At 36.1% G+C, this 144179-nt stretch overlaps 2 protein-coding genes and 1 pseudogene across 3 annotated transcripts; 2 read left to right on the forward strand and 1 right to left on the reverse strand.

The window, feature by feature from the left end:
- Positions 1–5084: 5084 nt before the first annotated feature.
- LOC124961961 (aldo-keto reductase family 1 member C4-like) lies at positions 5085–68866 on the reverse strand (annotated as a pseudogene).
- A 22413-nt stretch (positions 68867–91279) lies between these two features.
- LOC124961966 (prostaglandin-E(2) 9-reductase-like) lies at positions 91280–108571 on the forward strand. Of its 2 annotated transcripts, XM_047521011.1 has the most exons (9): positions 91280–91422; positions 92814–92981; positions 93835–93951; positions 94612–94689; positions 95123–95245; positions 98818–98924; positions 99426–99591; positions 106370–106452; positions 108316–108571. In XM_047521011.1, exons 1-9 carry the CDS (start codon positions 91339–91341, stop codon positions 108356–108358), a joined length of 969 nt encoding a protein of 322 aa, XP_047376967.1. In that variant the 5' UTR covers positions 91280–91338; the 3' UTR covers positions 108359–108571. The 2 variants fall into 2 exon arrangements, with proteins under 2 accessions (XP_047376967.1, XP_047376968.1); XM_047521012.1 differs by lacking the exon at positions 106370–106452.
- On the forward strand, positions 95255–98636 carry LOC124961965 (ribonuclease P protein subunit p38-like). The gene has a single exon (XM_047521010.1). The coding sequence runs from the start codon at positions 97576–97578 to the stop codon at positions 98545–98547; it is 972 nt and encodes a 323-aa protein (XP_047376966.1). The 5' UTR covers positions 95255–97575; the 3' UTR covers positions 98548–98636.
- Positions 108572–144179: the final 35608 nt, after the last annotated feature.

The raw sequence follows: 144179 nt of genomic DNA on the forward strand, positions 1-144179 counted from the left end.
ATTTAATATTTCTCTTTTGAATTATAACAAAAGTATTTACTTGTAAAAGGTAAAAATCTCTTACCCTGAAAATTAAACAGAAATGAATTTCCTGGAGGAAAACAGCCTCTCTCAAACTGCTTTTGTTCAGTGCCTCTACCTCTCTGAGAACCCACAGTCTTCTCTATTGGGTTGCGATTAACTGTTAAAATTCTGTCTATCACCTTCTGTGAAACACAAACTTGGATTATGGTGTGTCCTAACTTTACCTTGTTTGAAATCTCTGGACATTGTCACCATGTGTCTTCTCTTTGAGATAATATTTGTATTGCTCCAGGGCTCCAGGTAGTCCACTTGGACATGGGACATTGTGACCAAAACTCTCCCTGAATGTCCTGGACACAGGGCCAGAAAGCCCTTTCTCCACACCCAACAGATACACTAGTCAACAACCTCAACAAAATCCATGGTGAACTCTGTTTCTTTATAGAACCTTGGTTTTGGTGGGTAGATTTGTAAGTCAAAATAATCACAAAAATGTGAAATGGTAAGATTACAGAAATAAAACATTATGACCATATATTAACATCTATATTATATAAAAATTTTTTTCAATAGACATGAACAATTCTTTGATTTACAAATGATGAAATCTAAACAGCTCTTCTGTGTCTAAAATATATCTGACAATTTCTACACTGTGATATTTTACCATATGAAGAAGTGAATATTTTTGTATTAAAAGCAAGACCAAAAATATTTATTCCTGGATTATATACATATGTTTGCTTCCAAACATCAGGAAAGACGTGAGCCCAACTCTTTAATTTTTAAAAGCAATTATATTGAGACAGTGTCAACTTTGATAATGGTTGGCAAATATTAAAAGAAGAACATATCATCTCAAAGTTCAGAACAAAGACCTTGGGTGGCCACTCTCTTGATCAGTTCTTGTTTCCACTGAGACACACTCTTCCCAAATTTTGTGTTCCATTCACCTTGGCCTGCCATGCACATCCCTGATGACCATCACAGCAGCTTAACAAGGGCTCCACGTGGAAAGCAGATGGCTCCTCCCTTGGGATTTTAATGTCCAATTGGAAATACAGAAAATGTAAATATCAACAGAGGATTATCACACTTTTCTTGAAATGATAAGGACAGATGTCATGTAGATACCAAGCTAGGGAAAAGTCTGATGATCAATGGACTGTTTTCATATTCTCCAATCTATGGAAATCTTTCAGAACATTAAATACTCACAAAGAGAAAATACTAAATTTATGAAGCCTTATTTTCCTAAGTGAGAACCATATTGAGACATTATAAAGATCAATAACTAAAAAGGCAAAAGGTGCTTTTATTGTTGCATAAACTACTGAATTTTTTTCAAAATTGAGAAACCCTAGGATAGGATGCTTTTGTTTGTAGAGACCCAGAAAATTCAATTCATCTTGATTGAAGATATGAGAAAATAGATCCAAAGTGATAATTTGGGCAACTAACGATGAGTTTCCAAATTATGCTATTAGAAAAATGAATACTACATATATGTATTAAAGGAAAATTTAGTGCTGAGTTTTTTATTTGAGATCTTTCTGGGTTTTGATAGGGAATTTGAATATGTGTATCACAAGCTCTAGAAATTCCAAGTGTTCATCTCAGATACCAGGTGGAAACCACATCTGTAAAATGTGGCCTTCTAAGGCTGCTCCCATCCTTACTACTACCCATTCTTGGTACACTCCTTTCATTCTCTTAGTTTAACTTTCTGCTTGAGATATGTTAATGTCATAGGTCATTGTTCATTCAGACAAATGAAGCTTTCCAGGTTCTTGGTATATTCAACTCCTAAGAATTCCTACCGACCTAGACTGTACTTGAGGTAGTTAACATGACTTAATATTAACTATTCCTTGCTAAGTAAGTATCTTTCTTTGTGGCTTCTATTACATCTACAAGTATGAAATTACAGATCCAGCAGAGTCGCAATTATTGGGCATCTCATCTTTCCTCTGTTAATTTCCCATTAACACTGATGTATTCAGATTTCATTAACTAATATAGTAAGTAAAAGTTGGTCAGACTCTTCTCATTCTTTCTACATTTCTACTGTAACGGACCTGCTGCTGGGTGACGCCTCTCAGTTTCACCTATTGATCTATTCATGGACCATCTAGGAAAAATGTATCGATAATTAGAACTAGATATTGTGCGTCTATTTAAATAGACCTATTAAATTAAACTTAAATCTCCATCTCAAACACTAATACTCATTTGGTCTGAAATAAAACTTAAGATCTTACAAGGTTTTAGGATTATATCAAGTAGCTCAACATCTAGGCAAGTTTGGAAATGTGAAATCTAAAAAAAAAAAAAAAAAAATCAATCCTTTTTCACTAGGTTTTCTTGACCAAAATTGTCATCTCCCCAACCTCCCTTTTTCTCCAAATTAGTATTTGGGTCTTTCTTGTTAATTCCATGTCCACGTCCATTAGCATGTGGTATCTGTGGAAAAGGGGCTGCGAACCAGTACTAGTCAATACCACATTAGAACGACTTGGTTGGGGGCTCCCATGTGAGTATCCCTGTGTTCTATAATGTTTTTCTGGGGGTGGAGGATTGGAGTAATAATAATATTCATCCAAGAATATATAAATGATGGCAACAGCATGACAACATTAGTGCGTGAGAGATAAAAATACATGAAAACATTTGAGACAAGATGGTTCTCAGGACCACATGTTTGACCATAGATTGAATGAAAGTAATTAATGACTATAAAAGGTCATGCCAATAAGAAGAAAGACTGGTCAACTCTGGAATGGCTTATACTACCAGATATTGATATCAGAAGTAACTTAATATTTGAATAGGTAGGCCTCACAAACATCTGGAAATGAAATATTGTAAGCATAGTGTTTATTTCCAAACTGCACATAAGTTTCAATGATTACTTCTGCCTAGGTTTTTCCTTTAACATATTATGGAACATAATATTCTTTCCCTTGTGTTGGCTTTGGATTTATTTTGTTTTTCTTTTTCCTAGGTTCTTGATGTGAGAACTTGGATTGTTGATTGAAGACATTTCTCTTCCTTAATATATGCACTTAGTACCATAAATTTCCCTCTAAGTACTGCTTTAGCTGTGTCCCACAAATATTGATTAATTGTACAATTGTTTTCACTCTACATACTTTTGTTTTACTTTTGTATAGTCTCTGAATAAATTATTTTGAAGTGTGTTGTCTAGCTTTCAAGTGAATGAAGATTTTGATGTTATCATTATGTTATTTCTAGTTTAATTTCACTGAGGTCAAAGAACACATGATATATGATTTTATTTGGATTGGTTGAGGTTTATTTTATGATCTAGGGTATGGTCTGTATTAGCGGATGTCCCTTAGGTACTAAAAAATTGCATTTTGCCACAGATGGGTGCAGCTTTCTTCTTAATGTTGATTTATCAAATCATCATCGTTCTATATAACAAGTTTGTTTAGTTCTTCCATATTCTTGCTAATTTTCTGAATAGTTGTTCTATCAACACACATTTTGACAATGTGTGACACAGCTTTGGCAATCGCAGGCAAAAACACGCTGAAATTTTCTAATATTTAGAATCTCATTTTTTTCATAGTGTGCTTTCTTTGATGCTCTATACACCTGACTGTTAATAGAATTTTTACAGTGACAATTCACCAGATTGTAATTGTTTATGTTTCTATTGGAGATGGAGGATCTTTACTACTCAAACATTTTCTCACAACACTCTGTATTCTAAATTTCCAAGTATTTTATGAGATTCCATGAATGCATCCAAATTGACATAAATATTTTCAAATGCATTTTATTTAAATTTGTTTTAGCATTTCTTTTTAATGCTAATCATCACTTAGTTCATGTCATTGGATACAGTATGCAGAAAAGTTCCTTTTGTTCTCTAGGATATAATTATCATAAGAATATTTGATACAAGGAAGACTGGAAGAGTAGATGAAAAGAATCAAGTGGAAGGAAGGAGGAAATAATAGAAGGCATGGGGAAGTAACTGGGAAAAGAATCCTACCTTATTATGCTATTTCCATGTACACATATACCACAGTACATTAGTAAATCAAATCATCCACAATGATACATGTATATGTATATCAAATTACAGTAATAGTTGGAAGATCTGGAGGGTAGAGAAATCAGATCATGGGAAGGGAGGAGGACAAGATGGGGAATCTATTGAGGTATGAGATTCATCGAATGTTATGAGCATTATGAATTTGAAATCAAAAAGCTCACTATTTTGGAACAGATGTCCCAAACAGAAGAATGTTCAACTCTGCCCTCTTCAAACTTTGCACATATAATTCCTCAGGTTTTTCCAATCCAGTTATCCTCTCACTTCCTAGACAACCTTCTGAGAGGAAAACTTCAATCCCCAGTTTCCAGGGGAATCTATGGTCCTTGAGCTGCATGAAGGGAGCCCTTAGACTGCTGCTCATCCTTGGCATATGTACTTCATTTGTAGACTGTGAATGATGAGCTAAATGCAAAGGGTTTTCTTGTAACTCCATGGGCTAGAGAAATATAGACTAATAGACATGAGTTAGTACTTCCATAAAACCTGAGAGCTCCAATCTAATCCAACCCCAGAATTCTGTTATCACCTCCAAACCCCTGCTTAGAGACATGTAACCATTTACATTTCATGCATAATCAGCCATAAAGAAACCAATCATAAATGCAACAGAGACAGTGAAAATAAGAATCTTGGAGTCTGGAGTTGTGTCTCAATGGTGGAGTGCTTGCCTAGCATGTGTGAGGCACTGGGTTTGATTCTTACCACCACATATAAATAAAGGAATAAAATAAAGGTCTATCAATATCTAAATTTTTTTTAAAAAGAACTTTGATGAAAACAAATGTATTCTGTTTTCAAAAGTAAATGAAAGTTTTATGCCTGGAGTGTTGAGTTTAGATGTATCAGAATGGGAATGTGAATAAGCATGGATTAATAGAAATAATGTGCTCAATCAACAGCATCTGAGCCATAACTTCCTACTCTATCCACAAAGGGCATTCTAGTTGAAGTCAAGACAAAGTTGTTCATGTTAATATTCATGAGCAAATGGATAATTTGGATGGTCAGTCATACTAAAATGAGAAAAAAAAATGTGTAACATACAGTCACTGATTCCATATCTATGGGGGTAAACAAGTGAGTTTACCTGAGTTGCTTGAGAATCTGCCATTTCTTCTTTCATGAACATAGTTAAAAAAGAAGAGTTGTCTTTGTTATACCTCAATTATTCATAGTACATTCCCATTTCAACAACAGAACACTAGAATTCATAGAGTAAGAATTTACTCATATTAATCTCCCTTAGCTGTTTCAAAGATAAATAGTTGTTTTCTTTCTTTCATCTACTCAGGGAAAACATACTCAGATTGCTCCATTTATTTTTCCTTAATTTTGTGGAGTAGGGCACATCCAATGGTGCCATGTTTAGTATAAGAACAATTCAGATATTGATCAATACAGAAACTACTTTAGGTGTACAGTATATTGCTATCAAGTTCACTTTCAATTAACTAATTCATTAATTATATGCTCACTGACAATCACATGGACCATGGTGCTAGATTCAGATATGGAAAGAATGTTGTTTATAAAATGGACCTACAAATTATTGGAGCTTGACATTTAGTATGTAGCTCTCTATACTTTTGAAGCTATACAACAGAAAATCATTATTTCTTGAAACATTTAATAGGTAGAAAGTATTGCTAGGTGCTTGCTACTGTCCTGCAATATTGTATTATGAATTTATCCTTCACTTTTATCAATATTAAAAGTATATTAGAAATGATAGCATAATATCTTCCAATTTTTAAGCACATATATTTATGCATTATCTAATCCCCTTTCAAAAATCAACACATTTATTTCTAGTATGAATAAACATCCCCACAGGCAGAAAGAACATATATCCTTGTTCAATCTCACTTACATGGACACTGTTAGATTCTATAACAATAGAGTATTAAGAAACAGTAAAGAAATTTTTGATGACTATCAACTATCTTCAACATGGGAACACTCTTCCCTTGAATTTTTCTTCTCAAATAATATTTTATCTCTGTTTGAGATGACTAAATTTTTCAAACTCAAAACCAAATGTTCTACAAACAGCATCAATGAAAGCCTCTTGACAGTCAAATCAGTGTCTGGTTTCTGATCAAAACTGCACTGAAAAGGAGGGAAAGACTTGAAACTAAGACAAACAAAGGTCACATATCTACCAAAGTGATTTACAACTTAGAAGAAAGAAACTGAAAATTTCTGTTCAAGTCATCTAGGTCTTTCAAGTCTTCTACAGTCAACTCAAAATCAAAAACCTATCACTGAAGTGGAAAGTTTTAGGCATGTGTAAACTACGTTTTATCATTTCTGGAAATCCAATGAAGTCAAACACAATTAGATTTTTGCACAAAAATTTGCAAAATCTGAGAAGTTTCCAAACTTATTAAAGACATCAAGCAAAACACTCAAATAGTCAATAAACATCACCTGAAAATTAAAAAGGAATAAATTATGACACATTATATATTGAAACTGCACCAAGTAAAGACAAAAAGAGATCTCAAACAGAATCTGTTGCCAAATGAAGCTAATATTATTCCAAGATTATAGTGTCATGTGCTTCAAGGCCCAGAGGAAACTCATGGAAACAGTTTGAAATATGTAATATAATTCAATAATGTTCGAGGACACACTTTGATTTCTTTTTTTGGGGTTGGGTAGTACCAAGGAATGCACTCAAGGGCCCTTGTCCAGGAACCACATCCCCAACATTATTTCATATTTCATTTAGTAACGGGGTCTCTTTGAGTTGCATAGCATCTCACTATTGCTGAGACAGACTTTGAATTTGAGATTATTCCCTCAATCCTTGAGCTACTGGGATTCAACAAATTTAAATCAGTATTTTTAAAGTACTAATTATATCCTGTTCAAAACAAAGAATATGGCTCAAAGAGAATCACCTTTTCTAAATATGAGATATTTTATACATGGAAAATTTTTCACAAGTTGCTAAAATGCTGAAATGAATGGATACCTCAATCAATACCCATTTCCTTAAAAATGCCAAGAGAGTAAAATGTTGAAAATTTAGACATTAATGAATTACATGAATAGCATTCACTGAATTCATCTTTGAGTTTTTCTGTGTATTTGGAAATATGTAAACTAAAGATTATCAAAATGATCACTATTGTAGGAGTGAATCTAATAGAATATATACAAAAGTCTTCATAGAGTAGTGTACTGCACAGAGTTTTCAAATTCACTGAATAAATGAGGTCACTTTCCTCATTACTCCAGGGTATCCAACCAAGAAAGCAGACATGCAGTTTCTCAACAATGTGGGCAAAAAGAACATGGGGGAACTTTACTGGAATTTTGTACTGCAATTTCAAAATAGACTGAGGACTCATGAAAATGGATGTAATAAAATAAGGAAGAAATTCCCAGCAGCACAGTCACTGCCATGGCTGGATGCAATGGCCACAGTGGTCCCTTTATGAGCACAGAGGAGGTATAAGGGAAATAAAGGAATCCATATTATTTAGAGGACTGAGGAATGTCTGGGTCAGGAGAGCTTAAAGATCAAAAACACTGCCTGACTAAACTAAACATTTCCCTGCACAATATCCTTGTGTGTGAAGGAATCCTCGTCTCTCATGGTGACATGGAGGACAGAAGGAGGAACACATTTTCAGCAGTGGTGCAGAAAGCCAGCAGCTGAAGGAACTGATTCCTGGCAAATCTGAATCTGGCCCAAAATACAGGTCTAGCAAACCCACATGTACAGTAGAGAATATGCCTATTTGAACAGAAGAAAAATTGCCTGTAGAAAGAGGTTTATATAGGGGACAACTGGTTAAAAAAATCACTTTGACTTTCCACTCCCCTTGCCATTGAACTGCTTCTAGGACCTGCAGGAAGACACTGAGATGGCTGGGAATTTGAAAGGGTGGGGGTTGAGGAGATGACTTTTGTAGACTGAATCCAAGGCCAGGAACCATGCAGTCCCCAGGTGACCTAGTGAACTAAAAATTCGCTCCTCCTCCACATGAGTGGAGCTCAGGGCATATACCTGGGGTACAATCTTTCACCATGGACCAGCAATTACTGGGTCCTTGAGGTGTACTGATTTAAAATCTCCAGACCAGTTCCACTCAGTAAGAGTCTGGAGCTTACCTAATCCTAAACCTTGCCTCTAGGAGTTGGGCCTCTTGGATTACGTGTCTCACCCTAGCAAAACCACCATAAGTGTGCAGCAAGTACTATTCTCCAAAATTCCCAACCTAACTGCTGAGAAAGAGAGCTGAGAATTTTTTAACTCCAACAGACATAATTCTTCAATTTTCCATTAAGTTCTTTTCTTTCTTTCTTTTTTCCCTTGTACTTTTCTCTGCTCAAGTGTGACATTATTGTTTCATAGGAATTTATACATATTCATATTTGTTATTTTTTTGCATTTCGATCATTTTTTGAAAACAGTTCTTTTTAATGGATCAGTTTTGGGGGGACTAAGAAGTTTTATAAATATATTTCAGTTTAAAATTTTATTTTTATTTTTACAATTAACATCTAAATTTTCACTTTTTTCTCACTTGTCTGTTTCCATTGACTCTCTTTTGCCCAATTTCTGCTAATGCCCAGTTTCTCTTCTCTCTTTCAAACTTCCTTTAATTTTTCACTTTTACCTTCTCTCCTCTTTCTTCATACTCCTCAAATACTACATCACCTCTCTTTTCTACTTGTCCTCCATTCAAAGTTATAAACTCTTTTGCAAACTACATGTTTTTGGTGTTGCAATACCTGTCTCTGTCATTTGACTTAGTGTAACAACACTCTATGTGTCATAACAGAAAATATTTGGGTTAATGCTGTATATTTTTTGATTGCCTATTGTTATTCTTTTTCTCTCCCAAAAGAATGAGGTACCGAAAACCTTCTGGAACACTATAAGGCTACATAGCAGATAATCAACTGACTCAGATCTATTCCATTAGAAGGGTGCACACACAAACAAAATGAAAGAGCAAGGTAAAAACTTGACCCAAACAAACCAAGATACTCCAATAAGAGAATCCATCAACACACCATGGAAGATATGTCAAAGAAGGATTTCTGAATGTGCATAATTAAACTAGGTAAACCATGATGTAAGGAGTAAAATCAGAGAGGAAATCTAAGAAGTGAAATATCACATCGATAAAGTGAGATTCAAAAAAAAAAAGAAAAGAAATCAAGAACAAAGTCTCAAAATGAAGAAACAAATAAATCATATAAAAATTCAATGGAAAGCATAAACAGAAGGCTAGGCCACTGAGAAACCATAGTTTCTGGCAATAAAGACAAAAATACATGGTCTTAAAATAAAATTGGAAAGACAATGGACAAAATTTCTGAGAAATATGTGATAAAATAGAAATCCTATGAAACTGAAATTAAATCAATTTAATATTGATTGGAATAGATGAGGACTCCAATTTATAAAACAATAAAATGCATAATTTTAAAATAAAATGATATAGTGAAATATCCAAAAACTAAAGAATGTAAATGGAAATCTGATACAGGAGCCTTACATGATCACAAATATCCTAAATTACAATAGACCCACACCAAGGCACATTACTGTCAAATGCCTAATATATAAAAAGGGATAGATATTAAAGATTACCAGAGAAAAATGACAAGATCTGATTAGAGAAACACAAATCAAGATCTGAACCAAATTTGTAGCCTAGACTCTCAAAGCTAGATGATCATGTAATCAAAGATATCAGTCTCTGAAAGAAAATGAATGCCACCCAACAACACTCTACCCAGCAAAATTAAGCTTCACATATGATGATGAAATAAAAATCTTCCATTAGAATTTGACTGCAGTGTGGTAAACCACTAGCTAAATATTGGATACTCATATCACAATCATGAATTGGAATCTTTAATATTTCTAAGTAGTTTCTCTACTAGTTTTGTGAGAGTTCCAATGCAATACCAAGCAAACAATGACAATCTGAGGAGAGATTGATAAAAATGATTCAAACGTCTTTGTAGTAGATCAGTCTACAATAGCCAAGATATTTTTAAATAAGTGAAGAAGTAAGGAAATGCTTTGTGTTATAGGACAAAAAGTGTGATTTTTCACCATAATTAAGACTATAGGAAAGAGCAAAGAAGACAAGTGATGACAGAAAATAAGTCAGAAATGTAGGTCCTGTTCTTGAGAAGTTTAGCAAATGATTTAAAAATTATGTGTGTATACAGATCATTATTTTCCATAATTTTAAATAACTACAGTTGAATTAAATTTGGAATAAGACTATAACTCTTCTGTAAAGTAATGTAAGAGATTATTGTTGAGTTTGCAATATAAAAAGAAACATGAGACACATCAACCACAAAGTGAAGGCATGATGACAAGTATAAGAGAAGGCCCTTTGTTCATGAAAATATACCAAAAGGAGAATGGAGCACAAGTAGAATTTGGAGAGTATAGTTCAATTAATACATCTGAATCTAAAAAAATATTGAGAATATATAAATGTAGTCAACTGTTTATAAACATGCTCCCCCAGTAATTCACATCTCCCAGTATCCAAACTCTTTCCTATGTGAATTTTTTGGTGTCTTTCACAAAGAGAAGGTATCTATTTCCACACCTTGCATGGTCTAAAATGTGCATTGGCCATAGAACTTAGGAGGAACAGTGATGTGCTCATTCTGAGCAGAGGCATGAGAAGATTCTGCAAAGATCCATTCAATAGCTGGGGACAGTGGTATGTGATGAGCTTAAACCTGGGTCATCAATTGGTGGTTGCAAAGCTCTATGAAGGGGACCTCAGATAATATAGCAAGCAGGACTGAAGCAAAAGAACTGCACTGCTCTCCACATGCATAGGAGGGTTCATCACAAATGCATGAGAAGCCAGTGTAGCTGGAATACATTCACAGGGTGTAGACCAAACCAAAGCAGATTCAAACCAAAGAATCATGAGAGAAACAAAAGTTCTCCATATTAAGAGTAGTTTCTTTTATATCTACTCTATGTAATGGTTCAAAAATTTCTCCTAGTTGAAAATTAAAAGATAAACCATCTAAATGGGTGATTCTAAAACTGATAGTGGACAAGTAAAAATACTCAAAATTAATAAGTATAGGAATATTAAAATATATTGAGGATTTGGGGACATGTAAAGTAAAATCACCCCAGGTGGAATAAAAATCACCCAATACAAATTCTCATTTCAGAAACAAACAAACAAACAAAAAAACTAATACAATGGTGTCACATGGAAGGTTTACAAAATACATGGCTACTAACAGTGAAAAACAAGTTTCTGTGCATTCTGCTATCCTAATTCTATCCAGCTACTGCCTGCCTGTCCCACTGAAGAGTAAAAGAACACACTTATAAAGGCACCTGAAGTCTTATATGCAGAAGACATGCTAGGGACATTGACTTGGCCTGATAATGTCCTTGTATGTTTCAAAGAGGCACACATGAAGGATACTGAGTAGGAAACCCAATGGCCACAGTCATCTTCTATGCCTGAATTTTCTCTTTGACTTGCTTCTCATTAAAACTGTGGGCCAGAACCACAAACCACACAGCAACTGGTAGTGGAGGAGGGCAATCAGGGCAGGGGGCTGCTTCTGCTTATTTGCCAAGGCACAAAGAACTGGGTCATCCAACAGAACTAGGGAACTCTGATCAATCCTGAAAGGAAAGACACAAAGGCTGAAGTCTTGAGGCCAAGTTAGTTATGAGGTTTTCATTTATTTCTCTTTATTTCCAGGAGGGTCTAAGGGTGTTTACTATGGTTTCAATTCAAAGGTATTTTACCACAGAGTCAAATGCCTATTCCTTTTTATTTTTATTTTGAGACAGGATCTCACTCAGTTGCTGAGGCTGTCCTCAAATTTGCAAACTTTCTACCTCTGCCTCCCCAATCACTAGCATTACAGACAAGTACAACTATACCCATTCATAGAACACACTCAGGTGTTCAGACCATTCTCTATAGGAATCCTCAAATGCAGTGCATAGTCAAGCAGCATCAGAGTCTTATATGATCTTCTCAGAAATGTAAATTTTCACCTCTCCCAGAGTCCATTGAGACTGATCTTCTGAAATCTGTGTCTTGAAGGAGTATAAATAGTTCATTACCAATGGCATTTTTATGTAAATTCCCTGATATTCTCATTACCATTGATTGTCTCATTCAGTTCCAAGAGCACCATAGGCAACCAGAACAATGTCTTTTAAATTGCAGAAGTCCAGCAGCACCTTCTAGTTGTGATAAACATGACATTTTATTCTACTGTACAAAAGAGAAGGTATTTTATTCTATTTAGTGTTAAAGGGAATATGAAAATATATGAGGGTAGGAATGATAGTACAGTTAAACATACATTATTAACCTCATGTACATATATGACTGCATGACTGATGTGATCCTACAATATGTATAATCAGAAAAATGAGATTACATATCATCTATATATAATCTATCAAACTGTATAAATACATTCTTCAGTCATCTACATCAAATTAGAATAAACAAAACTTTAAAAAAAAGAAAAAGTCAAAGGAAAGGAAACTGAATGTTTTTTAAAAAGTGAAACCTGATTTTCAAATTGTGCCAGAAATCAAGAATTTGATCAATAATTCATTAGAATAGGTTTGAAAGCCATTTGTTAGCTATTCTACAGGTGGCATTTGGATAAATTGGTTCACCAAAGCAATGAAACAAGACTCCAGAACTCAGGAAGATTAGACTAATTCCCCCTAGACATAACCTGTAAGAACCAACTCCAATTAGTACTTGTCAATGTGGGCCAAATTGATCCCAAATTGAAAATCTCCTCTCTGCAGGAAAAGATCATAAACAAATGGAGGCTTGGAATTGTGAGGCAACCTGACTGTCAGTCAACAGTAAAGATATGATCCTGGGCTGGCCTCTGAAATCTTCCATGGGACTCACAAAAAAAACAGAAGGCAGGTTATGCATGCCCTTCATCTCCTGCCTGAGAAAATTCACTCACTCCCTTGGCAGGTGACTCTATTCAGATATAGTAATGAAAATATGTTATGTGAGAGATCATCTTCATTCATTGGAGATATTCTCTGAGAACTCTAAAAGTGAGTAGTTGAGTCTATAATACACTTTAATGAGATTTAGAATGTGCTACATATAAACATGCAGATATACTAACAAAACAACATCTCACAGTGAATCCAACAGTCAACAATTTTAGATACAGGGTAGAAAATATGGATGTGCTTTGTCATGCTCTCAATTTTTCTGTATGCTTCAAAATTTTCATGATAAAGATTTGGTAAAAATAATACTAAAATTATTTTCAATTAACTAGCATTAATATTTGAAATTCATAGTGTGAAATCAAAATATGTAAAATTTATGAATTTTATGATATATGTTTTCAAATCAAAGTCCATTACTCCATGACTGAAAGTTGTCAAAAAGTAAGTGAGAGGAAACAACAATGCAAAGAACTGATGTGATTACACAGTTGATTTGATGTTAGAAAGCATGGAAGAAAGTAAGATGGAGTCAGGCACAAGATCAACTGTGAATTCCGGTTAAAGTTCCCGATTGTGGGTTTTGTCCACCATCAGTATTACCATAAACATGTAATTCCTCCCAATTCTATTTCTTTCATGAGCTCTTTATTTTTTTCTAATTTATGCTTTTGAATTGAGAAAGTTTATATAAGAGAACACAAGCACTCAGGCACCCACCTCCACACAAATGCTCACCACTGATCTTCTCTTATTTTCCCTCTTGTCTTGCTCCCTGCCCTTTCTTGTGTACTGGCCGTTGATTGTAAACACAACACCTTACACACCACATTCACACATCTAGTCTCCGGTCATGGTTCATTGCTCAAGGACAAGCTGATCTTGACCCCGAAGTCAAACAAATAACCACTCTCCTTAATCATCACCTTACATCACCAGATCTCTACAAAACCTAGGCACTAAGATCTTCCCCTGTTTTTCACTATGGAGTCACCCAGTAGAAATAAAATTGAGACTTCTCCACATCATTCACTATAATGGCACTAATTTCAGTCACTTCTTTTCAACAAAGCCAAATGGACAGAGGCACTGGACAAATTAAATCCTGGCTGTGGTGAAGAAACAAGGAGATGAATATGAAGTAGCGATGAGGCTCAGTTGTTGCAGACATACTTGTACCTGAGACCTGTTTTATTAAAGATCATCTCCAGCTGCCTGAGGTTAAAGTTGGACACACTGATGGACTTGGCCAATTCTGCCTTCTTACACTTCTCCAGGATTTAGACAGGAAGGGTTGTGAAAACTCATTTCTACAGTCAACAATGTCAATATAAATGCAAATAAGACTTTAAAGAGGAAGACTGTCAAGAAATGGCAACAACATTGACTAAATTTTTGTTAAGAAGGGAAAAATGGCAATGATGTTAGGGAAATTGACAGCCAGGAAAACCATTTGAGTCTTCTTTAGAGAAACACTGCATGTGGAGGCAGGAGCTGCATCCTCACTGCCGTCAGTTCTTCTCCTCTATTACTGTTTTATTCCAGTAGTGCATTCCTCCTCACAAACTCAACAAATCCTCTTTAAAGATAATGATGTTTAGACAGAATTTCAGGAGAAAGCATGACCTGTATGCTGTCTGTATGTGTGGTCACACCTTCAGACACTCACCTCCCTTATGGCACAGAGATTCACAGTGTCATATATTATTTTTCCATTTTCAGCTCTTGAATAAAGGTCTTCCCCTGACTGGAATGGAAGTGATCATAACAGCAGTCTTCCTGAATTCCTATGTCCACCAACAGCAAAGCCTAAGTGTATCTATGGGATGGGAAACTAATTCTCCATAAAATTAGTGGAGCATTCCTCTTTATTCAACTTGCATTTTGTTACAGTTCCTGTCCCTATACATTACCTTGTGAAGATGCCTCTCTTTCACCTGGAGAGTTCATGGTTGCTTGGGATTGATCTCCTGCAATAATGGATTTCAGTGGTGACCCAGGCTACAATGCACATTATCTACCTGGAAACACGAGGATCCTCAAATACGTATGTGTAGCTAAGATGGTCAATTAATTTTCTATTCATGGTTGATTGATACTGTAAGATTAAGAGATCCTATGAAATATTATGACCATGAAATTGAACTTCCCAAATTCAGTTAATTCTATAGTGTATTACCATCAACGAAAAAGTCTAGGACAAAAATCAAGCAAACCTCTAATAATGCAGACATAATTCTTGAATACTCAGATACATTTCTGAAGATGACTTCTATTCATTAATCTAAATGGTTTGGACTTTCTATAATTCATGAAAATTAGGTTTATATCAATTTATTATAGAAACTTATTTCAACCACCTTCAATAATGATGGTCATGCTAATGCTGAAAGTAAATAGATTTTATGCTACAAATGGTCTACCATCATTGATAATGGATGATGAATAACATACAGGTCAACATAGTCAAAATGAATTTTTTTAAGTGATCTTTCAAAACAAGATTGGATTGGAGTAGCTCTCACCCATGAAAAGTGCTCCAGAGCTGCAGAGGTTAAATAAAGGAAAATGTAGTGGATTAACATGTTACCCATATTTGGGGGAACTGGATTATATTTCTGGTTATTATTAGTCAACCAATCAAAATATGGTAGGAATTATTCAAGAGTATTATTTTTATCAAATGCATTATTGAATCCCTGAATTTCACTTCATACAGAATTCAAAGCTACTACTAGTCCATTTCATCCATTCATTTCACATGATAAGCATAAGTTTTTTTTATTTGCAGAGCTGAAGGGAAACACATTTTAAAAATTTTAATATGTACTAGACAAAAATCAAAACACTTTAGCTATATATTCTTTACTACTCATTGACTGTTCTAAATTGTTCTGTGATAATAAAAAAAGCTAAAGTTGTTATTCAGAATAAGAAATTTAGAAAGTCACCATGTAGGCAATAAAATTATGATCCTGTAATAATTCTCTCTGATTCCACAAAAATACAAAATCATAGTGTTGATTGTAGAATCAGGAAAGTAAAGGAACTTTAAAGTTATAAATTTTGAGACTGTGAGTAGCAATTCATAATCATTCTCTTATTTGATACTGGATCTTATATGTGAATAAACATTGTACCAATGTTCACATTCCATCAACATCTGATCACCAACATTTTCACTTCTTCAGATCATGTTGCAGTAATTTTTACAATAAAGAAAGAAAACTTTGATGTAAAGAATATGTCTTCTCTCTTCACAGTGCCATCAGCTATCTTGCCTCTAATGGCCATTCCCACCTCCTCTTCTACTTGGTAGGCATTCACCCAAACAATATGGCAGAATCAAGCATCTATAGCTATTTTGGTGGTCCTTTTCATCTTACTACTAGGAACCTCAAGGAACAAAAAAATGAAAGTATTTTAGAATCATATTATGAGACATAATGCATAGTGAGCAAAGTATATAATTCATTAGGCTGAAAAGAAAATATTTCCAAAGTTTTCCTCAGATGACCTTGTAAGTTGATAAGGGACTAGTCTGCTAAATTTTGCATGCCCATTTTTCTCATCTGTAAAACATAGGAAAATAGCCAAAGATCAATTTCGAATGTCATGGGCAGGAGTGAACTGACAAAACTCAGGTTTTGCCCATATCTTATTTTAGTGATGATTTTGTGGTAATGATCTCCAATATATTATGTCTAGGACTCTCCTAGTTAATGACAAAGAAATCTATGCCACTCTCACTGCAAATAAACTGATAGTTTGCAAAATATACAAGAAATCAAAAACTTTAACACAAAAAAACCCAATCAATAAATGAGCAAAGTAACTAAACAGACACTTTTCAAAAGTAGATATACAGTCAATAAGTACATGAAAAGATGTTCAATATCTCTCATCTTTAGCAAAAGCAAATTAAAACTACACTGAGATTTTACCTCATTCCAATCATAATGGCAAATTTCTACAATACAGTAACTAAATATTGTTGAGAATGTAGGGGAAAATGTACACCCAAGCATTTCTGCTGGAACTGCAAACTGAGACAACCATTCTGGAAAGCACTATGGTGATTCCTGAAGAAACTAAGATTGGAACCACCATTTGACCCCATTTTGCCACTTCCTCAAATATATGCAAAGGAGCTAAAATTGGCATATTACTGTGATGCAGCCACATCAATGTTTATAGTAGCTCAAATTCCAATAGCTAAACCATGAAACCAAACAAGGTGCCCTACACAGATGAATGGATAAAGAAATTGCAACATATATACAAAATGGAATATTATTCAACCATAAAGAAGAATGAATTTATGACATTTGTCAATTACTGGATGGATCTGGAAACTATCATCCTAAGTAAAAATAAAGAGTCCCAAAAAATTATATGTCAAATGTTCTTTCTGGTATTTGGATGCTAACACACAACAAGGGCAAAAGGGAATGGAAGAATAGAACCTTAGAGGTTTAGAAAACCAAGAATGAAGGGAAGGGATGGGGAGTGGAATGGGAAAGCCTGTGGAACAAACCTGACATATCTTTCCTACATCCATATGTGAATACATGACGATGACTCTCCACATAGTGTACATACACACCTTGGGATCCTATTTCATAATGTGATAATCCATGCTTTATAAATATGTGAAAATATACTCTACTGTCATATATAAAAAGAACAAATAAAAAAATTCAGGTTAAAACCCTGACATTTGTTGTGACTTTGAGTAAACTGAGGGCACTGGGGACACAATAAGTGTCACTCAAACAGCCAGGTTTCACTGGGCACACTGTCATGAGGAAGAGGAAGCTCTGCTTTGCAAAGCAACGTGAGGGAAGGCGGGAGGTGCTGCCTGTCCAGCCCATCACTGCTGGGCCCTCCCCATAAACATTCCTCCATAAGGACTTGTGCCTTCTATGCAGCCCTCAGATATTGTCTCTGGTCTTTGGTAACCTCTCACACTGCCCTGGAATAATTGAATTATGAACATAAATGTAGAATACAAAATAAACTCCACTGTTGAAAGTTTAGGTAACTCCACCATTTTTGGGTGTCACAAAAATATGAAAAATCAGTTTCCAGATATCAGAAAGGGGACAGATTGGTAATAGTCTCCTGAACAAAGAGCAATATGCGATGTTAACTCTAGCCCACAATCGTATCTCTGTGACAGAATTACACACTGGGTGGAAAAAAATGTATATTCTAAGGATATAGACTAACACATAAGTAATCATACTCATTTTGTAAGGGATTATTATAAAAGTGTCACACTCAATGCTAACTCACTCTCCTTTACATTGCTATACAGTGTAAACAAGTCCTCTCACACATGTCACAATTGCTCTATTTTTTCTTAAGTCTTGCAAAGGAAAACGTGATATCAAGCCTCAAGAAACTGATCTCTTGACACACCATTAAGTGTCCAGAGTACGAAAATTTGTTCCAGTCTAATGAACTTACCTTCTTCTTATTCAGATGGTCATTTGTCAACACAACACACATAAACAATGACCAATAATTCACAAATACCATTTTGAGGTCAGAGTTCGACTTATCAGGATGTTATATTATACATTCAGCTAAATTTTCCACATTTGAGAGTACACGAAAAATTTTACTCAGTCAAGTTCCAGCCCTATCTGTGAGATGCTCAAGCCTTCTTCACAGTGGAAAGGAAGTATCCCCATCATTTATTCTATGCTTCTCATCTCATGTACTTTTTTCTACACAAATGCCTCCGGATCTTGCTTATTAGAAGGAAAAAATTATTTCTTAAGTATATAAATATAGAAACAAGTCCCAATGCAAACCAACTGCTGACATTCATCATTCTACAAAGTTGGTAAATAGAATAAAATGAGGGGGGCAGAGGGAGAGCTCAGAATACTTAATAGGTGACCACAACATCAGGGACTGATGTAGAACAATGTCTGACCACTGCCTCTACTGTACATGGAATAAGTATAGCCTGGAGAAAAATAGAACCATGTGAGCACCCCAGAGTAACATAGGAAGCAAGTAACCTGATGGCCCAAATTGGATTCTCTTCTTCCTATGTCAACTTTTCATTGAACTCTCAACCCAACACCCTCTGTTTCCTCTTGCATTTCATAGGTGCTAAAGCCCAGTTCAGGAATGGAGTGACCATCATTGAGTTACACTTACTGACATTTCAAATACATCACCTGTCACTCCTCAGACTGAGCAGGTTCTGATTCTCCTTTGTCATCAGACTTAAAAAATAAGTAGAATGCAAAACTCGACTGCCTGTCTAATGGTTAAACAATTCTACTTGCTTTTTAATATTTAACCAATATTATATAGGCAGAGAGAGGTTAAAGCAATTTTCCACATTAGAGAATAGAACTGGAACCATTGCACTTATTTCTTATGGAATAAATTTCATCTTAATTACTACATAGTGATAAAAGTGTTAGTTTTTGTACATTTTCTTCTTACAATATTATTATAAACTATTATAAAATGTTGAACAATTATTGACCATTTCTTAGCCTGGAAACCTCACTTTCCACATTTTTTGTGTTTTCTATGTTTTTTTTTTTTTTTGTACTCATTTTTGGGTTTTTTTTGGATATGATGTAGCAACATCTTGATCATACATTATTAGAAATGATGAAGTATAATACCCCATTCTCACAAACAAAAAATCATTAAAAAGTTTATGGAGCATTGTTTGGAGTCTCAGAAAAATAATCAAATACTAAAATGAACAAAAGTTAAACTTTTAATTTTCTCATGGATAATGCATTTTCCATAATTCATCTACCAATTCCCAAGAGGAGCCAGGTCTACCCAGTGTGCAGTAAAAACTGCATTCACTGTGATTTCCTGCTCAGTAGAAGACAAATGATTATAGGCAGGGAAGTCAGTTTGCAGTAGGTAAACAGAGACAAAAATTTATTATGCCTCTCACATGTTGGATAAGCATCAGAAAATTTTCAATATGTAAAATGCAAAATTAAGACATTTTACATAATTTATTACCTTGTTCAAAACTATCCATAAAAGTTAAAAACTGGAAAAATCTTAAATTATTATGAAGTTGGGAAGAATTGTGTAAAGGTTGATACATTGATGGAATGGAATATATGAAATGATTAAGATTTAAACATGAATGTTTACTAATAAAATTTATTATGTAGAGGAAAAACCTTTAAATTGGGTTAAAAGAGAAGGGAATCAAGAACAGAATATGTTCATAAATGATGCATTGTATAATAGGAAATTCTACACACTCTAAGCAGTCATTCTTTCTGCATAGTGAGATGAGGAGTAATCCAGTACTTGCTTTATAATCACCCCTAGAATTTTTTTGTCACTTTTATAATTTGAAAAAGTATATTTATATACATGCATAAATTGCCTTGGCCTACATTTCACACAGATCCTATTTTCTTGTGGTTTAGATTATGTTAAATAAAGCCCTTTCACAGTCACACATTATTTGATAAAATGAACTGTCTTACCTCACAGACACGCACACAGAATATTTCAAAGGACTATTGGACACATTTCAAATTTTGACCCTCACATAAAGAATCAAATGTTAAACTTGAAAACAATATAGTCTTTATGATGTTCTCATTGGAAATATTCTCCTTTTGCTTTATAATGAAAATTTTCATTGCTGAAATTTGTTAAACTATGACACGTGTGAACTGAAAATTGTGCTGTGTCACACTGCTTAGTGAAGGATAAATAAATGAGAGCTCTACAGATGTATTTCTAAAGATACTATTGAACCCTGTGGCCTTTCTGGAAAGTGGGACTTGGTGATTGCTAAATCCTCCATCTGTTGTTCAGTTCTCTATAATTAATGTTTCACTTTTGTAATCTAAGAAAACTGTTTACTTGTAAAAGGTGAAGAACTTTGACCTTGAAATTTCAAAAGAAAGGAATTTCCTGGCACATAACCTACCCAGTAAACTCTCTCTCAAACTTCAAACTTCACTGAGAGCTCACAGTCTTCACTCTGTTCATTTACTATTGAAATTTTCCCTGTCCCCTCACATGAAATACAAAATAGAATCGCGGTATCCCCTGAGTTGCAATTCCTGTACATTTTCTCTATCTCTCTTCATTCTGAGATCAGAATATTTGTCTGCTCTGATCCTGGCCTCCAGGTGGTCTACATGGACACAGTCACATGTGCCCAAGACTCTGCAGTACATAGGGCAGAAAACGTTTGCTTCACATCCACAACACCTCACTAGTCAACAACCTCATCCACCTTCCATGCTAAAATCAGCTTTTCTATACAGTCTTGGGGTTTATTGAGAAATAAAAACCCAAATTAAAACACAGAAAAAGAGAAATGATCAGATTTCAACAGATATCATATCTTCTGTCCATATATAAACATTCATATCATTTATCTCGAATGATAAATTCTAAAAAGAACTTCTCTGTCTAAAATATATCCAACCAATCCTCCACTGAGAGAAATTTTCCCATATCTTTGATAGAACCACTGTGCTATTCAATCTGAGAGGAGTTATTCCTATATTATATACATAAATTTGCACACATAAATTCATGTAAGATATTAATCCACATATTTATCTTGTTCTAAACAAGGATATTGAGACTATTGCAACATTGATATTGTTTGGCAAATATTAGGAGAGGGATCCACCATCTCAAAGATTAGAATAAAGAATTTGGGTAGGCCCTCAGATCACCAATCCCTGTTTCTGCTGAGACATACACTTCCCAAATTGTCCCTCCATTGAGTTTGACCTGCTGTGCACATCCAGGATCATCAACCCAGCTGTTTAGCAAGGGGCTCCAAGTGGAAATCAGAGGACTCCTACCTTAGGATTTCAAGTCTAATTTGGGGCATGGAAAAAAATATATTAAAAGTGGTTTGTGACAGTTTGCTCTAATAATAAGAACAGGTGTGAAGTTGTAACAATGCTGGAGAAAAGTTTGGTATTCAGCACATTCTTTTCTTATTCTACAAACTGGAAATTTTCTGTCAGAACCTTAAATATCCAACAATAAGATAATATTAAATTTATAAACATTGAGAACCATGTTGTGACATTATGCAAATCAATAATGTAAACCAATAAAAGCTGTTTTTCTTGTTGCATAAAGTACTGACCATTGTAATTCTAAAAAATGCTAGGTTCTGATGTTTTCTGTTGTTAAGAAACATAAAATTCAACTCAATTTGGTTTAAAATTTGAGAAAATCGATGCAGGTCACTAATTAGAGGGAACCAGTGTTACTTTTCTAATAATTATATTAGAAATATTGATATCATATGTATGCATTAAGGGAAAATGTAGGACTAGGTACTTTTTTGTGAACTTTCTACTTTAGGATAAGACATAAATGTGGTCCTCTAAGGCTACTATCATATTGAGTCTGTTACCTTACCACTCCTTAGGACACTTCTTTCATTCTTTTTCTTTAAATTCCTGCCCAATACATGTGGATGTCACCTGTCAATTGTCATGCAATAACTAAAGTTTTCGTTGTTGGCATTTTCAACTCCTAAGAATTTCTACTCATAACTACACAATGTTTGAGGTAACTAAGATGAAATTTTAACTTTATTCCATGCTAAGTAGGTCTCTTGCTCCATTGCTTCTACTACATCCCCATCTGATGCATCAGAGTTGCAGTCATTTGGTCTCTCTTCTTTCCTCTGTGAAGTTCCCATTAAAACTGATGTATTCACATTGCATTAAATAATAGAGTAAGTGAAAGTTGGTCGGACTCCTCTCTCTCTCTCTCTACATTTCCCCTGTAATACATCTGCTGCTTAGAGAGGCCTGTAATTTTCACCTATTGGTCTGCCCTTGTACCAATTATCTAGAATAAACCTGAAACTAATGAGAATTTATTGCTCTTCTACTTATAAGGACCCATTCTCTTAAAATGAATTTGAATCCCAAACACTCATACTCATTAGTCCTGAAATAAAACTTGAGTAGTTACAAGGTTTTAAGTTGTTAAGCAGGCCAAGGTCTAAGCAAAACTAGAATCCTCAAATCTAAAGAAATAATTGATTTTTCATGATGAACTCATTTACCAACATGGTTATCTTCTCAACATTCCTTTTCCTCCAGATTATTTCTTTGGGTCACTCAGGTTAATTCCATTGACATTATCATGTGATCACCATGTAAAAGGGGCTTTGACCCAGTCTTAGTGAATGCCACATGAGAAGGATCCTGTTGGGGGCTTCTCAGCAAGTATCCTTCTGTTCTATGAAGGTTATTTTAATAAAGTTGTTTTCTTATCCTACAGTGGTTATTGTGCTGACTGCTCTTCTCCCAGTCTGAAAATTATGTCAGCAAACAGAAAAGAGAAGATCCAGGAGTAGATAGGAGAATTTTTAGATTTGCGTGAATAATATCCAGAACTCATTCATTCTCTGGGTTTTTGTTATGGAAATAAACCTGTCTATCAACTTAAGGCAATATGATATTTTTATGAGACTTTTTACCATGTGGTATCCAAACAAAAGTAACCACTGAAGATAACAAGTTTCTTCTTGAATCCCCTGCCCTTATTGCACTTTGTCTACTTCTAAAAGCAAGCAGAATCTTTGAAAACTGCTAAATTCAACTGGAGGTATAAACCCCTTTGGTTTCTAAGGGTTGATCATGGTATGTGCAGATGCTTCAGCAATGTTTAAAAAGCCTGAAATTTGTCATCTTCTCTTGAAGAATCATGGTCCATTTTTTATGGTCTGGAAAAGACTACTGGTAGTTATTCTAATTATATTCATTAAAAATGATATTATATTTCTTCTATTTTTGATGGTTTGCAAAGATTTTCTGGATAAATTTTCTAAGGTACCTAAAATTGGTACCTAATAAATGTGGGGCCACTCTTATTTATTTATTTTCTTCATCTTTCATGTGCCATGAAATCTGGTGTTTCCTGGACTTTGAGTAACATGCTGCTTCTCTGAACTGCAGAGGTCTTTCATCTAATTTCAGCAACTATCTAAAAGGTTAAGTTGCATGCCTGGCTGGGAGGATGAAGCAAGTGTTTTAGAGATGATAAGCACAGACTTGTATTTGTACAGACACAGTATTTGGAAGATACTGGGTACAGGATCTTCCAAAGATTGTGACCAGAGGAAATGCAGTGACTTTTAGTACAATTACTTTGTAATGCAAAAAGAAATTGATAGTTCTATTGACATCACCTATGGACCAAGACCACATTGTTCTAGGCAGCTTTGGCAATGGCAGGCATAATAAACTGAAATTGCCTGCGTTTGGATTCCCACTTTTCTTTATTGTGTCCTTTCTTGTTTATTTATATATATGAATCTTTAGAGATCTTGCATAGTCTTCAGTCACCACTCTAATGGTTTCTTGATGTTCCCATGGGACAAATTTGAGCTTTTCTAATGCAACATTTTCTCACATCACTCTATAGTCTACATTTCCAAGCCATTTATGAGATTCCATCCAGTGAATGCACCCAAATAGGGATAAATATTTCCAAACATATTGTAATTAAGGTTGTTTCAGTTTTTCTTTAAATACTAATCAGGACTATAGCTATGGCATTGCATAAAGTATGCAAACAGTTCCTTTTTGTCTCCATAATATAATTACCCAAAGAGTATTTAGTGGAAGATGAAGGACAGAGTAGAAGAAGGAAACAAAAGGAGGGAGTTAGGGCAAAAGGGAAGACATGGGGAAGTGACTTGGGAATAAAACATCTACCTTATTATGCTATTCCCATGCATGGGTATAACAGAGTAAATCAGTAAATCAATAATCCACATATATAAATATATGTTATACAATTTGAATTAAATTAACAATAATAGAAGGGAATTCTGGAAATTAGAACAAGCACATCAGGGAGAAGGATCACAAAGAGGGGGAAGGTATTGAGAAATGAGGTTGATCAAATATTATGTGCATATGTAAATTTGGAATCATGAATCCCTTAATACGTATAATTATAATGGACCAAAATCAAAAAACAAAATATTTTTTAAGATATTTCCCAAGCAGAAGATAGGGATAAAAAAGTGACACCCTGGGAGCTCCTTATATTTACTGAGTGGGATAGAATCTGCCATTCCTAAATTCATGAACAAAGCATATAGAAAATGTTTATTTTAATTATAACTAAATGATTCAATTTGTATTCCCTTTGTGAGAACTGAACACAAAAAAGCTACAGAGACAAGAATTCACTTGTATTCATCTCCCTTAGCTATATCAGTCAAACCATGAAAGTCAAGAAATTCCTTCTATTTTCATATTCTCAAAGAAATTAGAAACAGAGTGTACCATGTTTATTTACTTACTGCAGGAAGACATCTTCATTTACGCCAAGTTTAGTACAAGTTCAAGTTCAGATATTGACCAATACATTGCTAGCAATGTCATTTCGTTTTCACTAAGTCATTATTTATTCACTGTTCATTACACAGGACATGGTGCTAGATTCAGATAATGAAAGAACGTTGATTATAAGAGACACTTGCAAGTACCAGGAGCTCACCATATCGTATTTATAACTACATATGTCAGAAGCAGCACAATGGAAAATCATTACTTCTTGAAATATCTAATATGTGATGAGAATTGCCAATGTCTTGCTACTGTATATGACATTATGTATCTAATTGTTCTTCCTTTGTACTTATATTAACAAAGATATTAGTAATAGTAATGATATATCTGCCAATATTAAAGCACATGTAATTGTGCACTATCTAATCTCCTTTCGTACATCATCTTTTTTGTATTATGAATTATAATTTCCACAGGCAGAGGGCCATGTATTCCTTGTTTATCCTCTCTTATACTATATGTCCAATGCAGATTCTAGAATCACAAAGCATCAAAAATGAGTAAAGATTTTGTCTTTTCTATTAATTTTTGTTCAACAAGGTGTTTCTTCTGCACACTTTGACTTGCTTTTAAATCTCTCTTCTCAAAAACTGTTTTGTCTTCTGCATTGAGATGCCCACATTTTCAAACTTCAAACCAAATGTGCTTCCAGCAGCATCAATGGAAGACATTTGAGAGCCAAATTATTGTCTGGGTTCTGATTGAAGTGGCACTGAAAATGAGTAATTGACTTGAAAATGAACAAAAAAAGGCCATATGTCTTCCAAAGTTACTTATGACTTAAAGGTAACATATCAAACATTTGTGTTCAGGCCATGAAAGACTTTCATGTTTTCCACAGGCAACTCAAAGTCAAAAACTTACCACACCATTGGAAAATTTTTAGCATATTTAGTCTGCATTTTGCCAATCCTAGAAATCCAATGAAATCAGATAAATTTTCAAAAGTTATTAAAGATAATCAAGCAAAACACAGAAATGCACAATATGTATTGGGTGAAAATTAATAGAAATCACTTTTGGCATGTAATATAGAGAAACTTCATGAACTACAGACAAAAAGAAATCTCAATGAGATACTGTTGCCAAATAACACTAATGTTATTTAATGTTATTTAAGTTTACTGTGTTTATGTATTAAAAGAGCCAGAAAAATCTAGGGCAAAATTTTGAAAAAATGTCAGATAATTTAATGGTTTTCAAGGATACATTTTGATATCTATATACCATTAATAGAAAATTTAAACTGCAAAATTGATTTTTGTGCAACATTTTATGAAAGGAATTGTGAAAATACAAACAATATCCTGTTCAAAAGCCAAAGGTCTTACCTCAAAGAGAATCATCTTGTCTCAATTTGAGACACTTTCAACATGAAAGCAATTTTCATTCATTAACATACTGAAAAATATACATACTTAAATCCTTAGAAATTTATTTAAAAATGGTGTGAGAGTAAAATGTTCAACATGTAACAATTGGTGAAATACATAAGCAGCATTCTCTGCATTCTTTTTTGAACTTTTCTCTACACTTGGAAATTCTCAAAATTAAAAAGTATAAGTTATTTAAAGCTTATCAAAATTATCACTCTGCTATGAATAAATCTAACACAATTTATACAAATGCCTTCATAGATAAGTACTGCAATATGTTTAAACACTAACTAAATATAAGAAACCCATATCAGAATAATGGATTAGAACCTTTGCAAGTTTCCCTCCAAAGGTATTAAGCATTTCAATGCAATAAAATGCAAAAGGAGATTATGTATACAGATTGTTAAAGTGAATTTAAATTTGTTGTAATAGATCAATGTAGAATAACCAAGTATTTTTAAACAAATGAAGAACTAGGGAAATTCATCACAGTTTGGACAGAAATACTGGTTTCCAATGTAAATAATTCAATGGAAAGAGAAAATAAGACAACTGATGAGAAAAACTAGCAGAAATGCCCTTTTGGCTGCTGGGAAGTTTAGCTAGTCATTTTACAATTCTGTGTATATTTGGATATTAATTACATTGTTAAAAAAAACTGCAGTTGAATTAAATTTGGAATTTAGGACTGCAACATTTTTTTAAAATTAATGTAATAGGATACTGTTGGGTTCTCAAAATGAGAAAAATATATGACCCTCATTCTTCACAAACATAAGGCATGAAGACAACAATAAGAGAAGGATCTTTGTTCATGAAAATGTACCTAAAGGAGAAAGAAAGCATAAGTAGAGACTGGGAGAACATATTTGAACAAATACATCTGCATCTGAAAAATAATATCCAGAATACATAAATATGGTCAATTGTGTGCAAAAACACTTCCCCCAGTTACTCACATCTCCCAGTCTCCAAATTTTCCCTATGTGAACTTGCAGCACCTTTCACAAAGAGAAAGTGTCTATTTCCCCATTTCCAAGGTGTTGCCTTGTCTCTAACTTGCTGTATTCATTAGAACATGGCAGAAGCAGTGATGTTCCCAATCTGAGAAGAAGCATGAGAAGACTCAGCAAGGATCCATTCACTTTGTGAGAATGGCATTGGATTCAACCTGCAGTAAAATCCATCCCTCCAAAAGAAAAGAGAAATAAATGAAAAGTTATTAAAGATAATCTTTGTGGGGAAAGTGCTATGTGATGAGGTGAAACCTGCATCATCAACTGGTGGATGTCCTCAACTGTGGAGGGGAGCTCAGACACACCAGATAACAGGCATGAGAAGCCAGTGTAGCTGGAAGACATTCACAGAATGCAGGTCAATTCAAGGCAAAGAGTTAAAACAAAGAACAAGAGAGAAACAAATGTCTTTGCATGCAACTCAGTACTGGGGGTATTTTTTTTTTTTTTTGCAACTGCCCTAAGTAATGATTAAATACAGTTCTCCTACATGAAAATGAAAAAAAAAAAAACTTATTTAAATGGGCATTTCATAAACTGACAAGCAACAAGTTAAAATAATGAAAATTTTAAAAAAATGTATGATTTTTAAAAAATATTGAGAATTTGGGGAAAGGTAATAAAATCAGAATTCATAGAATAAAAAAATCACCCAAACAAAATTCTCATCTCAGAAAATGAAAACAAATACAAATATGTCACTTGCACAGGTCACACAACACATGGACAGCAATGATGAAAACCAAATCTCTGGGCTTTATCCAAACCTACTACTATCCTTTTATACTCCATGTCACATTGTAGAGTATGAGAACTCATTACTAACAGTATCTGAAAACCTAACTATAAAAGATATTCAAGGGATATTGACATGACCCAAAAATGTCCTTATATATTCCAAAGAAGCACACACGAGAAGAATACTGTTTAGTAACCCAAATACCTGCAGGACTCCTCTATACCCGAATGTTCCCTTTGATCCACTTCTCATTGAAACTCTTGACCAGACCCACAATCCCATGCTGTAGCTGGTAGTGGAGAGCAATAAGACCTGGTGATTACATGTGCTTTTTTGCCAAGGCACCAAGAACTGGCTCATCCAAGGGAACAGGGGACCTCTTGTCAATACTCAAGGAAAAGGCAGAAATGTTGAAGTTCTGAGGCCAAGTTTATTAGGAGGCTTTCATTTATTGCTTTTTTCTTTTGGAGGGATGGATTTTACTGCAGGTTGAATCCAATGCCATTCCCACAGAGCCACAAGCCTGCCTATTCAATTTTATTTTGACACAGGGTCTCACTAAGTTCCTGAAGCTTTCCTCAAGTTGTCAATCTTACTGTTTTAGCCTCCGAAGTCAGTGAGTTCAAAAGGAAGCACCACTACATCCACTACATAGATTTAGGTCGGTTTCATCCACTTTAAATTGGCATCCACTGATATGGTCCTGGACCAGAAGCATCAGAATCTTATGGGATCTTCTCAGAAATGTAAATTCTCCTCTCTCCCTGACTCAGTTGAGAGTAATCTTCTGAAATATGACTCTTGTAGAACTATAAACATTTTATCAACAATGGCATTTTAGGTAAACTCCCTCATATTCTCAATATCAACTTTTGTATTGTTGAGTCCAACAGCACCATAGGCACCCAGAACAATATCTTTTGATTTTCAGAAGTCCAGCAGTTTCCTAAGATTGTGATAAATATGACATTCTATGTGTAGTGAACAAGATATAAGGTGCCTGATTCTATAAAAGGCTAATGTTAATATGAAGAAACAATAATGGAAACAAGAAGCTGAATATGTAAAAAGGTGTAACCTCAAATTGTAACTTAAATCAAGAATTTGGTCAAAGACTCATGAGGACAAGTGTGAAAGACATTTGGTAGGTGATCTGCAGGTGACATTTGGGTATATTTGTTCATCAAAAACAATAAAACCAGATTCCAGAACAAAGGCAGCTTAGAATAATTCCCCCTAATAATAATCTCTAAGAATATGTTCCAATAGAACTAATCAATGTGGGCCAAAGTGAAGCAGACTTGATAATCTCTCCTCTGCATGACAAGAACATGCACAATGAGACTTGGAAATCTCATGCAACTCCACTGTCTGTCAACAGTCAAGTGGGAAATTTGGGCAGGCTCCAAAATCCTTCGTGGGATTCCTGATGAAAGTGGAAGGCAGAATGGGACTGCCATCCCTCTCCTGTCTGACAGGATTCACTCTGTACCTTGAGAGTTTCACCTGTTTCCCTTTCTTATTCTTTCTAATAAACTCATGCCTGCTACTCTGAGCCACATGTCTGAAATTGTTCTACTCTGATGTAAAACCCAGTAACTAAGACCACCATGGTTGCCTTTGCTCCTTCACAGGCACTTGAATTATATTAAGGAATTCAAGTCTCATTACTTAAGGAATGAGAATGGGAATATAAACAAGTTAACAGTTATAATAAGAGGGTTTGAAAAAACTCAATATTATTTGAAAAAGTATTGGGTGAAAAGTCGTTGTGAAAAGATCTTTTAAAAAACTGACAGAAAGCCACCTGTGAACCAGAGTTGCATTCTGGAAAAGAGGAAGAGATATAAAACATATTTCAGAAAAGCTATGGGAAATTTGAACACTGACTGGATTTAGATGATGTTAGATGCTTACTGATAACTTTAGATACAGTAATAAAAATGTGCTATGTGAGAAATTGGCTTCATTCCTAGGAGATATTCACTGAGGTCTCTAAAAGTGAATAGTCTAGTCTATAATTTACTTTGAAGAGAATTAGGAAAATATCACATATAAGTGTACAGATACATCAATATAAATCAACATCCTACAGTGATGCAAAAAGTCATCAATTTTATATATAGGGTGTAAAATATGAGTGTCCTGTATTATAATCTCACTTTTTCAGTAGGTTTGAAAATTTTCATGATAAACAATTTTGGGTAAATTTAATATTAATTTAATCTACAATTTTTAGCATTTACATTTGAAATTTATAGTGCTCTGTCAACCTATGTGAAATTCATGAATTTTATGGACTAGGATTCCAACCAAAGACCATTATTCCATGACCAAGAGTTACAAACTGTACATCAGCACAGAGACTTACAGAGTCTAGATGGAATTAAAGTTCATTTCTTATCAGAAAGCAGGCAAGAGGGGCACAGGAACAAGGCCAATTGTATATTGTCATTAAAGTTTCTAAATGTGGATTTCATCCAAAATCAATATCACCATAAACAAGTAATTTTCTCTCAATTCTTTAACTTTCAAATGCTTCATTCTTCCTGTTAAGTGCTTCTCTAGATCCAGAAAATTAAGTAAGAGATAAAAGAATAAAAGGCACAAACCCTGACCACTAATCTTCCTGGTTTTCACTCTTTTCTTGCTCACTTTCCATGTTTTCTGGCCTTTCTCACACACAGTTTGCTCCACAACACATTCTCCATGAGGTCAAGGACAAGCTCACTTTATCCCCAAAGTTGGATGTAGAACAACTCTCTTCCTTGATCACCTTTACATCACCAGATGTCTCTTTTATTAAGGGGAGGGAGATTTGTAGGCCAATTTCAATCACATAAAGAGTGAAATTGTAAGATTACAAAAATAATATGTGATGGCCATATATAAGCATGCTGATTGTTTAAGGAGATTACAATAGTCATAAACAATTCTTAGATCTATAAATTATAAATTCTATACAACTCTTGTGTGTCTAAAATATATCTGACCATTCCTACAATGAGAGATATTTTATCATGTCCTGGAATGAACATGTGTACTATTAAAACTGAGAACAACAAGTTATTCCTAGATTACATACATTTGTTTGCATCCAAAAATGAGATAACATGTGAGTCAAGTTCTTTAGTTTTGAAAAGCAATTATATTGAGCCATTGACATCTTTGATGATGGTTGGCAAATATTAAAAGAAGGACATACCATCTCAAAGTTTGGAGCTAAGACCTTGTGTGGTCCCTCTGCTCACCAGTCCCCTTTTCCACTGAAACAAACTCTTTCCAAAATGTCTGATCTGTTGTCAACACACAGAAGAGGAAAGAGCCAAGAATAGATGGAAGAAGTCCTTGACTGCCATTGACAATATCCAGAGTTTATTCTTTTCTTGACATTTTTGTTATGGGAGTGATCTAAGAGTGTAAGCCAATGTGATTTTGTTTGAGTGGTTTTTGTGTTGTTGTTCTGTTTTTTGCCTCATTGTATCGAAACAAAAGCAACCACTGAAGATAACACATTTCTTTTGAAAACCCTACCTACATTTGGCCTACTTCCAAGAGCATTCAGAATCGGTGAAAATTGTGGATCCTCCTGGACAGCATAGGAACATTGGTTTCTCAAGGCTGACCATGGGATTGGCAGAAGCAGCAGGATTGCAAAGGCCTCAGTTTCCTCCTGCACCCTTCTAGAGTCATGGTCAGTTGTCTATTCATGGGGATATACTCCTGGTGATTAATTATATTCTTTAAAAATATTTGAAAAATCAAATGTCTTCTATTTTCTTTGGCACACAAAGATTCTGTGGTAACCATACAAATGGCACATAAAACTGTGGTGCCATTGTTATTTACCTAGAAATTTACTTTCTCCACCATGCATTTCACATGAAATTGTATGTTTGCTGCTGTGAGAAAAAAAGTTGCCTCTCTGATCTTCTAAGGCATGTCATCTCATTTCAGCAAAAATCTATGAGATTACACTGCATGCCAAAACAATATGTTTTAGAGATCAAAATCACAGCTTTGCTATCATGTATACTTCAAACTTTTTGATGAGATAAGTTGCAGTGACTTTTGGTACATCCACTGTACTTTTAGGAGAGAGACTGACAGCTCTGTTGGTACCCTCTATGGACCAAGAACACACTATGTGGGGCAGCTTTGGCAATGGCAGGCAAAACAAACGGAAATTGTCTCCATTTAGAATCTCATTTTTCTTCATTGTGTGCTTTCTTTGTTGCTCTAGACACTGACTCTTTATAGAATACCTCAGTGTAAATTCACCAGAATCTAAGGGTTTCTTGATATTTCTATAGGAAAAACTTTATCATTATCAGTCCAACATTTTGCCACATTACACTGCATTATAAATGTCCAAACAATTTATGAGATTCTTTTCCTGAATGCATCCTAATTGACAAAAATATTTCCGAACATATTATAACTAAATTTTTTTCACCTTTTCTTTTTAATGGTAATCATGACTCCAGCTATGGCATGGAATAAAGTAGAAAAAAGGTCCATTTTGTCTGCAGAATATAATTATCAAAAGGACATTTGCTACAAGAAAGACTAGCAGAGTAAAGGAAAGAAAGCCAGGGAAAGAAGGGAGGAATAAAGGGAAGAAATACATGGGGAAATACCTTCCTATATGTTGTTTTCATGTATGCATATATCACAGTATATCACTAAATCAAAACATTCCCATACACACATGTATATGCATATCATACTAAGTAAATTATAATATTACTAGGAAGATATAGAGAGTAGAGGAAGCAGATCAGGGGAAGGGAGGGGGCAAGAAGGGATGTTAATGAGGTATGACATTGATTAAATGCATGTGCACATATGCATTTGGCATCATGGAGCTCACTATAATGTATAATTTTAATGAACCTAAAACAAAAAAAAAAGAGTTTTGAATGGAGTTCCTAAGCATAAAAATAATCAACTCTGCCCTCTTCAACTTTTGCACATCTTACTCCTCATGCCTTTCTTAGGTCAGTTTTCCTCTCATCTCCTTGATGAACATCTGAATGGATAAATTTATCCCCTAGATTCCAAGAGCTCTCTTTCTTAAATTACAGGAGAGGAGACTTTTGACTACTGCTCCTTTGTGTCATGTGTGCTTCATCTTCCAAATGGTGAACAATGATCTAAATGCAATGTATTTTCTGTTTACTCCATAAGCCAGAGAAAAAAGAATAATAAGTATCTACTCCTACTTCCCTACAGCCTGAGAACTCCTATCTTCTACTGCCCCATAAAACCCTGCTTTGAAACAGGGAGCCAAATAGATTTTGTTCATAAATGGTCAAAAAGAAAGTAATCATAAATGTAATGGAGACAGTGAAAATAAGAATCTTGATGAAAACAACTTTATTTTGTTTACAAAAATTAATAAAAATTTCATGTCTTGACTGTTGAGCTCTGCTGTAGCAGATCAAGAATTACTAAGAAGAATGGATTAACAAAAGAGATGTGTCCAATCAACACCAACTGAGCCATTGCTCCAATCTTTATCAGCATAGGACATATTAGTTAAAGTCATGACAAAGTTCATGTTAATATTCATCAGTTAATGGATAATTCAGATGGTCAACCACACTATAATGAGAAAGAAAAATGTGTAATGAACATTTCCTGATTCCATTTCTACAGGAATAAACAAGTGAAACCTATAGAGCTCCATTATATTTCCTGACTGGTTTGAGAATCCACCATTCTTACTTTCATGACATAGCTATAAAATAAATGTATTTTTTTAGTTATACCTCAATTATTTGTAGTGAATTCCCTTTTCTATTACAGAACACAAGGTCTCAGAGACAAAGAATTCACTCACATTCATCTCCCTTAGCTGTATCAAACAAAAGATATTTTTTCCTCTTGCATCTTATCAGTGAAAACAAGATTGCTTCACTTATACTTCCTTAATTTTGTGAAGTAGGGCACATCCATAGGTGCCATAGTTAGTACAAGAACAATTTCAAATATTGGTCACTACAAAAACTATTTTAGGTGTTCAATATATTTCTAGCAAGTTCACTTTCACATAACTAAGTCATTAATTATTTGATCACAGCCCATCACACACAACATGGTGCTAGATTCAGAAATGGAAAGAATGCTGTTTATAATACAAACCTGCAAACTACTGGAACACACCATTTAATATGTAGATCTCTCAACTTTAGAAACAATACAACAGAAAGCCATTACCTCTTAAAATATTTAATAAGTAGCAAGAATGGCCAGTTGCTTGCTGCCCTCCCTTGACATTATCTTCCTACCTTTTTCTTCATTTGTATCTCTATTTAAAAGATATTAGTAATAATAACAAAGACCTTTCAATTTTTAAGCACATGTAATCATGGATTATCTAATCCCCATTCAAACATCATCACATTTATTTCTATTATGAATTAACATTCCCACAGGCATAAGGGATATGTAATACTTGTTTGCCCTCACTTAAAATATATGCATATTTTCAGACTCTATAACCATAAGCCATCAAAAAGGAATACAGATTTTTTTCAAGACTATCAATTCTCATCTAAAAGGGTGTTTTTTGTTTTCTGCACACTCATTCCTTGCTTTACAATCTCTCTCCACACAAAAGACTTTAGCATCTGCATTGATATATCTACATTTTCAAACTCCCAACCAAATATTCTCCCAAAAGCATCAATAGAAGCATTTTGACAGCCAAAATGGTTCTGATCAAAAGTGCACTGAAAAGGAGAGAAAGACTTGAAACTACAACAAACAAAGGCCACCTCCACCAGAGCTATGTACAATTCAGCAGCAAGATATGGAAAATTTCTGTTCAAGCCATGTAGCTCTTCCATGTCTTCTGAAGTCAACTCAAAATCAAAATCCTATCACAGAAGTAGAAAGTTTTTACCTACATATTGCCAATACTGAAAATCTAATGAAGTTCAATGAAAGCAGATTGTTGCACAAATATTTGCAGTATCTGAGAAGTTTTCAAAACTTTTTGAAGTCATCCACCAAAACACTCAAATGATCTATAAATAATGAGAAATTTAAAAATAAATCATTTCTGACAGGTAATATATTGAAACTGTACCAATTACAGACAAAAAGAGATCTCAAACAGAAGTTGTAGCAAAATAAGTTAATATTATTCAAAGATTGCAGTGTCATGTATTTGAAAGACCCTACAGAAAACATTTTGAAATATGTAAATTAATTCAAAAATTTTCAAGGATACACTTTGATTTATCTTGGCAGGAGGTACTAGAGATTGAATTCAGGAACATGTGACCATGAAGTGAAATCCCATCCCTATATTGTGTACTACGTAGAGACAGGGTCTCACTGAGTTGCTTAGCACCTCACTTTGGCTGAGACCTGCTTTGAACTGGAGGTCCTTTTGTCTAAGCCTTTACGGCTGCTGGGATTGCAGGCACGACCCACCAGGCCCAACCAGAGTTTGAATTCTATATCCCATTAGTGATCATTTCAAACTCCAACAATACTTTTGTTCAAGAATTTTAAGTCAGAAATCTTTAGAATACTAATCGTGTCCTCTTTATTAGGGTCAGAAAGACAAAGAAAATGGCTCAAAGAAAATAACCTTGTCTAAATTTGAAATATTTTATACATGGAAACAATTTTCACAAATTGCTAAAATGCTGAAATGAATGCATACTTCAATCATTACCAATTTTCCTAAAAAGACAAAGAGAGTAAAGTGATGATAATTTAGCAATTAATAAATTTTATGCATGGAATTCACTGAATTTTTACTTGAACTTTTCTGTGAATTAGGAAATTCTCAAAATGAAAAGATATATATCTAATTATTATCAAAATTATCACTACTGTATGAATGAATCTTACAGAATATATACAAATGTCTTCCTAGAGATGTTTACTGCACAAAGGATTCAAATTTGCAGACTAGGTAATGTCACTTGAGTACATGTTCTGAGGCATGAAACTAAGACTGCAGATAGGCAACCTCTCGGTAAGGTAGGGTCAACAAAATCACAGGGACACTTTTCTGGAATTTTATAATTGATAATCAAAATAGATTGGGGACTCATGAAGATGAATATAACAAAATATAATAATAAGGAAATAATCCCAGCACCACAGACTCTGCTATGGCCGGAGGCAAAATTACAGTTGTCCGTCAATTAGCACAGAGGAGGCATAAGGGAATTAAATGAATTCACGTTTGTAAGAGGACTGAGGAATGTCTGGGAAAGGAGAGTTTAGAGTTTAGAGTTTAGAAGGAGCGTTTAGCTTCATTAAGCTAAAATATTTGCTGCACAATATTCTGGTGTGGGAATGAGTCCTCATCTTTCATGGTGATTGGTGGAGGACAGAGGAAGAAACATTTTATAGCAGTGGTGCATGGAACCAGCAGCTGAGGGAATGATTCCTGGCAAACCCAGGTCTGGCCCAAAATAGAGAACTAGAAAACACACATGGGAAACATAGCATATGCCTAAGTGGCCGTGAAAAATAAAATGTGGAGAGAGGTTTACAGAGGGGACAAATGGTTGTGAAAACCCTCATAGCTCTCCTCTACCCCTGAAATCTGGTGCATCGGGGACCACAGGGAAACACTGACCTGGTGGGGAATTCAAAAGTGTGGGGACTGGTGTGGTTGAGTTTGAAGGCTGATTCCAAGACTAGGAAGCAGGGGACATATTGCATTAAGAATTTGCCCCTCCACCAAATGAGTGGAGCCCAGGGAACACATCAACTCAATACAACAGCTTCTTTGGGCCTACCTAAGCCTAAACCTTGCCTCAAAGAGTTGGGCCTCTTGCATTACCTGTCTAACCCTAGCAACACCACCATCAGAGGGGAACAAGTATCATTATCCAAACAACACAACGTAACTGCTAAGAAATGAAGCTAAGAATTTTTTAACACCAACAAAGTACTTTATCTTTTAATTAAGATCTTTTTTTTTCTTTCCTTTTCTTTTTTTCTTTTTTTATTACTGTGCTCACGTGTGACATAATTGTTTCTTGGACAATTATACATATTCATAGTTGCTATTTTTCTCATTTATAGTATTTTTGAAAGGAATTCTTTTTCATAAATGAGTTTTGGGCAGACTAGGAAGTTTTATATGTATATTTTAGTTTAGTTTGTTGTTGTTTTAATTTGCATTATTAACTATTTAATTTTTTACCTTTATTCTCACTTGTCCATTTCCATTGACTCTTTCTCACCTTTATTCTTCTAATAATAAATATCTGTTGCTCTCTTTCACACTTCCTTTGATTTTTTACTTCTACCTTTTCTCCTCTTTCCACATAATCTTCACGTAATACATCAACTCTTTTCTCTCCCTGTCCATCAGTGAAATTATAAACAATTTCACAAACTAAATGTTTTTGTTCTATGCAAACCTATGCCTGTCATTTGTTTTTATTTTGACAACAGTGTAGATATCACAACAGGAAGTGTTTGGGTCAATGCTGTATATTTTTTTTTGAAGATTATTTTGAGTACTTTATTTATTTATTTATTTTTATTATTGTATACAAATGGGATACATGTTGTTTCTCTATTTGTACATAGAGTCAAGGCATACCATTTGTGTAATCATACGTTTACATAGGGCAATGATGTTTGATTATTTTTTTCCTTCCCCTCCACCCATCTATACAGTCCTTCTTTCCTTCATTCTTACCACTCTCCTTATCCCTAACCCTAAACCTAACCCTAAACCTAATGTTAAACCCTTCCACCCCCCATTATATGTGCTCATCCGCTTATCAGTGAGATCATTCGTCCTTTAGTTTTTTGAGATTGACTTATCTCACTTAGCATGATATTCTCCAATTTCATCCATTTGCCTGCAAATGCCATAATTTTATCATTCTTCATGGCGGAGTAATATTCCATTGTATATATATGCCACAGTTTCTTTATCCATTCATCAACTGAAAGGGCATCTAGGTTGGTTCCACAATCTGGCTATGGTGAATTGAGCAGCAATGAACATTGATGTGGCTGTATCTCTGTAGCATGCTGATTTTAAGTCCTTTGGGTATAGGCCAAGGAGTGGGATAGCTGGGTCAAATGGTGTTTCCATTCCAAGATTTCTGAGGAATCTCCACACTGCTTTCCAGAGTGGCTGCACTAATCTGAAACCCCACCAGCAATATATGAGTGTTCCTTTTTCACCACATCCTCACCAACATCTATTGTTGCTTGTGTTCTTGATAATCGCCATTCTAATTGGGGTGAGATGAAATCTTAGGGTAGTTTTGATTTGCATTTCCCTTATTACTAGGGATGTTGAACATTTGTTCATATATCTGTTGATTGCTTGTACATCTTCTTCTGTGAAGTGTCTGTTCATTTCCTTAGCCCATTTGTTGATTGGATTATTTGTATTCTTCGTGTAGAGTTTTTTGAGTTCTTTATAGATTCTGGAAATTAGCGCTCTATCTGAAGTATGGTTGGCAAAGACATTCTCCCACTCTGTAGGCTCTCTCTTCACATTACTGATAGTTTCCTTTGCTGAGAGAAAGCTTTTTAGTTTGAATCTATCCCAGTTGTTGATTCTTGCTTTTATTTCTTGTGCTATGGGAATCCTGTTAAGGAAATCAGATCCTAAGCCAACAAGTTGAAGATATGGACCTACTTTTTCTTCTATAATCTGCAGGGTCTCTGGTCTGATTCCGAGGTCCTTGATCCATTTTGAGTTGAGTTTTGTGTAGGGTGAGAGATAGGGGTTTAATTTCATTCTATTGCATATGGTTTTCCACTTTTCCCAGCACCATTTGTTGAAGAGGCTATCTTTCCTCCATTGCATATTTTTGGAACCTTTGTCTAGTATGAGAAAATTGTATTTATTTGGGTTTGTGTCCATGTCCTCTATTCTGTACCATTGATCTACCTGTCTATTTTGGTACTGATACCATGCCGTTTTTGTTACTATTGCTTTGTAGTAGAGTTGAAGATCTGGTATTGCAATACCCCCTGCTTCACTCTTGCTACTGAGGATTGCTTTAGCTATTCTAGGTTTTTTATTCTTCCAGATGAATTTCATAATTGCTTGCTCTATTTCTGCAAGGTACATCATTGGGATTTTAATTGGAATTGCATTGAATCTGTATAGCACTTTAGATAGTATAGCTATTTTGACAATATTAATTCTGCCTATCCAGGAACATGGGAGATCTTTCCATCTTCTAAGGTTTTCTTTAATTTCTTTCTTTAGTGTTCTGTAGTTCTCATTGTAGAGGTCTTTCATCCTCTTTTGTGAGATTGATTCCCAAGTATTTTATTTTTTTCGATGCTATTGTGAATGGGGTAGTTTTCCTAATTTCTCTTTCTGAAGATTCATCACTTACGTATAAATATGCATTGGATTTATGAGCATTGATCTTGTAACCTGCTACTTTACTGAATTCAATTATGAGTTCTAAAAGTTTTCTGATGGAATTTCCAGGTTCCTCTAAATATATAATCATGTCATGGGCGAACAGGGATAGTTTGAGTTCTTCTTTTCCTATTCGTATCCCTTTAATTCCTTTGGTTTGTCTAATTGCTTTGGCTAGAGTCTCAAGGACGATGTTGAATAGAAGTGGTGAAAGAGGGCATCCCTGTCTTGTTCCAGTTTTTAGGGGGAACACTTTCAGTTTTTCACCATTTAGAATGATATTGGCCATGGGCTTAGCATAGATGGCCTTTATAATGTTAAGGAATGTTCCCACTACCCCAATTTTTTCTAGTGTTTTGAGCATGAAGGGGTGCTGTATTTTATCAAATGCTTTTTCTACATCTATTGAACTAATCATGTGATTCTTAACTTTAAGTCTGTTGATATGGTGAATGACATTTATTGATTTCCAGATGTTGAACCAACCTTGCATCCCTGGGATAAAACCCACTTGATCGTGGTGCACTATCTTTTTAATATATATTTGTATGCGATTTGCTAAAATTTTGTTGAGAATTTTTGCGTCGATGTTCATTAAGGATATTGGTCTGAAAGTTTCTTTCCTCGATGTGTCTCTGTCTGGTTTAGGTATCAGGGTGATATTGGCTTCATAGAACGAGTTTGGGAGGGTTCCCTCCTCTTCTATTTCATGGAATAGTTTGAGGAGTATTGGAATGAGTTCTTCTTTAAACGTTTTGTAGAACTCGGCTGAGAACCCATCTAGTCCTGGACTTTTCTTTGTTGGTAGGCTTTTGATGACCTCTTCTATTTCATTGCTTGAAATTGGTTTATTTAAGTTGTGTATGTCCTCCTCGTTCAGTTTAGGTAATTCATATGTCTCTAGAAATTTGTTGATGTCTTCGAGGTTTTCTGTTTTGTTGGAGTATAGATTTCAAAATAGCTTCTAATTATGTTTTGTATTTCACTCGTGTCTGTTGTGATGTTTCCTTGTTCATTCCGAATTTTAGTAATTTGAGTTTTCTCCCGCTTTCTCTTTGTTAGTGTGGCTAAGGGTTTATCAATTTATTTATTTTTTCAAAGAACCAACTATTTATTTTGTTAATTTTTCCAATTGTTTCTTTTGTTTCGATTTCATTGATTTCGGCTCTGATTTTCACTATTTCCTGTCTTGTACTACTTTTGGTATTGATGTGCTCTTCTTTTTCTAGGGTTTTGAGCTGCAGTGTTAAGTCATTTATTTGTTGATTTTTACTTCTTTTTTTGAATGCACCCCATGAAATAAATCTTCCTCTAAGTACTGCTTTCATAGTGTCCCAGAGATTTTGATATGATGTGTCTTTGTTCTCATTTACTTCTAAGAATTTTTTATTTCCCTCCTGATGTCTTCTGTTATCCATTCATCATATAATAGTGTATTATTTAATCTCCAGGTATTGGAGAAGTTTCTGTTTTTTATTCTGTCATTTATTTCTAATTTCAATCCACTATGATCTGATAGAACCCAAGGTAGTATCTTTATCTTCTTGTATTTGCTAACAGTAGCTTTGTGGCATAAAATATGGTCTATTTTAGAGAAGGATCCATGTGCTGCTGAGAAGAAAGTGTATTCGTTCTTTGTTGGATGGTATATTCTATATATGTCGGTTAAGTCTAAATTGTTGATTGTGTTGTTGAGATCTATAGTTTCTTTATTCAATTTTTGTTTGGACGATCTATCCAGTGGTGAGAGAGGTGTGTTAAAATCGCCTAGTATTATTGTGTTGTAGTCTATTTGATTTCTGGAATTGAGAAGGACTTGTTTGACGTACGTGGATGAGCCAATGTTCGGGGCATAGATATTTATGATTGTTATGTCTTGCTGATTTATGCTTCCCTTAAGCAGCATGTAATGTCCTTCTTCATCCCTTCTGACTAGTTTTGGTTTGAAGTCCACATTATCTGAAATGAGGATGGATACTCCAGCTTTTTTGCTGTGTTCGTGTGCATGGTATGTTTTTCCCCATCCTTTCACCTTTAGTCTATGGGTGTCTCTTTCTATGAAATGAGTCTCTTACAGGCAGCATATTGTTGGATTTTTCTTTTTAATCCAATCTGCCAGGCTATGTCTTTTGATTGATGAATTCAGGCCATTAACATTCAGGGTTATTATTGTGATATGATTTGTATTACCAGTCAATTGACTCATATTTGTTTTTGACATGCTTTGGTTTCTCCTTTATTTGGCTATTCCTTTAGGCTAGCGCCTCCTGTTGCTGATTTGCATCGTTGTTTTTCATCTCTTCCTCATGGAATATTTTGCTGAGAATGTTCTGTAATGCTGGCTTTCTTTTTGTAAATTCCTTTAGCTTTTGTTTATCATGGAAGGATCTTATTTCATCGTCAAATTTGGAGGTAAGTTTTGCTGGGTATAAGATTCTTGGTTGGCATCTGTTTTCTTTCAGGGCTTGGTATATGTTGTTCCAGGCCCTTCTAGGTTTTAGGGTCTGGATTGAAAAATCTGCTGATATTCTTATTGGTTTCCCTCTGAATGTAATTTGATTCTTTTCTCTCGTGGCCTTTAAAATTCTGTCTTTATTTTGTATGTTAGGTATTTTCATAATAATGTGCCTTGGTGTGGGTCTGTTGTAATTTTGTATGTTTGGAGTTCTATAAGCCACTTGTACTTGGTTTTCCATTTCATTCTTCAGATTTGGGAAATTTTCTGATATTATTTCATTGAATAGATTGTTCATTCCTTTGGTTTGTTTCTCTAAGCCTTCCTTAATCCCAGTAATTCTTAAATTTGGCCTTTTCATGATATCCCATAATTCTTGTAGATTCTGTTCATGATTTCTTACCATCTTCTCTGTTTGGCCAACTTTGTTTTCATCTTTAAATAATTTGTCTTCAATGACTGAGGTTCTGTCTTCCAGGTGTTCTATCCTATTGGTTATGCTTTCTATGGAGTTTTTGACTTGGTTTATTGTTTCCTTCATTTCAAGTATTTCAGTTTGCTTTTTTCTTCAGTATCTCTAACTCTTTATTGAAATGATCTCTTGCTTCCCATATTTGGTCTTTTAACTGTTGATTGGTGCAATCATTTAATGCCTGCATTTGCTCTTTCATCTACTCATTTGCTTCCCTGATCGTTTTAATTACGTACATTCTGAACTCCCTTTCTGACATTTCTTCTGCTGTGCTGTCATTGGGTTTTATTGATGTAGTATCTAGGTTTGTTTGGGACATTTTCTTCCCTTGTTTTCTCATATCTCAGCTGTCAGTGGGACCCTGAGTTATTGCAGATTTCCGCTATTGGCTTATAGTGTCCCTGTAGATTTCCAGTGTATCACCTCCCAGCCTTCAGTAGCCTGATGTCTTGGAGGAATTTGATAATGTAGTGCATCCAAAGAAAGCTGCCCCTACCCCCCTACTGGTTCCAGGATTTGGAGCTGGCTCTTTGTGGAAAGGCTCTCGCTGGGGGCCTGCACCGCCGGAGTGTGCAGGGCTGCCTGTGGAAGACTCTAGCTACCCTGCCCGGCTCCAATAAGCCAACTCTATCTGGGCCTGCCACCCGGACCGAACTTTACCCAGTGGGCAGACTCACCTGTGGCTCCATTTCAGTCCGAGTCTCTCAATGCCGCCCCTTCTTAACTCCTGTGTTCTGAAGCCACTGGGGGGTGCAGTCACCCTCTAGGCCGCCATCTTGGATCGCCTGCTGTATATTTTTTGATTGTTTCTTTTTATTCTTTCTCTTCCCCAGAATTAACTAATGGAAATCTTCTGGCATACTACAAGGCTTCATAGTAGATAATCTACTGCCTCGGATCCATGCCTTTAGATAGGTAAACACACAAATAAATTGAAAAAGCAAAGTATTAAATTTCCCCAAACAAACCAAATTACACCAATAACAGAATCCATCAACACCATGGTGAAAGAAATGTCCAAAAAGGAGTTTGAACGTGCATAGTTAATCTTATCTGCCAGGCAAAGGATGATTTAAAGTGTGAAATCAGAGAAGAAATACAAGAAGTGAAAGACCACATCAATATAGAGAAAGAAATTCTCCAAAAAAAAAAAAAAAAAAATCAAACAGAAATCCTCAAAACAAATGAACAAATAAAAAAAAAAAATACAATGGGAAGCATCAACAAATGAATAGACCCCAGAGAGAACATAGTTTCAGACTATGAAGACAAAATTCACTATTTAAAAATAAACTAGAAAATGGAGAAAATATATAAATGACCATGAAACAAATTTCCAAGATATATGGAAAAATGTGAAAAATCCAAATTTAAAATTGATTGATATAGATGAAGGTTCTGAGACACAAAACAATGGACTGCACAATTTTTCAATGAAATAATACCACAAAATATTCCAAAGCTAAGAATAAAAATGGAAATCTGATACAGGAGATATATAAGACCCCAAATATACAAAATTACAACAGACCCAAACCAGGGCACATTATTATAAAAATATTAAAGGTTACAAGAGGTAATGTTTAGAGAAATGAAAATCCATATCTGAGTTGATTTCTCAGGTAGGCAGTCATGAAATCATAGATATCAAGCTTTGAAATAAAATGGATGCTAGTGAAGGATAATCTACCTAACAAAATTAAGCTTCAGATTTGAAGATGAAATGAAAATCTTCCATTAGAATTTTTACTGCAATACAGCATATAACTAGCTAAATATTGGAAACTCATATCACAAGCATGTATTGGAGTCTTCACTATATCAAAGTAGTTCTCTCAAATTTTGGTGAGAGTTAAAATGCAATCTCAAGCAAACAATGACAATCTCAGGAGAAATAGGTCTTCTGGTTCTAAATTCTTTGTAATAGATCAATCTACAAAAGTCAAGATATTTTTAGATGAGTGAAGAAATAAGTAAATATTTTGTGATGTAGGACAGAAAGTCTAATTTTCAATAATTATTTAGACTGAGGGAAAGAGCAAACAAGACAATCATTGAAAAAAAAAATAACCAGAAATGTAGGTCCTGTTGCTGGGAAGTTTAACTAGTGATTTCAAAGTTCATGTAGTGTATATGCATTCTTATATTTTATTTATTTTTTATTATTTTTAATGTAAACAAATGGGTTACATGTTGTTTCTCTGTACATGGGAGTAAAGGCATACCATTTGAATAATCATAAATGTACATAGGGTAATGTTGTTTCATGCATTCTGCTATTTTTCCCTTCCCCCCACAACTCCCATCCCTTTTTTCCCTCTATACGATCCTTCCTTCCTCCATTCTTGCCACCCTCCCTAACCCTAAACCTAAACCTAACCCTAACCCTAACACTAACCCCTCCCACCCCCCTTTATGTGTCATCATCCTCTTATCAGTAAGATCATTCATCCTTTGGTTTTTTGAGACTGGCTTATCTCACTTAGCATGATATTCTCTAATTTCATCCATTTGCCGGCAAATGCCATAATTTTATCATTCTTTATGGCAGAATAATATTCCATTGTATATATATACTACAATTTCTTTATGCATTCATCAATTGAAGGACATCTAGTTTGGTTCCACAATCTGGCTATTGTGAATTGAGCAGCTACGAACATTGATGTGGCTGTATCTCTATAGTATGCTGATTTTAAGTCCTTTGGGTATAGACCAAGGAGTGGGATACCTGAGTCAAATGGTGGTTCCATTCCAAGCTTTCTGAGGAATCTCCATACTGCTTTACAGATTGGATGCACTAATTTGCAACCCCACCAGTGATGTATGAGTGTACCTTTTTCCCCACATCCTTGCCAACACCTATTATTGCTTGTGTTCTTGATAATAGCCTTTCTAATTGGGGTGAGATGGAATCTTAGGGTAGTTTTGATTTCATTTCTCTTATTACTAGATGTGTTCAATTTTTTTCATATATCTGTTGATTGCTTTTAGATCTTTTTCTGTGAAGTGTCTATTCATTTCCATAGCCCATTTGTTGACTGGATTATTTGTATTCTTGGTGTAGAGTTTTTTGAGTTCTTTATAGATTCTGGAAATTAAAGCTCTATCGGAAGTATGAGTGGCAAAGAATTTCTCCCACTCTGTAGGCTCTCTCTTCACATTACTGATAGTTTCCTTTGCTGAGAGCAAGCTTTTCAGTTTGAATATATGCCAGTTGTTGATTCTTGCTTTTATTTCTTGTGCTATGGGAGTCCTGTTAAGGAAGGCTGATCCTAAGCCGACATGTTGAAGGTTTGGACCTACTTTTTCTTCTATAAGATGCAGAGTCTCTGGTCTGATTCCGAGGTCCTTGATCCATTTTGAGTTGAGTTTTGTGTAGGATGAGAGATAGAGGTTTAGTTTCATTCTGTTGCATATGAATTTCCAGTTTTCCCAGCACCATTTGTTGATTAGACTATCTTTTCTCCATGGCATATTTTTGGCCCCTTTGTGTAGTATGAGAAAATTGTATTTGTTTGTGTTTGTGTCCATGTCCTCTTTTCTATAACATTGATCTACCTGTCTATTTTGGTACTGATACCATGCCGTTTTTGTTAATATTGCTTTGTAGTAGAGTTGAAAATCTGGTATTGCAATACCCCCTGCTTCACTCTTTCTGCTAAAGATTGCTTTAGCTATTCTGGGTTTCTTATTCTTCCAGATGAATTTCATAATTTCTTGCTCTATTTCTGTAAGGTATGTAATTGGCATTTTAATTGGAATTGCATTGAATCTGTATAGCACTTTTGGTAGTATGGCCATTTTGACAATATTAATTCTGCCTATCCAAGAACATGGGAGATCTTTTTCTTTAATTTCTTTCTTTAGTGTTCTGTAGTTCTCACTGTAGAGATCTTTCACCTCTTTTGTGAGATTGATTCCCAAGTATTTTATTTTTTTCGAGGCTATTGTGAATGGGGTAGTTTTCCTAACTTCTCTTTCTGAAGATTCATCACTTATGTATAAAAATGCATTGTATTTATGAGCATTGATCTTGTAACCTGCTACTTCACTGAATTCACTTATGAGTTCTAAAAGTTTTCTGGTGGAATTTCCAGGTTCCTCTAAATATAAAATCATGTCATGGGCGAACAGGGATAGTTTGAGTTCTTCTTTTCCTATTCATATCCCTTTAATTTCTTTGGTTTGTCTGATTGCTCTGGCTAGAGATTCAAGGACAATGTTGAATAGAAGCGGTGAAAGAGGGCATTCCTTACTTGTTCCAGTTTTTAGGGGGGAACAGCTTTCAGTTTTTCACCATTCATAATGATATTGGCCATGAGCTTAGCATAGACGTTCTTTACAATGTTAAGGAATGTTCACACTATCCCTATTTTTTCTAGTGTTTTGAGCATGAAGTGATGGTGTATTTCATCAAATGCTTTTTCTGCCTCTATCAAAATAATCATTTGATTCTTAACTTTAAGTCTGTTGATATGGTGAATGACATTTATTGATTTCCGAATGTTGAACCAACCTTATATCCCTGAAATAAAACCCACTTAATCGTGCTGCACTATCTTTTTAATATATTTTTTATGTGATTTGCTAAAATTTTGTTTAGAATTTTTGCATCAATGTTCATTAAGGATATTGGTCTGAAATTTTCTTTCCTCAATGTGTCTCTGTCTGGTTTAGGTATCAGGGTGATATTGGTTTCATACAATTAGTTTGGTAGGGTTCCCTCTTCTTCTATTTCATGGAATACATTGAGGAGTATTGGAATGAGCTCTTCTTTAAAGGTTTTGTAGAACTTGGCTGAGAACCCATCTGGTCCCAGACTTTTCTTTGTTGGTAGGCTTTTGATGACCTCTTCTATTTCATTGCTTGAAATTGATTTATTGAAATTGTGTATGTCCTCCTCGTTCAGTTTAGGTAATTCATAAATCTCTAGAAACTTGTTGATGTCTTCAAGGTTTTCTGTTTTGTTGGTATAGGTTTTCAAAATAGCTTCTAATTATGGTTTGTATTGCACTCTGAATTTTAGTATTTTGAGTTTTTTGTCTCTTTCTCTTTGTTAGTGTGGCTAAGGGTTTATCAACTTTGTTTATTTTTTCAAACAACCAACTCTTTATTTTGTTAATTTTTTTGATTGTTTCTTTTGTTTCAATTTCATTGATTTCAGCGCTGTTTTTAACTATCTTGTCTTCTACTACTTTTGGTGTTTGTCTGCTCTTCTTTTTCTAGGGCTTTGAGCTGTAGTGTTAAGTCATTTATTTGTAGATTTTTACTTCTTTCATTGAAGCACTCCATGAAATAAATCTTCCTCTAAGTACTGCTTTCATAGTGTCCCAGAGATTTTGATTTGATGTTCATTGTTCTCGTTTAATTCTAAAAATTTTTTTTATTTCCCTCCTGATATCTTCTGTTATCCATTCATCTTATAATAGTCTATTATTTAATCTCCAGGTATTGGAGAAGTTTCTGGTTTTTTTTTTTTTCAATCCTTTATTTCTAATTTCAATCCATTATTATCTTATAGAATACAAGGTAGTGTCTCTATCTTCTTGTATTTCCTAACAGTAGCTTGGTGGCATAAAATAAGGTCTATTTAGAGAAGGTTCCATATACTGCTGAGAAGAAAGTGTATTCATTCTTTGTTGGATGGTATATTCTATATATGTCTGTTAAGTCCAAATTGTTGACTGCGTTATTGAGATCTATGTTTCTCTATTCAATTTTTGTTTGGAATATCTATCCAGTGGTGAGAGAGATGTGTTAAAATCGTATAGTATTTTTGTGTTGTGGTCTATTTGATTTCTGGAATTGAGAAGGATTTGTTTGACGTACATGGATGAGCCAATGTTCAGGACATAGATATTTATGATTGTTATGTCTTGCTGATTTATGCTTCCCTTAAGCAGTATGTAATGTCCTTCTTTATCTCTTCTGACTGGTTTTGACTTGAAGTCCACATTATCTGATATGAGGATGGATACTTCGGAATTTTTGCTGTGTCTGTGTGCATGGGATATTTTTCCCCATCCTTTCTCATTTAGTCTGTCAGATCTCTTTGTATGAGATGAGTCTCTTGAAGGCAGCATATTGTTGGATTTTTCTTTTTAATCCAATCTGCCAGTCTATGTCTTTTGGATTGATGAGTGCAGGCCATTAACATTCAGGGTTATTATTGAGATATGATTTGTACTCCCGGTCATTTGGCTCATTTTTGGTTTTTGACAAGATTTGGTTTCTCCTTTATTTGGCTATTCCTTTATGCTAGTTCCTCCCATTGCTGATTTGCATCATTGTTTTTCATCTCTTCCTCATGGAATATTTTGCTGATAATGTTCTGTAATGCTGGTTTTCTTTTTGTAAATTCTTTTAGCTTTTGTTTATCATGGAAGGATTTTATTTCATCATCAAATCTGAAGGTACGTTTTGCTGGTTATAAGATTCTTGGTTGCATCCATTTTCTTTCAGGGCTTGGTAAATGATGTTCCAGGCCCTTCTAGCTTTTAGGGTCTGGATTGAAAACTCTGCTAATATCCATATTGGTTTCCCCCTGAATGTAATTTGATTCTTTCTCTCACAGCCTTTAAAATTCTGTCTTTATTTTGTATGTTAGGTATTTTCATAATAATGTGCCTTGGTGTGGGTCTGTTGTAATTTTGTATATTTGGAGTCCTATAAGGTTCTTGTACCTTGTTTTCCATTTCATTCTTCAGATTTGGGAAATTTTCTGATATTATTTCATTGAATAGATTGTTCATTCCTTTGGTTTGTTTCTCTAAGCCTTCCTCAATCCCAACAATTCTTAAATTGGTCTTTTCATGATATCCCATAAGTCTTGCAGATTCTGTTCATGATTTCTTACCATCTTCTCTGTTTGGTCAACTTTGTTTTCAAGATTAAATATTTTTTCTTCAATGTCTGAGTTTCTGTCTTCCAGGTGTTCTATCCTCTTGGTTATGCTTTCTATGGAGTTTGGAGTTTTTAACTTGGTTTATTGTTTCCTTCATTTCAAGGATTTCTGTGTTTTTTTTTTTTTCATTATCTCTAACTCTTTATTGAAATGATCTTTTGCTTCCTGTATTTGCTCTTTTAACTGTTGATTGGTGCGATCATTTAATGCCTGCATTTGCTCTTTCATCTCTTCCTTCAATGCCTGCATTTGCTCTTTCATCACCTCGTTTGCTTTCCTGATTGTTTTAATTATGTACATTCTGAACTCCCTTTCTGACATTCCTTCTGCTGTGCTGTCAATAGGTTTTATTGATGTAGTATCTATGTTTGTTTGGGACATTTTCTTCCCAATTCTAGTTAAATTGCATTTCTCATGGTGGAGTAAAAGAACACACTTCTGTAAGAACCTGAAATCTTAGATGCAGAGGACATGCTGGAGATATTGACATGGCACAACAATGTCCGTATATGTTTCAACAAAGCACCCATGTGATAGAGTCTGTGTAAGAACTCCAATGCTCACAGCCTTCTCTGTACCAGAATTAGGAGGATAATCAGGGCTGCGCATTGCTTATGCATTTTATCCAAGATACCAAGAACTGAATCATACTAGAGAACTGGGTAGCTCTGATCAACTTGGAAAGAAAGACAGATGTGAAATTGTCGAGGTCTGGTTAGTTGAGGCTTTTATTTATTTCTCTTTACTGGGAGGTATAGTGTACTGGATGTTGAATCCAAAGGCATTTTACCACAGAGCCATACACCTAATCCCTTTCATTTTTACTTTGAGACAAGATCTCACTATGCTTCTCAGGGTAACCTCACATTTGCAGTCTTCATCCCTCAGTATTCTGAGTGACTAGGATTACAGACAAGTAGCACTGAACTCACTTGCAAAAAAAGACTCAGACCTGTTTGGACCACTCTATTTAGAGATCCCCAAATGCAACCCCTGAAACAGCAGCATCAGTATCTTCTGGAATTTTTCTAAGGAATGAAATTCTCCTCTCTCAGGGTCAGTTGGACTAATTTTCTGAAATCTGAATCTAAATAGTTCATCAACAATGGAATTTTAGGTAAGCTCTGTCATGTTCTAGAAGCATTGTTTGTCTCCTTGAGATCCAAGAGGAGTATAAGTAACCAGAACGATGTTTCTTGAATTGCAGCTGTCCAGAAGTTTCTTCTGGTATTGATAAACATGACAATGTACCTGCAGTGAGGAAGAGAGAAGGTCTTGGAATCTACTAAAGGCAAATTCTAATATGAGAATAAAATATGAACTAAAAGAAGCTGCATAAGTTTTAAAAAGTTTCAAAATGAAACAAATTATTTCATAAATTAAGAATTTAGTCAAAAACTCATGAGGACTTTTCGAAATACATTTGGTAGTTGTTCTACAGGTGACATTTGGGTAAATTTTTTCATAAATTTTTTAAACTGAATTCCAGAACACAGGGAGCTTAGAATAATTCCCCCAATGTAATCTGTAAGAACAAGTTCCAATTATAATCAGTCAGAGTGCATAAAAGTGACACGGACTTGAAAATCTCCCTTTTGAGAGACAAGAAAATGCAGAATGAAGATTTGGAAATCAAATACAATCCTACTATCTGTCAACACTCAAGAGGTAAACCTGGACAGGTCTCTCAAAACTTCCAAGATATTCCCAACAAACTGGAAGGTGAGGTGGGCCTGCCATTCCTCTCTTATCTGTGAAGATTCACTCTCTCAATAGGGGGATTCACCTTTTTCCATTTCTTATTCTTTTTAATAAGCTCATTCCTGTAACTCTGAGCAACATGTCGAAATTTTTTCTAGTTTGATGCAAAAACCAGTAACAGGACCAGTAAGTTTGGCTATCTCGGATTCTCCTCAGTTGCTTGGTCTGTAAGAAGGAATTCAAGTTAAACTCCTAACTGACTGAAAATGGGAATGTAAACCAAGTTAACTGATATAGTAAGACAGTTTTGGGAAAAAAAACAAAACAAAACAAAACAAACACACAAATATGTGAGTTCAAAATAATGTGGAAAAGCATTAGGTAAACATTATGTATGAAATGACCAAAAGCAGCATGTGAACCTGAGTGGCAACATGAAAGATGGGAAGAACTGTAAAAGATATTTCATCAAAGCAATGCCAAATTTGAACACAGACTAGATTTACATGATGTAAGTAACTTAAAAAAAAACTTTAGATATAGTAATGAAAATGTGCTATGTGAGAGATCATCTTCATTCCTGGGAGACATCCCTTAGATCTCTAAAAGTGAATAGTCTAGACTACAATTAACTTGAAAGTGATTTAGTAAAATACTACATCATGGTAGGCAGATATAACCCCAAAAATAAACATATCACAGTGATGGCAAAAGTCAACCACTCTAAATACAGGGTGGAAAATATGGATGGCCTGTATCATTCTCTCATTGTTCTTTATATACTTGAAAATTCCATGTTAAAAAATTGGTGTAAAATTAATATGAAAAATATTTTTAATTTTTAACCTTTGTATTAGAAATTTATAGAGCTCAATCAATGAGCTATATTAATTTATTAATTTTTTAAGTTGACTTCCAAACAGAAGCTCATTTCCATGACTGAAAATTGTTATAGAGTAAATTAGATGACAGAATAATGCACAGAACAGATGGGTTTATGCAGTAGATATCATATCAGAAACCATAGAATAAACTATGTGAGAGGAACTCAGACACAAGCAAACTGCATAATCAGTTAAAGGTGCCTGAATATGGATTGCATACACCATCATTAAAAGCATACACCTGTAACTTCCTCACAATTGTTTAATTTTTAAACTCTGCTTTACCCATCCTGCTTACTTTTATTCTGGGTCCAGAAAGGTGAAAAAAGAGAACACATAAAATTAGGCACCCAACGTCCACACATATCCTGACCACTGATGTTAACCTCTTTTCGCTATTTTTGGGCTAACTGCCCAATCTTGGGAACTGGCCTTCTTTTCTAAACACAATTCAATTCTAGGACATTCACCCATCCAGTCTTTGGTCCATCATTGCTCAAGGACATGCTCACCTTGGCAGTGAAGTCAGATGAACAACCACTCTCCTACTTGGTCAACTTACATCACCAGAGTCTTCCATAAACTGGGCTTTATGATCTTTCCTTCATTGTCACTCAGGATTCACCCTCCAGATATACAACTTAGGCTCCTCCATATCTTCAAACACAGTGGCAATAGTCTTAGAATCTTTTGTTCAACCAAGCCAGATGTACTGGTGGTGAAATGGATACCTGGAAGTTGTGCAGACACAAGGAAATGAATAAGAGATGCTGATGACACTCAGGGGTCTCCCCTGGTTGCAGACAGGCTTATACCTGAGTCCTGGTTAATTCGGGATACTCTCCAACTGCCTAAAGTTAAAATAAGAGTCCGCAATGAACTTGTCCAATCCTACATACTTACACTTCTCCATGATCTTGGGAGGAAGGAGTTGTGAAGAACCATTTCTACAAACAACTGTGTCAACATAAGTGCAAGATATTTCTGTTACAAGGAAACCTATGAAGAAATGAAAAAAGAGCTTACTAAAAGAATGCACAATCTTTTCAATGATATATCAAAAAATTTCTCAAACCTAAAGAATGAAATGGAAAATCAAATACAGAAGTTTCCAGGACCCCAAATGTAGAAAATTACAGCAAACCCACACCAAGACACTTTATAAGGAAAATGACTAAAACACAGAATAAGGATTACGTCTTAAAGCCCATGAGAGAAAAAAAGCAAATGATGTATAGGAAAGAACCAACTTAAGTCTGAACTGATTTCTCAACCCAGACAGACACTCAAAGCTAGGAAGTCATGGAACAACATATTTCTAGCTCTGAAAGATAATGGATTTCAATCAAGAATTTTACATCCAAAAGAATTGTTTCAGATTTGAATATGAAATAACACCTTCCATGATAAGCAAAATTTACAAGAGTTCACAATTAGAAAGCCTGCATTATGGAACATTCTCAATAAAATATTCCATGAGGATGAAGTGAAAAAAATAGTGTCAACAAGTAAAGGCAGGAACTACACTAAAGGAATAATCAAAAGACAAACTAAATCAAATCAAAAACCAGAAATAAACCAAAATGACTGGAAGTAAAAGTCATATTTCAGTAATAAATTTTAATAATAGTGGAATAAAATCATCAATAAAAAGGATACACTTACAGATGGGTTAAAAAAACAAGACCCAACAATATGATATCTCTCAGAGACCCAAGTCTTCTTTGGAGACATCCACAGACTGAAGGTGAAAGAATGGGAGAAGACATATCACCCATATGGATTGTGTAAACAAGCAGGGGTTTCCACCCTCATATCAGATAAAGTGATCTTCATGCCAAAGTTAACCAGGAAGGACAAAGAAAGTAATTTCATTCTACTGAAGGTAATTATACAGCAACAAGATACAACAATTCTAAATATTTATGTTCCATACAATGCAGCATTTATGTATGTCAAACAAACTCTTCTCAATTTCAAGAAAAAAAATAGACCATAAAAAATAACACTGAGTGACTTTAACACAACTCTCTCACTACTGGACAGAACTCCTAAACAAAAACTAAATAAAGAAACTATAGAACCAAGTAATACAATCAATAATTTAGATATAATGGATGTACATAGAATATATCATCCAAGGACTAGTGAACAAACTTTTTCCTCAGCAGCACATGGATCATTTTCTATAATAGACTATATCTTACACCACAAATCAAATGTTAGTAAATACAAAAAAAAATGGAGATAATTGCCTTGCATTCTACAAGATCATACTGGACTGAAATTACAAATCAACAATAAAATGTAAAATAGAAGCTACACTAACACATGGGGAATAAATAATGCACTATTTAGTGATGAACAGATAGAAGAAAAAATCAAGGATGAAATAAAAAAATATACTTAGAGGTAAATGAGAATACCAATGCAAAAAGCTAAATTCTCTGTGACACTCTGAAAGTGGTACTAGAGGAAACTTCATTGCATTGAGCTCATTTATAAAAAGAATAAAAAGTAAACATGTAAATGAAGTAACATTACATATCAAAGTCCTAAAAAAAGAAGGACAAAGCAAAACCATAAACAGTAGAAGTCAGGAAATAGTTAAAAATCAGAGCTAAGATCTTTGAAATTGAACAAAAGAAACAATTGAAAAAATTGACAAAACCAAAAGTTGTTTTGTTGAAAAAAAATCAATAAAATTGATAAACTCCTAGCAACACTAACTGCCGGGGACCAGCCCTAGCAGGAATTCATGGGTTCCACACCGGTAAACGGGGCGCGGGGAGGCAGCGTCGGTGATGGATGGAGAATGAAAGACACAGACTCTAGTTCTGGTGCAATCACTCCCACTTTATTCTGGGGAAGGCTGGGTTTATATACATTTTTCTTCAGGCTATAATGACAATCTTGTGGTTAATATTAAAGAAGTTTTCAAAGCATAGGCAGAAATTGTTTTTAACAAGGAACAGAAAATTATGAGAAAACAGTAACCTTACAGATTATCCTTACCTATTCACAATTGTTTTAAGAATATCTAACTACCTCGGTGAACCAATACAATATTTACTTTCTTAATATCTAAACTCTATGTGACCTAAAACTATTCTTAATATTCTCGTGGTTAAAACAATAGACAAGTAATCTCATGTGAATATCTCTACTAGGTCCATCTGGTTAATATCTGAATTACTGAGTTAAGGGGTACAGGAGGGCAGCGGTGCCAATGGATATTGTGTGCCAACATTTATTATAGGGGTGACATATTCTTTGTAGGAAGGAAGGAATGTTGTGGGACCTTATTCTCTTACCTCACCACCACACATAAACAAAACCATTGATAAAATTTAACCAGCCTGTTGGAGACAAAGGCAGATCTACAACTATTTTCTCCAGAGGCTTTCAGGGACTCATTGCATGGTTGCAAAATTATTTTTAATTTTGTTAGTGGTAAAGACCCATTGTTTATTAGATTGTAGGTAATATTTTCTGGAATTTTTGTTGTATTCCCTTCGTCCCCTCAAGCAATCCATTCAGACTGAAATGAGTAATATATTATCAGAGAAACACAGCAGAGAAAACACCATGCTTTGGAGCAAAACATCCAGCAATTCCTTTTAGGATGAGCCTTTGCAATTATCCTCCAGAGGATCTTTGTCAAGCACTGGATGGAATTCCGGATGCCCCCACAACTAACAATGAGAAAAAGAAAGAAAACCCAATTTACTAAAATATATGATGAAAAACAAAATATTTCAACAGACACAAAGAAAATACAGGAGATAATCAGAAAAAAATATGAAAATTTATACTCCAATAAAATAGAAAACAGTGAAGACATTGACAAATTTCTAGAGACATATGACCTACATAAAATGAATCAGAAGGTCATACACAATATAAACAGAAATATTTCAAGTAATAAAATAAAAAGCACTATTAAAAGCTTACCATTAATAAAGGCCCAGGACCAGATGGATTATCAGCAGACATCTAGTAGACCTTCAAAGAAAAATTTACAATACTCCTTAAATTATTCTATGAAACATTAAAAAGAGGGAACCTTTCCAATCTCTTTCTAGGAGGTTAATATTACAATGATAAAAAAAGAAACAGAAACATACACCAAGGAAAGAAGAATCCAGACCAATATCTGTGATGAACATAGAGGCAAAAATTCTCAATGAATTTCTGGCAAATGGCCTACAAAAACATATACAAAAGATAGTGCAACACAATCAAGCAAGGTTCATCACAGGATGCAGGGTTGATTCAACATATGGGAATCAATAATAATAATTCATCATATCAATAGACCTAAAGACAAGAATTTTATGATCATCTTAACAGATGCATAAAAAGCATTTGACAAAATACAGCAACTATTCATGTTTGAAACACTAGAAAATCTAGGAAGAGTGGGAACATACCTGAACATCATAAAAGTCACGTATGCTAAATTCAAGGCCAACATTATCTACAGGGAGAAATATTGAAAGAATTCCCTCTAAAAACTGGAATAAGAGAAGGATGCTCTCTTTCATCACTTCTTTTAACATGGTTCTTTAATCTCTAGCCAGAGCAATTAGAAGAAAGAAATTAAAGGTATGCAAATACATGAAGTAGAACTTCAATTATCACTATTTGCCAATAATATGGTTCTAAATTTGGAAGATCTAAAAAATTCCACAAAAAAATCTTCTGGAACTAATAAATAAGTTCAGCAATGTAGCAGGATGTAAAATCGATACCCATAAATCAAACACTTTCCTATACATCAGAAATGAATACCATGAAAAAGAAATGAAGGACAGTGTACCATTCACAATCAGCACAAAATTAAAGTAAAATATTTGAGAATCAATCTAACAAAAATGGTAAAAGACCTCTAAAATGAAAACCACAGAACACCACAAAAAGGAATTGAAGGACACTTTAGAAGATAGAAAGACCTCCCATACTCCTGGATAGGCACAATTAATATACTCAAAATGGCCACAATGCCAAAAGCATTATACAAATTGAATGCAATTCCTATTAAAATCCCAATGATATTTTTCATACAACTAGAGAAAGCAATCATGAAATTCATTTCAAAAACCAAGAACACCAGAATAGACAAAGCAATCTTAGCAAGAAAAGTGAAGCAGGAGGCATCACAATACCAGACATCAAACTATACTACAGAGTTAGAGTAATAAAAACCACATGGTACCTGCACCAAAAGAGACAGGTAGACCCATGGTAGAGATTAGATGACACAGAGACAAATCCACATAAATACAGGTGTCTCATACTGGACAAAGGTGCCAAAAACATTCACTGGAGAAAGATACTTATACAGCAATTGGTGCTGGGAAAAATGGACAGAAACATATTTAAAAAATGAAATTAAACCCTTATCTCTATCCTGCATGAAGTTCAAATCATTATGAATCAAAGACTTAGTCACCAGAACAGATATCCTGTGACTGCTAGAAGAAAAGTAGGCCCAAATCTTCACCATGTCAGACTAGGGCCTGAATTCCATAACAAAACCCCTGAAGTGCAAAGAATTAAATGAAGAATCAATAAATGGGATTTTTCTTCTCAGCAAAAGAAACAATCAATAATGTGAAGAGAGAGCCTACACAGTGGGAGAAAATCTGTACCACATGCATGTCAGGTAAAGCAATAACCTCCAGGATATATAAAACACTCAATAAAATTAACACCTGAAAAAAAACCCCAAATAACTCAATTGATAAAGGGGCTAAGGAACTGAAAAGACAACTCACAGAAAATATACAATTGATCAAGCAAATATGAGAAAAAATGTTCAACATCTCTAGCAATTAGAGAAATGTAAATCAAAATGACCCTAAGATTTTATCTCACTCTAAACAGATTTGCAATTATCAAGAATACAAGCAACAATAAATGTTGCTGAGGATGTGGGTAATGTACACTCAGATATTGTTCTTGGGAATGTAAATTGGTGCAACCATTATGGAAAGCATTATGGACATTCCTTGGAAAACTTGGAATGGAAGCACCATCTGACCCAGTTATCACACTCTTTGATTTATCCCCAAAGGACTTAAAATCAACATATTACGGTGACAAAGTCATATCAATGTTTATAGCAGCTCAATCCACAATGAATAAACTAAGAAATGAACCTAGATGCCCTTAAATAGATGAAAGAATAAAGATATATATATATATATCATATATATGATGAAATATTACTCAGCTTTAAGGAAGAATGAAAGTCTGTCATTTGCTGATAAATGAATGAATTTAGAGAATACTATGCTAAGAGAAAGAGGTCAAACCCAAAAATCCAAAGGTCAAATGTATTATCTGATATTCAGATGCTAAATCACAATAAGTGGGTGGGGAATAGGTAAGAAAAGAGTTACTTTATAAATACTTTATATTAGGTAGAGTGTAGTGAAGGGAGGGGAAGAAGAATGGGGAAAGAATGATAGTAGAGTGAAACAGACATTTTTATTTCATGTATATGTACAACTGCAATATGAAATATGTGTAATCAGAAAAATGAGTGATTATGATCTATCGTATGCACCAATGCATTCTAATATAATGTACAACTAATTAGAATACAATTCTGAAAGATTTTAAAAAATAAAGATGAAGAGGAAGAAGAAAGAAGAAGAAGAAGATGAAGAAGAAGAAGGAGAAGAAGAAGAAGAAGAAGAAGAAGAAGAAGAAGAAGAAGAAGAAGAAGAAGAAGAAGAAGAAGAAGAAGAAGAGGAAGAAGAAGAAGGAGAAGAAGAAGAAGAAGGAGAAGAAGAAGGAGGAGGAGGAGGGAAGGAGGAGGAGGAGGAAAATGGTAAAGAGAATAGGACAAAGTATTCACAGTCAGAAAAAGCATCCCTGTGTCCTCTTGAGGGAATCAGACATCACTGCATGTAGATGTAGGAGTTGCACATCCTCACTGTCATCAGTTCTTCCCTTCTATTCCCCTGTGGCATTCCAATAATGCATTCCTCTCCCCAAAAAATCTCTTTTAAAGATAACGGTTTCAATCACGAAAATTTCAGCAGAAAGCATGTACTATCACCCTCTTGGTCTCCTGTGCTGTGCAGTCACTCTTTCAATCTCGCACTTCGCATATGGCACAGAGGTCTGCTGAGTCATATATAATTTCTCCATTTCATCTATTGGATGAGTTTCTTCCCTGTCTGGATAGAAGTGATCATAATAGCAATCTTGCTGAATTTATATCACCATGCACAGCAATGCTACTAAGTAGATATAGGGGATGGGACACTAAACTTCCACAAAATATGTAAAGCAACACTCTGTACTCATCTATTTAAAAATATTTACAAATTAATGTGTAAGAAATAACTTTCATTGTTTAGCTTTCTGTAATATCTTACATCAAATTATCTATGTTTATATATATGCATATAAAAGTTTATATATACATATATGTTATATATACATGTTTATATATACATATATATACACATATATATAATTGAAATATAATATATAATTGAAATATATATACATATTTCATATTTCAATTAGATTTTCCAAATCACCTAATCGGGTCTTCTAGTTGGCTTATGTTACTTTTCTTGTCCCTATATATTCATCTGGGTAAATGCCTCACTGGGAAATTCTGTGAATATTTTTGTTTGTTCTCCAGCAATAATGAATTTCAATGATGATACAGGGTAAAGAGTGTTCTTTTTCTCCCTGACATGTGGGTCCAAGGATATGAATGTGTACCAAATATGGTAATTTAAGTTGGAATTAAAGTTTGATTTGGTGCTGGAAGATGAAAAGATCCTATGAAATATTAATGACAGTCAAACTTGAACGGCCCCAAAGTCTTACACATCACCAGTGGAAAAGTCTAGGGTCAAAATCAAGTAAACCTCTATAATGCAGACATAATAGATGAACAAACAGAGATGTTTCTGAATATTACTTATAACCATAAATATATTCATAGTTTGTACTTTCTATAAATCATACATATTAAGATTATAATAATTTATAATAGAATCCTAAATCAACCATCATGGTAATGATGGTCATAAAATTAAATAGGTTTGATGAAGAAAAGTGCCTACCTTCATTGCCACTGGAAAATGAAGAATGTAGAGGTCAACACAGTCAGAACAAAGTTTCTCCAGTGATCTTTACAAACAAGATTGGACCAGCTCTGGTTGATGAAAAGTTTACCATTCCTACAGAATTTAAAGAATAGAAAGTTGACTGGATTAATATGTTACACATATTTTGGGATTTGTTGCAATTTATATTGAGATAGTTATTTGTGAATTTCTTGCAAACTCTGGATCACAGGGAAGATATTCTCTTCAGGTCTTGGGTATCCATTCATTGGACCTATTTATGTGAACTAGATTGTATTTTTATTTTCATTATTATTACTCAATCAACTGAACTATGGATGGAATTGTTCAAGAGATAAAATGTTTAACAAATAATAACATTATTGAAACTCTGAATAGTGCTTCATAGAAATTACAATATTACTGTTAGTCTATCTTACCTATTCATATCTTGATGTAAGAATTTGTACTTTTTTACATTACTGAAGGGAAACAAATTTGGACCATTGTAATATGTGCCAGGCATGAATCAAGATACTTTAGCTATGTCTCCTTTAGTACCCATAGAGCTCTCCTACATTGTTCTTTGGTAATGACAAATGTAATACTAAATACTCCAGAATATAAGAAATCTTAGAAATCATCCAGGTGATAATAAACTCATAATCTGGTCATAATTCTATCTGATTCCACAACCCATAAAAAACACATACTGCTGATTAGAGATCAGAAAATTAAAGGAACTATAAAGATATAAATTTGTAGACTGTAGGCAGGACTTCACAAATTTCTCTGTTTTTAACACAGGAACTTATATGTGAATAAACATTATTCCAATAACCACATTTCACACAAAACTGATCATCTAATATAATTTTCAATTCTGCATATCACTTTGCAGTAATCATGCAGTATTTTACACTGTATAAGCAATACCATTGAAGTATAGTATATATCTTCTCTCTTCACAGTGTCATCTGCAATCTTGTTTCTAAAAGTCAGTTCTACCTCCTCTTCTACTTGGTATACATAAGCACAATCAATATGGTGGAAACCAGCCTCTATAGCTATTTTGCTGGGCTTGATATCTTACTATTAGGAATGTAGAGGAATAACCAATATTGTATTTGAAGAATCATATTAAGAGAGGTAACTCATAGTGAGCAAAGTGGACAATTCATTAAGCTGGAAAGAATTTTATATTCCAATGTAGTCTTCAGAATACCGAATTATGTACTAAACAGCTACTCCCCTGAGCATTGATCACTTTTCTCTATATTAGATTTAGGAAGTATCGAAAGAAAAATTTTGGATGACATGAGCGTAAGAAGTGACCTTATATAACTCAACTTTGCCCAAGACTTGTGATAAGATGTGTATTTGCCATAATAAACCGAAACTCATTTTGTCTGGGTTATTCCTAGTTAATTAGAGGAATCTGACATCCAGGAAGTCTCTTCAGAAACAGAAATCCTAGTACATTTTCATCAGAGGACCCCAGAAACAACTCAAGTTTAGTGAGTTTCTGGAAGGACTCACAGGATCCAGCATACAGGAATAGTCATACAATAATCTATGTGATACAGTCACTACATAAAATTAACTCAGGGGGAGAGTGCATGGAATGATTATAGAGGAAATTCTGTTCAAAGTTCTATAAATCTTCTCTATTTTTCCTAGTGTTTTGAGCATGAAGGGGTGATGTATTTTATCAAAGGCTTTTTCTGCATCTGTTGAAATAATCCTGTGATTCTTGGCTTTAGGTCTGTTGGTATGTTGAATTACATTTATTGATTTCTGGATGTTGAACCAACCTTGCATTCCTGGAATAAAACCCACTTTATCACGGTGTACTGTCTATTTAATGTATTTTTGTATGCAATTTGCTAAACTTTTGTTGAGAATTTTTGCATCAATGTTCATTAAGGATATTGGTCTGAAATTTTCTTTCCTCGATGTGTCTCTACCTGGTTTATATCAGGGTGATATCAGCTTCATAGAATGAGTTTGGAAGGGTTCCCTCCTCTTCTATTTCATGGAATATTTTGAGGAGTCCCGGAATGAGCTCTTCTTTCAAGGTTTTGTAGAACTCGACTGAGAATCCATCTGGTCCCAGACTTTTCTTTGTTACTAGACTATTGATGACTTCTTCTATTTCATTATTTGAAATTGATCTATTTAAATTGTGTATGTTCTCCTGATTCAGATTCAGTGAATCACATGTCTTTAGAAACCTGTTGATGTGCTCAAGATTTTCTGTTTTGTTGGAGTATAGATTTTCAAAATAGTTTCTAATTGTGCTTTGTGTTTCAATCGTGACTGTTGTGATATTTCTTTGTTCATCCCAAATTTTAGTAATTTGAATTTTCTCTCTCCTTCTCTTTGTTATTGTGGCTAAGGGTTTATCAATTTTGCTTAATTATTTTTCAAAGAGCCAATTTTTTATTTTGTCAGGTTTTTTATTGTTTCTTTTATTTCAATTTCATTGATTTCAGCTCTGATTTTCACTATTTCATGTCATCTACTAATTTGGTGTTGATCTGTTCTTTTTCTACGGCTTTGAGCTACAGTGTTAGGTCATTTATTTGTTGATTTTTTCTTCTTTCATTGAATGCACTCCATGAAATAAATTTTCCTCTAAGAACTGCTTTCATAGTGTCCCAGAGATTTCGATATGTTGTATATTTGTTCTCATTTACCTCTAAGAATATTTTTATTTCCCCCTGATGTCTTCCATTCATCATTCAATAGTGTATTATTTAATCTCCAGTTGTTGGAGTAGTTTCTGTTTTTTATTCTATCATTTATTTATAATTTCAATCCATTATGATCTGATAGAATACAAGGTAGTATCTCTTCTTATATTTGCTAACAGTAACTTTGTGGCATAAACTATGATCTATTTTAGAGAAGGATCCACGTACTCCTGAGAAGAAAGTGTATTCCCTTTTTATTGCATAGAATATTATATATGTCCGTTAAGTCTAAATTATTGATTGTTTTATTGAGATCTATGGGTTTTTTTGTGCCTTTTTGTTTGGAAGATCTGTCCAGTGGTGAGAGAGATGTATTAAATCACCTAGTATAATTGTGTTGTGGTTATTTGATTCCTGGAATTGAGAAGGATTTGTTTGATGTACATAGAATAGCCACTGTTTGGGGCACAGATATTTATGATTATTATCATCGTTATAAATCTTCTCAAAATGAAGACTCACAGAATAAATATAATAAATCCCTCTATTTTGAATTTTGAAAACTCATGGCAAATATTTCTTACAAGAATTATTATTGAGATAAATTCCTAATGTTTTCAGTGGGGCTGCTTAATGTGATACCCTATGCTAGCACACAGCACAATTCCAGTTTTCTATAAAGGTAGACATATCATTCTAAAGAAATGCAAGATAGTAAATAAGGAATTACTCTCATCCTGTAAGTAATGATTCACATAAGCATCAGCCCTTAAAGCAAAATCTTTCTTTTTTAACAAATATAATAAGAATGAAATTGACAATTATTGCATGTTCTACAAAATTGGGATGATTTGAAAGTTTATTTGTTAAAGAATAAAAAGGTTGATCAAACACACTCTTTTCAGTTTGACCATTTTCAAAATATTTCCTTTTCCATGAAATCAAAATGAATGGGATCCTGGGCCGTCTCACCCTCTGCTGATTGACTCTAGCCATGAATTTCTTAGCTATGAAGGCACTTGGAGTAGGGCTGAAGCCCTAGTGTCCCCTTTATGTCACTTTGTCTGACAATGTAACCAAATCCTGTTCAGGTGTCTTCACAATTGCTCTCTGCATATTTTCTTCAATCATGCAGAGTAAAAAAGTTTAAATTCAAACTTCAGGAAACTAGTCTCTTGTGGCCCAATGAAGTGTTCTACGGATGATAATGGAATCTAAAGTTCGTTCCATTCTAGTGAACTTAGGTCATTCCAGTTCAGAGCTTTGTCTGTCAATATAACATATGTGAATGATGTCCAATAATTCCCACATACCCTTGTTAGGTCCCAGTTTGACTTATGAGGAGGTAATATATACATTACGGTATATTTCCTGCTGTTGAGAGCAAATGAAAAATTCTACTCAGCCAAGGGCCAGCATTTTCTTTGAGATGCTAAAGGCTACCTCACAGTTGAAAGGAAGTTTTTCTCATTATTTATTCTGTGCTTCTATTCTCCAGTACATTCTGCTACACATGTCTCTGAACAATGCCTTCTTGGAAGGAGAAAAGATGTCCTGAATTATAGAATTAAAGACAGAAATGAGTCACACTGCAAACCACTTGGTGACACCCAGTTTTTCTACCAAGTTAGTAAATAGACTGAAATGTGGTCGGGAAGCAGTTCCCAGAATACTCTATAAGTGACCACACCATCAGTTGCTGCTGAAGAGTCATGTCTGACCATTGTGTGTCCTGTCCATGAAATAACTCTAGCCTAGAGAAACAGAGAAACACATTAGCTCCCAGAGTCCATACGAAGGATGAAACTTGACAGCCCAGATTGAATTCCATTCATCCTTTGTCTACTTACTTTTGAACCCACAACTCAACATGTTACTCTTATGTCTTGAAGTTTATAGGTGCCAAAGCACAGTGCAGAATTGAAGTGACCATCACTGAGTTCCACATACACATGTTTGGAATCCATTCCTGTCACTCCTCAATTTAAGCGGGTTCTGCTTCTTCTTCTGCTTTAACAGAGCAATAAATAACTGAATTGCATAACCCCAGCTCTTTCTCTAATCATTAACCAGTTCCACTTTCTGTCTAACATTTAGACAATATACTACAGGAGGAGTGAGATTAAAGGAATATTCCACATGTGTCATAGGAATTGGAACAAGTTCACATATTCTCATATGAAAAGATTTTGAAGTAAATTAATACATAGTGGTAAACAGTGGTATTTTAAAATAAATTTTCTGGTTAAAATCACCAACATTTACTATGTGATTGGACAATTATTGATCAATTTCTGGACTGGAAACCTCAGATCCCTCCTCTTTTTTACTTTTTCCTAAGGAGGGTTTTGGTATTTATATATATTTTTTCATTCATTTATTTATTTTGAGTCATGACAAAGCTTTTTTTTTAAGCATACATTATTGGAAATGATGAACTATCACACACCATGCACACAAACACAAAGAATTTTTTGAAAAAGGATTATGGACCATTTTTTTGAAGCTCAGGAAAATAATGAAATGTTAAAAGGAAAAATAGTCATTTTAATTTTCTCATTGAAAAAATATTTTCCATAATTTGACTACTGAGTCCCATGAAGATGCAGTCCTGACAAGAGTCCAATAAAATGTGAACTCACTGTGACATTCTACACAGTGGAAGACAAATGATTACTGCCACAGGAAGTCATTTTGCATTATGCAACCAGAAACTAAAGAGATAATTAAAGCCTTCACCTGTTAGAAAACATTGAGAAAATGATCAATAAGTAAGATGCAAAATTCAGATATTTTATGCTACTTATGTCTTTGCTAAACATTATCCATAAAAGATTAAAAACCAGAACAATCTCCAATTATGATGAATTTTAGAATAGTTGTGTAAACTTTGATGCACTGATGAAATGGAATACTTGAAGTGATTAAAAGTCAAACATGAAAGTTTATCAATGAAGAATTATTACATGGAGTAATAAAGGTCTTTACATAAGTTAAAAAAGAAGAGAGCCAGCTGGCACACCCTACTATTCCCAGTGACTCAGGATGCTGAGACAGGAGGATCATGAGTTCAAAATTAGTCTCAGGACTTAGTGAGGTACTAAGTAACTCAGTGAGATCAGGTCTCCAGCTAAAATAACAAAAAAAGGCCAAGGGATATGTCTCAGTGGTTATGTGCCCCTAAGTTCAAACTCTGGTAACAAAAAATAAGTAAGAAAAATATATTATAATCAAATACATAAAATGTTCACAAAGATGCATGATAAAAAAGGAAGACTATAGATGGAAGTAATGATTCTTTGTGCCTAGTGAGTCTAGGTTTTGTTTTATGACCTAGACTTTTTTGTCACTTTCAAAATTCCAGAAAAGTTAAGACATACATAAATGGAAAAACTCTGCCCCTTACAGATTTTATTTTACTGTGGTTATGAGTTTGTTCAGGTGAAGACTCCGCTGAACAAATGTTATTTAAAAAATAAACTACCTTACCACACACACACAAGCACAGAGAGAGTATTTAAAAGAACTGGTGAGCACATTACAAATCTTGAGCCTCACAATAAGAATCAAATTAGAACTGAAAAAAAATTATTCTTTGTAACTTGGTCACTGGGAAATTATTTTCTGAATCTTCTAATTTTGATTTGTAATGAAAATGTTCATTGCTGATGAGTATGCAATCCTGTGAAGCATGTGCTCAACAACCTGCCATGACTTGCTGATTAGTGAAACATAAATGACTGACATCTCTAAGAACATATTTCACAAGATAATTGGAAGACATAGGGTTTCTCTGGAAAGTGGGAATCTGAGTGATTGCTAAATTTTCCATATGTTTCTATTCTCCTACAATTAATGTTTCACTTTTATAATCTAAAACATATGCTTAATTACAAAAGATGAAAAACTCTGAACTTGAACATTAAAGAGAAAGGAAATTCCTGGCAGAAAACAAGTCCTGTAACCTGCCTTTCAAATATTTCTCATTGCCACAAATCACAGTGAGAGCCCTTGATCTTCTCTGTTGCCTTTCCATTTAGTATTAAAATTCTGCCTATACACTACTATGTACTACAAACTTGGATTATGGTATCTCTTGACTTTACGTGGGTTGTATATGCAGGACTTTTTCACCATCTCTCCTCTCATGACCATTCATTTGCACTCAACCTGAGCTCCATTTGGTTTACTTGGACATGGTACCTTGTGCCACTCAGGTCTCTCCCTGAGTGTCCTGGACACAGAGCCAGCACACCTTTGCTTCACATCCACCAGACCTCACTAGTGAACAACCTCACCAAATTTCCATGATGAACTACTCCTTTATAAAGTCTTGGGGTTTATTGAGAACTTGAAAGTCATTTTAAATTACAGAAAATGTGCTAAGGATCAGATTACAACAAACATAAAATGTTATGCCTACATATAAATGTTTGTTACATACAGAGTCTATCATAACCCATAAAATTTATTTGATCTTCAAATGACACATTCTAAGGAGAAATTTGGTGTCTAAAATTTATCCAATCAATCCTTCATTGAGAAATTTTTCCATATATTGGAATAAATCATCATGCTCTTAAATCTAAGAGCTAATGATATACCCCACGTAAAAGACTCTGCCATAAGTAAGCTTTCCCAAAGACATGCTCCATAATTATGCTTCTTGTCATCAAGATTTTACAAAGTGTCAACAAAATCTCAGTAGAATTTCTGCAGAGGACTTTGTGCTTTGAATCTTCCTCTTTCTTTGAAGTGCCTGGTTTACAGAACAAAGGTATGAGAGATCCTGTCTCAAAGAGAGCTTCTTACTATGCAAAAGATACTATCTCTGATTTTTTGATAAAAACTTATAAATGCTTTGTCTAGCCTAAGAATATGAGACAAAGCATAACTGTTACATACACATCCACTGACATGTAACCACCCCACTGAGTATCAAATTTAAAGAATTTCCATACTTGATACCCAGATATTTTTAGGCATAATACTCTCTGGATTGATGCAGCTACAATAAACCTGCTTCCAGAGAATTCCTTGGTGTCCAGCCTCATCCATCCTACACGAATTGGCACCCCAGATGAAACAGTTGGGTTCAAGACAGTTACTCGGCCTCTCTTGTCTCAGCAGTCTGGTTTCACTGAGATGTTGCAGGACAACTCCTCTCCATGGTGCACCACAGGCAACTTTTGCCTGTCGGTGAGGTGACTCACTTGAAGTCCTAGAGTGGGTGCCTATAGCACAACAGAACACACAATTTGCAGGAACCAGAAATAGAGTACTTCAAGCACTGCACAAATGATCATGTAGGACCTGGGTCCATCAGTAGCATTCCAACTGTCTTCCATTTTGAGGACTAAGCAGGTAGAAAAGAGGCTTGATCACCTCTCAGGGTACCTGAGTAGTCTCCAGAGGAATTGAGGGTAAAAGGACCCAGAAAGTCATTTTAGTAGTGTTTGTTCAGGGTCAGTAGAGCAGAGGAGAAAGTGTGATTTCTTTTTTGGTTTTTGCAATTGGGGAATTTGGGTGATATAGAAAATTTATTCTGACCATGTCTAAGTGAAATTTTGTGAATGAGATGGAGAGTGAAAAGTTTCTACCTAACCCAAGGGACAGGAGTGAATGTGAAGTACCATTCTGTGGTCGCATGTTACCTCATACAGTCTAAGGTGAATTCCACCAACAAACATATAGGGGGAAGCTCCTGGATGGAGACTTACATTGATCCACAAGACTGAGAGGACCCAAAGTCTCTGAGAGGGAAATGGCCAGAGATGACTGAAGCAAATCTTGTCCTAAATGTGTGACACTGATGCATGGGGGAATTTGAAAGGAGCACAAAGTAAACTGAGCCCTTCTAATGTATGCTAGAAAGCTTTATGAAAGGGTTTTATAGTGACTGTGGAGTAAACTTCACTCTACAAAAGTTATATACTCTCTGCAAATTAGAATGGTCAACTTTTGGTGTGGGCAGGCCACCAGAGGATCTTTAGACAAAGGTGTCATTGCTGATGTTTCCTAAATAGTTTTCCAAAACTCTGGACACCCAGAGCAATTTCCTTATATTGATTATGGGGAAGACATAACACAGAAATGGCTCCCTTGGTTGACAGCCTTTCTGGAAAACAGTCCAAGTTGATGTAACTCTGATTACACCGGCCTCTATGATCCAATAAATGAATACTTACAATGAAATACAGAAATAAAGTCAATATTTCCCAGTGAGCCAGAGGTGAACCCATCATCCTTACATGCCCCTCTACCTGAACTTACCAAGACAATTGAGACAACAGGCTGTCCCCACAGAACCCTCAACCCAGGAGGCAACAGATACATGACCCCAGCATCTTTCAAATAGCTAGAGGAACATACTCTGGATGAACAAGGCAATATTCAAGACTAGGCCCAGACCCAATTTCCAGACACAGAATTAGGGTGGGATCCTAACAAAGAAATAGGTTTTCAACAGAAAAAAGAATAAAAAAGAGGTTTTCACTAATAGCATAACACAAGGTCACAAAGACCCCAAAACATGAGCAAAATATAAGAAGCAATACAAATGCCTAAAAAAGCCACAGCCATTTATATGAATGGCTATGCAAGAAGCAAACCAAAAGATGAAGAAGAGCTCCTTGCAGCTGCCATCATTGCAATCTCAGAAATCACCCAAAGGTGAGTCCCACCAAGACAAAGTCAAAACAAATATCAAAATTGGAGCCAAATGCAAGACCAAAAAGAGGTCTGGATGGAAGGACCACCTAATCCAGGGGAAAAGACTGAGACTGAACCAATGTGCCTACTGTCATCAGGAGGGCCACTAAAAGAGAGACTGCCCCCAAATAAAGGTCAGCAGACCTAGACCAGGCTGCCACAGGGCTTCGAAAACTCACCAACCATCTTTAACATGGCACTGACTTCTGATTTGAGAGCCTTTCCTCCACTTGATGTGGATGCTGACCTCTCATGTGGATTCATATTGCTCCAGTATGTAGGTGATCTATCTCAGGCCTGAGCAACCTAAGAAGACAGATGAAGTGGACACATCAGATTCTCAATTTCCTTGTGAAACTGACTCTGGCATCTCAAGAAGTAAAGCCCACATCTTTCAAGAAAAAAGTCAAGTAATTACTTTCTATCTGAGACAGAGACAAGGGCAACTGGACTCCAAGAATAAACAAGCAGTCTACTCAATTCCAGTCCCTTCTACCTGCTGCCAGTTTTCAGAGTTTGTGTCCTGCTGGATTTTGCTGCATATATGGATCCCTAACTTTTCAGTCATGGTCAAACGCCTCCATAAGGCAACAAATGGGGGGAAAAAAAGAGCCTCTAATATGGGAATCAACACAACAAAAGATTTTTAAGATGCTGAACAAACACTCCAGTTCACCTGGACTAGGATGCAGAGACCTAAAAAATTCTTTCCTTGTGCATGTCCATGAATGGCCTGAAATAGCTGTAGGAATGATAACCCAAATGTTGGGAACATGGCACCATCTGTTGGTCCATCATTATACACAGCTGGACTCTGTGACTCAATTCTGGTCCCCATGTTATGAGCCCTTGCTGCCAAGATCTTCTGGTGTTGGAGGCTATGGGACAGAAACTAATACTCTGTTCTAGCACTGTTGGAGTACAAAGGACAATATTGGCTGACTAATGTGAGGATTGTCAGGTACCAGGACATGTTGTGTGAAGATTCATATGTAAACATTAAAATCATCTGGACCCTAAACCCAGCAACCCTGCTGCTCATCAGGACACAACAGAGTAATCACAAGTGCATTAAGGTTATGGGTGAAGAGTTCTAGAGTAGACCAGATCAGAAAAACCAGCCCATCAAGGATCCTTGTGGGAAGCCATTCATGACTACCAAATAAAACCAGGATTGATTCAGTCATTAGACACAGAAACCTGTGCAGGAACTGGCAGTCATCAGAGATCATTTCACATGACCCAAAGTATGTGGTTTCCGTACAGAGTAGCTCACTGCTGAATTTTGCATGTCCTAGATGAATAGATGTGTCACATGAACTGCTAGAGAAAAATGACTTCCTATATTCCAACCCATCCTGTTTCACATGAAAGAAACTCCTACTGGTCGCCCTTTAATCTGTACCTATGTAAACAAATGAAGTCCCAACTGCAGTATTGTTTACAGCCAGATCTTAGCATGGCTCAATTCATCATGCCCCTGGATTCAAAAGATAATTGTTTCATATGCTTTTTTCTATTAAATAAGTTTATTAGTGATTAATTTACAGCTGGACCTTCTCTCAGACAGAAAATCTTCCCTCACCCATGCTGGACATGTGGTGATAAATCCTGATTTGAAGTACTGCATAGGTTAAAGCAGTTTTGTAAAAGACAGAATACATCTTGCTGGGTATACAATAGTCACTCCGGATCCCACTATTGAGACAAAACTTCTGTCTCAGAAAACTTCAGCAGAATAGGAAGAACTTTTTTCTCTGAGACAAGAAGTCCAATTGGCAGTAGAAATCTGTGTCAATATTTATAGAGACCCATAAATATGCCCTCACAACTCTTGAATATCACAAGGACTCATAAAATTGGGCCTAATTAACTCAGGAGGAAAAAGAATAAAACATGAACAGGAAATTCTTAACCTTCCAGATACAGTATGGAAACAAAAAACGGTGCAGTTATGCATTGCTGCTCCACTATAATGGGAACACTATGGCACTGAAGGGCAGGCAAAAGCAGGCCTACCTAGAAGCAAAGTTCTCAGCTTGTAGGAAGCAACAAAGCACTCTGCTCTAGAGTCATGTATGCCACTCTTCTCCCTAATCGTCTAAAAGAATGGGAAGCAAAATATTCACAGCAAGAAAGTAATTGGTATAAGAATGAAAAATGTAAGCTATCTCCCAGGTGGATGTTGGAGATTTTCCGATGTCTGGGAAGTCATCCCTGAGACTCTAGCCCCTGACTTCATTAGACAGTCCCACAGGTGATTTCACATCTACTGAACAGCACTTGAGACGGCTCTGATTCAACATTTCTATGTCCAGTGACTCACAGGAATTTCCTGGTTGACCTGTGAACAGTGCAAAACTTGTGCCCACTGAAAACAATGCTAGGTCCAAGGCTTCCACCAGAAATCCAAAATACAGCAGAAACACCTTTTGAGGACCTGCAAGTATACTTTACTGAACTTCTGTGTTCACAAACCTATAACTATCTTCAGGTTTTTGTGTACTCTTATTCTGGTTGTGTCAATGTCTTCCCAACCTACACTGAAAAGTCTAAATAGGTTGCCAGGATGATCCTCCAAGAAATTATTCCCAGATTTGACTTTCCAACAAACATCAGCTCAAACAGAGGGCCAGCTTTTGTGGCAGAGGCAATGAAATTATTGACCAAGATCTTAGATATCAGATGGAAAATAAATATTGCCTATTGACCACAGAGGTTTGCTAAAGTAAAAAAATATATATATTGAACTTTAATGGCTTAATAGGGTAAATTGTCAAGGAAACTCACCTACATTTTTGAGAAAATTCTCCCTATTGCACTGTTCAGAACTAGATCTGCTCCTACTAAGAGAACTGCATTGTCTCCCTATGAGATAATATGTAAGAGACCTCTCCTACTTATCAGGCATTTATAGGGAGACTCTAAGGAAATAGGAGAAGTAATTTTAAGACAACAGCTTCAAGATTTAGGGAAAACCTTATAGACTTTCAACCAATGGGTCAGAGAATAATTGCCAGTAAGTTTGACCACAAATACATCATATTTCAGGCCTGGAGATTCAGTCTGGGTCAAAGAACGAAATATTCTATCCTTGAATCCTTCTTGGAGAGGTTCTTTCACTGTTATTTTATCTACCCCCAACTTCAGTAAGTTACAGATTCAGGTCCCAAGATTCATTACACCAGGCTCAAGCCCACAGCCATGCACTGGGAGTGCCCTCCACATACTCACTGTACCACTTAAGCCTACCAGAAAGAGGAAGAAAACAGTGTGGAAGCTTGAGAATCAGAAGGATAACAGCCCTGCTCTGTTCTCTTCAGAAGATGAAAAACCCTGTGGACAGCTGAAGGTTGAAGAAACAAGACCTGCTTCAACCACTATGTGGCTGACTGATCAAGGCACAATGGAAGATTAACTAGAAAAGATGCAGGGATTCCCTCCATCTTTGGCCCCAGGGACCTGGGGCCAAGTAAAAAATGGTGTATATTGGGAATGGACTTGATCTAGGAGGTCAACAACCTGGGGGGTAAAGATGGCTGGTCACTCCAGAGGATTATTGCCACTTCTTGTACTGCTACCTGTACACAGGATGGCAGTTGGTGCTATACAACTCTAGTTTATTTGCTAAACCGAGTTATTCATTACAAGATATAATGGAAATTATTACTAATTGAACTGCTACACAATTTCACTTCCTATGGTTGTTATATTCTTGGTAACTTTGAAACCTGAATTGGCATAGTAATTATTATGCTGTTTAATGCTCTCAAGATCTGTTCCTTGGTACATTAGAAATATTGGTTCTACTATAGAAGCAGCTGTTAAACAAAGTTAACAAATAAAATTATAATATTCCATAAGGCTTTAGACCTAGAGAATGATAATATTCTTTGATTTAAAGGATTAAATAATTATCATCATCAAAGGGATGAATGAAGTAGACCAGGTATCCATAGTAAACATCCTTGCCATAATTAAGTTTCTCGAAAAAACCTCCTGTACTTATGCTTCTCATCATCAAGATTTTAGGAAGAGTGTCAACAAAATCTTAGCAGCTTTTCTATAGATCCCACTTTGGTTTGAATCTCCTGTTTTATGTAATCACTAGATTAGCAGACAAAGGTGTGATAGAGTCTACATCAAAAAGAGTTTGTTACTATGCAAAGGTACTATCTCCGGTTTCTTGATAAAAGCTTATAGAACTTCTATCTAGCCTAAGAATATGGGACAAAGAGTAACCAATGTGTACCCACTCACTGACATGTTACCACCCCACTAAATACAAATTATAAAGAATTACCAGACTTGGTGCTGGGGTTCTGGCTCTGTGGTAATGCACTTATGAGCCACCACATAAAGATGAATAAATAAAATAGATGCATTGTGTCCATCTACAACTAAAAAATAGTTAAAAATTACTAGAATCATCATCTACCACCTGTACCACAGAAGGAAAAATAAAACTGTATCCTGAAAATTCCTCAGGTGTCCCACCACTTCTGTGCTATATCAGTGAAAGAGTTATCCCTATATTACATACACATATTTGCATTCATACATTCAGGTAAGACAGAAGGACAAATCTATTTTGTTATAAGCAATTATACTGAGACCATTGCAAATCTGATAATGTTTGACAAGTATTAGGAGAAGGATCTACCATCTCAAAAATTAGAGCAAAGACCTGCGTTCCTGCTGGTCACCAGTTTCTGTTTCCACTGGGAAATGCTCTTCCCATAGTATCTGATCCAATGAAGTTGGGCTGCTGTGCACATCCATCATGATCAGTTAACTGTTTACAGGGGACTCCAAGTAGAAAACAGATGACTCCTCCCTTGGAATTTCAATATCTAGTTGGGAATATACAAAAACAAAATACCAAATGGGTCTTGTCACAATTTACAGGAAATGGTAAGGACAGGTGTTATATGTTGCCATTGCTGGAGAAAAGTCAGATATCAGTGAACTCTTTTCTTATTCTCAAAAATATAGAAATTCTCTGTCAGAAACCTTAAAATCCAATAGTAAGTAAATATTAAATTTACGAAGGATTAATACCCTAAATGAGAACCATGTAGTAACATTCCTCAGATCAATAGCAAGAAAGGTCAAATCTGCCTTCTATGTTGCTTAAAGTATTGAACATTATAAAGTGGAAAAGTGACAGGTCAGAACTTTTCTGATATAAAAACAGAAAATTCAATGCAACTTGGATTAAAATTAGAGAAAATTGATGTAGATCACAAATTGGGGACAACTAGTGCTTAGTTTCTTAACCATTCTATTAGGGATATTGATATCTTATTTATGTTTTAAAGGAAAATGAAGGATTAGGTTGTTTATCTGAAAGCTTTCTGCTTTTTGACAGAGACTTTAATATCTATATCACTAGGTCTAGAAGCTAAATTTCCATCTCAGATACCAAATGGAAACTATGTCTATAAAAATGTGATCCTCTAAGGCTGCTATCATCTTGACTCTGCTAACTTACCCACTTCTTAGTACACTCATTCTCTTAGTTTAAATTTCTGACCAAGATATGTGAATGTCACCTGTCATTCTTCATGCAAATAACTGAAGCTTCCAGTACTTTGGCATTTTCAAGTCCTAAGAATTCTACTCACAGGTAGATTATGCTTGAGGTAACAGATGAAATTTAATTTTAATCATTCCATACTTAGAAGTTCTCTAGCCCTGTGGCTTGTACTAAATCTTCAGGCATCAAATTCCTAATCCACCAGAGTTAAAGTCATTGAGTCTCTCTTCTTCTCTGTTAAGTTCTCATACAAGCTGAAGTATTCATGTTACATTAACTAATAGTGTACGTGAAAGTTGTTCAGAGTCCTCTTTACATACCTTCTATAACAGATCTACTGCTAGGTGAGGCCTGTTAATAGATATGGAAAATGAGAAATTCCCATGATGATAAGGCCTGTGAAAAAGAAGTAAAAATGAAGGCCATGCACTGATGACCTTCATCTAACAAGAAAAGTGTTTTCCAGGTGCCAGTTGCAGACAGGGAAGTGTATTATCAGCATTAAAAGAAATAGTCTCTAGGAGGTCTTAATCACCTCCAAAGTAAATTCTCTCCAGATATTACCGAAAGAGCTTCAGCCAAACAAAGCTCAAATTCCTGAGTCTCAAGGAAATTGATATGTTCACTACACCACCTCAAAGTAACCTATATAAACCCAGTCTGTTTGTTTGTTCAGTGGCTCATTTTCCACCAGGAATGTGGGTTCACAGGTGCCATTTCATTCCTACACCCCATGAAGAAAAATCTGAGATGACTTGTGAGATTTTTATCCTGCCCAGTCTTTTTGTGGTATCACCTGTCATTTTCACCAATTGGTCTGTCCTTGTACCAACTATGTATAAGAAACATATTTCTAATGACAACTAGTCACTCTGCTTCTGTTTACATAGAACCATTCATTTAAAACTGAGTTTCCAACCCATTCACATTTGGTCTAAAATAAAACTTAAGATAGGATAAGATTTTAAGTTTCCCAAGCACTTCAAAGCCTAAGGAATACTGAAAACATTGAATCTTAAAAAAACAAAAATTCTTGAATTCTCATTATGATTTCAAGGAACAAGTTGTTTGTCTTTTCACCATCCACTTTCTCCAGATTTTTCCTTGGGTCACTCACGTTAATTCCATTGGTATTCACATGTGTTCACTGTGGAAAAGGGCCATGACCCAGTCCTAGTGAATGCCATTTGAGAAGAATCCTATTGGGGGTTTATGTATAAGCATTCCTCTGTTCTAAATGGTTATTTTAAAAATAGGTAGCTTCTCCTCCTAATGTGGATATTATGCTGCTGTACTGTGCAGTCTTCTCCCAGCCTGAAAATGATGTCAACAGACAGAATAGGAAGAACCAGGAGCAGATGGGAGAACTTCTAGTCATGTGGGCAATATGCAGAGGTTATTCTTTCTCTGGGCTTTTGTTATGGGAGTAAACATGTCAATGAGCATTCAGCCAATATGATATCTTTATAAGGTTTAATGTCTTGTAGTAGCCAAATAAAAGCAACCACTGAAGATAAGTTTCTCCCTGAAATTCCTGCCCTACCTGCATTTGCATGCATCCAAGAACACTCAGACTCTTTGAAAACTGCTGAAACCCTGGAAGAGGATAAGCCCCCTTGGTTTGTAAGGACTGTCCATGGTTTGTGCAGAAGCTATAGAAGTGTCGCCAAGGGCCTCAATTTTATTGTCCATTCCTACCCTGCCATTTTCCATTTTCCTGTGCTGTGAAAAGTCACTGGTGATCATGATATTTTAATTATTTTCTTTAAAATATCAGAAAGAAAGACAATGAAATTTGTTCTGTTTTTAAGGTACACAAAAATTCTGTGGCAAACATATTCTAAGATACATAAAAATGACAATTAAAAATTGGTGCCATATTTATATAACTTAGAGTTTAATTTTTGCATCATTCATGTGCCATGTAATCTAGGGTTTGCTAGAATATGAGTAACATGCTGCCTCTTTACCCCTGCAGAGGCTTGTATGTAATTTCAGTAACTCTTTAAGGTGTTAAGTTGCATGCTTCTCTGGGAGGATTATGCAAGTTGTTTTAGAGATGACAAGCAGAACCTTGCTACCTGGTATCTTTCAAAGTTTGTGACTTGATAAGTTGCAGTGACTCTCAGTACATTTGCTTTCTTTTTGAGGGGCCATGGTGGGGATTGAATGCAGGGCCTTGTGCATGCAAGGCAAGCTCTCTACCATCTGAGCTTTATCCCCAGCCCATCACTACATTTAATTTTCTTTGTGGAAATAAATGCATAGTTCTGTTGACACTACCTACAGACCATGACCACACTGTGTGATGCAACTTTGGCAATGGAGGAAAAGGGAGGGGAATTTACTGAGATACAAGACTGATCAAATGTTATGTATGTGTATGAATTTAACACCATGAATCCCACTATCAAGTATAGTTAAAATTCACCCCAAAAAAAGAAAGAAGGAAAGAAAGAACTTTTAAACATATATCCCAAGCATATGAGTTCTCAACTCTTCCCTTTTCAACATTGTACATCTGTCCCCTCATGATCTTTCAAGAACATTTCCCCTCTCACCTCCTTGATGACAATCAGAAAGAAGAACTTCATTCCCCAGTTTTCAGGAGCTCTTGTCCTTGAGTTGCAGGAAGGGAGCCCTTGGACTGCTGCACATCCTTGCCCTGTGTACTTCTGCTTGTAGACTAAGAATCATGATCTAAATACAATGTGGTTTCTGGTCACTAGAGGCTAGAAAAATACTCATGAATAAATATCAATTGCTACTTCTCTGCAGCCTGAGATCTGTCTACTCCCACACCAGAAATATGTTAGCATCTCCAAACCCTTGCTTATAGGCTTGTACCTGAATTAGTTATTGTTGGAAATGAGTCAAAAAGAAAACTGATCATAAGAATAACAGAGACAGTGAAGAGAAGAATTTTGAGAAAAACAACTTTATGTTATATTAAAAATGTTGAGAACTTATTACATTCTTTACTGGACTGCTGAACTTTAGTTTAGCATTAAATGATTAACAAAGAAGCATGGATTAACAACAGAAGTGATGTGTCCAGGCAGCAGCATCTACACCATCTTCCAATTCACAAAGAAGGGAATACTAGTTGAAATCATGACAAATGTGTCCAGGTTAATATTCGTCAACAAATGGATAATTTGGCTGGTCAGTCAAACAAAAGTGATAAAACAAATATATGACAGACTCAATGACTTCATTTCTACAGGGCTAACCTAGGACACCTAGGGAGCCCCATTATATTTCCTAAGTGAGTATGCTCTTTGCTATTCCTACATTTATCAACATAGCTTTGTAGGAAATTTTTTTTTAGTTAGAACTAAATAATTTAAATTCTCTTGCCAAGAAGAAAACACAAAGAAATCACAGGGACAAGAATTCACTTGTATTCATCTTCCTTAATTACTTCAATCTACCAAAGCAAAGAAGATTTTTCCTTATTTCATAATCAAGGTGAAAGGAGGAACAGATTACTCCACAATTATTTGCTTATATTGTGCAGGATGACATATTTATTTATGCCATATTTAGTATAAGGAGAGGTTCAGATATTGACTGGTATAAAAATAGTTTAGGTGTACAGTATATAGCAAACAATTTCATTTGCATTGCACTAATACATTAATTATCTGTTCACTGCTCATCACACACATGATGGTGCCAGATTCAGATATGGAAAGAAGGTTGTTTTTGGGAGATACTTGCAAATCCCAGGAGGCTACCCCATAATATAGAAATCTCTAAACTTTAGAAGCAATAAAATAGAAAATCATTAATTCTTGAAATACTTAATTCAAATGAGAATTGCCAAAAACCTGATGCTATCTCTTGACATTTTGTTCCTAATTCATCCTTCATTTGTATCTATATTAACAAAAATATTAGTAATGATAGGAATATACAAGCCAATTTTTATGTACACATAATCATGCATTATCTAATCCTCTTTCAAACATCATCACATTTACTGCTATTATGAATTAACATGTTCTCAAAACATAAGGGACATATATTCCTTGTTTATCATCACTACATTGTATGCACACTGTCAGACTCTATAACTAGAAATCATCAAAAATGAGTGAAGACGCTTTGATGTCTATCAATTCCCTTCAACAAGTGTGTTTTCTTCACACTCCTCCCTTGTTTTGAATCTCTCTTCTCAAATACTACTTTATCCATTGCATTCATATGTCTATATTTTCAAACTCAAAACAAAACTGTTCTCCTTATAGTCTCAATGGAAGCCTTTTGACAGCCAAATCAGTGTCTTTGTTCTGCAAAACTGTACTAAAAATGAGGGATAGAGTTGAAACTAAACAAAGGCCACATATCTGCCAAAGTTACTTTCACTCAAGGGTAAGGTGTTAAAAATTTCTCTTCGGGTCATCTAAGTCTTTCATATCTTCTGCAGTCAACCTGAAATCAAAAATCTATCACCTAAGTAGAAAAATTTTAGCATATTTAGACTGCATATTGCTGCCAATCCTGAAAATCCAATAATATCAGATTGTTTCAGAAACACTTGATATATCTAAGAAGTTTCCAAACTCATTAAACACATCAAGAAAAACATGGAAATGGTCAATAAATATCAGATGAAAATTAAAAAGAAATCAATTCTCACATGTAATGTACTGAACCTATACCAACTGAAGATGAAAAGAAACCTCAAACAGTAGCCATAAGAAAATAAAACTAATGTTATTCAAAGACCACCATGTCACATACATAAATGATCCAGAATAATTGAGGGCAACATTTTGAAAAATTTACAATAATTAAATAATTTTCAAGGATATGATTTGATTTCTATGTCCCATAAGTGGACATTTAAAACTCCAAAAATGATTTTTGTTCAACATTTATTAGTCACTCATTATTAAAGTACTAATTATATCCTGCTCAAAGGACAAAGGAGCTGAATGAATGAGAATGTCCTTGTCCAAATTTGAGACATGTTAAGCATAGAAACAATTTTTAGGAATTGCTAACCTACTGAAAGAAATGGATATTTAAATCCTTAGTAGGTCCCTTAGAAAATGGTGAGGAAATAAATTATTGGTAATTTAACTATTGATGAATTAGATAAATGGAATTCACTGCATTCTCTTTGAACTTTTCTATACATTTGAAAATTATCAAAATGAAAATGAAATATGTTATTAAAGTTTATCAAAATTATTACTCTTGTAAGAATAAATCTAATAAATTTATACAATTGCCTTAAAATCATTTAACCGCAATATGAAAATATTAAATATTGGAAACTCATATCACAATCATGGATTCAAAACTTAAATAATTCAAATGAAGATTTTCCAAATTCATTGAGAGTTCCAACACAATATGAAGCAGAGACAATCTGTTTAGACAGTGATCAAGTGATTTTTAAATTCATTAAAATAGTTCAATGTAGAGTAGCCAAGATATTTTAAATGAGGGATTATTTTAATAAATCCTTCATGATGTTGAAGAGAAAGACTGATTAATAATAGACTGATAATGATAAATAATTGACTGATAATGATTAATAATGAATTGATAATTAATAAAGACTGATAATGAAGTCAATGGGAAAGTGTAAATAAGACAACTGATGAGATAAATGTAGCCAGAAATGTAAATCTTTTTTCTGGGAAGTTTAGGTGTTCATTTAAAAATATGTTTGTATTTTGATTTTTATTTCATATAATATAAAAAATGCAGTTTAATTAAATAGTGTAACTTTTTTAAGTGATACAACAGAATACTGTTGAGTTCCCAATATAAGAAAAATACATGACACTCATCAAACACAAAGTAAAGGCATTAAGACAACAATAAGAGAAGGAAATTTGTTCATGAAAATATACTGAAAGGACAATGAAGGTACAACTAGACACTGGGAGAACATATTTCAACAAATATATTCAAATCTGAAAAACAATATCCAGAATATATATATATGGTTCATTGTTTGCAAAAATTCTCCCATACCCCAATAATTTACATGTCCCAATCTCCAAACCATTTCCTATATAAAATTGCAGGTTCTTTCACAAAAAGACAGTGTCTATTACCAAACTCCTGACTCTTGCATTGAACATTAGAACTTGGCAGAAGTGATTGCCCCTTCTGAGCATGGGTATGAGAAGGCTCTGCAAGGATCCATTCACTGCCTGGGAACTGTGCAATGTGATGAGGGGAAGCATGGGTTATCAACTGGTGGATGTGAAGTTCTGTGGAGGGGATCTCAGGCATCCCAGACAACCAGGCAAGCAGGACTGAAGGAGAGCGAACACACTGTTCTCCAGATGCATAGAAGAGTTTATTACAAATACATGAGAAGCCAGTACAGCTGGAAGACATTCACTGAGCTCAGGATGGACCAAAGCAAAGAATCAAATGAAAGAATCATGAAATAAAAAAGAAGTTTTATGTATTAACCTCAATATTGACAGTGGTTTGTTTTGCATCTATTCTAAGTAATGGTCCATAGAAGTACTCCCACTTGAAAATGAAAAGATAAACAACCTATTTAAATGGGCAATACATAAATTGACAGACGATAAGTGAAAACATTCAAAATGAATAAGTATATCAATATTAAAATATATTGAGTATTTGGGGAAATGTAAAATAAAATCACCCCTCATTGAATAAAAATCACCCAATACAAATTCTCATTTCAGACAATAAGAAAAAATACAGGCATGTCACTTGCACAGGGTTACACAATACTGGACTGACAATGCTGTAAACCAAATCTCCGTGCTTTATGCAATCCTAATTATCTCCAGTTCCACTGCCTGTTCCATTGTAGAGGAAGAGAACACACTACGGAAAGCATCTGAAATCTACCATGCAGAGGACATGCTGGGGATATTGTCTGGGTCCAATAACGTGCTCATATGCTTCAAGGAATCACACATGTAAAGGATACTGTGTAACAACTCAATTGACCACAGTCCTCCTCTATACTTGCATACTCTCCTTGATCCTTATCTCATTGAAACTGAAGGCCAGAACCATAACCTTTGCAGCTGGTAGCAGAGGGCAATCAGGGTTGAGGATTGCTTGTGCTTATTTGTCAAGGCACCATGAACTGGACCATCCAAGGGAACTGGGAAACTTTGATCGTTTCTTGAAGAAAATAGAGATATTAAAGTCCTGAGGCCAAGTTAGATAACAGATGTTTATTCATTTCTCTTCTTTGGGGGGTTCAGTTTACTGAGGGTTAAATCCAATGGTATTCTACTTCAGAATATTATGACTGGTCCTTTTTATTTTTATTTTGACACAGGATCTCACTAAGTTTCTGAGGCTGGCCTCAAATTTGCAGTCTTCATATTTCAACCTTCTGAGTCAATGGGATTAGAGGAAAGCACCACTAAACTCATTCACAGAAGAGACCCAATTCTATTTGGACCATCTAAAGAGGTATCCACAAATAGAGTGCCTGCACCAACAGCCTCAGTGTTTTATGGGATCTTCTCAGAAGTATAAATTTTCCCCTCTCCAAGGGTCATTAGAGAGTAATCTTCTGAAATCTGAGTCTTGTAGGACTATCACTTAATCATCAATGGCATTTTTGGGAAAATCCTTGAGGTTCTTATTAACCTCTGTTGCCTACTGAAGTTCCAAGGGCACCATAGGCAACCCAAACAATGTCTTTTGATTTGCAAAAGTCCAGTATTTCCTCTGGTTGTGATAAATGTGACATTCTACCTTCAATGGACAAGACAAAAGGCATCTAATTCTAAAAAAATGATAATGTTAATATAAAAACAAAATGTCAAAGAAAAAGAAGCAGAATTTTTAAAAATAAAACTTAGGCTTCAAATTGAGCCAAAAATCAAGAATTTGGTCAAAGATTCATGATGACAAGTTTGAAAGACCTTTGGTATATATTCTTCAGGTGATATTCTTTAAAATTTAATTTAATTTAATTTAACTTTTTAATTTAATTCTTTTAATTTTAAATGAACAAATTAAACCTGATTTAAAGCATTAAAACCAGGGTCCAACTGAGGCAGCTTAGAATAATTTCCCCTACCACAGTAAGTAAGAACAAGTTCCTATTTCATTCAGTCAGTGTGGGACAAAGTCACCCAGATAGAAAATCTTCTCTCTGAAGAGTCAGATCATTCACAAAGAAGACTTGTAAACCTGAGGTAAGCCCATTATCAGTCAACAGTCCAGAGGTGCACCTGGGCAGGACTATGAAATATTTATTACATGTGACTCCCAATAAAACTGGAAGGCAGGAGAGGCATGCCCTCCCTTTTCATTCTTTAGAGGATTCACTCTCTCATTTGAGAGTGTCCTCTTTTCCCTCTTCTCTCCACATCCCTAATACACTGAGCAACATGTCTAAAATTTTTTGAATGTGATATAAAAGCCAGTTACTGAGGACCACACTGCCATGCCTTTGGTCTGCAATAAGAATTCCTAACTGACATACAATGGAAATTTAAGAACAAGTAAACTGATATATAAAGACAGTTTGATTAAAATCCTGATACAATAATATGTGGAAAAGCATTGGTGAACATTTTTTTTGTGAAAAGAACGTAAAAAACATGACACAACATAACATATAAACCAGATCCGTACCCTGGAAAAGGAGTATAAATATACATGGTATTTCAGTAAAGCAAGGGAAAACTTGAATACAGACTGGATTCAGACATTGGGAGGAACTTAACTACTGAGTTCAGATATAGAAATGAAAATTTGCTAGGACAGATATAATCTTTATTCCAAGTAGATGTTCTCTGAAGTGTCTAACAGTGAGTAGTCTAGTGTGAAATCTAAATTGAAGAGATTTAGGAAAGTATTACTCATGTGAATGTAGATATACCCACAAAAATCAACATCTCACAGAGAACTCAAAAGTCAACCATTTTAGTTACAGAGTGCAAAATATGGAAGTCCTGTATCGTGCTCTCACATTTTCTGTATGCTTGAAAATTGTTTTTGTGATAAACAATTTGGGGTAAAAATAATACTGAAAATGTTTTTAATGTTTAATGTTTATATTTAGAATTTATATAACTGCACAAACACATAGGAAATTCATGAATTCTATCAGCTCTACTTGCCAAACAGGCCACATCTAAAATTTATGAAAAAGTAAGTTAGAGCAAACAATCATGCACACAATAGATGTTATTACATAGTTGATCTTACATCAGAAAACATGAACAAAAAGCGAAGTAAGAGGATCTCAGGCAGAATGCCAACTATATATTCTGGTGAAATTTCCGGAATGTGAATTTCATACCCCGTCAGTGTCACCCTAACCAAATAACTTCTTTTAGTTCTATAACTTTCAAAAACTCTACTTTACTTTTCCTATCACTGTGTCTCTGGGTCTATAAAGCTGAAACAAAAGACTCAGGCACCCTACCTCCTCACATACCCTAACCACTGATCTCTATTTGCTCATTTCTTGCTCACCCTTCATTCTTGTGTACTGGCCTTCTTTCTTACACACAATTTCCTCTACAACACATTCACCATCCAGTCTCTGGTCATCTTTTATGGCTCAAGGAAAACCATAAAAGAACCCCTAAATGAACAACCTCTCTCCTTCTTGATCACATTTATTTACATCACCAGATCCCTAAACTGAGCACTAAGATCTATCCCTCATTGTCACTAAGGAGTCACACAGCAGAGATAACGATTGAGACTCCTGCACACCCACCAAGACAGTGGCACTAATCTTACATTTTTCTCTTTCCCAAAGGCAAAAGAACTGGAAGACAGGAAAATTGGACATCTGGAAGTGGTGGAGAAACAAGGAATTGAATACAAGATTGCGATGATGCTCAGGGGTCTGAACAGGTTGCCAACAGGCTTATACCTGAGGCCTGGTTTATTCAGAATCATCTCCTGCTGCCTGTGGTTAAAGTTGGACACCCCAATGGACTTGGCCAATCCTGCATCCTTACACATCTCTATTGCCTTGGGAGGAAGGAGTTGTGAAGAGTCATTTGTACAGTGGACTATGTCAATATAAATGCAAGAGAGAACTGTTAAGGGGAACACTGTCAAGAAATGACAACAATCCTGGCTAAATTGTTAAAAGCAGGAAAATGATAAAGATAATAGGGCAAGGTATTGAAAGCCAGAAAAAACTTTCCTGTGTCCTCTTCAAGAAATCAGACATCACTGTATTGGAGGCAGGAGTGGCATGTCCTCTTTGTCATCAGTTCTTCTCCTCAGTTTCCCCATGTTCCACTCCATTAAAGATAACAATTTCTACATCCACAATTTCAGCAGAAAGCATTATCTGATTTTCAAACTGTGGACTCCTGTGTGGTCACTCCTTCGGGTACTAACTCCACACAGCACAGAGAACCTCTTGTTCATATATTTGTTTTGCATTTTCATCTTGTAGATAAAGCTTATACCATGGCTAGAATAGAAGTGCTCATAACAGTTATCTTGTGTAATTCATATGTCAACTCATGGTTATGTTGCTATATATATCTAAGGGATGATACACTCAATCTTCATGAAATAAGTGGAGCAAAACTCTATATTCATCTATTTACATAGTGTTTACATGGGCAGGTATAACAGATACCTTTAGGTGCTCAGCTATATTCTCTTATATTAAATTATCTCTATGTTTAATTATATAAATATATATGTGTGTGTATATATATGTAAGTAAAAAATATTTTTTGCAGTTCTCCTAATGAGGTCTTCCAGTTGGCTTTTGTTACTTTTCCTGTCCCTATAAACACCCTTTGGAAATTTGTCCCCTTCACTGGGAAATTCTACGGTCACATGGGTCACATTGATCTCCAGCAATTATGTGTTTCAATGATGACACAGGTTAACAGTGACCTTTATCTACCTGCACATGTGTGTTCAAGAATATGTATGTGTACCAAAGATTGTCATTAAAGTTTCAGTTAAAGACTGATTTGATGCTAAAAGATGTAGAGTCTCTATCAAATATTAATGACCAGGAAACTTGAACTACCCCAAAGTCACATTTGCCACCAGTGGAAAAGGCTAAGACAAAAACCAGGCAAACCTCTAGTAAGGCAGACAGAATGGGTGACAAAACACAGAACTTTCTGGGGATTACTTCTAATCACAAATGTAGTCATAGTTTGGACTTTCTATAATTCATACAAGTTAAGGTGCTACAAATATATAATAGCAGATTAATTCAAACATCCATGGTAATTATGGTCATGCTGATGGCTGAAGTTAAATAGGTTTTGATTATGCAAATTGCCTGCCTTCATTGCTACAGAAAGATGAATAAGATAGAGGTCAAATTAGTCAAAATTAATTGTTTTTCAGTGATCTTTCCAAACAAGTTCTAGTTGATGAAGAGTGGACCAAAGCTGTAGGGGTTAAAAAAGAAAATTTCATTGGATTAAAATATGACGTATATTTGGGGTATTTGTCTAACTTCATATTGAGACATATATTTGTCTATTGATTGGAAATATGGATCACAGAGAAGATATACTCTTAGAGTCATGGGTTTCCTTTGATCTCGCCTATTCATGTGAACTGGATTATATTTTGGTTATTATTATTCAATAAGTCAAACTATCCTAAGGATTTCTCAAAGGTTATAACTTCTATCAAATAATACAGCTATTGAATCTCCAAATTGTGTTTCAAAGAGATTACAAAGAGAGTTTGTCTATCTCATTCATTCATTTCATGAGATAAGAATTAGTATTGTTTGTCTAAGAACTGAGGGAAACACATTCTGAACATTTTACTAATCAAGACACATTCGCCACATCTTGTTTACTACCAATGGAACTGTCCTATATTAGCCTTTCATAATGACAACTGTAAAAGATGATACTCCAAATGATAAGAAATTTTAGAATGTCACCCAGGAAATAATCTTGCTATAATTCTATCAGATTCCACAATGAATACAAAATCACACTACTGTTCGGAGAATAAGAAATGTGAAAAACTTAAAAGTCATAAAATTAGTAGACAGATTAACAATCCATAATCATTCTCTGTCTTTGATACTGGATCTTAAATATGAATAAACATTGTACCAAGTTCATATTCCATCAAGAACTGATCACCTCACATAATTTTCAATTCTTCATATCATATTGCAGTAATTTTTACACTGTATACACTATACTTTTGAAGTAAAGAATATGCCTTTTCTCTTCACTTGGTCTGGGTTTTTCCTAGTTAATTACAATAATCTGACATCCACAATGTTCCATCAGCTACAGAAAGCTATTCCATTGGGGATCAGAGGACCCCAGGAGAAACTCAACTTTAGTGAGTTTCTGGAAGGCCCACAGGTCTCATCACACAGTTAAAGACAGTTGTATTTATAATATCATAAACTCACTAAATAAAATTAATGTAGGGGAGGATGAGCATGCAAATGATTATAAAAAGGAACATTGTGCAAGGTTCAATAATAGGTCTCACAGTGAAGACACCAGAATACACTAAATTCTACCTACAGTGAATTTTGAAATCACATGGAAAATATTTTTATGAGAAAAGCTGTTGAGATAATTTCCTAAGTTTTCCAGTATTGCTGGTTAAATTGACACTATATCCTGGGACACAAAATAAGTACAGTCTCCCAAGGAAAGGTATATTTATCATTCTAAAGAAAAGGGGTAAAACATCATGGCCTTGAATGTCCCTTTCTGTTTCCAAACTCTGAGGCAAATCATGGAATAATGAGAACAAGCCTGGTTCTGTGCATTTATATCTATATTTTCTTGATAAACCCTGACTTCTCTCAAGCACAGTGGAAATTAGGGAAAGCCAATGTTACCTGTGGAAAGATGCTTTTTGCATGAATTCCAGGACTGTGGTTCCTTGGAATTTTGATCATATAAGCAAATTAAGCAAGTTAATGCTGAAGATGTCACTGCTTCATCAGCCTAACATATAAAACCCCTATTCTGAACCCACAGAAAGGGAGAAAAATAGACACCATGCATTCTGCAGATAAGATGAAAATTTGCAGAATACACAAAATGTTTCAAGATCTTAAGGGTAAAAAAAAAAAGAACCCAATCATTAAATGGTGAAAGGAATTAAAGGGATTCTTCTCAAAAAAAGAGATACAAACACTTAACAGTAACATAAAAAAAATTTAAGACCTCTAAATATTAGAGAAATTCAAATGAAAACCACACAGAGATTTCAACTCACTACAACCAGAAAGCCAACTATCAAGAACACAATAACATAAGTTTTGTTGAGAATGTAAAGAAGAAGTTGTACTCATATGTTGCTGGTGGAACTTAAAATTGGCATAAAAATTCTGGAAAATAATATGAATATTCCTCAAAACTATGATGTAATAACCATTTGACCACCTTACAGCACTTCTATGTCTATATCAAAAAACAATCAAATTGGCATGCTACAGTGAAGCACCATGTCAATTTTAATAACATCTAAATTCACAATAGCTAAGCTGTAGAACCAGTAGAATGTGCCCTTCAACAGATGAATGGATAAAGAAAATGTGGTATATATACACAATCAAATATTACTCAACATAAATAAGAATGACTTTATGACATTTGTCAGTAAATGGATGGATTTGGAAACTATCAAGCTAAGTGAAATAAGCCATCTTGAAAAAACAAATGTCAAATATTCTCTCAAAGGTGTGGATGCTAACACACAACAAGGGGGAAGAAAATGGAAGAATAGGAGAACAGAGGTTTCTCTGATAAGCCACCCCTATCTGTGTCTGTCGCCCAGGCCAAGTTTCACCCAGTGGGGGAGACTCACCCCGTGACTCTATTTTTGTCCAAGTCTCTCAATGCCTTCCCTTCTTGAGTCCTGGGTTCTGGAGCGACTGGAGATGCAGTTACCCTCTAGTCTGCCATCTTGGATCGCCCCGTGGAAATAGCCTGCAGCTGGAGTGGGCAGAGCTGCCTGGAGAAGTCTCTGGCTGCCCTGCCCGGATCCCAGAGGTTGCTTGCAGATCGAAGCTCTCCGTTGGTTCAGGGACTTGTGGCTGGCTCTGTGTAGAAAGGCTCTCACTGGGCAGTCTGCTCCGAGAAGCTAGCCTTGTAAAGCGCCTCCCACCGCGGGGGGCCAGGCTGCTTGGGGAAGTCTCTGGCTGCCCTGTCCTGGTCCCTGAAGCCGCTTGTGGGCTGGAGCATGCCGCACTGGCTCCGGGACTTGGAGCTTGTTCTGATCAGAAAGGCCGATATCATTTTTTTTTTTTTTTTGTGGTAGATTTTCAATAGAATCATAAGATTTCCTCATATTAATGCATTATAGTTGAAATAAGTATTTTCAAACATTGTAATTAAGGTTGTTTCTAGTTTCTTAAGTGAATCTTGTTGAGAAACATCATAAATTATATGAAATATCTTTAACATTTTTTGTGTATTTTCTTTTTTTCATATTGGGGATTGAGTTCAGGGACCCTCTACCACCAAGCTACACTCCCAGCCCCTACCCCACTTTTTTGCACTTTTTTGACAGGGTCTAAGTTATCAAGGCTACCTTTGAATTTTGTGATCCTCTTGCCTCAGTCTCCTAAAAAGCTGTTATTACAGGCTTTAGTGTACTTCTTTTTTTAATAAGCCATAGTTTATAAAATTTTTTTAGAAACTGTTTGACAGATAAAAACACTAAAAATATTGCAAATTGTCTAAATACTGAATAATTAATACTACAGTAAGTATCATGGTAGAAAGTTTTTTTTGCAATGTTCTCTGAGAATAGTATCTGTGTTAGCATTGGAAATTCATATTATAAAGTAAAGAATAAAGAAACAAAACAAATTTGCTGGTGGCAAAGGTGAAAGGCAAAAGGCAAATTTTCTTTCAATTTCAACTCTTGATTTTTTTTTTATTTGTTCAAGGGTCACTTTTTAAAAATATACCCATTTGTCTTTTATGTAAGTTGAGTATATATTTGAGTCTCTGTGTGCATAGGAGTATTAACAAAAGGGTAACATTCAGTCAACTTTTTTTCCCTGTGACAAAAATACCTGACAAGAACCACTTATAGCAGGAAATTTTATTTTTGCTTACAGTTTCAGAGGTTTAGTTCGTGGTCAACTGATTTCATTGTTCTGGGCTTGAGGTGAAGCAGAACATCATGGTGGAAAGATGTGATGGAGGAAAGTGTTTTATTTATGATAGCCAGAAAGGAGAAAGGGAAATAGGGAAGGAGGGAGGAGGAAAGGGGGAGAGAGAGAGATGAGCCAGGGACAAAATATAATCCCCAAGGGCATGCCCTTAGTAACCTTCTTCCTCTAGACACACCCCATCTGCCTACAGTTACCAACCAGTAATTCATTCAAATGATTGCTTCATCAAACGGATTAACCCACTGATTAAGTTACAGTTCTTATAATTGAATCATTTCACCTCTGAACATGCCTACATTAATGAACACATGAGCTTTTTGGGGGGACAATTCATATCCAAACCATAATAGACAGTTAATTGTTTGAAATGATACATGATAAAAAGGTAACTTCACCATATCAAAGACAAAAAAGAAATTGGTAGCTAGTACTTTTTGCTTCTTTAACACGTGGTTAATAATTGTCACCAAATATAATAATTTGCAATAACATGTGAACTCCAAAGGCAAAATTTTCTTTAGCAAGAATGTTATGATTTTATTATCACTATTTAATAATTTACTTAAGAATTCACTTTTATAAAAAGTAAATTGTCTCTAATTCTGTTTTCTTTCTGTGGAATACTGCTTTAAACTTGCTCCGCCTACATGTCATGTTATCCTTAACCTTTGGACAGGAAGGTATGGTATTGCCTGTTTGTTGTTCATATCACCCGTGACAGCAGAAGACAGAACAGAGTGTGCTTTGCCAGTGGAGTGACAGGCTATGGATCACAAACATCAGCGTGTGGCACTAAATGATGGCCATTTCATTCCTGTACTAGGATTTGGCACCAATGTATCTGAAAAGGTAACAGTAGTGTCTTGGGCTTCAGAGTTTATAAAAAAAAAGTTTTAAGATGAGTGCAAGTTGGCTTGAATTTTCAAGTTTATATTCCTGTGTGACTTAGGAGGAAGTTACTTGGTCATCATTCTCCAGGCTAAAGCTAATCTATACTCCAGAGAGAAGGTTGTCATACTTTATACCTTGGCATGATCCTGTGGGACACCTATTGATTATTCCGGGCTTTGCAATATCAGCAATATGGCTGTTTTACTATCTTATCATATCTTTTTACTGGAGCAGGACTTTCAAGAATTTTTCCTTTGCATTAATGACTTGGCTAATTGGAACAAAAGCTTCTGACCTATCTTGGCTTTCCACATATCTTCCTCACTATACTTCAACATTTCTAGCTGCTGATATTAAGTGAGAGGCATGCAACTTTTCCTTTCAGTTCAATATTTAGTGGTCATTGTAGGGCAGTCAGTTGTACTAATTTCAGTTTTTTGTGTCTCAGGGAATAGGGATGTCCAAGGAGAGGGAGACATACTGAAAAAAAAAAAATCTGGTCTGGGATGTGCAATTTAAGTGGGACACAATAAAATGCATTATGTCAGTATCCCTAGAGTACAAATCTTTATTCTTAGAATTTAGACCTGTACTTTATTGAGATTGCCTATTTAGAAAAGAGGCAACATAAGAGACCGTTATAAACGGAAGTGCTTATTTTCAAATTGGTACTAGTCTAGCAACTGGAAACTTGGGTTTCTCACCATTTCCTAACTGATGATGAAGATGATTCTATCTTAACTATATATACAAATATCAGGATTTATGTATCTGTTTATCTTGGGGAACTGGAGTTCTGTGTGTGCTAACAGAAAGTCTCTGTGAAGTCAGTTCTTAAAGAAAAATGAAGAATTTAGTCTCTGAACAGCTTTCCTTGAAAATGATATTTCTTTCTCAAAATTGAAGTCCATGGCAATTTATTGAGTTGGATGTTAATTCACTGGGAGAGAATTCATTGAATTTTGTACCAAGTTTCTTCTATATTCCATCTCATGACCGTGTTTTCTGAAACAATTTATTTTGTAACTTCACTATATAAATAGTAGCCTTGACTAAAAATATGCTCAATGTGAATTCTTCCAACAAATCACTGAGCCTGGACATATTCTTTGGAAGCTCCAATGCCAATGATGCACCAGTGATTTCTCAGGACTGAAAATGTTCTTGGGCTGCCCAAATTTTCTTAGTAATTGGAAAAGATCCAGGTAAATTGAAAAAAATTTTTAACCACATATACATGACTACCCCAAAATATAAGGAGAAATTGATTCACATGAATTCCACTCTTTCTATTTGGAATTCCTTTCATTACAAGGATCTCCAAATACTTCTTTTAATTGCTCTTCCAGGTTCCAAAGAGTGAGGTATTCAAGGTCACCAAAATAGCAATAGAAACTGGGTTCCGCCATATTGATTCTGCTTATGTTTATGAAGTAGAAGAGGAGGTAGGACTGGCCATTAGAAGCAAGATTGCAGATGGCACTGTGAAGAGAGAAGACATATTCTATACTTCAAAGGTATTATGTATGTGGTGTATTTATGTGCATATTTATTTAATGCAATTGTGTGAAGATGACAATATGTGATTGGATCAGTATGTTTTTGGTAAATTATTTCTTATTAGTAAACTTGTATTTATATGTTCATGCATTAAAACTAGGATAGAAAACAGATAATGATGATGTCTTTGTCATCATGACTGGGGGGTCCAAATTTATGACTTTAATGTGAAGTTCTTTTACTTTTATGAGTATCAGATCAAAGCAGTGTGATTCATCATGGGCTACATAATCAGACCAAATTATGACCAGATAATGGTTTTTCTTATCATCTGGGTAACTTTCTAAAATCTGTTATTCTGAATCTCAATTTTTTACTTCATTAATCAGTGACAGCAGTATAAGAGAGATTGTTTAGTTATTAAAAATACATATCTAAGACATATCTATAATGTGTTCTACTATGTCCAGCACATATTAACCTGTTCTAAACAGTTTCCTCTTTCAATTATGTAAATAAAAGTGATACTAATTCTTCCCCTTTTGGTGGAATGGTTAAGATATTTAGATCAAGTTTGTTTACTATTTTGTAAAACTCAATTGAACATAATTCAGATAATGGACATTGTTATTTGAGAAAGAACTTTATCTCTTGGATTATTTCATTCCATCAGTAGATATATGGACAATAACCAGATAGTAAGATTTTTATATGCAAGACAGATGAGAGGAAAAAAGGAAAGAAGAGAGTTATGTTTTCCTCACAGTCATCAGTTTCCAACCAGTAGAAAAAATGTCTCTACATTAGTTAAACAAAACAATGAAACTGACTATAGTATTAATTCCAAATTTCATTCTTTAACCTCTGTAGCTTTGGTCCACTTTTCATAAACCAGATTTGGTTCAATCATCCTTGGAAAAATCACTGAAAAAACTTCAGCTGGACTATGTTGACCTCTTTCTCATTCATTTCCCTCTGCCTTTGCAGGTAAGGGATTTGGGTACAACTTGTTTCCTTTCCACTTTCCCTTATCCCTGCATTCCAACAGGTTTGGTTCATTTATTCTCATTTTTCATTGGTAAAAAATATTGCTTTGGGGCAATTCAAGACTTGTTAACAGTAATACCCAAGAGTTACTTTGGCTTTCTGACACCCATGTTAATCTTGTAAAAAAAATAAAACAGTGAGTGACTGACCCTGTTTTGTTCAAATGCATGCTTTCGGACTGTCATACATGCAGGGGCATAAGGATCTCTGATCCTTTCACCTGGGTCATGAACACAAGACATTATCACTGGATAATAAAGCTATGTAATTACTGCCTTTCACAATGAGAGAGAAGCATTTCCCAAAGGAAAGTATAGGGGCTGCAAAAATTAACAGAAGTTCTATGAAACTCCCACAAGGACCTGGGAGTATTTTATAATTATACATATGAAAGATGTAAAGGATTAAGGGGAAACCCGTCTCCAAAGGACATTCCTTACCACTTCAAATGCAAACTATTTCACAAATGCCAGAATCTAGAATATAGCCCCACCTACTTCATGAAAACTTAATGTTCTAGTCCCAGAAGTACCTGGCAGCATGGCTAATTGTTGCAATACAAATTTGGTGAAATCTCTAAAATGATGGCTTCAATTCCAGCCTGGGACAGAGTTGATTCCAAGAGATGGACAAGGAAAACTACTATTTGAAACAGTGGATCTCTGTGACACATGGGAGGTGAGTGCTTGGAGGAGAGAATGCTGAGGAGCAAATTTGGAGAGGGAGAGTCAGGTCTGACCTGCACCTTGAGAATGGGACATCCACTGCAGGCCTTTGGTGAAGTCTAAAGACGTCACGAGGGCTGTTCTGATGCAGTGGTGGGGAGGAAAGCATGACAGGAGGGTACCAGGGAGCACTGGGAAAAAATTGTGGGGATAAGCATCTCTTTCCTTTCATATTCAGTAATCCCTCTCAGTTCCTAAGAAGGACACAGGAATTCTCTTGCTGTCATGATCTTTTTCTCCCATTTTCTTGACAAAGTTTCCTCATCTAGACAATCAATACCAGTGGCTTCACTGGCATTTCTTCGCAGTTTTCCTTTCAACAATTTTTTTCTGGCACGTATGTTGACAACTGCCTGAGTTATTCTTCACAACCCCTCCCTCCCCAGGCCATGGAGAAGTGTAAGGATGCAGGATTGACAAAGTCCATTGGGGTGTCCAACTTTAACTGCCAGCATCTGGAGATGATCTTGAACAAACCAGGGCTCAAATACAAGCCTGTGTGCAACCAGGTGAGCACCCTCAGGCTTCTCTCCTTCTGTTCTTCTGTGCTACTGCCAGGCTTCCATTGGTCATCCTGTCCTGTTCATTTTACCTTTGTGGACCAGAAGATTCTGAGGTCAGAGCCTCTGTCGGCAAGGACATAGAGGATGCTCAGTGATGACTCTCTTGACAATACCTTAGTGAAACACTGGAAACGTCTTGAGAGAAGTTGTGTTTAAGAATTTAGAGAGGTGAAGGGTAGTAGCTGTTATTCAGACTTGGGGTGGTGGGCTTAGCTTGAGCTATGAAGGATGACCAATGGTTGTGTAGGAGAAAGTGCTGTGGAAAGCACTGTCTATAGAAAGAAATGGCATGAAAATATGGAGTGGGGCAGTAACCAAGGACACTGTGAAAATAAAAACAGAGCAGTGGTAAAGGTTCCCAAGGGGTTCAGATGCCTAGGTCTTTTGGTGAGCATCTCTGGTTTCAGGTAGTCCACCAGAGGCATAGTTACAGGAAGAACGAAGTGCAGGCTGCACATCATCTGGATTAGAAGGAGGAGTCATCTGCTTGTGGGAATACTAATAACGGACGGAATCAACACTAAGGGATTTTGAGCAGAATGCAGACCTGACCCCGTGCCGGACCACAGTTTAGTCTGATTTCTCCTTTCTTTCCGACATCAAATTAGCTGGTTAAGCCCATCTATTCTGTGCCTGGCTCTATGCTCTAAGTTATTGCCTTAGGCAAATTCCAGTCATGGAGTGTGGGTCCTTGATTGAAAAATAAATAGCTTAAAATTTCATGAGTTTGATATGTGATGATGGAGGCTGTGATCTCCAAATATAAAGACTAAAAATAAGTATGATTTTAATACTAATCTCACCACCATTTTTTACAATGCCCACTTTCAAGTCTTTAGAACCTTTGAAAGAATGATACAGAACATCTGTATTTCCCCAAGTAGATCCAAAATTGTCGACATCTGCCATGCTGCCACATGTGGGTAGGTGATGAGGTTATAGCTGCATACACACGTGTAATATCTCACTGAACATCTTTGTAAGTCCTGGGTACAAGTGTTCACTCCTACAGACCTTGAAAAACATCTGCTGGGAGTAAAGATCTCTCTGCTGTAATTACAGTTGTGTTATCAGATCTATGGAAGTTATCAATTATTCCCTGATACCATTTAATATCCAGGTCACCTTCACATTCCCCACTTTTTTAACCACAGTACAACTGCAGTTCACACATACTCTGTGTCCTGTTCTTCATGCTCTTTTAACCTGGGATTGCCATCATTTCTTTTTCCCCCAGGATATCTGGGCTGGATATCTAAACATCAGATTGTGTTCCTATAATGATAAATAGTTTGTTTCTCTATTCCAAGCTTTATAAAACTTTATAAAAGTTTTAAATGCTTTATTACACCAATGTTAACCATTTTTTTGGCAAGAACATGTCAGCATCATGTTATGTCTATCAAACTGCAGCCCAGCAGGAAGCCCGTAATGACACACTGTCCTGCTGTGAGTGATACTAAGTTGGATCTCTTGGTTTGGCTAGTGGTAGCCAGATTTCCTTTTCTGGATTTCAGATTTCCTTTCCCCCTTGAATTAGTAGTGACCTATCAAGTGATGATTGTCAGCAGAGGAAATCATATTCCATGACAAATATGAGACACTAGTTGAATATTGATTGATCACTTTTGCCTGAATTCATTTGTTTTATTGGGGTTTGTGAAGATTTTTCAGTTTTAACTATTCTTTTTACTTTTCTTACCTAACACTTTCTTGTACAAAATTTCAACATTTCAAATCGAGAAAAACTGTATTTTTCCCCCTTTAAAATAGTGGAAGCCATAATTGCTTGCCTTTAATTATCAAAATTCTGTAGAGTTACTGTAATAATCAGCATCAGTGGGGGAAAATATTTTTGTTCTCTCTCTCTCTCTCTGTGCATCTATTACAATGGACTGGAGCATCTTTATTTACAATATGTGTTAGAAATGATTTGCTTTTGCTCATTTTTGCTTTTGAAGCAGAAATCTATGCAGCTATCACTAGTGAGACCCCTAGGTCTTTCAGACTTACCCTCATGAGTCTTTGCCCAAATTTTTGTTATTGGCATGAGTCAATGTCTAAGGCTGCAAGAATTCTTCCCCCATTCCAGATCTGGAATTTTGTGTCTCTTTATAGTGGAAAAGGGTATTTAGCATCCAAGATCTTGTCCATACAGTTGTTTCTTCTCAGAAATGCCTTAAAAAAAACTTTTCAGGGTATAGAAATACTGAATCAAGGCAGGAGCACATGCACTGTAGCTAGTGACTGGAGTCACGATTGGGAGGCAGAGGGCTATGCAGACGCCACAAGGAGATTCTGCAGATCAGAGAAGTTACTGCCTATTATGCTGTCCCTTGACTGCAGAGCAATTAAGTGATTTTCAAAATACCTGCAGCCCTCAAGCTTGGGCAAGGGGATCCATTCGCAAGACGAGATCTCTGGTTGTAAAGACAACGTTGAACGATCCCTGTGCTCTCTGTTGGAGCTCCCTGGAGAGGGAGGATATACACTTCAGATTACAGACACTTGAGGAGAAGTTTAAATCTATTGGACTTCGGAAAATTGAGGATAAGAAAAAAAAAGAAAAAAAAAAAAAACCACCTTTTATAAAGAAGCACAGGGTAGAGAGATGCAGCCTAGACATTGATACAAGTGATGATCTGAAAGACAAAAGGCCAGAAGCTAACCAGCAAGTTTCAGGGTGGACACCTGTGCAGGTCAGGAAGCAGCTTGCCGTCGGTGTTAATGAAGTCACCAGAGCCCTGGAAAGGAGTGAACTGCTCTTAGTTTTAGTGTGTAAGTCAGCCAAGCCTGCCACCATCACCTCACACTTGATTCAGGTAAGTGTAAGCAGAATTGTTCCTGCCTGTCAGGTTCCCCGCCTCAGTGAGACACTCGCCCCTGTCACTGGCTTAAAATGGGTGCTAGCGCTGGGATTCAAAAAGCACACCACTGACTTCGTGGATGAAGTAAAAGCTATCATTCCCAGAGTTCCCAGTTTAACTCTACCATGGCTTCAAGACAGAAGTGAAGATTCTGGAGACAATTTAGAGCCTGAATCTTTGGGAAGCCAAGACAAAGAGACTTTGGAAACTTCATTTGAAGACCTCTCAAAGCACAAGAGAAAACTTGGTCAGCAAGTCTCTCTATCTTTACAGCCTCTTAAAATAAAGAAACTGATTCCTAACCCTAATAAGATAAGGAAACCACCCAAAAGTAAAAAAAAAAAAAAAAAAAAAAAACTACTTCAAAGTAATCCTGTATAAACTTTTCATTTCATGCAATTTATAAAAGGACACCTTGTAATGAAGCCTTGAAACAAATAAGGTGAAAAATATTTATGTAAAAAAAAAAAAAAGAAAAAGAAATACTGAATCAATATTGAAAAAGAATATTGCTACTTAATGTTATTTTTTTTCACTTCAAATTTCATATTATAGTTTTTTAAAATTCAGTTTCTTTTACTTTGACATTTTGTTTTCATATTAGCATCAGCATTTAGTAGAATCTGATACCTTCTATCATGTCCATGGCAGGTAGAATGTCATCCTTATCTCAACCAGAGGAAACTGCTGGACTTCTGCACGTCAAAAGACATTGTTCTGGTTGCCTATGGTGCTCTGGGAAGTTGCCGAAGCAAATGGTAATAAGGACAAGAAGCTCACCTAAAACACCATCGTTGACGAAGTACTTTTAGTCCTATAATATCGTTTTCTTTCTTCCTTCCTCCCTTTCTTTCTCTCCCCCTCCATGTACTGAGGATTGAACTCAAGGGCTCTCTACCTCTGATCTACACTCCAAACCCCTTTTAAGAATTTTGTTTTTGAGATAGGGTCTTGTTAAATAGCTGAGGCTGACCTTGAACTTCGCAACGCTCCTCCCGCAGCCTTCCAAGTTGCTGGGATTAGAGGCACACGCCACTATGTGCAGCCTGTTCTGTCGAGTCACCTACGGACTGGCTCTTGGGGAGGGGAGAACTTGCACTTAAGAGAAGATCACATATGAGACTGATGCTGCCAGTCCAGGGACCCCATTTGAGGCTCCTTGGTCTAGAGTGATCGAAACAGAACTTGGTCTGTTTTGGAAGCCTTCTAACAAAGCGAATACTCAGTCTCAGGACTCCGATATCTGCCTTTTCTTCCAGGGTTGACCAGAGCACTCCGGTTCTCTTGGATGATCCAGTTCTTGGTGCCTTGGCAAAAAAGCACCATCGATCCCCAGCCCTGATCGCCCTCCGCTACCAGCTGCAGCGTGGGCTTGTGGTCCTGGTCAGGAGTTTCAATGAGAAGCGGATCAAAGAGAACATGCAGGTATTGAGGGATTCCGGGCATCGGGGCTCCTGTGCAGTATCCTTCACATGTGTGCTTTCTAAGCTCTCAACATATGTGTGCTGAGTTGGCTTCTCTGTTTTTGTTGATGCATGTGTGATACATGGGCATTTCTACCATTTTCTTCGTCCTACCATGGCAACAGGAAGACAGCATGACTGGGGAGCATTAGGATTGGACAGAAAACAGAGGCTGGGGTTTCAGTGTTAAGTCAGCCATGTTCTGTGTAGTCCTGTGCAAATCACATCTTTTTTGTTTTTGAAATGAGGGTTTCGAATTAGGTGATCTTCAATCTAATTCTTATGATTTCATTTGCATTTCTTTGATTGCTCCTGGGTTTAATATTCATATATTTATTCACATTTACATTTATTCACTTTTAATTTTCTCTTTCATCAAGTGCCCATTTATTTGCCTTTACCCATTGAAATAGATTGTCTTTTTATTTTCAAGAGATCACTATTATACTACTAACTATACCTGTATAGCTATCTCCTGAAACATGGAAGTTAAAAAATATTCATTTAGCTCACAGGAAACAGTTACCCTTGGCTCCCCTGGATATTTCTTCTGCTTCGAACTGGACTCTCTTATATATTTGCAGTTACCTCTCTCATGCATTTGCAGGACAGGGAAGCTCCTCTAGTTCAGTTTTTTTAACCTTGGAATTATGCCATTTTTGTGTAAACGACTGGAGATGGAGAATGTTATACTAAATTAAATATGTCTGACTCAGTCAGGTATTCAGTGCTTTCTCTCCTATGAGAATGGTACTATGAGATTGATAAATGTAGATAATGTGGAATTACCTTTAACTTTTGCTTAAAATTTATTAAACATCATTAGCTGATGTAGTAGAAATAAAGAAATCCTCCCAAATATCACCATATAATGCAGAAATTTCATCTCTGAAAGACTATGAATTTATCATGAATCAAGATTACTAAATATCCTTACTTTTTTTCACAAAGAATTTATTTTTATTGGAGTCATATGGTGATAAATAGTAGTTGGGTTCATCCCAGAATATTCATACATGCATAGAAATCTATTTCAGTTCTTGACCCCCCATTTCCTTCCTATTCCCCACTTCCTTCATTCTACTAAATTTCCTTTTTGCTCATCTATTAATTTGTATTTGACTGGTTCTTTATGTAATCTCATCCTTCCCGCCCCCTTTACTTTATTTTACTCTAGCTTCCACATATAAAACATTCAACCTTTGAGTTTCTGAGTTTGGATAAGTTCACTTAGCATGGTATTCTCCATTTCCATCCATTCACCAGCAAATGCAATATTTTTTTATTTGTTCTAATTAGTTATACATAGCAGTGGAATGCATTTTGACACATCACCCATAAATAGAGCATGATTTCTCATTCTTATGTTTGTACATAATGTAGAGTTACACCAGTCTTGTAATCATACATGCACATAGGGTAATAATGTCTGATTCATTCTACTAGTCTTCTTACCCACATACTCTCTCTCCTCCCTTTCACTCCTCTTTGTCTAATCCAAAGTACCTCTATTCTTCCCTGGTCCCCTGTATTGTGAATTAGCATCTGCATATCAAAGAAAGTATTTGGCCTTTGGTTCTTTGGGATTGACTTATTTGGCTTAGCATGATAGTCTGTGCTCCATTCATACACCTGCAAATGCCATAGTGTCATTCTTCTTTATGGTTGAGTAATATTCCATTGTGTGTGTGTGTGTGTATGTATATGTGTGTATATGTATATGTGTGTGTGTGTGTGTATATATATCACATTTCCTCTATCCATTCATCTGTTGAAGGGCATCTAGGTTGGTTCCACAATCTAGCTATTGTGAACTGAGCTGCTATAAACATTGATATGATTGTATCATTCTTGTAAGACTTTAAGTCCTTGGGGTATAAAATGGGGAGTGGGATAAGTGGGTCAATTGGTGGTTTCATTCCAAGTTTCCTGAGAAATCTCCATACTGCTTTCCATTGTGGTTGCACCAATTTGCAGTCCCACCAGCCATGCATGAGCAAACCCTTTCCCCCACATCCTCACCAACATTTATTGTTACTTGTGTTCTTGATAATTGCCATTCTGACAGGAGTGAGATGAAATTGTAGAGTAGTTTTGATTTACATTTCTCTAATTGCTAGAGAAGTTGAACATTTTTTTCTAATATATGTTGATTGATTGTATTTCTTTTTTTATTAAAATATTTTTTATTTTTACAGGCACATTTTGATTCATTATACACAAATGGGGTATAACTTTTCATTTCTATGGTTGTACACAGTGTATATTCACACCATTCATGTAATCATACATATATACAGGGTAATACTGTTTCATTATACTGTTTTTCCATCCCCACCCCCTCCCACCCCTTTTTCCTCTACACCATCCAAAGTTCCTTCATTCTTCTCTTCCCCCTGCCCACCCCCTATTGTTATATATTGCCATGCACTTATCAGAGAAAACATTCAGCCTTTGGTTTTGGGGACTTGGCCTATTTCACTTAGCATGATATTTTCCAACTTCATCCATTTACCAGCAAATGCCATAATTTTATTATTCTTTATGGCTGAGTAATATTCCATTGTGTATATATACCACAGTTTCTTTATCCATTCATCAATTGAAGGGCATCTAGGTTGTTTCCACAATCTAGCTATTGTGAATTGAGCTGCTATGAACATTGTTGTGGTTGCATTCCTGTAGTACACTGATTTTAAGTCCTTTGCATATAAACTGAGGAGTGAGATAGCTGGGTCAAATGGTGGGTCCATTCCTAGCTTTCTGAGGAATCTCCATACTGCTTTCCAGAGTGGCTGCACCAATTTGCAACTCTACCAGCAATGTATGAGTGTGCCTTTTCCCCCACATCCACGCCAACACTTCTTATTGTTTGTGTTCTTGATAATAGCCATTCTAATTGGAGTTAGATGAAATCTTAGGGTGGTTTTAATTTGCATTTCTCTAATTACTAGGGATGATGAGCACTTTTTCATGTATTTGTTGATCACCTGTATATCTTCTTCTGTGAAGTGTCTGCCCATTTCCTTAGCCCATTTATTGATTGGGTTCTTTGTATTTTGGGTGTGAAGTTTTTAAGTTCTTTATAAACTGTGGAGAAGAGTGCTCTGTCTGAAGTGTGTGTGGAAAAGATTTTCTCCCACTCTGTAGGCTCTCTTTTCATCTTATTGATTGTTTCTTGTGCTGAGAAAAAACTTTTTAGTTTGAATCCATCCCATTTATTGATTCTTGCTTTTATTTCTTGTGCTATGGGGGTCTTGTTAAGGAAGTCTTGTCCTAAGCCAACGTGATGGAGATTCGGGCCTACTTTTTATTATATTTGGTGCAGGGTCTCTGGTCTAATTCCTAGATCCTTGATCCATTTTGAGTTCAGTTTTGTATAGGGTGAGAGATTGGGGTTTAATTTCATTTTACTGCATATGGATTTCCAGTTTTCCCAGCACCATTTTGTTGAACAGGCTATCTTTTCTCCCTTGTAAGTTTTTGGCACCTTTGTCTAGTATGAGGTTACTGTACTTATGTGGATACGTCTCTGTGTCTTCTATCCTGTACCATTGGTCTGCCTGTCTATTTTGGTGCCAATACCATGCTGTTTTTGTTACTATTGCTCTGTAGTAGAGTTTAAAGTCTGGTATTGTGATACCTTCTGCATCAGTCTTCCTGACCAGGATTGCTTTGGCTAATTCTGGGTCTTATGTTCTTCCAGATGAATTTCATGATTGCTTTTTCTGTTTCTATAAGAAATGTCATAGGGATTTTAGTTGGACTTGTGTTAAATCTGTATGGTGCCTTTGGTAGTATGACCATTTTGACAATATTAATTCTGCCTATCCAAGAACATGGTAGATTTTCCATCTTCTAAGATCTTCCTCAATTTCTTCTTCAATGTTTTGTAGAGATCTTTTACCTTTTTGGTTAGACTGATTCCCAAATATTTAATTTTTTTGATGCTATTGCAAATGGAGTTGTTTTCCTCATTTCCCTTTCAGATGTTTCAGCGCTTATGTATAAAAATGCTTCAGATTTATGCATGTTGATTTTATAACCTGCTATTTTGCTGAATTCATTTATGAGGTGTAGAAGTTTTCTGGAGGAGTTTTTTGGATCCTCTAAATAGAGAATCATGTCATCAGCAAATAGTGACAGCTTAAGTTCCTCTTTTCCTATTCGTATCCCTTTAATTTCTTTAGTCTGTCTAATTGCTCTGGCTATATTTCAAGGACGATGTTCTGTGAAGTGTCTGTTCAGTTTCTTAGCCCATTTATTGATTGGGTTATTTGTTTTTTTGGTATTAAGTTTTTTGAGTTCCTTATATATCCTGGAGATTAATGCTCGATCTGAGGTGCATGTGGTAAAGATTTTTTCCCATTCTGTAGGCTTTCTCTTCACATTCTTCATTGTTTTCTTTGCTGTGAAGAAGCTTTTGTTTGATTCCATCCCACTTATCGATTATTGATTTTACTTCTTATACTTTAGGAGTCTAGTTAATTTTAGTAATTTGAATTTTCTCTCTCTCTTTGTTAGTATGGTTAATGATTTATTAATTTTATGTTTTCAAAGAACCAATTTTTGTTTGGTCAATTTTGTGAATTGCCATCTAAATGCCATCTGACTTCAGCATGTTGATTGGGTTGTGCTTGGTAGTTTTCACCTCTCCTCCGTATAGTTTTTTATTCTCCTGCCAACTAACCCAGGCTTTACTTCATCTCATGGCCTAACCCCAAAGCAGTGAGTAGACACAGGAACAGTCTTTTCACTCCATGCTCACAACTGGTATATCAGAGCTTCTGGCAAATTACATTGAAAAATTCAAGTTACAGGCAAGACTAGATTTAAGGGTTGGGGAAATAAACATCACCTCTTAGTGGAATGAGCTCCTGATTTAAATAAGAAAGTGTGTTGATACAGGAAGATGAGAAGTATTGAGATACATATTCATAATATACCCTATTTATATATTCTGTATATTATTTTTAGACTCAGATGTTATTGTTAATGTGTCATCTCCTGAACTTTAACTGTGTTTGCATTCTCTTTATAGTCTATTTTCATGCACTAAGTCCTACTCTCACTAAAATAAAGTTCTTCTTGCCTTTCCTTTGTGATTGATGAATGTTGCCTTTTCATATTTTGGAAACATTACAATATGCTACTATATTAACTTGTACAAGTATGGTAATTTTTTCCTTCTAGATTTGGTCTTTAATTAGACTGAAATTGTTCTTGTTAATACTATTTGAAGTAAGGAGTCACACATAGATGCATATATTTAAATGGATATTTGAAGATCCAGGTTGCAGTAGTTAAAATTTTATATTTACTCATTGATCTTGATTGCCAACTTTATCATATGTCAAATGTCCATGGTTTTTCCAGTCATTCAGGTGACTTACTCACTTTTCTGAACTTCCTTAGTCATGTTGTAAAATAAATCTTGTTAAGAATGATAAAAGTACTTTCAAACTTCTCTATCTATTTAAGAATATTTGGCAATTTGTTACTATTTATTATTTTAAGTAATGAGAATTATCCTATCAATTCCCACAGAAAGTAAGTTTTCAAGTGTTTGATGTTGCATTGAAAATGCTAATTAAACTAAGATAACTGATTGTTTGGCCATATTGATGTTTCCAATCCATGATTATGATAAAAATTCCCAATTATTTAGGTGGTCTTTTAACATACTTCAATGCATTTAATATTATTTTCATTATAAATTATATATATTTATTAGAGTTAATCACCAAGAACTGATAATTTTGATTTTCTTTTAATCACTTTTCCTTCTAATTTTGAAAATTTCCCAGTGTACAGAAAAGTTCAAAGAATAATCTAATGAACATCTCTTACCTACATTTTTGACATTTCATTTTGTGCATTCCATTTTGGAGTATTCCTATGGATTTATGGATCCATTAGTTTCAATGTGCTAGCAATGATTATTATCAATATGCTAGTGATTTCTTTCTGTCTTTATTTTTTTCTTTTTGGTATTGAGGATTGAGCCCAGGGGCACTTAGGCACTGAGCTACATCCCCATTCCTTTTTATATATTAATTTGGGGCAAGGTTCCACTTAGTTGCTTAGGGCCTTGCTAAGTTGCTGAGGCTGATATTGAACTTGTGATCCTCCTGCCTCCTGAGTCACTGGGATTACAGGTGTGTGCCACTGCACCTGGCTAGTGATCACCTTTATAAAAATCTTAACCTAATCCTAATTTAGACAATGATAATCTTTTCAATCAGTTTTGGTACCATTTGAAGATGATAAATGGTTCTGGACAATTTAAGACTTCAAATATAGGAAAAAATTATTCTGGTTATCAATGGGATATAGAAATCCATATCCATTCATGAATCTTACTAAATCATATTGCTCAAAATTAAATTTAATCTTCTATTCAGATCTTTTGTCTGTAAAGTGATTTCAATGTATTATATAAAGACTTGAATTTCTTTTTCTTTTTCACATGGTATTCTTTAGCCATGTGAAAGTGTTTTTATTGATATCTTTAATAACTTTTGGAAACTTCTCACTCATTGTACTTATTTATTTAGTTGTGTTCATGGTCAAACCCAGGGCAATGTGCATCACAGGCAAGTGCTTGGCCAGTGAGCAACCTCCCCAGACCTTCTCACCTGTTCTAAGTGTTGCCTCAGCACCATTCAATTGAATTCACTTATATTTCTTAGACTGACTATATGCAATATAACAATAATGGAAATCTTCTTCTGTGATAGGTTTTTGAATTTCAATTGACCCCAGAAGACATGAAAATCTTAGATGACCTCAATAGGAATGTTCGATTCTATCCTATGCTTTTGTAAGTAAATTTGATAAATATATTGACTCAATTTATTTCTGAGAATGAATATAACATCATTGTTATAAGTTACCTCAATATGCGGAGGACAGAGACCAGTTCGAATCAGGGATGAGGCAGGAGCTTTTATGAATCTTTGTCTGAGATTCTCATCAGAGCTCTGTTCTATGAGTGGAACCAGGGTCAGCATGAACTTCCTCATAGGCACCTTGGCACTTCTCATTCCATGGAATGATCCAAATAAACCAATATCATTGCTGAATGTACACCTGTAGGTAGTTCTCTCTATCCTATGACTATGTAGTGGATACACACTTTGGGTACTACTAATATTGTGTTGTGAAGTGTTTTTAAAACTAGTTTTCTATTATCTTCTTCCGTATCTCTTAACTTCTCCTCAGGTTGAAGGCATCTCCTTCAACCCTGTGACCCCAGTTAGAAACTCTCATCTCCTCCCTATAAAATTGGATGGAGTTTCATGACTTTGATAGTTTTAAGTCACTCACTTTCTCTTCACTGCACATGTGGTCAGAATTCAGAAACTGCTTCTGTCTACAGAATAGCTGTCATTAGTGGAGTTAATAGAAACAGTGGGCTTTGATTTTCTGAAATACAGAAATCTCAATGCAGAGGGTAGAGAAGTGTAGAGAAGAGAGACATGAAACTGAAGGACAGCATGTGGGAAAAACATCCTGAATAAGGAGAATATACAACCAACAAATGCTCTTTACCTTCCTTCATGCTCTGAGGCTACAGAATCTGAGAAAGAAACATTAAGAAGGTAAACAGGACGACATGTTCCTCTTTCCTGTGAGAATTTAATTCATATTAGAAACAACTGGGATACTGTGAGAAAGGGATTAGCATAATGCAAATTATATGTACTAAAAGATTGGTAGATATGTCATTACTGATATTTTTATCAGTACACAGAAACATGAAAAATTATGTAGGACCAGAGATTGAGGGAGTCCGAGTGGCAAGCAATGAATAATTTTTACTAAATAAATGTTATAATAAATAATTATTTCTATTGCTTTATATTTTATCTTCTTTGTAAAGTTTGGACATCTCCAAAGTATATGGTAAACTCTTACAATTTGGAGTGCAATGTTATACATGAAATTATTTCCATTTCTGAATTTAACAGAACATGTTGGGTGAGATGGACGATGAGTAAATAATTAGCGAATTAGGTCAGTGGAAATGAAGTTGCTAGCAGTAATTTATACACTCTGAAATATTTTCTCAATATTGGCCAATGTCTGCACTTGTCCTTATTCAGAACAAGGAGGAATCAATTTTCTTTGAGAAAATTGAGAGCTAGAAGTTTCATTGAGAACTGGAAATAAGGCAAGATGAGATACTGCTTTCCTGTTCTGACAGATGTGAACAGGGATAAAAAATATGTTTAAATTTTTGTCCCTCTGTGTTTTCTGTGTTAAATTCCAGGTAAGAAAATAGAATTATGCTTTCAATGGTGGAATGAGACAGACATCATTGCCCTATGTACATGTGTGATTACACGAATGGTATGAATCTACATTGTGCACAACCATAGAAATGAAATTATGTACCCCATTTGTGTACAATGAATCAAAATGCAGTCTGTAAAAAATTAAAAACTAAATAAAAATAAGTAAATAAATACACAGTACAAAAAAAAAGAAAATAGAATTATGATTTCCAGAAAACATTTACTATAATGTCATGCCCATGAAATTAAGAAAGGCATAGCTTACAACCATGCTCTAAGGAAACAAAATAATCAAACATGACCTAATGGCTGCTTTTAGAAATGACTTTACCATTCTAGAAATGGAGTCACTGAACTGATTTTATGCATATTTTTTCTCATTTTAGTTTTAATGGACATCCCAATTATCCATTTTGGGAGGAATGTTGACATGGAGCCCTTTGTCATCACTTTGACCTTGAACCCCTGCTAAGGAACCGTGATGTGAGCAGCATCTCAGAGGCTGGTAGGTTGGACACATCAATTCTAATCCATGCTGTTTGTTAACTCACACTCACTGGAACTCTTTCCACATGTCAGGAAGATTGGGGCTAAATTTTTGTTGCCTTTCAAACAATAAAATAAAGTTGTTTTCCCAAAGATTCTGAGCACTATCGAAAACCTCACTCAGCTACAAATCTGGGTGAAATGTGGAGAGAGGGGAATCTGAGCAATGCATATTTAATTGATGACAGCATAATTTGAATATGTAAACTTATACACAGGATGAAAGAAAGAGAAGAGGAAATAATAAGACACCTATGATGGAATTCTTTATGAAAAACTGGGGCCTGAATAGAGGTGTGGGAAAGAAAGAACGGAGTCACGGAATCACCTGGTATTCAATGTGTTTTAAGTGGTTCTTTTAGTTAGCATTTCATAGCTGTGGCCAAAAGATCTGACAAGAATAATTTTAAGGAGGAAAGTATTTTGGGGGTTCATGGTTTTAGAGGTCTCAGTCCATAGACAGTTGACTCCATTCCATGGGAGTAAAGGTGAGGCAGAACTCCATGGTGGAAAACTGTGGTGGAGGAAAGTGGCTCAGAACATCATAGTAGGAAGTAAAGACAGAGTGAGACTCACTCAAGACAGAAAATATATACCCCAATGCAACACCCTAATGACCACCTCCTCTATCCACACCCTACCTGATTGCAGTTACCATCCAATCAATCCCTATAAGGGGATTAACACACTGATTAGGTTAAGGCTCTCATAACCCAATCATTTCACCTCTAAGTTTTCTTGCATTGTTCACAGATGAGCTTTTGAGAGACACCTCATATCAAAACCATAATGGTAGTAAAAATGGAGTGGTCACAAGAAGTGTGTCCAAGGCATGAGTACAAGCCTTTGGGAGTTAAGAATGACACCAGACTTGAAAGAATGTATCTTTATAGATGTAGTTTTCTTCTTCCTTTCTGAGGTGAGAGTCTAGAGTTTCAAGTATCTAGAGCCTGTTGATAAAATTATTCCTATTAGAAAGATTGGAAAACTAAGGCCTGGATGTCCCAGACTAATCATATAGCAAGTAGAATAGGCTAAATCATGTTCCCCAATTATCCCATGCCTGAATCCCTGGAACCTGAGAATATATTACCTCTTAATGTGGTATTCTTATGTGACTACACAATTCCTCCTGGAATATTTATCCATAAAAGTGTTTGAAATACAAAACAAGTAAAATAAAGTATTGCTAGAAGAATGAAAGAATGAGTGATGTGATCAACTAATACAAATGCTATAACTTGCTTTAATGATTAGGAAATTAAGCTAATAAGGTGCATATCTTTAGAACAAGCAAAATATACTGGAATCACTGAATACTAACTTGGGAAAATATTATATTAACATGGAAAATACTAATTTGGAAAAATATTTATGTTAATGAAAGAAAAAGATACAAGCTATATGGTGAAGATGACTTTAAGTTTATAAATAATAAAAAAAAACACACCCAAGAACCCATATACTTGCTTTTAGAAGTCATCAAAGGACATGTACCATTCTTTTTTACTTTCTAAGCTTTTGTAATTTGTATGCATTATTTTCATTTTCAAAAAACAAACATCTGCACTGTAAATCATTTATTATAATAAGAGAAAAAGCAAGGAAAATAACCTGAAACTGTGAACCCTGCTTCCAAACCACCTCCATCAAATGCATAAATCCCCACCATCCTGCCTAGAAGGAGGAAACTCTGGTAGGAATGTCAATATCTCAATGTCAATATTCTTCAGGATATGATGATAAAGGTAGGTGATCGATAGTATTGAAAAAGGGGAAGAACCCATAAAAGAGAGGTTTATAGGATGATGTTCTTGGGATGTGCTAAGATCTCTGAATTTATAACCAAGTCCCTACTTCTGGCCCGCACACATACACTCAAGCTCCCTGTTATGTGCAGACTGCAAGTGCACACTCAGTTCCCTCATTCACGTGGACATTATCTCCAAAGTGAGGCACAGTTTGATGCAGACTGAATATTCTAGAGGGTGTGGGAAGTGTCACCAAAATGCTGTGGTTAATTGAGGCTCAATCTCAGCTCTTGTCCTTAGCTCAGGAGCCTGGTGGCAGTGAGGACGTGTTGCTCTTTTCCACCATTCACTCAGCAACATGCTGAGCACCCTCAGCGACCCAGGATCCTCCATTCAGCCACTTCTTAGCTGTTGAGAAGATAAGATGTATCTATATTGGACAAACCTACAGAATGAGATTACTTCATTCTGGATTGCGAGTTGTAAGAATGCTTGTTGCTCAGTGATTGGTATTTCTATTTGTTTCCCCATTTTGGTGTGAGTCTTTTTCTCTTCATAACTTGTCCTTATCCATTGACTATCATTCAAGAGCGGGTGCCAGAAGGTGTATTATTAACCTTCATCCACCAAGATGACTAAGAAGAGAGACCAACAATTTGGTGAGGCAGATCATAGACTGACACCTCAAAAGCTTTGGGAATAGAAATGTTATTTTCCACCTTTTTCTCAGGAAATATGTTTTAGAATTCTGTATTGTTTTCCCAATGGGGGGGATCCTTTGAGAACTGATTTGGGTCTATTTTTATTCTCATCATTATAATATTATTTCCCCTTACATCAATCACTTTTCAACTTCTCTCCATTTGATAACTCCTCTTCTTGACCCTGAAACCCTACAGTACTCAAACTGATGAAATATTGTGTTTGTGAATAAACTTAAGTTAAGTGATGCAGGGGCTGCCCAGAGGCTACCCTTCTGATGGATGGAAGCGACACTTAAGGAACAGTTTTGACTAGAGGACCTGGGGAAATTCCAGAGGGTTTTGCCTTGGTAATGTAGGGACAATGAGGCACTAAGACAGTGGGTCAATTAATATCATGATCTGGTTTCATTTCAGCTTTGTGAGTTTAGACAGCTGAAGAAATGGACCTTATAATGTAGGAAAAGAAATTCAAAGAAAAGCTTGGAAGAAATAGGTGGTGTTTTGAAGAGGATCTGCCACAATAGGGAGGAATGTCACTGGTTACTTAGGGGACGAAGTGGAAGCAGGATGGACTATGACTTCCTTATGTGTTTACCTTTGTGTGGCCATCTGCCATGAAAATTATTAAAATTTCATCTTAGGAATAGAGAAAGTTAGGTCAGGGTTTCCTATTCCATTTCATGATTATTTCTTCTTCCTCCCTCTCCTCCCCATCTCCTTTTCTTCTTCTTGTTCTTCTTCCCTTCTTTTCCTTCTTCTCCTCCTTCTCCTCCTTCTCCTTCTCTTCCTCCTCCTCCTCCTCCTCCTCCTCCTCCTCCTTTTCCTCCTCCTCCTCTTCCTCCTCCTCCTCTTCCTCCTCCTTCACTTTTGATTTTAGCATCTATTAAATGTAAAACATTTTCATGTGTCCATAAATGGATTCTGAGCCCTGGGAACCTTCACTTTCTTATTTAATGAGTAAGCGTGCTCTGAGTAACAATTCTCCAGGCACAGGCCCTAAGAACATACCAGAGACTCAAAACAGTATTTTAGAGAATTTCACTTTCCTGGTTACTTTGTGGCCTGAAACCAAGAATTCAGACACAGAGCGTCTCAGCAAGGTGAGAAAGGGAAATGCTTCTGGGAGTTAACTCTAGCCTTTCCAAGCAGCATGGGGAATAAGGACCTTGGATGTAACAAAATAAAGAAGAAATCTCCAGCCTTGCTGCTTCCAGCAGTGAAACTTGTGGCTGCAATCTCCCCTGTGCTAAAACAGTCAAGCAATACATCAATCAAAGGAACTCCCAACTCAGGAGGTCTGAGGTGTGTACGGATATGGAGACATCAGAGGTCAAAGACACTGTCCTACTAACCAGAAAGGTGTCTTGCACAACAATATGGTGTGGAGAATATGAAGAAGCCACTTCTCTCCTGACTACCAGGGAAATCAGAGGAAGGAAACATTTGCAGCTCCAGCACTGGGGTACCTGATAATCGAATTCTGACATCCTTACCAAACTTGCAAAAAATGTCTGGCAAGCCCACAATGCATGGCATAACATGTGTATAAGAGTTCAGGAGAAAATAAGAAGTGGATAGGGGAGAACTAGTTCGGGAAACACACCTAGCTTCCCCTCTCCCCTCAGAATGGCCACTTGCATGATTGTCTGCTTGAAAATTTGACTGGGAAAGCCAAGCCTGGCTGGGAGAGCCATGCCCAGCCAAGAATTTATATAGGCAAGGGGAGGAATTGGTCATGTTTGGAATCTGAACCTAAGAGTGCTAAAAACTTGAAGTTCATGTGTGTTTGTGGAGAAGAATTGGCCCCTTCGCCACATGTGTGCAATCCAGGGATTTTTCCTGAGGGATAGTAGCCCAGTGAGGTCCATCATCTATCTGGCCAGGGAGTTGAGCTGATTTAAAATCTTCTGACCAATTCAAAGAAGAGCTTGGCGGCTACCTAAGCCCAGTAGTCCTCCCTATGGGATCTCCCATCACACTCCAACAACCCACCTAACAGCTGCAGAGGGAAGACAAAAACCTTTGAAACTCCAATGGAAACAATTCTCTAACTTTTCATCATATTCTCTTTTTTATTTTCTCCTTCTTCTCTTTCTCCTCCTCCTCTTCCTTCTCCTCCTCCTCCTTCTTCTTCTTTACAGTGTAAGAATTTGATTTTAATCTTTTTTATTGATTTTTGAACATTTGTCTAATTGGTTATACATGACAGTAGAATGTACTTTGACATATTGTACACAAATGGAGCATAACTTCTCATTCCTTAGGCTGTACATGGTGCTGTGTCACACCAATAGTGTAAACATACAGGTATATAGGGTAATAATGTCTGTTTCATTCTACTGTCTTTCCCATCTCCACCATCTCAACCCCCTGCCCCTCAATTCCAAGTTCCTTCATTCTTCCCTACCCCCCACACTATGGATCAGCATCTGATTATCAGAGAAAACATTCAACCTTTGGTTTTTTTTTGGATTGGCTTATTTCACTTAGTATGATATGCTCTATCCATTTACCTGCAAATGCCACCATTTCATTCTTCTTTAAGGTAGAGTAATATTTCATTGTCTATATGTACCATATTTTATTTATCCATTCATCCGTTGAAGGGCATCTAGGTTGGTTCCATACATTAGCTACTGTGAATTGAACTGCTATAAACATTGATGTGGCTGCATCACTCTAGTAAGATTTTAAGTCCTTTGGGTGTAAACTGAGGAATGGGATAGCTGGGTTGAATGGTGGTCATTCCATTCCCAGTTTTCTGAGGAATCTCCATCCTGCTTTCCATAGTGGTTTCACCAATTCGTAGTCCCACCAGCAATGTACGAGTGTACTTTTCCCCCACATCCTTGCCAACACTTATTATTACTTGAATTCTTGATAGTTGCCATTCTGACTGGAGTGAGGTGAAATCTTAGAGTCATTTTGATTTGCATTTCTTTGCTAGAGATGATGAACATTTTCTCATGTTTGTTGATTGATTGTATTTCTTCTTCTGTGAAGTGTCTATTCAGTTCCTAAGCCCATTTATTGATTGGTTTGTTTATTTATTTATTTATTTATTTATTTATTTTTTGGTGTTGTTTGAGTTCTTTGTATATCCTGGAGATTAATGCTCTGTCTGAGGTGCATGTGGGTAAAGATTTACTCCCAATCTTTAAAGGCTCTCTCTTTACCTAATTGTTTCTTTTACTGAGAAAAAGTTTTTAGTTTGAATCCATCCCATTTATTGATTCTTGGTTTAACTTCTTGTGCTTTAGGAGTCTTGTTAAGGAAGTCAGGTTCAAAGCCAACATGATGGAGATTTGGGCTACTTTTTCTTCTAATAGTCACAGGGTCTCTATTCTAGCACCCAAGTCTTTGATACACTCTGAATTGATTGTTGTGCAGGGTGAGAGATAAAGGTTTAATTTCATTTTGATACATATGGATTTTCAGTTTTCCTAGCACCATTTGTTGAATAGATTCTCTTTTCTCCAATATATTTTTTTGGTGTCTTTGTCTAGTATGAGATAACCCTATTTATGTGGGTTTGTCTCTGTGTCTTCTATTTTGTACCATTGGTCTATATATCTATTTTGGTGCCAATACCCTGCTCTTTTTGTTACTATAGCTCTGTAGTATAGTTTAAGGTCTGGTATTGTGATGCCTCCTGCTTCACTCTTCTTGCTAAGGATTGTTTTGGTGTTTCTGGGTCTCTTATTTTTCCAAATGAATTTCATGATTGCTTTTTCTAATTCTATGAAGAATGTCATTGGGATTTTAATAGGAATTGCATTAAATCTGTATAACACTTTTGGTAATATGGTCCTATCCCAGAGTCTGGAAGATCTTTCCATCTTCTAAGGTCTTCTTCAATTTCTTTCTTTAGTGTTCTGTAGTTTTCATTGTAGAGGTCTTTCACCTCTTTTGTTAAATTGACTCCCAAGTATTTTATTTTATTTTTTTGAGGCTATTGTGAATTGGGCATTTTCCCTAATTTCTCTTGAAGTGGATTCATCAGTTATGTATGGGAATGCATTTGACTTATGGACATTGATTTTATATCCTGGTACTTTGTTGAAATCATTTATGAGTTCCAGAAGTTTTCTTGGGGAATTTTTTTGTATCCTATTAATATAGAATCATGTCATCAGCAAATAGTATAGTTTGAGTTCTTCTTTTCCTATTCGTATCCCTTTAATTTCTTTTGTCTGATTGCTCTGAATAGTGTTTCAAGGATGATATGTTGAATAGAAGTGGTGAAAGAGGGAATCCCTGTCTTGTTCCAGTTTTTAGAGGGGATTCTTTCAATTTTTCTCCATTTGGAATGATGTTGGCCTTGGGCTTAGCATAGATATCTTTTACAGTGTTGTGGTATTCTCCTACTACCCCTAGTTTTTCTAGTGTTTTGAACATGAAGAAGTGCTATTTTGTCAAGTGCTTTTGGTGCATCTATTGAGAGAATCTTCTGGTTCTTGTCTTTAAGTCTATGGATATGATTTGTTATATTTATTGATTTCCATATGTTGAACCAACCTTGTATCCCTGGGATAAACCCCACTTGATTGTGTTGCACTATCTTTTTAATATTTTTTGTATGTGATTTCCCAGAATTTTATTGATAATTCATGCATTTATGTTCATCAGGAATACTGGTCTGAAGTTTTCTATCCTTGAAGTATATTTGGTTTTGGTTCCGGAGTGATAGGTGCTATACAGATTCAATGCAATTCCAATTAAAACCCAATGACATTCCTCATACAAATAGAGAAAGCAATCATGAACTTCATCTGGAAGAATAAGAGACCTTGAAGAGGCAAAACAATCATGTGTAGAAAACAGTGAAACAGGAGGTATCACAATACCAAAGTAAACTATACTACAGAGCAATAGTAACAAAAACAGCATGGTATTGGCACCAAAATAGGCAGACCAATGGTACAGAATAGAAGACACAGAGACAAAATCACATAAATACAGTCACCTCATACTAGACAAAGGAGCCAAAAACATACAATGGAGAAAATACAGCCTGTTCAACAAATCGTGGTGGCAAAACTGGAAACCCATATGCAGCAGAATGAAACTAAACCCCTATCTCTCACCCTGCACAAAACTCAACTCAAAATGGATCAAGGACATAGGAATTAGACCAGAGAACCTGCACCTAATATAAGACAAAGTACGCTTGAATCTTCATCATGTTGGCTTAGGATCAGATTACCTCAACAAGACTCCCATAGCACAAGAAATCAAGAATCCGTAAATGGCATGAACTCAAACTCAAAAGCTTTTTTCTCAGCAAAGGATACAATCAAAAATGTGAAAAGAGCTTACAAAGTGGGAGAATGTAGGAGGCCCAGCACGTGTGCACAGCGCCTCCTCCCCCGACGTGGGGGAACCTTGCATGTGGCACCTGGCCAGCCAGTGGCGGTGCGGTGGAACTTTCCAGCCAGTGGTGGTGGCAGCTGCCGGGCCCTTCCCCGCCCCCGCCATGGGGCTGCCGGGGAGCAGGACGCTGTGGCTGGCGGCGCGGAGAATGCACCGAGTGCCCCTGAGTGGCCAGGCCAGTGGCTGCACTTGTGCTGCGGGAGAGAACCTGGTGAGTGAGGCATCGAGGAGGAAGATGCGGAAACACCAGGATCCTGGGAGCGCCGTGGCAAGACCGGCACTTCACCCTGCACTTCAGCCTGCAAGACCTGAAAACAGAAGCATGCAAGGAAGCATCCCCCAAAAGTAGAATAAAGAAGCTGGTCATTCCCAGTCCGCCTCCGAGTCTTTCCCGTGGTCTCATCGCTGCAGGCGGCAACAGGAGAAAATCTTTTCCACATACACTTCGGATAGATCACTTATTTACAAAATTTACAAAGAACTTACAAAACTTTACACCAAAAATATAAAGAACCCAATCAATAAATAGGCCAAGTAACTGGACAGACACCTTACAGAAGAAGACATACAGGCAATTAATAAATATATGAAAAAGTGTTTAACATCTCTAGTAATTAGAGAAGTGCAAATTAAAACAACTCTAAGATTTCATCTTACTCCATTTACATTGGATATTATCAAGAACACAATAATAGATGTTGGTGTGGATGTGGGGAAAAAGGCACACTTTTACTTTACTGGTGGAGTTGCAAATTGGTGTAGCCACTCTGGAAAGCAGTGTGGAGAATCCTCAGAAAACTTGGAATGGACCCACCTTTTGACCCAGTTTTCCCACTCCTTGGTTTATACCCAAAGGACTTAAAATCAGCATACTACAGTAATGCAGCCACATCAATGTTTATAGTAGCTCAGTTCACAATAGCTAGATTGTGGAACCAACCTGGATGCCCTTCAACAGATGAATGGATAAAGAAACTGTGATATGTATACATAATGGAATATTATTCAGCCATAAAGAAAAATAATATTATGGCATTTGCTGGTAAATGGATGTGTTGAGAGCAGGGTGGTATCTGTGCTGCTAACTGTCTCAAGGACAGACAGGACTGCTGGGCCCCTGTGCTTAGCAAGGTTATTAAGAGATATTTGTCCAAGGAATGTGCAGCTGCCTGGAGACCTTATCCGTCAAGGACGGGAGCGGGGCTTAGCCCCGACTCATCTCCTGCATAGTTCACCCCTTCCCTCCTCCCTTTTTCCACTAGGACCGTTCAGTTCTGGCAGGACCCAATGAAAATCAAATAGATTGGCAGGACCCAACCAGAGGAGGACTAATGTTTAGCTGTTCAAATGTTAACCAATTAAAAGAACACTGTAAAACTGCTTGCCTTTTATTATAAAACCCTACTAATGAAGGCTGGGGGCCTCTCTTAGCATCACCGGTTAAGGACGCAGAGGACCAGGCTCGAGCTTGCTAATAAATGACTCTTCGCTGCTTGCATTGATCGTGGTCTCTGGTGGTCTTTGCGGGGTCTCGAGCCTTTGGGCACAACAGATGAACTTGGAAAATATCATGCTAAGTGAAATAGGCCAAGTCCAAAAAACCAAAGGCCGAATGTTTTCGCTGATAAGTCAGAGTGATATATATGGGGATATGGGGTGGGGAGGGAGAGAAGAATGGGGAAATTTTAGATTACATAGAAGGAAATGAGAGGGAGGGGGTATAAAATGGTGGAATGAGACAGACATCATTACCCTATGTACATGTGAGATTACATGAACGGTATGAATCTACATCGTTTACAACCATAGAAATGAAATGATGTACCCAATTTGTGTACAGTGAATCAAAATGCAATCTGTAAAAATTAAAAGATAAATTTAAAAATTCTCATCTGCAAGTCTATGTATTTTGATTGATGAGGTTAGGCCATTAACATTCAGGGTTATTATTGAGATGTGATTTGTATTCTCAATCCTTTTGGTTCATTTTTGGCTTTTAACATGACTTGGTATCTCCTTTGATTGGTTTTCCTTTAGTGTAGTTCCTCCCTTTGCTGGTTTTCATTTTTTATTTCATTTCCTCCTCATGGAATATTTTGCTGAGAATGTTCTGTAGTGTAGGTTTTCTAGTTGTGAATTCTTTTAACTTTTGTTTGCCATGTAATATTTTTATTTCATCTTCAAATCTGAAGCTTAATTTTGCTGGAAACAAAATTCTTGGCTGGCATCCATTTTCTTTCAGAGTTTGGTCTATGTTATTCCAGGACCTCTTGGCATTGAGGGTCTGGTTTCAGAAATTAGCTGAAATCACATTGGTGTTGTCTTATATGTAAGTTGATTTTTTTTTCTCTTGCAGTCTTTAAAATTCTATCCTTATTTTGTATGTTATTCATTCTCTTTATAGTGTGCTTGTGTGTGGGTCTGCTGTAATTTTGTACATTTGGGGTCCTGTAAGCCTCTTGTATTTTCCATTTCATTCTTTATATTTGGGAAGTTTTTGATATTATGTCATTGAAAAGATTTTGCATCTTTTTATCTCTATGCTTTGTATCTCTATGCTTTGTATCTCTATGCTTTCATCTCTTCTGATAAATCTTACATTTGATCTTCTCATGTTATCCATATTTCTTGGAAGTTCTGTTCATGGTTTCTTAACATCTTCTCTGTGTGGTTCACTTTATTTTCAAGAGCATATTTTTTGTCATCCTTGTCTGAGGTTCTGTCTTTTAGGCCTTTTGGTAATATAATTTATTGAAATTTTAATTTGGTTTATTGTTTGCTTCATTTTGAGGGTTTACACTTGATTCCATTTTATAATCTCTGTCTCTTTATTGAAGTAATATTTCACTTCTTATATTTTCTCTCTGATACTATTCTTTATTTCAAAAATTAGTCAACCTATCTTCTAAACTTCTACTCTGGCATTTCTTCTACTATATTGTCTCTGAATTCTATTGTTGGAAAATCTTGGTTTGTTTGAGGCACTTTGTTCCTTTGTTTTTTCATGTTGTTTGTGTGTCTTCCCATGTAGTGGTATGGATCTCTGAGGCAGTACAGTTTCTACTCTCTCATCTTACAGTGTCCCTAAAGGCTTCCAGTACCTCATCTTTAAGGAGAAGAGCACTGTTAACAGCATCCGATGCAAACAATATACAACTTTAAACCACATGACTCCTATTAATAATGTATCTATGATTTATTCAATTATTGTCCACAATATAAACAGTAAGTTTGCTGAACAGGTTTACTGTTTCAAATGTTGGAAAATGAGGGAACAGAAGTACTGTAAACTGTGATGTTTATGAGGGAGAGAAAATAGAGGTAAAACTTTATAGCAATAGTAGGTCTGGTTGCAACAGGGTCAAGACTGATAGTCCTGTGCCTAGCACAGAACCTCCTTTAAGGAGAGTGTCACCATAGCAACTGGGCAGTCTTGATCTGCACCTTTGCACAGGAAGTTCCCAACTCAGATACAGCTCCTGGTGTAGGACAATCAGAGACCGTGATTCAAATTACCACTCCCAATATCACCCTCTTTTTTATTTTTAAGTGCAAGTGATGAGCTATTATTTGGAGTTGTCAGATTTATTCTTAGCAGACATGGCATTTTATCATCCTATTGCCATAACAACAAAGAATATTAATAGCAAACACATAATTCAAAAATGTACCACATTGGTACTTGCTTCAGCAACCATATAACAAAAAATGTACCACATTGTATGTTTTAACATATTTCAGGTATTAAAACTATTTAAATCATCAAGTGTTTGTCTATCCAGTCATGCAGGATCCACAAGATCACTCCTGCTTTCCTGAATATCCTGGATGTGGTGATGCAACTCCCTAAGGACTAGACTGTCATTATTTCTCTGCCAAATATCCATTCAGTGATTTTTACCATTTTCACAATCCCATTGAGAAACACTGTATCTTGCTGCTATAACACAAATTTATTGCTAGCATGGCAGTGAAGCCACCATCTGAATTTAAGAGCAGCAAGCTCATTTCCTATAATTATGACTACAGCTTCCAGGGTATGTAATTTAGTTTCTATCTTGTCATCAATATCTACCTGATTTTGTAGGGCTTTGGAAGTATTTCGAGCCAAATAATTAAGAAAATTATTAGCATTTTGAATTCATTTGTATAAGGCTATGGTGATGTCACAGCAGAGACCAAAACAGATATCAAAGTAACTATTCCAAATGTCATGAGACCAAGAGCACACCAGGGTCTATTCAGCTGGATATGAATTTGTTGTAGAAATTGAACTCCAGCATCAGGATACCAGGGCTCTGAAATGTTAGCTGGGATTAAAATAAATGAGGTTAAGCATAACACAATCACTCCTTGTCTTCTATAATACCTGGTAATGTAATTGGTCAGATAGCAACTTTGACAAGTTATTTTTTACAAGTCCTTTTTTGACAAGTATTTTTCTCCTGTCCTATATTTTTTTTCATTTTTTTTAAATTTAATTTTATTGTAAACAAATGGGATACATGTTGTTTCTGTTGTACATGGAGTAACAGCATATCATTTGCATATTCATACATTTACATAGAGTAATGATGTTTGATTCATTCTACTATTTTTTCCTTCACCCCCACCCATCTCACCTCTCTTTTCCCTCTATATAGTCCCTCCTTCCTCCATTCTTGCACCCCTCCCACCCTCCATTATGTGTCATCATCTGCTTATCAGTGAGATCATTCGTCTTTTGGATTTTTGAGATTGGTTTATCTCACTTAACATGGTATTCTCCAATTTCATCCATTTGCCTTCAAATGCCATGATTTTATTATTCTTTATAGTTGAGTAGTATTCCATTGTATATATATACCACAGTTTCTTTATCCATTCATCAATTGAAGGACATCTAGGTTGGTTCCACAGTCTGGTTATTGTGAATTGAGCAGCTATGAACATTGATGTGGCTGTATCTCTGTAGTATGCTGATTTTAAGTCCTTTGGGTACAGGTCGAGGAGTGGGATAGCTGGGTCAAATGGTAGGTCCATTCCAAGTTTTCTAAGGAATCTCCACACTGCTTTCCAGAGTGGCTGCACTAATTTGCAGCCCCACCAGCAAAGTATGAGTGTACCTTTTTCCCCACATCCTCTCTAACACCTATTGTTGCTAGTATTCTTGATAATCGCCATTCTAATTGGGGTGAGATGGAATCTTACTGTAGTTTTGATTTGTATTTCTCTTACTACTAAAGACGTTGAACATTTTTTCATATGTTTGTTGATTGCTTGTAGATCTTCTTCTGTGAAGTGGCTGCACTAATTTGCAGCCCCACCAGCAATGTATGAGTGTACCTTTTTCCCCACATCCTCTCTAACACCTATTGTTGCTAGTATTCTTGATAATCGCCATTCTAATTGGGGTGAGATGGAATCTTACTGTAGTTTTGATTTGTATTTCTCTTACTACTAAAGACGTTGAACATTTTTTCATATGTTTGTTGATTGCTTGTAGATCTTCTTCTGTGAAGTGTCTGTTCATATCCTTAGCCCATTTATTGATTAGGTTATTTATATTCTTCGTATAGAGTTTTATGGTTCTTTATATATTCTGGAAATTAGTGCTCTATCTGAAGTATGAGTGGCAAAGATATTCTCCCACTCTGTAGGCTCTCTCTTCGCATTGCTGATAGTTTCCATTGCTGGGAGAAAGCTTTTTAGTTTGAATCTATCCCAGTTATTGATTCTTGCTTTTATTTCTTGTGCTATGGGATTCCTGTTAAGGAAGTCAGATCCTAAGCCAACAAGGTGAAGATTTGGACCTACTTTTTCTTCTATAAGATGCAGGGTCTCTGGTCTGATTCCAAGGTCCTTGATCAATTGTGAGTTGATTTTTGTGCAAAGTGAGAGATAGGGGTTAATTTCATTCTGTTGCATATGGATTTCCAGTTTTCCCAGCACCATTTGTTGAAGAAGCTATCTTTTCTCCATTGCATATTTTTGGAACCTTTGTCTAGTATGAGAAAATTGTATTTATTTGGGTTTGTGTCCATGTCCTCTATTCTGTACCATTGGTTTACCTGTTTATTTTGGTGCCAATACCATGCTGTTTTTGTTACTATTGATTTGTTGTATAGTTGAAGTTCTGGTATTGTTATACCCCCTATTTCATTCTTCCTGCTAAGGATTGCTTTAGCTATTCTGGGTTTCTTATTCTTCCAGATGAATTTCATGATTGCTTGCTCTATTTCTGTAAGTTACGACATTTGGATTTTAATTGGAATTGCATTTAATCTGTATAGCACTTTGGTAGTATGGCCATTTTGACAATAGTAATTCTGCCTATCTAAGAACATGGGAGATCTTTCCATCTTCTAAGGTCTTCCTTAATTTCTTTCTTCAATGTTTTGTAGTTTTCATTATAGAGATCTTTTACCTCTTTGGTTAGATTGATTCCCAAGTATTTTATTTTTTTTGAGGCTATTGCAAATGGAGTTGTTTTCCTCATTTCCCTTTCAGATGTTTCAGCGCTTATGTATAAAAATGCTTTAGATTTATGCATGTTGATTTTGTAGACTGCTATTTTGCTGAATTCATTGATGAGGTCTAGAATTTTTCTGAAGGAGGTTTTTTGGATCCTCTAAATATAGAATCATGTCATCCACAAATAGTGACAGCTTAAGTTCCTCTTTTCCTACTCGTATCCCTTTAATTTCTTTGGTCTGCCTAATTGCTCTGACTTGAGTTTTGAGAACGATGTTGAATAGAAGTGGTGAAAGAGGACATCCCTGTCTTGTTCCCATTTTTAAAGGGAATGGTTTCAGTTTTTCTCCATTAAGAATGATGTTGGCCATGGGCTTAGCATAAATAGCCTTTACAATGTTCAGGTATGTTCCTACTATCCCCATTTTTTCTAGTGTTTTGAGCATGAAGGGGTGTTGTATTTTGTCGAATGCTTTTTCTGCATCAATTGAAATAATCATATGATTCTTATCCTTAAGTCTATTGACATGATGGGTCACATTTATAGATTTACAAATGTTGAACCATCCTTGCATTCCAGGGAGGAACCCCACTTGATCGTGGTGCACAATTTTCTTAATATGTTTTTGGATATGGTTTGCCAATATTTTGTTAAGGATCTTTGCATCTATAGTCATAAAGGATATTGGTCTAAAATTTTCTTTCCTTGATGTGTCTTTTCCTGATTTGGGTATGAGGGTGATATTAGCTTCATAGAATGAGTTCGGTAGGGTACCCTCCTTTTGTATTTTCTGGAATACTTTGAGAAGTATTGGAATGAGTTCTTCTTTGAAGGTCTTGTAGAACTCGGCTGAGAATCTGTCTGGTCCTAGGCTTTTATTGGATGGTAGATTTTTAATGGCTTCTTCTATTTCATTGCTTGATATTGATCTGTTTTAATTGTGTATGTACCTGTGTTTTAGTTTGGGAGGAGCATATGTTTCTAGAATTTTGTCAATGTCTTTGGTAGTTTCTATTTTGTTGGAATACAGATTTTCAAAGTAGCTTCTCATTATGTTCTGCATCTCTGTGGTGTCTGTTGTGATATTTCCTTTTGCATCATGTATTTTAGTAATTTGAGTCTTCTCTCTCCTTCTCTTTTTAGTGTGGTTAAGGTTTTGTCTATTTTGTTTACTTTCTCAAAGAACCAACTTTTTGTTTGGTCAATTTTTTGAATAGTTTTTTTTTTTGTTGTTGTTTCAATTTCATTGATTTCAGCTCTGATTTTAATTATTTCCTGTCTTCTACTACTTTTGCTGTTATTCTGTTCTTCTTTTTCTAGAGCTTTGAGCTGTAACGTTAGGTCATTTAATTGTTGACTTTTCATTCTTTTCTGGAATGCACTCCATGCAATGAATTTTCCTCTTAGTACTGCTTTCATAGTGTCCCAGAGATTTTGATATGTTGTATCATCGTTCTCATTGACCTCTAAGAATTTTTTAATCTCCTCCCTGATGTTTTTTGTTATCCATGTTTCATTCAATAGCATATTATTTAGTCTCCAGGTGTTGGAGTAATTTCTCTTTTTTATTTTGTCATTGATTTCTACTCTCAGTCCATTATGATCTGATAGAACACAAGGCAGTATCTCTATTTTTTTGCATTTCCTAAGGGCTGCTTTGTGGCATAACGTATGGTCTATTTTCAAGAAGGTTCCATGTGCTGCTGAGAAGAAAGTGAATCCACTCGTTGATGGATGGAATATTTTATATATGTCTATTAAGTCTAGGTTATTGATTGTGTTGTTGAGTTCTATGGTTTCTTTGGCTGGACTTTGTTTGGAAGATCTATCCTGTGGTGACAGCAGTGCATTAAAGTCACCCAGAGTTATTGTGTTGTAGTCTATGTGATTTCTGAAATTGAGAAGGATTTGTTTGATGTACATGGATGCACCATTGTTTGGGGCATAAATATTTACTATCGTTATGTGTTCCTGATTTATGGTTCCCTTAAGCAGTATGAAATGTCCTTCTTTATCCCTTCTGACTAACTTTGGCTTGAAGTCCACTTTATCTGATATAAGGATGGAAACCCCGCTTTTACTGAGTTCATGTGCGTGGTAGGTTTTCTCCCATTCTTTCACCTTTAGTCTGTGGGTGTCTTTTTCTATGAGATGAGTCTCTTGCAGGCAGCATATTGTTGAATCTTTCTTTTTAATCCATTCAGCCAGTCTATGTCTTTTGATTGATGAGTTTAGGCCACTAATATTTAGGCTTATTATTGAGATATGATTTGTATTCCCAGTCATTTGGCTTATTTTTGGTTTTTAAGTTGGGTTGGTTTCTCCTTTGAATGCTTTTTCTCTAAGATAGTTCCTTCCTTTACTGACCTCCATTGTTGTTTTTCATTTCCTCCTCATGGAATATTTTGTTGAGAACATTGTGTAGTGCAGGCTTTCTAGTTGTAAATTCTTTTAACTTTGTTTATCATGGAAGGATTTTATTTCATCTTCAAATCTGAAGGTTAGTTTTGCTGGTTATAGGATTCTTGGTTGGCAACCTTGTTCTTTCAGAGCTTGAAATATGTTGTTCCAGGCCCTTCTAGCTTTTAGAGTCTGGGTTGAGAAGTCAGCTGCTATCTGTATTGGTCTCCCCCTGTATGTAATCTGATGCTTTTCTCTCATGGCCTTCAAAATCCTATCTTTATTTTGAAAGTTAGGCATTTTCATTATAATGTGCCTTGGTGTGGATCTGTTGTGATTCTGTACATTTGGTGTTCTGTAAGCCTCTTGTATTTGATTTTTCATTTCATTCTTCAGATTTGGGGAATTTTCTGTTATTATTTCATTGAATAGGTTGTTCATTCCTTTGGTTTGTATCTCTGTGCCTTCCTCAATACTGATAATTCTTAAATTTGGTCTTTTCATGATGTCCCATAGTTCTTGGAGATTCTGTTCATGATTTCTTACCATCTTCTCTGTTTGGGCGACTTTATTTTCAAGATTAAATATTTTGTCTTCATTGTCTGAGGTTCTGTCTTCCAAGTGGTCTAGTCTGTTGGTGATGCTTTCCATTGAATTTTTTGTTTGGTTTATTATCTCCTCCATTTCAAGCTTTTTTTTTTTTTTTTTTTTTTTTTTTTTTTTTTTTTTGAGAATCTCTATCTCTTTTTTGAAATGATCTTTTGCTTCCTGCAGGTGTTCTGTCAGCTTATTGGTATTATCATTCATTGCCTGCATTTTCTCTCTTATCTCATCCTTTGCTTCGCGAATCATTGTAATCATTTATAATCTGAAGTCCTTTTCTGACATTTCTTCTAACATGCTGTCATTGGATTCTATTAATATAGAATCTAGATTTGTTTGGATCATTTTCTTCCCTTGTTTTTTCATGTTGTTCATATATCTTCCCCTCTAGCAGTGCAGATCTGTGGTGTTGCATATTTCCCCCTATAGGCTTATAGTGGCCCTATAGGTTTCCAAAACCCTTTCTTTAAGGAAATATCAATATTAGCAGTGCCCAATTCAGACACTATGCAATCCTAGACCAAATAGCCCCTATGGGAACAATAACAAAATTGTCATAATAAACAGAATGAGTCAAATATTATCTTTGGTAAAACAAGCAGGTTTGCAATAAGGTCTCCAGTTTCTAATGGAGGACAAAGAGGATGCAGAGGGATGTAGAATGTGGCTGTTAATGGGGTAAGAAAAGAATATACAGAAGTTCAATAAAATAGAAAAGGTGAGAGTGTAATCCAAAGAAATCAGATGTTAGCATGCAAAAATGGGAGAAAGAGACTCTGAGGGAACAGGTAAACAAAAGGAAAAGAGTTCAAGAAAAGTAAAGGAATAAAAACTTTAATTTTTTAAAAAGGAAAAAAAAGAAAATGTACTGTATAACAGTCATATCCTAATAAAACCTCCCAGTGTTCAGTAACCTGATGCATGAGAGGTACCTGACAATGAGCTTCAAGCCTCCAGCAGGCGTCACAGAATGGGATTTGCCCCACCCAACGATCGGAGCTCTGACTTCCAGGATTATCCAAGATGGCCGCTCTGGCTTGGAAATGTGTTGGCAAAAGGGGAGCTGCAGCTCAGGGGTGGACATGGTCAGCTGGAGGTCCTGGAGAAAGGATGTGGTTGGTCCGGCAGGGGTCCTGGAGGTCTGGAGTGTTTGGTGTGGTTGTGGGATCCTGAAGGTCGGGTGCAATCAGTCAGTCTGGGGTCCCGGTGATAGGGCACAGTCAGTTGGTCTGGGGGTCCTGGCGGCAGGGAGCAGTTAGTCGATGTGAGGGCCCAGAGGCAGGGAGTCATTGGTTGGGCTGAGGTATCCTGGAGACGGGGCTCAGTCAGTCAGGCCAGGGGTCCTCCGGGGCCCAGCTGTTGTCTCAAAATGGCGGCAGTCATGTAATCAAACCTGCAGGTACTGTCACAGTGAACTTCCAGGCAACAGCAGGCAGTTGTGCTCCACTGGCAGTCGGCGATCAGTTTGCTGAATGTTGTCGGACGATCGGTAGGTGAACCTTGTGTGGTGGGTGATGGATAGTTGTAAGGCAGGCGATGGACAGGCAAGAGGCAGGCAAATGGCGGATGATAGATGCCTGACAGTGAGTAATCTGCACTCAAAAAAGGCGACTATATGCTGCCAGACTGCAGGTCATCACAACAGACAAATGGGGTAAACACCAGGGGATCGATAAGCAGCAAAAACTGCCTCACCGAGAAAAAGATATCCTCTGCTTGAAACGTGAGGTACGGAGCAACAAGGAATGCAGCCTCCCTCTAGTCCGCCATCTTGGACCCTCCCCTATTTATTTTTATATTCCCAGAAATTAAAACATAAGGAGATTGTACACAGGCCCACAGGCCATAGCAGGGAGTCACTTACCAGCTCTTGTCCACAAGAGCTGCCAGTAATTTATGAAATCTAAGGCAGTTATAAAACTCCACAGATCTCTTTGTATGCTACCACCACTAGAGGTCAGAATAGTACTAACAAATCCCCAAGGAGTCATAAATTCCCAGTATGGGTGTCTCATCAATTCTGAGAGGTCAGTCCAGCATATATCCACTACTGCCAGAGACATTATGCCACACTGACAAAATATTAGGATGACACCCATTTAGGAAAGGCACCCAATTATGTTTTAGTATAATTAGGGAAGTAAAGTATTGGTGAATGCTCTGTGGGAAACATTGTTATGTCATTGGGGAATCCCATTTTTGTAAGTGGACATACAGTTTTAAATCCAAGGGACCATTGATGTTGGCTCCCTGGCTTCCCCATATACTATCTTTCTCTCTGAGATCATTTTCAAACAGCCAGTATTTTCTTTGTAGAACCAATATATAGGTAGACTTCCACTATTTCCAGAATAATTATAATCAAGTGTAAGAACAGGGCAATATGTTTATCTGAAAAACCTCCCATCATGTGTGTATCAGTACATACTGTAATGGATTCTCTAGTCCACACAGCCTGGTGCACTAAATGGGGATCTGAGAAGTAAGTCCAATAAGTTTCCCCATGAGCTCTACTTACCTGACAGTGCAATAAAGTCAGCAGGGCCACAAACATGGTGGCTGGAGATTTAGTACCTCCATGCTGGTGGACCATCTGCTCAACCTGATGTGTCAGACTCTTTAGTTGTTTGCACTGTAGCTCGAGATCCTCCATGGTGATGATGAACAACATGTTCAGGTACACTCAAAGGATGAGCTGTATCTTCTGGAAGAACGTAAGCAGAGCCTCTACCCCAAACTATCACTGGATCTTGTCCATCCCATTATCTTGTTGGTAAATCTCTCCATCAGACCCCAAACTATCACTGGATCCTGTGCATTCCATTATCCTGTTGGTAAGTTTCTCCACCAGACTAGGCCTGATGGTCCTACTGCAGACAGAGCCATGTGTCACTCAGCAACAGTGTGACCCTTAGCATCACAATTCAAAAAAATTAAAACAAAAAGAGCATGTTTCAAACAATTTTGTGGAGTCTTATCTCCCCCCTTTTGTTTTTGTAATTGTAACTCAAGGGACAAGTGAGTTCACTCTACAATGACCTGGCCTTGGAGCCTATAAAGGTACAAGTTTGGGGATCAATATGATATTGATTACAAAACTGTCAAAAAGAAGAACTGACATAGGCTGGGGCATTATCAGTTTTAATTTGTTCAGGATGGTCCAGTACTGCAGAAGCAAACAGTGGGAAATGACTTAATGAGTATTTTCTCCTATTTGAACAATGGCAAATTGAAGTGAGAACAAGTGTTGATATGAAAATGGACATAGCACTGTTTGCCAAATTTAGGGATGTACATTCATCTGTCACAATTAGTTTTGTTGAAAACTGTGACAAAGTGAATCCAATTTGGGTCATCAAGTTACTTGCTTTCTATGTGACTCTGGGTGGTTCATGTAGTTCTCTGATTCTCCAGGGTAGAGCTATTCCATGTATATGCTCTACATCATTGTCTGATGGTATGATCATCTGTTAAGTATTCTGGGCTCTACCCCCAACATTTCAGTCTATTTACAAACTTGGTAGAAAGATGAACATCAGCAATTGGTTTGCACTGTGACTGTTTTTTTTCTGTTTATTTCTTTTCTTCAGGAAATGTCTTTTTCTTCCCAGTAGGCAAGATCCAGAGACAACTGTGTAGCAAAATGTACTGAAGATGAGAAGCATAGAAAAAAAAAATGGTGGGTAATACTCTCTTTCCACTGTGGGGTAGGTTCAAAATTTCTCAGAAACTTCAGGATATGGGCTGAGTAGAATTTTTCATGTGCTCTCAACTGTGGGAAATTTACTTGAATGTATAGCATCCTGAAAGTTAAACTGGGACATTATAAGGGTATTTGTTAATTATTTGTCATCCTTCATATGTGTTGCATTGACAGATGACCCTCTGAAGTGGAATGAGCTGTTTACTATACTGGAAAGAATTTTGTATTCATCCCCTGACTACTTAATTGTGTGACCAGACACTAGTTTCCTGATGTTTGAATTAAAAATTTTCATTCTGCAAGAGTTAAGGAAACATCCAGAGAGCCATTGGAAGACCCCTGATAGGAATTGGTTGGGTTATAAAGCAAAGTGGCATGAAGGGGACAACTATGACTTTAGCCCTACTCCAAGTGGCCTCTCACCTAATAAATTCAGGGCCAGTATCAGGAGTGGGTGCTAGGACCCAGGGTCACATTTGTTTTGATTTTATAGAAAAAGTTCATTTCAGAAAATTATAAAATAGAAAAGAGTGTGTTTGCTTTGCTTTTTTTATTTTTTTAACAAATGGACTTTCAAATCACCATTCAAATTTTGTTGACTATGCAGTTGAGACCACAGTAAAAAGACAAAGTGTAGATAATGAATGTTTTGGTCAGGAAATGCTAATACATCCAAAGAACTTTCCTTTTCTCTCTCCTGTTGCCAAGTTTACCTGCCTCCAGGGATTTTTTCCTTTTAGCAAGGAGTTGTTAATGAATACCTCCTGAGAAGCTCCTTTCCTATCCTTGGTCACTCCACATTTTGGGTGGGATGGGAGAAATGGGCATGAGAATAAAGGAAACCTGAAATCTATAAAAGGGGCAAGACATACCCACTCCTTCCAGCACTAGCTCTGGATCCCCTCCTCTGAAGGAATCTCTCTCTGCCTCTCTCTCTTTCTCTCTCTCTGTTCTAACCTTTTAATAAAAAGTTTTGCTCTTATCTTGGCATTTCTCAGGTGTCCAATTTTCAACAGTAGGGGAGCAAGGACAGAATTCTAATTTTCAAGACTGGTTTCAGATGGGGGTTTATCTTGGTTCATCATGGAGGTAAGCTCCTCCACACCCCACATATTTCTGAGGAGCTTCTTTCTTTCTGGAGCACACTAATGTGCACCAGTTGGCTAAACAAATACAGTTTTTGCAAGCCGCTATTCTATAAGACTTGGGTGAAAGGATTCATAGTCTAGGTGACTCCTAATCACCTGTCCTGTGGGTCAGTCCTGTTGGGTACTGCCAAAGCTGTTTCTCATTGTCCTGTCCAGGCTCAGTTCTATCTGGCATGAGTACACAATGTCCCTAATCCTGGTATGCATTTGGATGCGTGGAGATGGACAAAGGGTTGGAACGATGCAAGATTCTGGCTGGGACCACTACCTGGTGAATCCCAAAGATTTCTCTCCTGACTACTCTTCTGATTATCCTTATGGCATATCCTGTGGTGACTGGTTATCAAAAGGCACTAGCAAAAGCCCCAGTTACATATACCTCCATGTGAGCCTAACTGCACTCTCTTTAGCTCTCTCCTCCTGAGAGCTCTCCTCCCCTCATTGATCAGATTATAGCTGTTGAGAGAGGAACATTTTACATGGAATGGTTCATAAGGAAATGTCTGGGTTCCCTGTGAACATATCAAGTCTTCACAAGCCTGTGAGAATTCTCCCCATCATTTTTCTGTGCTCCTCTGTGCTCTGCTAGATTCTTTGACCGAAAAAGGGAGTTTTATACCCCTGACCTCTAAAAATTCCTTTGACCCACAGCAATCATAAACTCTTTATTCCAGTCTTCACACCTGGTGCTCTTCTGTTGCCCAACATGGTCCCAATAAAAATCTTCAAAAGAATCATGGCCATGTGAGGGAAATATAAATTTTAATAACATTCTACACCTTAGCCTGTTCTGAAAAAGGAAGAAAATAGTCTGAGGTTCCTATGTGCAAGTCTAAGGACTTCTCAGACCTTGTTTAAAACCCTCAAATGTGCCAAAGTGTAAATTAAATTTAATTGTGATCCTCCATTCTAGGAGATGTCCAGTCCCCCACCCCCAAAATTCATTAATTAATGGGAGGCTCAACACAGAAAGATCAAGATTCATTACACAAAGGGATCACATGTTCTCTCAGGGATTACAAGTCATACAGTAAGTGTGGATAATCTGGAGGCTTGCATCTTTTTCACGGGTTATGACCATACTGGTGAGGCAGCAGTTAAATCCAGAGGTCAAGCATTGAAGGAGGGGTGGAAACTAATGGCCACGAGATGCTCTAGAAGCTAGAGGCTTCAGCATTGGGGAAATGTTCCCTAGCCAAAGAGACAGCTCCTCAGTGCTTCTGTTCTTCACATGTTTGTTTTCATGTTGTTGTTTAGAGGGGAGACTTGTCCTCAAAAGGATTGATGGGGAATGATGTCTCATAATTTTATATATTCAAACCTGGCTTGATTACCAGCTGGAGGAATGGTAAAAAGGTCTCCAGAAGAAAAATGGTTAAACTGTCCTATGCATAAGGTTTTGCTCAAAACAGCAGCTTCCCTTATTTAGATTCTTCCAGATCTCTATATCCTGGACTTGTGATTGGAATGTAAATTGCAGAGGTTTACAGAGCTTGCAAGACTTACAAGACTTGCAGAGGATCAGTTTGAGATGACAGAAAAATAAAAAAGGTGTCACTTTTAAATTCAAGTCACTGTGGAACCTAAATGACTGGCTATCTTATCTGCTCTTACACTCTATCATCCTGCTTTCTTAAAATGTTCCTCCCTAGATGATATAGCAGTGGGAGGGAAAATGAAATGACCTCATTTATACAAGTCTTTTTACCTTCAGAATCTTTACCTGAGGATTTCAGGACATTCATATTCTTTTAATATCTGAACTGACCCTAATCTGACCTGAAAGTGCACTTTGGTTGTGGCGAGCCGCCTCACCACCATGATAAGATGGCGCTGGTTTCCTGAAGTGCTTTCTAGGTAAACAAGCCCATATTTGGTTGAGCTAACTGTTGCAAATGGGAGCACCTATGAACATAGGCCAAGTGGCAGGAGTAGATTGGCTATTGCAAGAGTATAAAAGTGTATGAATTCGGCTCAAGAGAAAGAAGAAGAAAAACCATGGTTTTATAATATTAAGGTCCTGATTAAACTGCTGAAGGAAGATTCCTGTGTCGTGCTTTCTTGCGGGCGAGGGACACGACAAGTGGTGCCGAAACCCGGGAGTCAGAACTTTCAGTGGTCAGGGGGTGCACCGGTAAGTACCACAGGTAAGTGGGGTCCACACATAGTGGGGCGCTCCTCTGTATAAAGAGAGAGAGCGGGAATCGACCTTGCATAGTCGATTAACAAAGATAAATTCAACCGACTTTGTGTAGTCGGTCAGCAAAGATAAATTCAACCGACTTTGTGTAGTCGGTCAGCAAAGATAAATTCAACCGACTTTGTGTAGTCGGTCAGCAAAGATAAATTTAACCGACTTTGTGTAGTCGGTCAGCAAAGATAAATTCAACCGACTTTGTGTAGTCGGTCAACAAAGAAAGATATTTTGTTTTCGCTTTCATTCTGCTTGCTCTGAACGCTGCTTTCATTATGGGCAATTCTCCATCTAGTTCATTAGTACAGCCTTTAGATTTTTTGTTGCGCTCTAAAGAGCTCAAGGTTAAACGCAGTACTTTAGAAACATTCCTTGTAAGAATTGATAAAGCAGCCCCATGGTTTGCTGTCTCCAGAAGCTTGACTCCTGCTAGCTGGGATAAGTTGGGAAGAGATTTGGATTTTCTTTAGGAGCAGGGACAATTGGAGAAAGGGGTGATACCGCTATGGAAATTAATAAAAGGATGTATTCTTGATGGTAGATGTCAGGAAGCTATTTATAAAGGACAGGAAGTTCTTGAACAACTACATGAGGAGAAGTCCGAGGATTCTATGAGTACTTCCAGTAAACATAGTGCAGGAGAGCAGGTTTATGGAGCTATTCCAAAGAGGAGACTATACCCAGATTTAAAAGCCCTTAGAACACCAGAAGATACAGGGGAGTCAGAATCAGACGGTGATGAGAAAGTGAAAGAGCTAACACAACACTTACGGAAGATAAAGATAAAAGAAGGGGGAACTAAGAGGCAAAAAGATTTTAGACAAAAGGACTATGAGGAAGAACAGAAGCCAGCTCTAGCCTATGATCCTCCCCCACATGTGGGAGGGGTTCCAGGCACGGGTAGAGCTTTTAACTCTGCAACTTGGAGGGCTGCCCATGTAGAGTTGAGGTTTGCCTGTCCTGTATTCCAGGACAATAATGGGGGAAGACATCAGGAACCCATAGAATTTAAAACGATAAAGAATATAGCAGAATCTGTCCGCACTTATGGTGTGGATGCTGCTTTTACTATCGCCCAAATAGAGGGGTTCAATAGATTCTGCATGACCCCCTCGGACTGGGCCAGTTTAGTGAAAGCTTGTGTTTCCCCAGGTAAATATTTAGACTGGAGAGCCTTCGTGTTAGAGGGGGCCAATGAACAGGCTGCACGCAACCAAGCTATGGGCAAACCTGCCTGGGATGTGGATATGCTTCTGGGGCAGGGTAGATTTGCCAATCAGCAAACAGGCTTTCCATTAGAGGTTTATGAACAAATTAATAAGATCTGCATTGCTGCCTGGAAAGCACTTCCTAATAAAGGAGAGGTGCGAGGTAACTTAACAAAAATTGCCCAAGGCCCCACAGAAGTTTTTTCAGATTTCGTGGCTAGAATGGTAGATGCAGCAGGGAAGATCTTCGGGGATGCTGATGTAGCTATGCCTTTAATTAAACAATTAGTATATGAACAATGTACAAGAGAATGCAGAAATGCTATTAATCCATTTAAAAGCAAAGACATAGAGGCATGGATGAAAGCTTGTAGAGAAATAGGTGGCCCATTAACAAATGCAGGCTTAGCCGCTGCCTTCCTTCGCATGGAAGGACTATTAAAGGCTTTATTAAAGGCTAATGGAGCACCTTTAGAGGTTTCCTCAGCTAGGAAGTTTTTAAAAGCTGTTGAAGACAAAGCCCCTTGGTTTTTAGATAAGGGCTTGTTGGATCAAGAGAAACTATCACAAGAGACAGAAAAAGGCCCCCCCCTCCTGATCCCTTCCACGCAGTTCCATGGCCACCTAGGGAGGGAACACCCATGTCCTTAAAACAGTCCTCCCCCTAGGCAGAGATCTCAGCAGCTCCATTCCTCAAAAGTAGTAAGAAATAATGTTTTGTGATTTTCTGCATTCAAACCTAACCTGATTTCTCAACCAGGAAGAAAAGGTTAAAAAGTCCTGGGTGATCCTCCCTCCCCCCTGCCTGGCCTTGCTGAAGCCTGCATTGGAATGTAAACTGCAACAGTCTCAGTGGGAAAGGGGGGTAACCTGAAGATAAGAAAAAGAAAACAAAAGGGTGTCTGTTTTAAACTTCTGGACTGCTACACAGAATTAACTCATTTTCCAGGATTCTTGTTTTGTTTTGTTTTTCTTTAATGCTGTATTTTTGAGCTCATAATTTTGATCTTGCATACCTAGGTTAATGATTTTTTTTTCTCTTTTTGATCAGTTCTATTTTTTATTCAACTAAAGTTTTTGAACATCTGTTACATTGCAATGGAGATTCACCTATAAAGTTACAAGGCCTTTGATTTTGTGTTATTTGTATGTCGTGCTGTCTGGTGTCATGTCTTGTCTGCATCAAAACTGAGCACTCCTAAAATTAAAATTTAAAACTGGATCCAAATACTTTTATTCACGTGATTTAAAAAAGGTTCAATTTAATTGAGTAAACTAATAAAAGTGAAATGTCTTTAAAAATAACTTGCAAGTCTCTAGGTGGTCAAACTAATGGAATGTTGATGTTAAACAATGTCTAATATCAATTGTTTCTAGGACTTTTCTTCAACAGGAAAGAGACAGCAAATACTGTTCAGGACACCTGCCTGCTTTCTTGGTTTTTACAGAATAAGTAAATTAGAGTTAACATATATGGGATTACTTAAATGTGTTTGTAGAGACATCTGATTAATTTACAAAATTAAAATGCTCATTGTTAAATAACATCAAGTACTCATAACTCCTTAAATTCCATGGAGTATCATACTTAAACATTATTGGTGCTTTCATAGGTTGGTAAATAAAAAGGGTTTAAACTTGCTTTGTGTCATCACTAAACTAAAAACAAGGTTACTAAAAGTTATGTCTTAACAAGTACAATTCTATATACAAAGGGTTCTAAAGGTTTCAACTGTGTTTCAGTTAGAGTACTATAAACAACAAAGTATTTTATCTTGTTAAAATGGTGTACTTTATCTAAATTCAGAAATTTCATAAGAGTTGTTTCAGAACGTGAACAAAAGGGGGTCAACACATAAATAAGAAAAAATAAAAGGTTCTAAAAATACAACTATATTTAGTAAAGAACAAAATCTTTCTGGATAAGAAAGTGTTATATAATAAAATACATAAGGGTCTAAGTAAATGCTAAAAAAGTCTGTGTGTAAGTGAAGGGCAAGTCTCAACAAGTCTGTGTGTAACTAAGTTGGTTGTGTGTATGTGAGACAGCTAAAGCTATTTAAGGTTTTTCCTAAGGTAAAATACTAATGTTCTGATATACACCAAAGTTTAATCTACATGGTAAAATGACATGGTAAAATAACAAGGATTTCTTAGAAACACTAATTTACTCTTAACTTTATGTCTATTAAGTTTTATTCTTTAAAACAATTAGTCTTAAAAATTAGGGTTTATACAATTATGGTTAAACACCTGTTAGAGTATTGTACTATGTTACAGAGTCTACATTTTTCTTAAAAAAAAAAAAATGCCAAGGTAATTGTGAAATGGTTTCTAGTTATATATTAAATGTGTTCATATTTTTCAGGTATACAAGTTTTTAAAGCAGGAAATTTATCAAGCTGTGCTATTCTCCAGATTAAACTTGTCTGTAATGGTAATCTTAAACTTATAAAGAGTAAATTTTAATTGGGGATTTATTTCTATCATTTAATGTTCTATTATGGGACATATTATCAGTAAGGTATATGTAACATTGGTTACTTATTTCACTGAGATAAAAATTTAAATGTAAATATATATCTAAGAGTTAGTGACAGCCTGATTTGTTTAAAGGTTCATATTGTAGAAGGTAAAAGCATTTTGCTACACAAAAGAAAAGTTAAAAGCTCTCTCAGCCTTTCTTTGATTGATTCCTGTTTTGGATATAATGTTAGACTGTGTTAACTAATGTTTATATGGACTCCGAAATCAATATATATAAACTTCTTAAAATGACATTTAAGAAAGAGTATAATGCATTGTAGCAAAAATGGGACAACAATGACTGAGATTGGGGTCCCTGACTTCATGACTGTAGCATGCCGGGCGCCTGGAAGTGTTCCTGTGTAGGAGCACAAGATGCCTAACTGCTGTGGCAGTAACCTCCCTGGGGAGGCTCTGTACAGGAGTCCTATCAGCTCTTACATTGATATCAAGTACACAGCTCTTGGGCAGAAAGAAATTGTTTTGCTAGATAACCAGTGTTTCATCAGTTCCCTTCTCTAGTTCCTGCCCACCTTACAGTAACTTTGGACAGTGGACTTCTTTGAGAGCTACACAGAGTTCCTAACATTGCACTTTGCAGTTGTGAGAAAAGGTTATGTAGATGGTCTAGTCTCTGTAACTCTCCTGAAAACAAAGAATAATGCTTACATAGTCTTTAACTTAATAATAAGACATGTATAAATGTTGCTAACATAACTCTTTAGATCTACATTTCCATCAGAGAACAGAGCTCCATCTGATCTCAGCTTAATCTTCAAAATCTGTGTTTATAAACCTTTATTTTCTAATACTCCTTTGACCCTCACTGAACTTGAAAATTTGGTCATGCTGGTCATGGCAAAAGGGGCAAAAATTAGTTGTAGGATTAGAACGCTTAAGATTTGTAAGGAGCCACGCCTTACCTGAGATAAGGCTCTGCCTCCCACCTTACTACATGTTAAAGTGACTCCAAAATAAGTCATGCCTCTGCTTTAGCATGAGAAAAAGGCCATCATGTCATCTCCCATTGCCTAGAGGCTTGGGCCGCCTGGGGCCTTCCATGCTCCTTAAAGACAGATAATGGGCCGGCGTACACTGGTCAACAATTCACCTCTTTCTGCTCCACTATGGGAGTGCAACTGACTCATGGCTTACCTTACAACCCCCTAGGTCAGGAAATCGTGGAGAGAGCTCATAGAACGATTAAAGAACTTTTGCAAAGACAAAAAGGGGGAATAGGAGCAAGCTGTACTCCTAAAGAGCGTTTGTCTTTGGCTCTTTTTACCATTAATTTTTTAACTTTGGATGCACATGATAATTCTGCGGCTGACAGACATTGTTCGCCGCCTGCTCCCCCTTTTCTATTTCTATTATCAAACAGTTCAGAAGTGATTTTAAATTGTTCTAATGACAATATTACCTGCCTGCTTTCAGAGTGTTGGAACGGTAGTGAATCTGTTGCTGTGATTGTAAAGGTACCCACCTTTGTACCTGTCCCAGTGGAGGTCAATCCAGATAATTTTCCATTGGTGAACCTCTTCAGAGAAAAGAGAGACTTTGGCATTACCGCAGCCATAATAACTGCTATTGCTGTCTCTGCCGCTGCAGCCACTACTGCTGCTCTAGCCATGACCAATCAAGTTCAAACAGCACAAACCATTAATCAAGTCATACAGCAAACTGCACAGGTGCTAGAATCCCAGGACCGCGTCAACAGACATATCCTATTAGGGATCTTGGCGGTGAATCAAAGGATAGATTTACTACAAGTACAGTTGGATGAACTTTTCAACATTGCACAAGTTGGATGCATTGGGAATCATAAACACATGTGTATAATTCCAGTAAGATATGAAGAAGCAAAGAATCAAAGCCACTTGATTTCCGCCTTTCTTGCAGGGAATTGGTCCCTAGAAGCTGAGAAGATGATGACTCAACAATTATTGCAGATTGCGATTTTAAATGACACTCGTGTTGAGTCTGTTACTTTGAGTCAGTTCTCTAGCTGGCTCACCTCTGCCTTTAGTTATTTTAAAGAATGGGTTAATTTTAATGTGGGGATCTTTGAATGTATTTGTTCTGCAGGTATTTGCCTTTGCCTTTGGTTTATTTGCAAGCTAAGAGTGCGTCAAGCACGTGAAAAGGCGGTGTTAATTCAAGCTGTGTTAGCCATTGAACAAGGGGTGTCACCTTCTGTGTGGTTGGCTAATCTGGCACGGGAATAAGTGACATTTTTAGTATATCTCTGTTAGAGTTAGAATTATCATGTACACTAGGTGTCTGCAGGGTACTGCTGTAATTACTATGTACTTTTCTTTGAGGACTGTGTATTTACATCCTGGGGATTTCTTGTACTAATTAAGGCTTCAATTGTCTTGTAACTTCCACTTTTGATCTTGAGCTGTAACAATGATGTTGGAGGAGAGAACTGTTACTATATGCCTTGTGTTCATTATGGTGCCCCTGTATTGTGCAGCATTGGCAATTAGGGTGATGTGTTTTCCTACCTCAGGCCTTTGCAGTTGCATAAGCTGGATAAGCTCCCCCTAGTATGGTTTTCCATACCGCTATGTCTTCATGGACACAGGATGTGAGGCAAAGCACTGAACTTGAGAGTTTTATTTTTGAACCTCAAGGAAGGCATGCCCTATTGCATGTGGGTTTGATGTCCACGTCCCACCCTACGAAAAAAGGCATCGGCTTAGGTGATATTAGGCCCAGAGAAGGTGCCACTCTGGGACTGACGTTCACTATTTGCCACTTTTGCACAGTAGGATAGGGCCTCTACCTTCATCTGTGTTCATAAAATAAAGAAGGGGGAGCTGTGGCGAGCCGCCTCACCACCATGATAAGATGGCGCTGGTTTCCTGAAGTGCTTTCTAGGTAAACAAGCCCATATTTGGTTGAGCTAACTGTTGCAAATGGGAGCACCTATGAACATAGGCCAAGTGGCAGGAGTAGATTGGCTATTGCAAGAGTATAAAAGTGTATGAATTCGGCTCAAGAGAAAGAAGAAGAAAAACCATGGTTTTATAATATTAAGGTCCTGATTAAACTGCTGAAGGAAGATTCCTGTGTCGTGCTTTCTTGCGGGCGAGGGACACGACACTTTGGTCTGATAAAGATGTTCTGCATGCTCCTTTACTAGGGTAATTACAGCTATGTCATTTTTTTAGGACTCCTTTTTTTTTAAATTCTGTATGTTTGAACTCATGGTTTTATGGTGAATTCATATTTGATCCTGCATGTCTAAATTAATATATATTTTCTGATCAGACTAAAGAGGTTTTTACAGTCTGTCTTTGTTCAGAGGCCAGTTTTTAATGGTTAATTCTCAAACTCATTGGGAAAATCTCCTTTCAAAAAATCCTAAGAAGGTGATGTTGGGAAAAAAATATGCTGGCCATTAAGGACAAGTGGTCAACTGAACCTTTTATTTTAGTGTATACCATGTCTGTCAGACTTTACACCTAGCATTTCCAACTGTACAGTCCTGCTCTATATTTAAGTCATAATGTAAAAATCTGATAGGCTCTATTTTAATTTTTAACAGATTAAATCTAATAGAGGCTTAATAAACATCTGTAGCGTTGCTTTCTTCTTGTGGAGCTCTACCTACAAAAAGCTACAAGGTCTTTATGTTTATATATGTGTGCATAGCTATGCATTGTACTGTGTCTGCATATGTTTGAGTCCATATATCATGTACATGGTATCAAAATTGTCAGATAAATGAGTGCTCATAAATCAAAATTTAAATGAGAAATGAATCCAAATACCTTTTATTTCATGTGACTTAAAAAAAATGAAGGTTCAATCTAAAGTAGGTAAATAGACAAGAATAAAGATGTCTTTAAAATTACTGAATCACAAGTTTTTCTAGGCGGTCAAACATTTTACAGAGTGTTGGTTTCTATAAAATATCTAGAATGTGATATCCATTACTTCTAGGATTTTTCTTTAACACAGAAGAGATGGCTAATACTTTTAACTACACTTGTCTGAGATCTTGATTAAAAATGAGTACTTCAGATTTAACATTAATGGGATTAATCATAAATATTCTAGAGGAGACATCTGATTAATTTACAAAGTTAAAGTGCTAAAACATCAATGGCTAAATACAAAATCAAGTATTCTTGACTTCTTAAATTTCATAAGGTAATATATTTAAACATTAAATGTTTTTTTCATAAATTGGTAAGTAGGTAATTAAGATTGCTTTGTTTTTCTTCACTAAAAACTACTTTGCTAAGAGTTAAGATTCTATCAGGTATAATTTTATATACAAAGGATACAAAATGTTTCAGTTGGGTTTCAATTAAAGTACTAAAGAAAATATTTTATCTTATTAAAATGGAATACTTTGTCTAAATCCATAAATTTTAAAAGGATTGTTTCAGAAGGTAAATTTAAAAAGGGGTCAATAGTAAGAAAATACATAAGAGGGTTATAAGTATGGGAATATATTTTAGTATTGGATATAGAAGGAAAATGAAATGTTTTCACATGAGAAAATTTTTGTATGGTAAAGTAAAAAGTTGTAGAATGTCTACATTACAAAAGGTTTTGGAGGGTAAATTTCAAAAAGATTGTGTATAACTAAGTTGGCTATAATTAGCACAATCAGTTAAAACTTTTTAAGGCTTTTTCTTAAGGTCAAATATCAATGAACTGGTATGAGCCAAAGTTTAATCCACTATGGGTTGAAGTAACAAAGATTCCTTAAAACATTAATCTGATCTTATCTATTAAAATAATTCCATATAATTCCATATGTCTATTAAGTTTTATTCAGAGAAATTAGTCTTAAAGGACTTAGGGTTGTACAACTCTGATTAAATGACTGTTATTTTAAAGTATTACACTATAATACTGTTTCTGAATTTCTCTTTAAAACTCAACTTGGTTAATATAAGAACATCAGTATAATTGTGGTGCTATTACTGTTTTCTTTGTATACTACATGTATTCACATTTTCCAAGTATACAAGTCTTCAAAATATACAATGTAGGAGAACATTTTACCAACCTGGTGTTCTTCAAACTAAAACTTGAAGATTTGAAATTATAAAAAGTATGTTTCTTTGTTCATAGCTATCATATAAACTCAATATGTTTTTAATCTTGCTAATTTCATTTTATTTTATTTTTCTTGTAAACTTTATTGTCTGTTAGTGCCTTGTAAAATTACAACTTCTAAGATAACAACTTGAGTTAATTTGATATAATAGGCCACAATCTATAGGATAGACAGGATGTATGGCTAACTTCCATCACTAATACTGACCCCAATTAAATGGAAGAGGTAAATGAATGTAAGTTACAGACATTAAATGTAAAGTCCAGTACTCTTACTTTAAGACTATTGTGACTGACTTGATGGATGTTTAAGACTAAAACTTGGAACCAAAAGTTAAGAAGTAAAAGGGCCAAGAAAAAAAAGTCACTATTTGACTCTTGCCCCCTGAGTTGGCTTGAGCCCAGGGAAAAACAGGACTTCTTTAAGGGCTTTATAAGTCTAGGTCACATGACCTCCCCATTAGAGAGATCAATGAGACCCTGGAGAACATAAAACTGACAAGTGCATATGCTGCTAAGAGAAGGGTCATTGCAGAGGATCCCTGATGTTTCTAAGGGAAACCACATGGTCAACAAGACCCTTTCCTGTCTTGGAAGATGCCATTAGAGGAGCAAAGAGGCTGCTTATAAGTTCCCAAGAGTGACCCCTGAGGGAACTCAGTCGACTCTTAACAATAGATAGAAACAAGGTCAATTTGACCAGCTTGGTCTTAAACACCTACCAAACATTATAACCAAAGCACAGCCATACCTGTGCATGTTAATGTAACTTAAGATGTACACTAGTGCCAGTCCCACCAAGATTAAGTGAGACTAGAGTGTATAAAAGAGGCATTCTTAGATAGGAGTGCTTGATAACTATCAAAAGAGATTGTCAGAGTCAGAAACTTATTTCGTCAATTTAAGTCCTACAAATCTTTGTAACCTCCTAGAGACAGACTTGTTCTGTTTTCTAGTATGGTTGTCTAACCCTGAGTGACAGAAATAAAGGGATCTCTACTAGACATGGAGGTTATGCCATTAAAAAAGGTATTTTACAAAAATCAGATGACATTAGATATCTTAATTACATCAGATGGGGGCATCTGTGACTTATAAAAACTAAATGTTGTTTTCACCTTCCTGATAATTCTGGCAATGTTTCTGATATCCTGAAAGATTTACATTTCTAAATAGAGGCCATGTCCTTACCAAACTTGTCTTGGAAACAACTTCTTAGCTCTTGTACATCCTGGTGAAAATTACTGGTTTCTATCATCATCATGATATTCACTGACATGTTCCAGATGCTGCAACATTATTTTGAAATTATCTCATTTCCATGTTTTCTCATTTCTCTCACAGAACGCTCACATCATAGGTAACTTTATAGCCTGTACTTTCTGAACCAGACTTTTACCAGGGAACCCTTGACTGACCCAAAACATTCCTAGAAGGGAAACCCAAACTGCTTGCCTCATGTTGTTCCCTATCAGCCTAAAGCAGCCAGCAGTCATCATCCATTTCCCATTCTAGCACTAAGAGTTCCCATAATCAGAGGGGTACTGAGACTGAGGCAACAGACAGGGCGGGTAATGAATGATTGGGTCAGGAAGATGGGGGCTGATTCAGAAGGAAATGAAATGCTAATACCTACAGAGTACTTTCCCCTCCTCTGACCTTGATCATTCCAACTTTTGGGCAGGATGGGAGGAGGGGACATGAGAAGAAAGAAAACCTGAAATATATATAAGAGGCAAGACACCCCCACTCTCTTACGCACCAGCTCTGGACCCCCATCTCTCCAGATGGGTCTCTCTCTTACTATCTTATCCTTTACGGAAAGTTTTTGCTCTTGACTCAGTGTTTTTTGGGTGTTTGATCTTCAACACCAATGGGATGGGTACCCAATTCTGATTTTCAAGACTGGTTTCACAATAATTATAAATCTCATTCTTATTATATCTTCCACAAAAGAAAGAGACTTAGGTATAAGGGTAGATGTTTATGTGAGTAATACATTACAAGAGGAGTAGAATATCTTATTTGTAAGTCTATATCCTTTGAGTATACATTTTTTTTCCAGTCTGTGTTTAGTTCTGTCATGTAGAGATACAGTTGTGGCCAGAGGTGACATAGCACATTGCTTTTCGTTCAAGAGCCTGTTTCCATTCTGCTCTGGGCTGGCAACTGGGAACATTGATTTTTCACTTTTTTATAACACACAATAATGGTTGAGGTTCCTAAAGGGTAGAAACATTGGATTTTGATTATGTATTCTGTAGTCATGTTCACAGTCCAATTGTTCCAGGGCAGTGGGATAGGTTCCCAAAAGGCCTGAGACAATACCCGGAGACTGCATATATGATAAAAGTCCTTATAGAGGAAGGCTTATGGGGAGGATCCAGCAGTGATAGGCTGAAGAGACAGCACCTCCCTCCCTTACACTGCTTTGCCAAGCAGGGCTTCCTTTTCCTCATGACATTCTGTCCAGTGAATGCTGGCTGGATGAGTGACACATGTCTTTCCACAGTGCCCTCACCAGAGGGAGTGGGGTTTTAACCTGCATGATTTTTATT

The sequence above is a fragment of the Sciurus carolinensis genome, chromosome 12 (genome assembly GCF_902686445.1).
Source record: "Sciurus carolinensis chromosome 12, mSciCar1.2, whole genome shotgun sequence".
NCBI classification, from domain to species: Eukaryota; Metazoa; Chordata; class Mammalia; order Rodentia; family Sciuridae; genus Sciurus; species Sciurus carolinensis.

Excerpts from the sequence above, each read along its gene's own strand:
- LOC124961966 (XM_047521011.1), top strand. The coding sequence starts at position 91,339 with ATGGATCACAAACATCAGCGTGTGGCACTAAATGATGGCCATTTCATT. Across the intron at positions 92,982-93,834 it reads ACATATTCTATACTTCAAAG|CTTTGGTCCACTTTTCATAA; the intron begins GTATTATGTATG and ends TAACCTCTGTAG. Across the intron at positions 95,246-98,817 it reads ACAAGCCTGTGTGCAACCAG|GTAGAATGTCATCCTTATCT; the intron begins GTGAGCACCCTC and ends TGTCCATGGCAG.
- LOC124961965 (XM_047521010.1), top strand. The coding sequence starts at position 97,576 with ATGCAGACGCCACAAGGAGATTCTGCAGATCAGAGAAGTTACTGCCTA.